The sequence below is a fragment of the Thalia democratica genome, chromosome 4 (assembly GCF_965202585.1).
Source record: "Thalia democratica chromosome 4, ktThaDemo2.hap1.1, whole genome shotgun sequence".
Taxonomy (NCBI): domain Eukaryota; kingdom Metazoa; phylum Chordata; class Thaliacea; order Salpida; family Salpidae; genus Thalia; species Thalia democratica.
Window position 1 is genome coordinate 48,755,294 of NC_139168.1, and position 144,179 is coordinate 48,899,472.

General features: G+C 24.7%; 4 protein-coding genes and 1 pseudogene across 4 annotated transcripts; 1 reads left to right on the forward strand and 4 right to left on the reverse strand.

The window, feature by feature from the left end:
- Positions 1–26,787: 26,787 nt before the first annotated feature.
- On the reverse strand, positions 26,788–65,985 carry LOC145834289 (sortilin-like). Its single transcript, XM_082941685.1, has 18 exons — positions 65,761–65,985; positions 65,575–65,696; positions 63,409–63,493; positions 63,033–63,184; positions 61,626–61,780; positions 58,638–58,765; positions 52,103–52,250; positions 51,617–51,723; positions 49,935–50,078; positions 48,795–48,903; positions 47,012–47,180; positions 43,755–43,945; positions 41,260–41,434; positions 34,492–34,588; positions 34,159–34,245; positions 32,597–32,787; positions 27,944–28,205; positions 26,788–27,451 (listed from the first exon to the last, which is right to left on the reverse strand). The coding sequence occupies exons 1-18, from the start codon at positions 65,968–65,970 to the stop codon at positions 27,434–27,436; spliced, it is 2,550 nt and encodes an 849-aa protein (XP_082797811.1). The 5' UTR covers positions 65,971–65,985; the 3' UTR covers positions 26,788–27,433.
- A 10,546-nt stretch (positions 65,986–76,531) lies between these two features.
- On the reverse strand, positions 76,532–87,692 carry LOC145833414 (dynamin-1-like). The gene is made up of 11 exons (XM_082940593.1): positions 87,620–87,692; positions 87,204–87,294; positions 86,948–87,024; positions 86,368–86,517; positions 85,958–86,161; positions 85,564–85,662; positions 85,237–85,397; positions 84,948–85,087; positions 84,434–84,569; positions 82,613–82,747; positions 76,532–76,675 (listed from the first exon to the last, which is right to left on the reverse strand). The coding sequence occupies exons 1-11, from the start codon at positions 87,690–87,692 to the stop codon at positions 76,532–76,534; spliced, it is 1,410 nt and encodes a 469-aa protein (XP_082796719.1).
- A 4,354-nt stretch (positions 87,693–92,046) lies between these two features.
- LOC145833415 (annexin A11-like) lies at positions 92,047–98,200 on the reverse strand. The gene is made up of 7 exons (XM_082940595.1): positions 98,119–98,200; positions 96,636–96,730; positions 95,759–95,905; positions 95,249–95,398; positions 93,970–94,140; positions 93,262–93,447; positions 92,047–92,199 (listed from the first exon to the last, which is right to left on the reverse strand). Exons 1-7 carry the CDS (start codon positions 98,198–98,200, stop codon positions 92,047–92,049), a joined length of 984 nt encoding a protein of 327 aa, XP_082796721.1.
- Positions 98,201–110,679: 12,479 nt separating this feature from the next.
- LOC145833416 (acid-sensing ion channel 1A-like) lies at positions 110,680–131,549 on the reverse strand. Its single transcript, XM_082940596.1, has 12 exons — positions 131,224–131,549; positions 130,717–130,885; positions 128,116–128,330; positions 127,081–127,273; positions 126,802–126,943; positions 125,265–125,392; positions 122,746–122,908; positions 122,265–122,382; positions 117,547–117,639; positions 117,166–117,257; positions 112,791–112,883; positions 110,680–111,434 (listed from the first exon to the last, which is right to left on the reverse strand). The coding sequence occupies exons 1-12, from the start codon at positions 131,547–131,549 to the stop codon at positions 110,680–110,682; spliced, it is 2,487 nt and encodes an 828-aa protein (XP_082796722.1).
- Positions 131,550–142,027: 10,478 nt separating this feature from the next.
- Positions 142,028–142,927, forward strand: LOC145833417 (band 7 protein AGAP004871 pseudogene; annotated as a pseudogene).
- The last annotated feature ends 1,252 nt before the right edge of the window (positions 142,928–144,179 follow it).

Consider the following 144,179-nt stretch of genomic DNA (forward strand, 5'->3'; position numbering starts at 1 on the left):
TATAAACTAAACGAATTTTTTATACAGTTCAGAGTTTTTGTCTCAAAAGTGCGTAAAACTTGTTAAAATCAAAATTGAAGGTAAAAAAGAAAGTTTGTAAAAACAGTTTGAATAAGGCTATAAACTAAAAGATAATAAAACATAACCTTATCAAGGAATTCGATTTAAGAAAACACCAGTAATGAAATTAAACAATAAATAAATAAACTTTGACAAAAAATGCTTGTTAAAGTAATTGTTAAATGCATCTCAAAATGAAACAAAGTACTTAAACTTGAATTTATAAATTATTCGATATCAAACTAATTAGTTAGTAGATTTTAAATTAATAGTTTTAAATACTAATGATCTTAAACGGTTTATCTAACATACTTGGAACCTAATAAACTCAACACAATAAGTATGAAAATAAATAAAAAACTTTAGTAAAATCTAATTGGTTCATAAATTAAAAATCAAATTGACATTTTAAAAAGGATATCAAACTAGTATTTTAATATGAACACGATTTTAGGGTTTTTAAACATGTATCAAGTTAGAACTTTGAATCTTTATCAGGCAATTTTAGTTTTAAAACCTTTTTTACAGCCGTATTGCAATCTTTAAAGCATTTAAAGTTTCTTTAAGGTAATTTTTTTTAACACTTTTTTAGGTAACTATAGTTTTATAATTTTTATACTTATCTTAAATTGAAAAGTTCTAAACAAGTTTGATGTTAATTTTAATACGCCTTATAACAGTTTAAAACATTCATTTTCATTTTCTGTGCTTAGTTCTAATAAAAAAATAAATATTTCCTATCTAGTTTAAGAAAAAACCTTCTATTTTTTATTATATTCTTACAAGCAAAAAATAAAAGTAATTAACAATTTTTCATCGAAACAGATGCATTTTCGCAAAGATAGCATAATTTTTTTTTATGAATCTACTAGCTTCTCTAAATTTTTCTAAAGTAATTCTATCGTTTATTGAACTTTTTGTATGTATTATATTGTGAATTTTACAATGTTTTATTTTTAAACACATCAGCTACTAATGTAACAAAACGTTCACTACTACTTATTACTTATTAGAACAAAAAGTTAAAAAGTTATTTTCTATAGTATTAGCAATAAAACTGACTTTTAAGAATTAAAAAAAGAAAAGTCAAAGAAGATTTATTAGAATGTATTCGATTCAAAAAACTCCTTCAAAAAATGAAAAGATTTACGTAAAACTGAAAACTCATAAATCTTAATAACTTAAAATGAAATAGGACAATGCTGTACATGAGATCTAACTAAAAATTAAACGTTGCAAATAAATTAATGTTATAGTAAATTAAAATTAGACGAAATACTTCATAGTATACCGCCAAAGGTATTAATGTCAACTAAGTAGAGCACGATCTCAATTAAGCAATATAATTTTCGACGTTATCACATTATTTACACAGTTGTGAAATAAGAAAAACGAATATTTTTCTTAAACTATAACTAGTTAGTTTTTTAAAGAGTCACCTGAGAATGTTTCTGAATATAATCTATGACATTTAAAATAGCCTCAGATAGCACCCGAAAACTATCTAAATTATATTTTTAGTTAGTGTGCACACAACGAACGTCTTCAAACTGCAAAGGACCTAGTTTACCCAACACAATATCGGTATAAACTGGTTGTTATGCGATGATAATACTCGCCTAAGATATCAACCTTTCATCTGTGCAAGAGCTGAGAAGGTCTTATGTCCAGTTAGAGCAAAGAAAGACGTTTTTGCTCATTGCAAAAATGCGAAGGAACGAATAAAAGAGTATTATCGAGAAGATCTATATGCGCTAGTGTAAGTTCGTAGGAGGCATCCAGAGACAAATTTACTTTTGCCTCCTATCTCAAAGCATCTTTGAAGGGTTTTTCAAACAAAATTGTTTTTGCTACAGCGTACGCTCTTTTGATTTTCGCTAACTGTTGTTACCCAAAACACAATGCAGCCGCTATTTTTCACTTCTGACAAAATCGCCACGACCTTTTGATATGTATCATCAGATATTCGTAGAAAGTTTTAACAACATCAAAACACCGGCTAGACTTTTGTTGTTTTTTTTATGTTATGCTACTTGCTGATTTAAAAGGTAATCTATAACTCACAAATGCAATAATTGTAACCTGTGCTAAAAAAATTCTATTAACTTAAAAAACAATAACTAATAACAAAAACAGTTAGACAACGGAATGCTATCAGTCACTCATTTGAAATGGCCACTTATTAAAAGTATTACGCCGTCATAAAGTCTTTTGTTTGTAGCACATTTCAATAGCTCTTCAAAATAGATACATCAGAGTTGAAGCTAATACTATTTTTATTAAATTAAATTAGTTAATTGACAAATCTTGCTTTTTTCTAGTATACACCCTAGTTGTATTTTTTTATGAAAATTTGCATTCAATACATTAGATTAAAAATTATAAATTTCGAAAACTAAAGCTTTGAATTTTTAGTAATTAATATCTTTTAGTTATTTCATGTTCTATATAATTAACTAAAAAAAATATCTTTTTTTAATAAAGGTAAACAGATGTCATACTAAAAAGTACTTTCATGTGTACTCATATTTGAAAACCTTGAAACAACAAAACAATTTTTTTTTTCTATGTGTTTAAAAAAATCTCTCATAATTTTTCTATTAAAATGTAAATTTAGGACATTTCGTGTATACAGTGACATCAAGTGGTAGGTTTTGATAAACTTTTAGTAACTATAACTTGTTACATACAATTTACCTATAAAAACAAAACTATCTTTTTTCAACGAACAAATTATGATTTAACTCATGTTTAATACTTTTGTATTAAAAGAAAAAGATTTAAAAGATACATATATAAATTATTGATTCAATTTTTTTTGTATGTAAAAAAAATCCTTAGAAATATTTACTAGAAATATACCTAAAATTATTTGTTCAATGCTGATATATCTTATCTATTTGAATTTAAAAAAATGTAGTATTTGCGTAATTTACTTATTCTTCCTAACTGTTTTGTTATACTCACATTAATCTTTTTCCTAAATTTAATTTGATAACCATATTAAAAAATAGAAAGAATCTTTATGATAGTCGCTATTATTGTTTGCTGTTCATATTTACTTTAAAAACAAATTGAAGTTTAAACTGAACAGACCAATTTAATTAAAATTAGTATCGAAATCAAACCAAAAAACACTTAGATGTAAAAAGAGTTTGTTTGACTTTTTATCTTTTTTAACTTTATGTTTGAAAAAGATTAAGTTTAGTTTTAATACCTAGTGTAAATTAATGAAAATTTAAATTATTTAAAAAAATTTCTAACATAAGGAATTTGAAAAATTATCATGTTTTATCATGAAAGTTTTATACTTTTAATTTTCACTATGTGATTGTTAACTTTTTATAAAGGAAAAATACTCTTTTTACACTTTAAGTTAGTTTTTTCAATAAAATATTTGCTCTAAAAATTCAGGTTAATGCTTAAATTTTATTAATTAAACATACCGTTCAACTTTGTATCCTAGAATTTATTTGTTTTTATTAAAATTTTAAAATTGCTTTAAACTTTTTTATAAAGTTCCGTAAACTTCAGGTTATTTTGAATAGTGCTCTCAAAATGTAGTCTGTTTTTTCATGATTTCTCATAGATTATTTTTACTAATTTTATAAAATCGATATACTTAAAGGTGATCATAAAAATTTTAAAAAGCAATTAATTTTTCAGTACTAGTTAGACTTTCCAACTTCAACAATTAACAATTATCTGACCCTTTTTGATACCATAGAAATAGCTATTCAGTTCTAAAAATATAAGTTTAAGACTTAATTTTCCTTGGCCTTTTGAAACAGTCAGATATTATAATTGTTTTTATTGTTAACACTTTGAATATTTAGTGTCTCTTAAAATATTTATTTTCAATGTTACTATGGCCTCGTAGTATTTTTTTAACTTAAATTAAAAGTTTTGAATGTAGCTAAGCATAAATTTAGAAATTAAAAATCAACTTTGTGTTGTTTTTTAAAAGTTTAAAAGCACACAATATCCCAAAAAAGAAATAGTAACATAAAAAACTAACTTAAAATGTTCGAATTATAAAATAATAAAGTAACATCAAAGAAAAAATCAAAGCCTTATGTTTTGAATATATTAAATTTTTTAACTTTTTTTGTATAACAAACTTCTAATATCTTTCTTCAATTCTAATGTCACCTTTCGAACCTCTTACTGTTTTTATTTTTTTTTTTCATTTCCTAAAGTTCATGAAAAAACTTTTATATAAGTAAGTAATGAGAAAGAGATCGTATTTTTGTTGTAAACAAATCACAGTAACAATGAAAAAAAACAGTTCTTAATTAAATGAAAAAAGTGTTAGTAATATTGATACAAAGATAAAATGGTTTTCTGAAAAACTCATTACAAGTACTATAAAAAAAAAAGTTTAAAAAGAGTGTAAATGATTAAGTATTACCATTTAAAATTTCATAACAACTATATAATCATTGCTTATGAAAAAGAAAGCTTTTAAGTGTGCAAATTAAACAGCTATAAAAGTTATATAAAAAAGTTGTTTCCTAGATGCTAGAATCTTATTTTATACCCATTATAACATAATAAATATAATGCTTCTGTTCTAATCTTATTTCAAAGAAGTATATTCAAGGTTAAAAACAAAATTTGAATAACAAGTGTATAAATTATAAAAAAGTTTAAAATAACAGGGTAAAGTATATAGTTTTTTTTTCCCTAACTTGCTTAAATATTTATTCATTAAGAAAATATTAATAGATTGATAATTTTAACTATGATATTATTCTGTGCACAGTTTATTGACGTTAAATAATTGTAAAACAAAGTTTATGTTTTTTTAGTAAAATTAACCAACAACCAATCACAACATCGTAAAATAAGTTTATTTTCAAACATACACATTTCTATAGTTTTCTTTTATAGAAGTATCATAATTTATAATAACAAAGACAACTTTTTTTATATAAAGTAGGGGTGGGTAAAGTATGGTTAGACATGCAGAAATTTTAACCTTTGACGTATATACTTAAACAATACTTTTCTTTAAAACAAAGTTGAGTTTTTTTCTAAAAAAATATTTTGAAGTGTGCTCTTAGCTTAACTTTTACTACTCAATGATAATTTTATTATAATTTTGTTCTTAAAGACTTTTTTTAAACTATCGGTATAAATTTCTAAAGATACGCGACTGCAAAGACTTTTTTTAACCTGTTCGTCTCGCTAAATGTTTTTTTAAAGTGAATCTGCTCCATGGACTAAAAAAATCTCAACTTTAATTTGAAAAACTAATCCAAACCATTTAAATATTAGTATTATAATTGCAAACATAGTAGTAAAACTTTTAATTTTTAAGTATGAATTTTGAACTTTTGTGGCACTTAAACGTTTTTTAAATTAGATCGATTCTAAAAATCTATAAAGTTAAGTAAGCAAATTTTAAACAAAACGTGTATGAAATTGTTTAAAAAACTATAGTTGCTTAAAATACTTTAAAAAATCATACTTATATATGTTTACTATATTGAAACAAATTATTTTTTTTTTCTAGTTTAATATAATTTTTTATAAGACTTAATTAAAAAAAAAAATTTGAAACTTTTAATTTAGTTAATCCTTTTACTTTAAACTAATTTACTTTTACTGTGCACAATGTTGTTAGAACTTTCAAAGTTGATGTATTTGCATTTTAACGTCATAGGTTGAAAAATAAAGCTGAATAGCATGCCGATCTAATTTTTTTAATTTTTTTATCAGGTGGCAATGTTTTGGTATAAACAAAAAAAATTGTTTAAAGTTTTTATGAAGTATTATTTTTTTGAATGATAAATAAATTTCAAGCCTGTTAAACTGTCATAGTTAAATAATATATAGGTAGTTAGTATATAAGCATTTTGATAGTTTTTATTTATCTTTAAAAATTTAAACATACTAAAAAAGTTTTAAAAGATAAACCAAAAAATTATTTATCATTTTAAAGTTTAAATAAAAACATGTTTGACTAAAGTTTTTTATTAAGATTAAAGTATAAATAACAACAAAATAATGTTTTTTGTAAAAAAAAATGTTGCTTTTTTAGCACTCAAAAGGAAAGACCCTAATTAAAACGACAGTTACACTTTTTAAAACTAAATATATAACAAAATTAAACTAAAAATTTAAAAGTTTTAAACTATTTTACCTAACTTGTAGCAAGTTATGTGGTTTATAGATGTATCAAAGCATTTTAGCAAACAATTATACGATATATCTATGTGTTTCTATTTTAGCTCTTAACTGTTATAAAATAAGTTAAAACAATAGTAAATGATTAGGCTGTAATGCATTACTTTTTTATAACTAGCATCAAGTAATGTAAACAGAAGATTAAGAGCCGACCTGTCATAAAGTTACACTTAGTTTAAATCATGATTAATGCTTTTCACCTTTTTATGAACTTTAATGTGCCTATATACACTTACACATATAGAATTAAGAAAAAATAGTTTAAACTATATAATAATACATAAACAATAAAAATGGAAAAGTCTAAAAAAATAATAAGTAGTATCAATTAAAAGTTGCTGGATATTTTCTAAGAGTCAAAGTGTTTTAAAGTATATATGTTAAAACTTTACTTTATCTATCAGATTAAAATTTTAGATAAAAAATTTAACTATTCTTAAACTCAACAAACTACTTGTGAATACTATTTAGTAAGTACCGCACATTTTTGATACATACTAGCTATGCAAATCGATAGATAAAAACAGAATAAAGCAAAATAGCTTGACACTATCGGAAAGTGATCTACTGAGCTTCAAGTATCGCTTGTCGAATCTTTTTTATGATATACTATCTTAAATAAGGACAGCTAAAGTTGAGGATTTCTATCTTAACAAAATAAATTAAGTTTTGTTCATGCACAGTATAAACTTTTGCTTTTTGACTCAGATACAAGACTTTGTTTTTGTTCATTAGTTATTTTGATAAGCAAACATAAAACGTTTTTGGTTTAAATATATTTTTTTAAGCATAGCTGTAGCTAAAAAAAATTATTATTAAAACTCTGGAAGCGAAATACTAATAAAATATAAATTTTTAGTCATCAAACATATAACCGAGTTATATCAAATTCTATTTTAGACGACAGGTCAAAATAAATCAATTTTCCAATATAGATATACTTATAAATACTGTAGAATATAAATATTTGTTTATCGTACTAATTAAACAGGTAAAGAATATAGACTAAGAGTTACTTGTAGTTGAGTTTAACAAGCGTTTATTTTTTAAGTAATTAACAATTTCATTTTTTATGATACAAATAAAGCTTTTATGTAAAAGAAAAGTTATCTGTAAATTATTGTACTTGCGTATAAAGTTTTTCATTAGCAGATTTTATTCAAATTATTTACATATAAAGCTTTATTTAATTTATCAGCTTTGCATATGCTTTAACAGTTTAATTAATAAAACATTTGTTATTTTTAGGTTTTAAATTATTTTATGTAATTTAATATAGTAAAATTTAAAAGCTGTTTTTAGTTATAAAATAATGAATAATGTTGAAAACGAGTACTATTTTAAACTAATCGGCTAATTGAGAGTTATTTTTTATTGTTTTTGCAATTTAGTTAACATAAATGATATATGTTATCTTCTTATAAAAAAAATTAATATGCCATAAACTGTAAACTAAAACAAAAGACTTGTTGCTAATAAAGAAAATAAAAAACTAATTCAAAAACCTGAAGAGCCTAAAAATCGAAAGAAGTAGCTGAATAAGCGTTAAATCGCAAGGCTGTGATGCACAGGTGTCTTTCAACTCGAGTAGCGGCGGCCTACTAGAAGGTAAAAAATAAGACAAGCGACACATGATGAACAGCTGATCTGTGTGACACACACTATCAAGCAGAAAAACAGGTCACCCTATCCTTGCCTTGTCGTAAAAAAAAAACGCTGTGTGTAACTATACACCTTGCCGCTTCCCATTCTAACGCTTTTGATTCTTAAGCAACTTGAGCGTAGTTTCTAGCGGCTCGGCTGCAGCACAACCGCCTCAGGGTAATCGTCGACTGATAGTTTTAAAAAATAAGAGCGCTTTCGTAAGTAGCTAAGTGATTTCTTTGTGTCTGAGCGGAGAACAAAACATTTGATAATGATAAGTAAACGCTTAAAACCCCACATTTTTAACAACGCGCCATATAATTTAGAACAAAATCTAATTTTTCATATTAGATATGTTAAAAGATATTAAGACAATCTACTTTTCAGTTCACTTGTTGCTTGAAACTAAAGCATTTGAATGTATAAATAGGCTTTTATATTGTTTTTTTTTTTTTACATTATACGATTTTATACCAAAAAGTTTTAATTGTTTACCTTATATCGATATTAATAATTAAAAGTAGTTTTTTAATATTATTTAGCTTATTTACGAAAAATAAAGTTGAGATCGTTTGGTAGTCGCTAGAAATAACTTGTTTATCCTAAATAAGATCAAACACCATCGTGTTAAAAATAGCTTCAGTTGTTCTTTTATGTTCATACACGAATTAAAAGCCCTAATTTAATAAGAAGCACAAGTAGTTTGGTTTATAAAAAGTATAGGAAAGCATTTAATTTATTTAAAATGTTGTTAATGTAAACATCATTTGACTTTTTAACATATGATTAAAGTTTTATGGTGCTGTAGTCTATAAACTCTATATAATTCATTAAGCTGCTTTATTACTATAAGTTTTTATGAAGTTCATATATTGTTTTAGAAGTAAAACTATTGACTTTTAAAGAGTCATACAAATAATTAAAAAAATAATAATTTGTATATCGTGAAATGGACACAGTATATTTAAAATTTAGCAAATAAAAGTCTTAATTAAAATTAACCTTTCTTTTTTAAAAAGTTTTTATGTTTAAAAACTTTTTTTTTCAAGACTTTGTATTAATAATTAGGTTTTTGTGTATTCAGAAACTTAATGTTCAATATACTGTCAAATAAACTAACGGAAAGTTTTGTATTAGCTAAAATTTTCTTAACAAGTTTTTTTTTCATTTAAACTTACATTTTAATACAATATCAGTTTGTTGTTTTTTCAAAGATTTTTTGCAAAGAAGCTTTGTTACTTAATTCAAAGTATTGTGTAATAACTTAATAAAAACAATAAACTACCAATTTAGTTTTCTAAACAAACTGTAAACTTAATGAGTATAAGTTTAATTAATAAAAGCTTACTAATAAGGTTTGAGCATAAACTTTATTCTTGTTTTTTTATGTTTCTGAATGAAAAAAATATTATCATTAGTATGTAATCTGTAAAAGTTTCTGAAACATAGAATCATTTAGAGAGAACGATTTAAAAAAATAGTTTCGTTTTCATAAAACACCTTAAAGTTACTGTCTTACGTAGAAATTTGCAAACATACTGTCTTCTATAAAGCCGTCTGCTTTTATGAATTCAGCAAATGTTATTAGTTAGCATGTCAAATTTGTAGTTGCGGCAATATACTTCTGCTTTGTAAACTGTTTGTTGACGACGAAAAGTTTAAAAGTAACTAGTTCTGCCGTCTGGCTGTAATATAAGATAGGAAGTACAGACTTTTGCGGTGGAATGTCCCGATTCACTTTTAATCTTACTCACGCAACATGTTTATTCAACGATGGTGTGTTGCCGTTATTTTTTTAATAAGTTGTCAAAAGCAAGCATGCTAAATTCTCTCGACGTTGGAGGCCTTCTTACATCTGATTTACTGACAACCGACACCTTCTGTAACAGGGTAAAATGCGGTTGCCACTCAAGACACCCGAAAATAAACTTCAATGAGTCTTTTCATCAATGAATAGTGTGTACTATAAATTAAAAACTGTTTATAGTACAATACAATCAAATACTAGTGTTTTATTGGATAATTTAACCTAGTACGCAATTACTCCGCTTTACGAGACAACATAGAATTTAATGAATTTTGGCTTTGAGTAAGATAATTTTTAAACAAGCTATGTCTGAGAAAATTTTAAATAGATTTTAGTGTCTGCGGAATTTTATTTAAAGAACAACTTTCTTTAAGACGTAAATATACACCATGAACAGTGTTTAGTGATTTTTAAATATTAAAAGTGTCTAAAACTTTTGGTACTCTAGCTATTTTCGTAGTCGAAAATCTTTTTTATTATGAAATAAAGCTGTAAGACTTATCTTGATCAATAACAAAAAAAATAGAATTACAGTTTGTGTCACTAAACTAAGTTTTGTTTAGCAAAGCTAATTACACGATGTAACTAGCTACTTGTGTCATGTTTAAAAATAATTTCAAACCTATTTCACCATTTATCATTATTTATATTTTTATTGAGTGTTTTAAATATTTGTTTTACATAACTTCACTCATCAAGTACAATTAAAAAATAAAGAAAATATTTTTACAAAATAAACATGTTTTTGATAGTTTTAGGTATTTCGTAAGTATTTGGTCAAGTAAAACAAAAAAAAGCTAAAACAATTTGTTTGAGTTTTTTTAGGTATATAAAAATTTTAGCTTTATCTTACTGAAAAGGTAGACTAACATATTAATGTACTTCTTTAATAAAATGAGCTATACTTTTAAAACTTAATATTTTTCTATATAGTTTAAATTTTGACTGCTCAGTTTTTTTTTGGCTAATCATAATCTTATTATAAAGTACAATGTACGACTCGATGACCGAGAGGTCTTTTCGTACACCCAGATCCTCAGACTAAAAGTTTTTTGAGAATTTTTTTTAGTTTTTTAAAAAACTTACTGTTAAGTACTTTTGTTTTTATAAAAATAATAAAAAATGAGTTAAAATGTTAACTAAAAACTTATTGCATTGCAGATAAATATTTGAGCTACTTACACCATTAAGCGGTCAAACTTTACAAAAAAAAATCTTTAACAATTTCAATAGTAGCAAAGGATTTCAAAGATAAATTTTAAACGTTAAAAAGTAAAGTCATTATACTAAAACTCTTATATTATATTAAAAATTTTATGACTAATCACGTCTGCCGCTGTAAATAAAACAAAAAATAGTTTAACAATTGTTAACTGTATTTCTAACTACCCAAGATAACATTATAAGGAGTTAAAACATTTACATCTCGATAAACAATGCTCATTAAAAAACTAAAAAAAGCAACTGTTTTCAATACGTAACTACTTAATTTAACCTAAGATATTTCAAAGTTTTACATAGCCAATAACGGAAAAAATGAGTAGAAGTTTTAAGAATGCAGATAGTCAACTACACTATTTACGTTATTTAGACATTATATACTTTTATAGAGTACGAATATTTAAAATAGGGTTTCTAACACTCATTTACCAAACTGTCTACGATTAATGAAAACAAAAGTTTACTGATGTAATTTGAGCTAAATACTTCGAATGTGCGCAGAAAAAATATTTTCAAGCACCTTAATTCTATATTCGTGCTGCTAAGTCGGCATAAATAACCAGAATTAATGGCAATCTTGATTGGAAAAAGAAAACTTATAAAGTTAGATGAATTTATTAATTTTAAGCTTCTAAAAATCTATTAAAATTATACAAAAAAAAAGTAAGCTTTGTTCATGCTTATAAGGCTACAGTGTTTAAATTTTTTTACAAAGTTATATATGTTTGTTATATTATATAATTCAAAGTATTAATCTAAACATTGTATTGTTTAAGTAGCTTACTAGGTAATAATTTAATTTTTTAAACTTTACTTTGGAAAATGGAAACTGAATAAAATTTTATTCAACTATCAAGTTTAGTTTTAATAATGTTTATTTAAGACACAATGCTCATTTACTTAAAATTGCCCATATTTTCCTCATGTGCTACTTATAATCCATAAGCCTTTTGAAATAGTTTCTCGGGAAAACCTGATTTAGATGAATTACTTAAAGTAAATGAGAACAAAATACGACCCGCGATGCAATTTTAGCGAGGAAAAATAGAGCTTTTATATTTAATTTTTTTGAATGTGCAATCAATTTATTTTTTAGTACACAATAAAGCTTATTAACCAATAGTTTTGTAAAAATTATGCTTTTAAAGAATTTTTAAACTTTTAAGTCTAATTTTTTTTAAATAAGCGATTTTAAAAAACTGTTTTTATCGAATTCCGCCGTGAAAGACTTTTACATGTAAATCTGGCCTATTGACAAAAACAAAACTGCCAACCCCTTATTTAAAGCCATCTAAAATACGCAAACAAAAAAAACTAAAACAAATTTAAACCAAGTTCTTATAAGTTTTATTAAAAGAATCAGTTTGAGTAATTTTTTGTTTAACTTATAAAACTATTTAAAATGCAATTTAAGTATATCAAGTTTCTACTTTAGAAAAATTAGTTACTATCAAAAAATATAAATGTGTATTCTAAAAACTTAAACCTAAGTCTAAATAAAAATCTAACAACAAAAATTTTTATAAACTAAGCTTCTGATAAAAATAATTGAAATAATTTTGCAAGTGAAACTTTCGTAAATAAAGTATCATAAATGTTTATAAAAGTAAAGTATTATGTAAATCGTTAAACAATATATAAACAATTGTTGTAGAAACGAGCAAAAACATTTTTATATGGAATGGATGTTGAAAAAATTGTCTTCCAAATATAAAGTACTTTGTTTTAAAATTCACTAATAGTTACTTATAATATTTTTCATACTAACTTAATATAGAACTAAAATTTGTTGTACAAAAAATTATGGCAACAAATTAACTTATCGAAGTAAACAAGTACTCTAACTTTGTTTTTTAACTAACTATCTTAACAAAAATAATTATTTATAAAGTAAAAACTAATAATAAACTGTATTTTAGTTATCACTTAACTAAGTATCAAAAACTTATAGAAAAAAAATCAAAGATCGTTGTATTGCTGACTTTCGTCTGCGGTTACCTGTCTGTATTTTGGCTTTTCTTCTACTTATGTTTATAAAAATGTTTTATCTTTCAAAATCATTTCAATTAGCTTCTATACTATGTTATAAACTGTTATAAAAAATATTTATATAGCTATAACTAGTTCCCTATCACGAGGTCGATAAACTGAGCCCGCCAAGCAGAAATATGCAGACTGCGACGAATTTATTAGATTAAGTTCGTGTAAAATACAAGCAAACTTTTGATTTTTATATTAAAAATTTTCAATTATTCATTAATTTAATTGTGAGTAGATATTCTATTCGACTAAAGACAGTTGATTTAAAGGCTTGCATATAAAAACTTATTTCATTATTTTTTTTAATAACTTTGGTCCGCGAACTTTTTTTCTGAAACATCGTATGTCATAGTACGTCACTTGTAAACTTTTACCTACCCCTGCCCTATTATGACAACATCATACATTTGAAAAACTAAATAACTTTGATTTTTAACAACTGGAAAATGTTATTATACAAACTTTTTTTGAGTTGTTTAGTGCACACATACTAAAATAAAATTGTTAATTACTCTTCGTAACTAAAAAAAACACTTTTTTTGCAGACAGTAATTGAGGTGTTGAATTAATAAAATAAGTTAAAAATAATTAAACATCTAGTCAATAAGCAGCTTAAAAGTTTAACTGTTTACGCAGAGTTACATATTATTGTTAATTAACCAACAAAAAGCACGCAAAATAATTGGTCTTAGGACCTGTAGGACAATGTGTATAAAAAAACCTTTTCAATTATCGAGTTGTACACATTGGATACAGTTTAACGTCTTGTCCAAGACAAGGAAACATAAAGGGACGAGTAACTTTTAAGTTATTTTTATTATTGTTGATTAGAATGAGTAGCAAATAGGTATCTAACAAAAAAAAATATCAATAAAATAGTTCCAAATTTGTAAACTTTCACTAAAAATTAATAAGAATGTATATTGTATAACAGTTTTTAAACTATTTTGTCTCTCACATATTTTTAGTTAGGTCTTTTCAATTATACTATTCAACTAATAATAGTTTATCAAAACAAACAACAAGAACAGATTTAAAAACTAAATTCAGTGTTTTTGCATTAATTATAGTAATACAAATACCAGATTGATCATTAAGTAATACAATAATATTTTTGTATAAAACTGAATGTAACGAGTGCTCGTAGAAATATATTAAAGCTAAAGACATAATTTATTTCAAAGCATCAGTTGTTGTTTAGATCAAAATTTAGTTTAAGAAGTTGTAATATTTTGTTGATCTGCAGTAACCTATCGGTTAAGAACGCGGCAGCATACCTACGTGTACTTTTTTGTTATTAATATTTTGATGTTACAAAAGAATGTTGTTTATACTACTTTTATTTGTAAAAAATGGTTTACTTAAAAGCATAAAATTTATAATTTTCAATATACTTTTGTCATAAAATTACTATAATTTAAGTTCTAAATGTATTTCTTTCGTTAATTAATATAAAATATGATAAAAAAGATAATATTGTTTTATTTGAAAAATGTTTTTGATTTTTTTGTCCATTCCCAACTGACTTATGAAAATCCATTTTGTTATATAAACTTATTAATTAGTTAAATAATAATTAAGTAAATAAATGGTGGTAAAGAAAAATTTTTATTTTATTCTTTATTTACTAAATGTATGCACTAAATAACAATTAGAAACTGATAAACGTCATTTAAAAAATTCAAAGATTAAAGCAAGATTTAAACTTATTTACTTAAGCTTCTCTTTTACGAATTACAATGAAAAAGTTATTGGCTACGGCATTCAAATCATAACTGGTAAACTAATTAAACGTAGTAGTATTTTACAACGAGTGTATCAACTTAATTTAAAAAAGAAAGAGTTTACTATTAAAAAGAGCAATGACTGAAAATTTTACAACAAACATTGTTATTATTTTACTATTATTTAGTTTTTTGTGCAATGTTTGACTCAGGCACTAAAACCCTACCCACTTAAATCAGAAAACACATGTATAGAAAAACTAAGACATAAAGATAAAAAAAAACAAATAAAAATACTTAAAATACTCAAAACTACAATAATAAAAATTATTGCATTCATATAAAACAATAAACTACTAAACAGTAACGAGTATAACGTTTTAAGACAACTAAATTTTATAAAGGTACTATAAAATACAAAATACATTCGGTCAAAACAAAGTTCTAGGTTAACTAGTAAAAAGTTATTAAAACTTAGATATTTAAAACTAAAAATTTTTACAAAGTTGATAAAGCCATTAAACGCTTTTAGAGGAAGGGGAAGGGAAAAAAAAACTATAAGTTGCATTAGAACATTAGCAGTAGTTAGCTTACATCAGAGGTAAGTATTTTATTGAATATTTTATTGTAGTTATAGTTTGTAACTTAGGTTTTTACTGAATTTTACTAATAACTATTCTACATAGATCATTTTTTTTTAAGTTTTGAAAAAAATATTATACCCTCATACACGAAATTACACTCTTTGGTAATCTATCCAATATAATCGTATTTTTTAAATATTTTTAAAACTATGTTTGATTATTGTTTCTTCTTAATGCATTTTTTTTATGAAAAAACATATCAAAGTAGACGTTATGTTTATTATACAACTTTAAAATGGGTTATCAAATCAAGTTCCTGATTTATATGTTCCAGAAACTTAAAGCAAAATTTGCTTAAAATCTCTCTAATTTATATGGTAGACATTCTGCATGATTGCATATCAAACGTGTAAGTTTTCGTTAAATCGTTTTATCAGTTTTTAAAGATATTTAGATTAGAGTGGAGTCTTGAATTCAATATTAGGACAAACATACAGTATGATTATTTGTTAGCAGATTTTTATTTAAAATAAATTTCTAGACTCTTGAAATTATTTAGTTTTGATCCCTTATAAGGTTTAAACTTAAGGCAGTTTTTTTTGAAAGTAAAAAAATAGTGTTTTACTTTAAGCTCTAACGAATAATTCTTTTTGGCATCTTGGATCTTCCAGTAGTAAATCAAAATTACTCTAAACAAATGTTAACTCAAAATAAAAATGCAATTAACACAAAAAATCTAAAATAATTTTACTTAAGACAGTATTTTTTAAAAGTAAAAATTACTGAATTTTTCTCAACTTATATTAATATTTTATCCTAACTAAACATCTTTTTAAAAGTACAGGAAAAAACGAAAATACAAACAGAGATAATCTAAAAAAATTTAAATTAAACCAGGTGAAATAAATAATTTTGGCTTTTTATCAAATACACTGTAATAAATATAAGCTTCTTTTGGTTGATTAATAAGTTTTTAAACTTTTCCACCTATTTTTTTAATTTTCTTTGTGTGAAATTTTTATTCAATTAGTCATGAATAATGTACTTAACACTTTTACAAACCAATAACAAAACTTATTAAATAATTTATCGTTTAGTATATTTCAAAATAATTCATTACATCTCTGTAAAAGTAATTAGCTTTTTAGTCTTCATGAAAAAAAATGTTGAAAATTATTTATCCATTGTTTTCAAAAGTATTTTATGTTTTCTATTATCTTTAACTAATAAATTAAAAACTCATTATTTTGTTTTAAAACAATCTGTGATAAAATAAATCATAAATGTAATTATTGAGAGTCTTCTACCAAACTAAAAAAAAAAACTTTTAAATGTTAAAGAAGTGTATTACTTTGAAGTTTTTAATTTAGTACAACTAACGTACTATCTAACTTTTTATTCATTTAGAACGGTGTATTTTTAATAGAAAAGCTATACTTTAACAGATTATTTAATTTTAAAACTAATAAACTACATAATCATTAAAAAAAAAAATTTGTTACGGTTAGATAATTTTGTTTATTTATGAATTCTGGGATCTAATTGAAAAATATTTTAAAAACGAGAGCATGAAAAAAAATAACAGAAACAACTGCAAAGTATCGTACTGTTGTATGGAAAATGTTAAATCATTAATAAGTCGTCACAATAAGAAGGTACCTAAGTAGAACAACCAATAAGAAAGATCAAGAGAATAATATTTGAATTGCTGCAACAAAGACTCCTGCCCGTTAAATAGTAAGTGATTGCAGGAGAATGTGGTATACAAAACAATAATTAGTACTCAAAACGAAATTAAGGAGTGCATAGGATCTACGGGAGGTCTATTCAAAAAGAGATGGTATGCGCATATTAGTGACATTAGAAATTAAAAAAAAAAAAAAAGAAAAAAAACTTTCTAAGTACATTTGGAAATTAAAAAACAATAAAACATGCTACGAACTTAAATGGAACATTATGCATAATATTGGAGAATTAAATAATATAGATAATATCTGTAAAACCTGCAACCTGGAAAAAATTGAGGTAGCACTAGCTGACAAAAAACTAAATTTAAATAAAAGACAAGAACTTCCTTACACTTGGCTGCACTTTAGAAAATTATACTTAAACCTTAACGTGTTTATAGCTTTAATTATTTTTTGTTTTTGCTTATTAAATTTACAGTAATTTTGTTTGTTAAATGACATTTTTGATTTGTGTTGTTATAAGCTGTATCTAAAATTGTATAAAACATATCAATACTTTTAAGCATAAAGATCGCTACTTGTAAACTATATTTTCGTTAATTTTATCTTTTGTGTTTACTTTAACAATAATGTTAAATTAATGTATTGATTTATGAAAGTTTGATAGATTTGATTATATTAATTGTTTTGCACTATTTGTTTATTAAGTTATCCATCGTCTTATTTTTTTTACTTTGCAGGCCTTTAGATCCTATTTGGGTGAAACGACGTTGCCTTCGTGTAGATAAATTTAATTTTAATTTTGTTTGATATTAAACTACTAAGGAATTTATAAAAAAAAATTGAAAAAAAAAAAATTCTTTTTTTAAACTCAAGTTCTTTTAAGCTTATTATTACTCTTAACTGCATCAAAAACAATCTCAATTAGTATACTTTAGGCTGTAGTTTCAAAACATTTTTTTGTATTGCAGCAATATTTTTTTTTCTAACTATGTTCTATTCACCAACTTTTTTGTTGTGTTGTGTTAAACGTCTGTATAACTAAAAAACTAAATTTACCATTATCATGAGTTTAAACAAACTTTAAATGCTAACCCAATCAATGTATAAAATATAAAGTTATGTATTAAGAATATGTATAAAATTACTTTTTATAGAGTGCTGATTACAGTAGGAATTGTAACTATGTTTTAAAAAACAGACCAAACTGAATATTCATAAAATTTGAACTATTTTTATTACCTATTATGCGGTTCTCAAGGTTTTTTGAACAACGTGCCTACTAAAGTTACAAGTAAACCTGTCAGTATTTTTTTATTAGCAATCAGAAGATGTTTTATTCTCAACACAGTTCACAGTTTAAATATAATAGTATTAATATAGTTTGTTGAACGACAAAAAAAAAAAACACTTAAAGTATTTGTTCCTAGGACCTGGTGGACGAAGAACCTTTCAGTTGTCGAGTCGAAGACCACGGATACCTTTTAAAGTCTTGATTAGGACAATTTATAAATCAAAACATTACTTTTGTAGTTAACATTTTTAATATTTTTTTGTTAATCGTAAACTGTCTTTACTCTTTTTTTATTTACGCAACAAAAACGTTAAATGTTTAGTCTGAAACATGTGCAGTTAAAGTGTTTTTTACCTTCTTAGCTTACCTTCTTGTTATTAGTTTTTTTCTTGTTATTATTTATTTAAAAATTTTACTAAACATTTTTTATGTCTGTTAAAATGCTTTTTTTTTAATAAATTTATTTTTATTTATTGGTACTTATTTACAGTTGTAAAATTTAAAATATAATATTGAAATTTTCATTTATCTATTTTTCAATACTTTTTTTTCTTTCAGCACATAGTTTTCAACTATAGTAAATTTTTTTTTCAGAAATTGTTTAAAATTAAGATTAGTTAGTTTCTATTTTTCGCTTAGTTTTTAGCAAGAACTGTTTTACTCATGTAGATTTATTAAATTTATCACTGAATTTAGTTTGTTGTAAATTGTTTTACAATATTTTATTGTGATTTTTTTCCTTAGAACATTAGTTTTGACTTTTTAGTTTTTTTTTGTTTTCTCATTATTTTTTTAATACAGTGTGGTGTACGGCTCGATTACCGAGAGGTCTTTTCGTCCTTAGACCAAATTATTTTTGAACATCTTCAATTTAATTTTGTTCAATAAAGTTGCTTAAAAATAAAATAGTGCTCTTCTAAAGCTACTCAAAAATAGAGAAATATACCAATTTTTACATTTTACCTAAAAAAAATTAGTTTCAAAATCTGAAAAGAAGTATTAATCTAAACAAAAAAAATCAACTGTATAAAATACAAACAAAAACAAATTTAAGTTTGAAATCTGAAAAAATATAATAAAAACTGTTTTTAGTACCAATATAAAAGTATAAGCATTGCGTTTTTATAAATAGCTTTTTCGTGAAGTTTAATGGTAAAAAGACTCTGGCTACAAATTTAGCTTATATTATGATAATAACTAAGTATATATAATTACAAAATACCCTTTACTTTTTAATTAATGTAATTTCCTATAACAGCTCAGTACCTATGCGTATACTAGTTTATAGTACTGCTTTAAATGTGTAAAAGTTTTACATTGTTATGCAAATTTAAATTACTGTTTTACTTTTTTTTAAACACGATATAATTGACTACAGTTAATTTGTTGTACATAGCGTTTTGTTTTGAATTATTTTCTCAATATACATAATAATGTGCATAGTTTATGTAGTTAAGATTTTAATTATTTTTTAATCTAACCATATGTTTTCATACAGTTTATTACTATTGTTGTTTATTGTACAACGTTTTGATCTATGGTCTTATGACGGAAGTGGTATGGTAACAACTAATTGTTAACTTGAGCTTGTCTCACGGCAAATGGAAGTTCAGGCTTTGCCGCTGAAGACTTTTGCCAACTTTTTCTTTAATAAATTACAGTAACCTGCAAACTCAGTACGCCTTCCTAAATACGTACTACCGGTATAGTACGCAATTTTTAGCAGAGAAACGCTGTAATATTTTTTTACTTAAAAAACGAACCTAAAAGTAGCAATAAAAAAGTATTATACTTAAAAATAAATTACACTGTATAAAAAATAAAAATATATAAACTAAAGCAACCAGAGAAAATGTTAAGAATTTAAAAGCAGTATATCAAAAACAATTTTTAGATAAACATATTACAGTTCTTCTAAAAAAACAATAAAACAGTGCAGTTTTAATTTGCATACCCAATGATCAAAACACGGGAAAAACAAATACTTGAAAATTTATACAAAACTTAGATAAACAAAAACATTGTACAGTGCAACAACCAATAACATACAAAATGATTAAAAAATAAATGTAAAAAGCTTATAGAAGTCTTAAATAAAATTTAGATGTGAAAAAATAAAGATAAGTACAATTAGCATTTATATACCCCATGATTGCAACATAAGTATAAAATTCGTGTAAAAAAGCGATATTAATAAAAACAATAGTGTACTATAAGCATCACACAACTTTCTTCTAAGAGCACCGCACATTATCCTTTATTGTTGTATTTTGTATTAAAACAGCCAGTTGAAATGCAAAATTGCTAAGTAATAAGTAAGCGAGAGTAAAATTTTATAACCCTGAATTATCTTCTTTGAATAAACAATTAACTTATTATAAAACTAAATTTATTTAAAATTAGTAAATAATTATATATATTGTGTAGTTACAACGAAATACAAGATAGATTGAAAAAAAAATGGGTTGTATATAAGTATAGATACATAAATAAATACTTAAAAAACAATTCGAAGTTTAGCAGCTGAAGATTATAAGCAATAGCTTGTATGAAACAAGTGTACTGTTTTTGTTTTCTTTTTGAATTTTAAAATCTCTAACAAACTATTTAAAATCTTAAAATGGGCTTTGTAAAAGCTGATTAAGTTAACCTGATTCAGTTCTAAATGAACACTTATATATAAATGTATATATTTAATATAACCTTAAGATTTTTATTAACTTCCACCAAATATTTATCGTGTTTTAATGGTGAAAGTTTTCATTTCGGGGGATTTTGCTTAAATAGTCATTCGTAAATTTGGTGACTAAAAGATGTTTGTTTTAGGCTTAATATAGGTAGCTAAAGACCATAAATTCCTAGGTATGAACTGCCGGTTGGGTACACACTTTTTCTCTGTGTTCAAAGTGCGTACCTAGTTGTCAGTTACTGTACTTGTGATAAACATGTCTTCTTTTAAACAACTACATAAATTATTGGAAATTATTTTTACATCTAAATTATAATTTAAACAAAATAAAGAAATTAGATAATTTAATATTGCCTATGATGTCATTAAATATTTGTAGTTACATAATCTAATTCCAATTTCTATTTAGCTTCAAAATCGCTATCTATAAAAATATTTAAGCCGAAAGTTTATAACCAACAACATTTGTATATTTTAGAAATATAAAAATGTGTTATTTTACTGTTCTATTTTTTTTGTTATTATTTAGTGTAATTTATACATAAGTGTTTGTTTAAGTCATATCAAAATGATTGATTCTACTAATATTAAATCATTCTTAAAAAAATCTAAACTTTTGTAAAATTAAAAAATAATACGCTCTAAAACTACATGCTATATATTTGTCTTTTACATTAAGAAATTTAAACACAAATCGGTCATTTATGAACATAAAATATTCGTTGATGACATTTTCAATAACGGTCAGCTAGATCCAAATGCTGAATACAGACAGACCTGACCGTTGTTTTATATCTCTATGGATATTTTGGATACCTTAAGAAGACCTGTATGGCTGTAATGTAGTTTATATCCACACTGTTAAGTGTTATCAAACTTTAACCTGAATAATACTAAATAGTACTTAAATCAATTTTATATAAACTAGGCAGCACAAATGAAAGATGAGTATTCTTGTCTAAAACAACTACAAATAATTATTTTTAAAATTTTGTAATATCAAGTCTACTTAGAATTTATTTATGAAATAGTTAGAAACTTAGTAATTTAGATAAGCTTAAGTAAAATATTTACTAATCTACAAACTAAAATGAAAATGATTTTTTTGGAATTAAATGAAAATCATTTATAAGAAATTAACGTTGTTTATATAAAATTTTATATTAAAATATTAAAACAATAATAAGTTCAATTATTATAACTAAATTTGACAGGGTAAACCTTAGAACTATCTGCAGGAAAATCTTGACTCAAATTACAAGGCTCCAATTCTGGTGAGTATATACAGCTGTACATTTCGTCAGACATTTTTTTGATAAGCTCTGCTCTAGTTCTTAACTTAAATAAATTTATTTAAGTTTCACCAGAAATGCGTTCTAAGTTGACTGATTTGTTTTTTCGCAAGTTCAAACAAATGAAACAGCAAATGAAACTATACTTGCTAAAATCAAGATCTAAATAGATTTTAATTTAAAAAAGGATTGAGTCTATTTTTAGCTGGATCTTGATTATAAAAAAAGCTTCTATTGATTTCGATCAGACCTAAGTTTCAAAATAAAAACTTGCAGTGAACATTTAAAAACCAATTGAAATTAAAATTAATATCGAACTCGTACCAGATAGGAGATTTTATGAATGCAGCCAGAACCAGCTTAATTTTTTTTAATCCTAAATCCGGTTGGATCCGGATCTCGGTAAGCTATGACCAGATCTGAAATTTTTACGAGGTAAAACAAAGACTTTCTATTAGCAATCATAACTTAAACGTGCTAACAACTAGATTGTGTAGAATGAATCGTATTTCTAAATGTTTGTTTAAATTGCTCATCATTAAAATTTGTATACTTCTACTCGTCGGTTTTCATTTTAGACCAGGGGTCGGCAAGTTTTGGCCCGAGATGTACTTTTCAGCTCAAAAACATACTATTTGAAACAATATTAATAATATTTTCAGTAAAAACTAACATTTAGAATTTAACTAAATAATTAATATAATACAGCTAATTGTTTTTTTTATTTTCCTTATCACATTCTTAGTTTGAAATTGTATTCTTTATTGAATACTACAATTATTTCAAACAATATTACCTATGTTGTGCAGCTCTAGAGCAAACTTCTTGAGGGAAATTGACTCGCAACCTACGAAAGGCTGTCGGCCCTAATTTTAGACCAGGGATCGGCAGTTGCAGGCCAGTTTTTCCTTGAAAAAATTTCTCCCTGACCGCAATTATTTAAAAATTTCATAACTGCTACTAAAATATTTATAACAAAAAAGTATTATAGAATAAGCAAAGATAATTAACGGCAAATATAAGGATTTATTCAGACATTTTTTCAGTATTTTCTATAATATATTGTTTATTGAACGACAAAAAGATACGTTCAAAAGGTTTGGTCCAAGGGCCTGGTGTACAAAAAACCTTTCGGTTATCGAGTCATACACTAGAAAAGTTTAACGTCACGCCTAGAACCAATCAGTTAAGTATAATGAATATCAGTTAAGAGGAAATGATAGTAAAATTAAATGTATACATAATTTTAACAACCGCCAGTGGCCAGGTTCGATTTTTCACTGAGCAAGATAGCGTGGAACAACTTACCACAGGATATGGTATCGATTGGAAAGGTTGAACATTTTTACTTAAAACTAAAAAAAAATTAACCACTGTATTTATCATTAAAATTCAGTAACTTTCCATAATATAAAGTAAATAGTTTTTAGTATTTTTCTCAACTAAATAAATAATACTGACTGTTTTGTTTTCTTATATATAATATTAATTATTTCTATTTCCCCACTTCTCCTTCCAACAGACTATAAATTTAATTTATTAATTTGTACAAATTAATAAATTTAATTTATTAATTTGTACAAATTATATTGTCTTATAAAAAATGCTTCTATAAAATCATCTATTTAGTTTTACTTTCTTTTAAATGCGCGTTTACTGTTTCTTTTTTGTATGTACTAAGTTATCGCCTTCTATTTTAATCTTATTAAGCGCTCAAAGTATTTGGTCCTAGGACCTGGTGTACAAAAAAAACCTTTCAGTTATCGAGTTACACACCACGGATACCTTTTAACGTCTTGTCCAAGAATTATTAAGTAGTTCTATATAAATTTAACTTTGTTTAATTTTTTGTTTAAGTTTATTTTATTTTAAACTGTTGATTATATACTATTTTCTTCTTGTGTGTCCTGTTTAAGTGGCTTAGGTTAAGTGGAGTCAAAAATTGCACATTAAGAAATATAAAAATAATTATAAATATTATTTACTATAAGATTTAGAACCTTTGTGCAAGTTTTTATTTCTGAAATTGTTTGTCTTTCTTAAATTTCAAGGATGCAGTACGCATTTAGAATAAAACTATATCGTCGTGGGCCCTAGTTTAAAAAACCCTTTTTTAGACAAGGTTGCCAAGCAAAATTTTATAAATTTAGCCTGAACTTTAAAGATTTCGATCAATTTAGCTTGACTTTTACCTTCCTTAAGGTACACTTTAGTACGCATTTCCAGTTAAACATGCTTTCTGAGTATACATGTTTTGATAAGTATGTATTTTGAGTACACATATTTTGACAAGTACGCTTTTTAGTACGCACTTCTTATTCAGTACACATTTTGAACCAACATTTAAACTTTCTGTCATGTTTCTTTTTTATTTAGACTAGTTATTCTTAACTACTTACTTTCTATTAGGTAGTAGCTGTGTTAAGAAAGTGTATTTGGAATGTAACAATAAACAATATAACTTAATTATATAAATTTTTGCACTAAGCTAGGTATACTTTTTTCTCACTGCTTACCTCTTAACATAATCTACTTTTACCTATTTTTAAAATCTAAACAAGTCTGAAAAAATTATACAGATGTAAACAACACACATGAATTTTTTACGTAAAATACTAATTTAAGTGCTTAATTATAAAGATCTTTATAACTTACTTGAACAAAAAAGTTTGATTCTAAAATTTTACAAAGTTGATTTTGTTTATATATCAAAGTTTCACTATGCAAGTGTCCTTGCTAAGATCATCAATACTAAAAAAACAACATAAAGCAACTACTCATTCAAAAAGGTTTATAATTCAAAATGTTTCTAGGAAAATTTTGCAATTTTTGTCTGACTTTATAAGGATTTTTTTATTTAGTTTTACCATTTAAAAACTTTGAAATTTAATGATTTGTAAGTAAATTTATAGGAAAGTTTTGCAATTTTAGTTTAATTTAAAGGATTTTTTGTTAACTTTAAGGCTTTGAAAATTAAGGAATTTTGTAAATTAAAACCTTTTGACTCCTAAAAACTGACTTAGCCTGACCCGTGACAACCCTATTAGGCTAAGAACTACAATATAAACACTAATTATGTTTTTTGTGCCCCAGAACCGATGCTAACCAAAACATGCTTAGTAAAATCTTAGAAGATCCATAATAATTAAACGTCAAATGTTTCGTAGCAAAATGACCATAAAATTTTATGATTAACCATAAAAAAAATTAAATCATTTTTGTGCTATTTGGGATTCATGAAAAGCATAATGATACAGATAAACAAACAAAAACTGGTTTGAACTTTTGTAGATTAGTTAACATATGAAAGTATACCTACTAGTTAATTTATCTAAAAAAGTAACTAACCAACTATAAAATAGACTGTTTTACTTTACAGCAGTAATTTTTAATAAAAATACACACAACAAGAAATTGCTGTCAAAAAAATTTGTTCGTACTTATAACATAAAAAGAATAATTTAAAATAAAGTTTGCATTAAATCTTTCATATCGCTTGGCTTTAAACAACTTTTTTTTTCTATTAACTTATTTTTAAGATAAACAATTTATTTGTAGGTGAATAACACAACAGAATACTATTTTTAAGTATATGTTATGTATTGGACTTTTTATATTACTGTTGCTTAAACGACTAAATATTTATCTATCTGTTATTTGTTTAAGTATACTTATGATACCGAGAAAAATAACTAAATTTCCTTAAAATCGATTTAACTAGTAACAGAGTTCGTAGGAAAAACTTTGAAATTTTAGATAGACATGCCTTAGTTTTGACTGATTTTTCCAATCCCCTGTTGATCGGCGACAAATTTGACTTATAACCAGATGAAACTAATTAACATACAAACAATACTACTTCTTAACACTTTCTTTTCAGTTTTATTAGATATGGCCCCTGGAAAATATTGTAAGAATTTGAGTTATCTGTACTATAATATTCATGTTACCCAAAAGATATATTTACATTTTAATTTCAGAGTGGTAGGTAATAGATCTTCGGGACTACAAAAACAAATTTGAAGCAAATTTACAATTTAATAATCTACTCAATATAAATCAAACTGATCCTCAAATATAATTTAATAATTAATTATTTTTAAAGGATTTGAACTGACAAAAACTGACACAATATTGCCAAAAATATTTAACCTGACATGTATGAACCCTGTAGTAAGGTTGAAGAATGTAAAATGAGAATGACAACGCATCGACATGAAACTGAGGAAATTAAAAAATTTATTTGTAGATAAATTGAAAACTAAGATATACCAAAAATATTTTTATCATCTTAGGTGTTAAATTATAAGTAAATGCTGAACTTCAACGAGCTGTATTTCTAGAACATTTTTTATTGGAAACTAAAAAACTTAACTTTAAATCAAAATTACTATAGTTAAATGAAAAAAAAAAAACAAATTAAAATATAGTATGTTCTCATTGTTTTTGCACAAAAAACCAAGAGTATACAGTATGTTGTTGGTAAAAATTTAAATATTATCAGGAAACTAAGTATAAATAAAGTTATTAGAAAACTATATAAGTACGTAGAAAACAAACTTAAATTTAAAAAGATAAATAACTAAGTTATTTTTAAACAGTAATCATAAAACGCTGAACTATGTAGTATAAAAATTAAAACAGACACTTTGCACATAAGTGGTAAGAACTGTTAAAAAAAAACAAAGCAGCTACATAGAAAAAACTATGTTGTTTAAAAAATAAATCAAAAACAGAGTTTAAGTTGTAGGAAACTATATTCTCAAAAAAAATACAAGTGATTGCATGTCTTATGGTTACATATTTAAATAAATATATTAGGCACAATTATGAGTTTATGTAGCTAAAATCAATACTTTAAACGGCAGATAAAACTAAAGCAAGAAATATCTTTAAGTTTAAGGTAACAAAAATATTAACAAGCTTTATACTATCATGTTTTTTTTACAATTTAATCTCCTAAATAAAAATAGCTGCATTTAGTCAAACACTAAAACTTTAAAAATTATAGTATTTGTAATTTTACTAAAAAATATATTCAAGTAAAACACAAGTATTAGTAAGTAAAGATGTTAGATTCTACATAAACAAATTTCAACAATAACAAAAAGGAAGTAAATGAAGATACGGTGCATAGATGAATCATTACAATGAAAGTCGATCTGGAAGTTTGTGAATGTAGACTTTTGCATTAATTTCTACGTTGTTATAAGATCCTTTAAAATGTTAATGTTAAATATTATAAATATATAATAAATAACTGTGAACAACTATTTAGAATTATTTTAAGGGTAAGGACCTAATTATCTTCTGGTTTAAAATTAAATTTAGAAAGTATTAATTTTAGATAAGTCTATATATACAAAAATTAAAACAGGAGTTACTTCAATTGATTTAAAAAAATCTAGTTTTATTGCTTTGATCATGTTCTTAAAGTTAGAAACAAAAAAACACTAGTAAAACAAAAAATTAAATGAAATTTTTATAATTTAATTAAAATTACAAAAAAAAAGTTATATACACACATTTAAAACAAAATACAAACTTAAGATGTACTAACAACTTAAAAAAAATAAGTGATTTTGTTCTAATAAACTTTTTAGTAGAATACCCGTATATTTTTTTTGATTACCAATATTTGAAATTTAGTAAATATTCTTTATATAGTCATACACATACATTTTCGAATTTATTACAAATTATCAAACCTCGTCCGAATCATCATGATAAGCAGATACATCACCCGGCCTACCCAGGTCAGATGAAGATACACCAGAAAAATTAGTAGGGTTGGGAAGATTGAGTGGAGGCTGAATCACCATAACATCGCCTGACTGAATACCACCATTATTGGGAAGTCCCGCGGCGACGACAAGTTTTTGTTCGCTTTGTTGCTGTGCTGGCTGATTATTGTCAGAAATTAGAAGCTCATCATCATCCAACAAGTTGTTATATCGCACTCTCATTAAGCTGCAATATTATTAATTGAAATCACTTTTTAGTCGAGCACTTCAATCAAAGTTGCAATGGAAATAGAAAAATACGGTTTTTGATACATATTGTTTAAAACATCCATAATTTCAAACATATAAAATCTTAAATGTAGGAAAAATGTTTAATGTTTTCCAATGTTTAAAAAACTTGCTTGAGATAATGATCTAAACTTATAAAAATTTAATTAATAAAATTATTGAATCGTCGCGTGGAGTGGAGCACTGCCGCAATTGCACCACCTTGGAACTTTGTAAAAAAATAAGTTTCTAAAACTTGGTTACATGACAATTCGAATTCGGACAACTCAATTTCTTAAATAAAAATTTAAAAGACTTTTTCTCAAAAAATAATATACAATTAAAAAAAAAAAAATATATATTTAGATGTTATTAAAATCTACAATTCATTTTTTTCTTTTTTGCAAAATCTTAAATATTTTTTAAGCTATTATAAAATTACTAAAAATAACTATGTTTTTTACTTTATTTAAGCCATATCTCAAAAAAATCTAATATTGTGCATAAAGAAAAAAAAAATGGCTTGTAGATATAAATAGGAACTACATATTTATTTTTTATATTTGACAAATATACATTACTTTTTTAGTTGTGACCTTTTCAATAGTTTTTTTAAGAACTTGAATTGTCGGAATTTAAATAGTCGTGCACCCCTAAAACTTTTATTTATCATTTAGAATTAAATCTTTTATAAAACTCCAATTTAGACAACGACAATTATGCTCTACCGCAAATTAACTTAAAAAAGCAAAATATCTTCAAGAATTACCACAAAATCAATATCTTGCGGTAAGTAAGCTAAGTTGAGAATCCCCTAAAACAATACAGGCTTAAGTGTCATTCCACAAGCCGCAAAGTGTTATAGTTAACTTTATGTACCTACATTATTTTTTTAAAATAAACAGATCACTTCTACTAAAATATTTTTTTATAAAAACAGATAACAAATTTAAATTTAAGTCTTAAAAGCTTTTTTTTTAAGTGCGCACATAAAATTAACTATAACTGATTATTGTTGTCATTAAGTAGTGAAATACTTAACTAAATTAAATTTACATGTAAAACTTGAGAGATGTAAAAAAAATTTGTTAAGAAAATTATTACAAACTTCTACTTTACTATTACTATTTACTATTAAGATTTATATTAAACAACAATTATTTTAATTGAAACTGTCACATATTTAAATAAAGTATTTTAAAAATATAACAAAACACATTTCACTTTTTTTCTTAATTTTATTTGAGTACTTTCGAAGTAAGTTTTGTTAAAAATTGTATCTTACTAAACTTAACTAAAATTCAAATAAAACGATACATAGTTTAAGGTTTTGAAATATAAAAAGACGTAATAATCAAGTGTAAAATTTAACTAAATGCTTATACTAAAGATTTTGCTGTTTTAATAACTTTACTGCTCTTTTATAAATACACCATGTTTTACCCCTATGGCCAAATGAAAGTTAACTAACCTAATTTTTACTGCTACATATTTCAAAAGTATCTTTAAATTTATTAAAAAGTTCAACAACTTCACAAACTAAACTAAAAAAAGTTGAGTTCCTGAGAAAATGACTGTCATAAAAATTATTAAAAAAATAGCACTATATACAAAAAACAGACCTTAAGAAATACTTATGAAAAACTATTGAACCCCTAAAAAGCTATTTAATATAGAAAAAAAATTAACAAACTCTCAAATTTTGTAAAACATTTTGTGCAAAGTAGTGAAGGGCAAGTGGGGTGGATGTAGCACTTTTTTACATGTTGTTCTTATTTTAAACTTTAAAACTAGGCTAGTAGTTATTTTTTGATAAACTTAAAATTTAAAAATATTTTTTTTCAGATTCAACCGGTCAAAACCAGAGAGTATTATAGAAGGAGCAAAGTAAAGGTGCTGATGGGGGCATGTAAAAGTACAGCAATTATCTGAAAATGCTTACTACGTTCACTGTGCTACTCATCAGCAATTTAGTTTTTTCAAAAGCTGCTAGCTGCAACAAAGTAGCAAAACTTTTATTTGCAAAGCTAGACCGAATTCCTTTTTCGACCAGAAAGAAAAAGTGCTTTAGAAGTGAAGTAGAAGTGCAAAACCAGGTAGATTACAAATAAAAAACTGTTCTTAGAGTTTCAATCAACAAACAGGAATTACTTACAGGATTTAATTTAAATTTTTGGCTGAAATTGTTTTCAGAAAATATGTTTGCAGTTGAGTTTTTCTGTATAATGCCATGCAATGCACACACTTAGTTGTTCTAAAGTTGAACAGTATTTGGAAACTTTTCAAGTTGCAGTTAATAGTATAATAAATTCGAGTAGTACAGATAATGTTAAAAAAAGCCTTTCTTCTTCAGCAAAAGAAGTCTGTGATATTGTCAGCTTTAATATTACTTAAAGGTTTAAGTTTTCAGGGCACTCAAAAACTTCACAATTATTTTTGGCCAAAAATGTTACTGCTTATAAATCCTGTTTTCCTTGAGAACTTACAGAAACAGTGAAAAAGTTTTATCCTGTAGTTGAATGTAAACAGTTAGAAAGAACTAAAAACATTTTATACACTTTGAGAAATGCATCAGGATGGTTTAGTGAAAATACTGTTATATCTTAAATAACATAACCTGACTAAAACATTTAACGAAACTGCAAAGTTTCTTAGCATTTTGTTAACAATACCCATGCGCAGTAGTGAAGCTGAAAGAAAATTTTCAACTTTAAAAACAATAAAAACATTTTTTTTTAAACTCCATGGGTCAGTCAAGGTTAATTTTTTTAAGTGTAATTTCTATTGAAAGGGAGTTAATTAAAAACTGTACTAGTTTCAAGGAAGAAGTGATTAAAAAATATATAAACCAACAGGAAAGAAGAATGAACTTAAGTTACAAAGGTGAAAAGTAAGCGTCTAAATATTTATGTTCGAGAAGTTAGAACTTATATTTAAATTAAGTTAGATATTCAGCAGTTTTTTTTTTCTGTACCAAGCAAAGTAAGTTTTTCTTTAAAAAATTGTAGTTTGTACATAAAATTTTCTTTGTTTGTAGACTTTTTAGTTTACTTGCCTAGCCTCATTAGGCATTACTTTTTTCTTTTTAGTTAAATATTAGTAAAAAAAATCATTTTTAGTTTGGTGTTTAACCCAATAGTTTCCAAGTAAAGTTGAAGCTAAAAGAAATATTGTTATAGTTGCTGTATTTTTAGTGTAATATAAATTTGTTATATCTAAATTGTAAGCTACTTTAAGTTTTAAGTTAAGAACCTGTGTAAAATTTAATATTCAATAGTTTGCTTATTCTACTTCTGTGTTTTTTACTTTATCAAGCATTTTTTTTCAAAATTCTTAAATTTACATTAATTTTAAGTTCATACTCATTCTTTTTTTTAATATTCAGTAGTAACAAAGCTTTTTCTTTTGTACTGAGTAAAATTTGTTTTACCTTAAATTAAGTTGCAATTTGTACACAAAATTTTCTTTATTTGACTTTTTAATATACTTGCCAAGTCTTATTAGGCATCTTTTTCTTTGTTTAGTCAAATACCAGTATAAAAATTATTCTTAGCTTGGTGTTTAATCCAATATTTTTTAAGTAATTCGAAGCTAAAAGAAATATTATTATAGTAGCTGTATTTTTTAATATAAAATAAATTTGTTTTATTTCAATATTATTCTACTTTTAGTTTTATCTTTAGAACCTTCTTAAAAATTAATATTCATAAGTAAGCAAAAAAAAACTTGATTCTGTTAACTTGATCAAAAAAAAATCTTTTTAGTACTTACATTTACTTTAGTTTTCAGTTTTCACTCATTTTTTTATAAATAATTTTCTTCGATAATTTTTTTTTGAAAGTATTTTTTCTAAACAAGATTTCCTAGGTTACATTAGCAATTTAATGTAGTTGTATTAGAAAAAGTCTTTACCTAACAAAAAAAGTTTTAAAACAGCAGATTTTTATTTAATTTACTGCACCACCTAAGAGAAATACCACGCGACGCCACTGGTAGCAACTAAATAAAAAACTTAATTTATATACAAGCTTCAATACTATGGATTGAACAATTAAACAACATACTAAACTTAGAAAAATCGAACTAAATACTAAAACTTAAGTAAAATTTTATTTAGCTTAGAGAAAAATTACCATGAAACTTACTATTAAATTTTAATAAAAAAAGCTTGGAAAAATACTTTAAATAAGCTTGAACTTTTGAAAAAAGTTAAAACTAATTTGAATTTTTTTCAACTAGTCTGTGCAACCTTTTGCGGGTGGCAACTATGTAGTTGCAGTTTGACATAATAGTCTACTAAAATGCTTTACAACATAACAGTTTAACTTTAAGTTTTAAAATTACTATAACCTTTCTCTTTTATAGTAAGCAAGGATTGACAAGGCAACTAGTAGCACAGCAACAGTCAAGACGAGGAAAATTACAATCCCGTTACTATTTCCACTTTCATTAGATTTTCCTTTGTGTGGGTCAACTGTAACTGATGGATTGTTGAAACAATTAGGAAACTTTGAAATATCGCCACTCTCAGTGTAATTAAACTGCAGTTTTTTAATAAGTTTAATTAATTAAAAAATCAAGAAAAAACAAACGATAGTTTCTCGTAAATATAAATTTGTGTTGTTTTTTTAACTAATTTTTCTACAAAAATAAAACTTTTTATTTAAGTAGCATAAGATTAACAACATGAAAATAAAATATTCGAGTATGTACATATATGCATTTTCGAGTATTTTATATAGCTATCTAAAAGACAGAACTTTGCTCTTTAGTGATGAAATATCTTGTAAATGAAGCAGTTTTGAAAAATAAGTTGTTAACAATATGTAAACTTATGTAAGTATTTAGCGCTAAACTTACTTCTTATGTTTATATAAATATTTAAACTTTATTTTATACTATAAAAATACCAAAGGGTATTAAGAACTAATACTCAACTTAAGAATAATTTTAAAGAACACTAATACCAACATTTAAAAAATCAGTTACATTACTGACATAAATGATGCACCTGAAGTTAAACTAAAGAATATATAAGTAGATTTTTCAACCTCTTTGTTAAACTTAAGAATCAATACAATTATTCTAATTAATTACTTTCGAAGTTTCTAAATCAAATATTTATCAAATTTTTACAGACCTTTAAACTAAATCCTTATTAACCTGATTAATTTAAGATCTGCAAATGTCGTTAGGAACCAATAAAAAAGTGATAAATTCAATAAAATCTAAAGTAGTAGCAACATAAACTTTTCCAGCAATTAAGGAAACTAAAACTAGACTACATATTAGGGTGCATCTGTTGCCCCGACATTGGAATTTCGCTTAGTACATTTTTTTGTAGGTTTGAAACTACATAAATAGACAACACAAAAAAAAATTGGCTTCCTAGCTTTTACCACCGTTGTATGGAACCTTAAAATTTTGACGTTCGAGTTTTTGGCTGAAATATTTTTACATGTAAATCATCACAAAAACACATTCTAAGCGTTTTCAGACTATTGGAAGAAAGTTTTATTGAGGTATTTTTAGATTTTCTGTATTTTTTTATAATTTTTCGTTATTTTTAAGTTTTTTTCTAGAAACTTTCTTTAAATTTCCTGAAAACGCGTAGAATGTGTTTTTATGATGATTGCTGCATGTTAAAAAAAATCAGCCAAAAACTCGAAGGTCCAAATTAGGTCCCATACAACTTACATAGGGATTGTTTTCAAAAAATGTAAATAGCTTGACGGTGAGAAAAGCTAGTTTTTTTTGTGTTGTGAATTATGTGATTTCCATGAACAAAAAGTTAAGACTAAGCTCTAATACCAACTTTTATTTTTTGAGGGGCAACAGATGCTGTATAGGTATACTGTATATGTTACAAGTTTAACGAAAAACTACAAAATATAACAACGCATTAAACTAACTACATCACAATTCTTTGTTTTTAGTATAGGTGCACCAGTTTCAACACTTCCACCTGTACATTTATCACCAGGAACTTTCCGGTATTTCTGAGAATAAAAAAAATTTTTAGTCTTAACCGATTTTTGTTCATAATAAATCTATTTTTATCAACACATTAATTCACAAACGAACTGAAAAGATCACTAAAATTAAAAAAACTTGAGTTAATTGAATCTCAAATTATACACTTTTTTGATAAATATGTTGTTATAAATAACTTTTTTAGGTGTATACATTTTAATTAAATTGACAAGCAATAAACAAAAATATATCTTATAAAAATAATAACATACTGATGAAACAATATATTCCTCATTGTTGATACAAACATCTTTTGACTGTCCAGTCTCAACACACTCGCCTTTTGAGTTTTTTTTAAACCCGTAATCACTAAAGTTAAATATTACTATAAATAATAGAATTAATTATTAATAAAACTAGTAAAAAATAATTTTTTAAGTTAAAAATGTACTATGATGCAAGTTTTAAACCATTAGCTAGTTTTACATTTGATAAAAGTAAAATAAGTTGTTAGACTTATGTTCAAATTAAAGAACTAATCTTGAAAAAATAGTATTTAATGTAAAATTAAAAACTAGTATTTCGTACTTTAAAAAAATCACAATGTATTGTGCTTGATATTGTTGTACAACAAAGAGTATTCTAAACTTAAAATTAGTTTTTACAAGAAACCCTGAATTTAAATGTCAAACAGCCAAAATGCAATAAGTTGGAACGATTAATTCATAATTTTTCGTGATTTTTTTCCTGTCTACTCATGACCTAGAGGCTTATCATTGGAGCCTGGCCAAGAATGCCAAAAAAGGGTAAAGAGAAAGGAAAATGTATTGAAATCGCTATTTTGTCCCTGCGTTGTGATAATAGTGAAAAAGTTCACAAATTAAGTAGTTGTAAACACTGAGAAGTTTAAATTTATTAAAGCACTATAATGTTTGCTTAATGACCAATTTTTAATACAAAATGCTATTCTTGTTGTAGCAACGGTCAGTTATTGATGACAGCACATCTACCTTTAGATCGAATTGAATCACTGAGTGGATTTCAGTTAAGCGTTTGAACTTTTGTAAATTTGTTGCTTTAAAAGAAAATACAATATTATAGATTAAACTTTGTTGCTTATTAAAGAAATTACCAAATAATTAAATTATTCTTTATTTATTAACTTTTTGTATAACTTTACTTGAGTTAATACGTATTTTTTAAATTACATTTGTTATTAAATATTGTATATTAAATTGTGCTTTGTAACTTATAACCAGTTGTTTTTAATTTAAGCTACTATTTAAGTGATTACTATACTATTAGAAATGATTAAGACTAAGAAGAGCTTAAGACAAAAAAATAAGTTAACGGGTCTTGCAGATACTGAGCCATCAGTATCTGCTGACTTCATCGGAAATTTCTTATAAAAACTGCCACATCTCAAAATAGAATAATATTTTTTAATTATATAAAAACTGGCTTGTAATTTGTACTTCAAGCTTTCATATAAGATACATTGTTATTTTTAGTAAAAAAAATGTCGGACTCCCCTATGCCCTTAATTTAAACAAAGCTAAACTAAGTCTAAATTTTTGAATCAGTTGTATCTAATTTAAAAAAGGTAGGTAATAAATATGGGTAGGTGTCCAATATGCACCAAGGGACTTTTTTGGACGAAAAAACTTTCGCAAGAGGGGTCACTATTGCACGGTTTTTCTTGGTTTTTTTTAACTATTATCTTTATTAATTTTTTAATCACTTACTTTAACTCTAACCCAGCAGTTCTTAACCTTTTTTCCTAATTTACCCTTTTATGGAAGGTAATTACCAAATTTACCCCCGATAATATAGATTTTGAAAAGTTAAAAAAAAAGAATTTTTTGAACCTTAAGCTTGTTAAACATACAGAAATATGTATAAAATTATAGAGTTCATTTAATTTTTAAAAAACAGTTAAATAGAAACTTTTAAACAAAAAAGACAATTAAACACTAATTAACATAACTTGTAATTAAAAAAAAAATCCTAAAACAAAGGATTACCCCCAGGGGTAAATTTACCCCAGGTTAAGAATCGCTGCTCTTATCCTTAGTCGGTAACTTTTTTCTTCTTCTTGTTCATCTTAATATAATTATGTACTTTCTACTTTTTTTACTATTACTGTTACCCCTAATCCAGGGGTAGGCAAACTGCGGCCCGCAAAGGGTAAATCTGCGGCCCGCGAGCATTTTAATTTTTTGAATGGAATACGGCCCGCGAAAGAAAATATTGTGGCCCGCGAGCATGTAAATGTGGCCCGCTGAGCAAAATTATATTTCTAGTTAAATTTTTCCGGTAATTCGAATTAATTTGATTAGTTTGAATTTAAGTCTCTCTATAACATTTTAAAATAATTTCAAGTAATTACTGTTTTAGTTTAAAAATGTGAAAAAGACAGATTAGCGTTCTAACAGGATATGTTTATCAGTTTCATAATTACTTCTTTTTTACAACAGTAAGTAATTATCTAAAAAAGAGTGTCAAGAGTGCTTGGAAAAATATTTTATAAGCTGGTTGTATAATACCTATTTATTAAATTAGGGGTGGGCAACGTACGGCCCGCGGGTCGGATCCGGCCCGCAGAGTGAAAATGACCGGCCCCCGACCGTTTTTAAATCTTTAATGGGATCCGGCCCCCAAATGAAACTGACCGGCCCGCGATTAAAGTGACAGGCCCGCAAAGGGTCAGTATTACAAATTTTTTATTAAACGTTGTATTATACTTTTACAAAACAAAACTATAATATTCTAACTTTGAAAACATTTAAAAAAATTACTAAATAATTTAATGTGTACTAATAGTTACACCATTTTGTCCTAATACTTTGTGTTGTTCTAACTTATATGGAATATCTTTTGTTAAATTACCCCAAGCAAAGTGTTTTTTTAAGTACGATATTTTACATACGTACCTTTGTCAATTACAATGTCAATTCTATTTTGTAGACATTATTTAAACATCTGACATGTCTCAATCTACATCTAAAGTTTTCAGAGTTGAGAAATTTTGTGAATTTGAAGGATTCAAAAAGCGATCAGCTGCATCTATAATATTAGATTCCGGCCGGAACCAAAACTTTTATTTAAATTAGAATCCGACCAAATAAAGATCTCGACTTAAAATTAGTATCCAGTCGGATTTGGACCTGTCATTATTATGTCGTTATTCATATGTCATATGTCGGAAAGTCATTATTCGGTTAGATCCGGAATCTGGATCCGGTAAATCACTTGTTTAAACTGCTCCGGCCCGCAAAAGACTAAAATTTTCTGGATCCGGCCCGTCGATTGAAAAACGTTGCCCAGCCCTATATTAAATTAACTAAATGCAAATATTTTCCATTTTGTAGAAAGGTAATGCACAGTAATTAACTTAAGTGTCATTTCTTTATAGCTTAGATATGATTTTTTATTATTTTTTATACCTCAGTTTCTTTTATAATTTTTTTATTTGTAAATGTTATATTTTAGTTTGAATACATTCAAAATAACATAATAATAAGAAATAAGGTTCATTTGATTTTTGGTTTGACACATTTTAATTTTTCATAAGTTTTCTATGCACACCAACTTAAAAAAATGCTCATATTTAAACCACTTTTTATTTAATACTTTAGTTAGTTTAAGTTTAGTTTATGCATACTTTTCTAACATTGTTGTTTATACATGTCATATCTAAATTTGTACAGACACATTTAAAATAATATATATGACATAAGTTAATATAGTTTTTGTTAGGTATAGAGTCCATTTTTCAAACATTGTTTTTTTCAAGCTAAGTTAATTTTTATGCCTTGCATATCAATACACACAATTGCTGTTTTTTCGAGCTACCTATTTAATATACACTATATATAGGGATGGTAAATTTATAAAGTTTGTACATTGTTAATCAAAATAGTTCAAATTCAAGCAAATAAACAACTAAACATTGCCACACACTCAGACTATCACTATTTGAAGACTTCAAATCTCAGGCCAACTAAGCCATTTTTTAAGTTTTTGGCTAGAATTGTTTTTTGTATACAAAAATATCAGGAATGTTTTTGCTGACTCAGGCTAGATTTTTTGCTTGAAAGAGTGGCAAATTAATCTTATGATGTATGTTTTGCTCAATCCACAGTGTTAGTTTAAGTTTTTATATATGTTAAATTTTAAGTCTTGCAGCTGATATAATTCAAAATATTATTTAAATTATTGTGTACATTAAAGAATGAACAATCAGTGTTGCCAAAAAAGTTGAATCCCGGAAAAGGTTTGAATTTGTGAATTTACGATTAAAATTCTAGAAAAAAACTTGAATTTGAGAATTTTCGAAAAAATTTGGAATTTCAAACAATTTTTACATTTAAAGTAATGAAATTCTGATTTAACTCAAAAAAAATTACCAGATAAATGTTTTTTTATTAAAAAATATATTATAGTAGCTTAAAGTATTTTTTAGTATTGATAAATGTTTTAAGACATTTTTTAAACTTTAATTAAACTTTATACTAAAAAAAAAGAAGGAATTGTACTTCCAAAAACTCCGTATTGGTACATTGCATTTTTACTTGAAAAATTTCAACGATTATTGTGTTTCGCATTGGAACTAAACAAAGAATTTCTACTAAATTGTCAAAGTTAGTAAAAACATCTCTTATTAAAATTCTCAGATGAGCAATAGTTTTTCTATCAGTGCTCTCATGTTAACAGTTTGATTAAAGTCCTAATTTGATTTATGCGACTTTATAACCTTAATGCATTTCCTAAACACGACTTCATGTTGTCATTGAAGAAATAAACAAAAGTTTTTCATTACCGCCAACATCAATTCTTTATAAAAGTTTTCAATTATAAAAGATAACTCATTTTAGGTAATAAATGTTGCTACTTTATTAATTGCCTTAACAATTTTTTCTGATTATTCTGTAGTTACTGAAGATAATAATGTGCTTTGTCGGAAATGACTTTGGTGATTTTCTTTTATTGTTTCTCGCAATAACTCCTAACTAATGCTTTTTTTATTCTTGTAGCTCGTCTTATATTTTACAATTAATATTTTTAAATGCAATATTCTTATTGCAAATAAAGAATTGCTATCATGCTTAATAAAAAAAAAATCTACTTCGCTAATGACTCAATAAAATTTTATATTTTTGTTAAACTTATTTAAGAAACTCAATTGTCCATTCCAGCTAACTTATATACTTTTGGCATGTAGTTTATTTACTGTTAATAACGTTTGTTATTTCGTTATGCTGTGAACTTTATACTAACTGAATTGCTACACAAACAGGCTATTTTAAAAGCTTGAAAACTCAGGTGTGTGTGAAGCTTTTATTTCAAACATCTTTAAGAAATCTTCCTATTCTCAGAATAGTTTTTATGACTGTTGTGTAGTTTACTAATTGCATTTTTTTTCTTGTTTTCTTACACTTTGTGTACTTTTTGATAATGATGATATTTTAACTAGGTATTTAAGCTTGATTAACAACTATTTATTAGCTTTTTCAAGTTTTAAGAAATTTAAGCTGGTTTGATACATCCCAGACATTTATGGTTTTTAGTGGCAACCATGTAAAAGTCTAATTACTAATAAAATATTTTATTAAAGTATTTCAGAATTAATTATGTTAAATCATTTGTTTTAGCTTTCTGGAATACAAACATGTATTAATTTTGTTATGTTAACTAATTACTAAATTTCTTAATGAGTGTAAGTTATTTAACTCGCAAAAACTTTTTTCGAAGTAAATATTCTTAGAAATATGAGAAAGTGTTGATAATATAACAAATGTATAGAAGTAACCCATAAACTGTCTTTCAAGTTAGGTTTTTATAAAGAGTTAGGTTGTAAGTAAAATTAAAAAAGTATTAAGTTTAACTTTTTAAGTGCTTATGGAAGTACATATCTTATTAACAATATTAGTACATATTTATTAAAGTACATTAGTCAATGTAAATCATAATCTAATGAATATTAAATTGAATAGGCATTCTATGTATAGCTAAAAGTCATTTTAAATAATAAGGTTAATAAAAGTAAAACTTTTCTCTAGTGTGACTAAAACTAAAACCATAAGATTATTCAAATGTCACTAAAACTAAAACTGCGGCCCGCGAAGACTTTGGAAACTTGAAATTTGGCCCGCGACCACCAACTGCCTGCCGACCCCTGCCCTAATCCTTGGTCAAACTACTATTTTTCTTATTTATATTAACTTCTTTTTAGTTTATTATTTCATTTTCTTACAATCACTATTACCCCTCACCCTTACTGTTTGTCATTAATTAGTTTTTAATTTAATTTAAATTTATTTACTCTCGTGCAAAATTGACTCTTAGTGCAAAAATGACCCTTCGTGTAAAAGTGACTTCTCGTGCTAAAATGATCCTTTGTGCAGATTTTACCCGTCCCCGATAAATATAGATTATTAAAATGAATTTTAACGAAGAAATAATAAGTAAGAATAACAACATTAACGTACAAACAAATAGATGTACTATATTAAATTACTATGAAATGTATAACTTATAATAATCAGGATTGCCACTGGTTTTTGAAAAAAAAAATCCAGGTTTTCAAATTTTATCCAGGTTTTTGAAAGTACTTATTTCTAGGTCTATTTCTAGTTTGAAGTAATTTTAAGGTAAATAACTGTGTTAATTAGTACAACAACATAGAAAAAATACTGTAAAGCTATTTTAAATATGTATTTTTAATAAAAAATTTAGATGATGACAAAAAAAGTTCATCTACATGAGATATTTTTGTGTCGTATCGAAATTTGACTACTTAACATGTAAAATTGGTTCAAAAGTCCAGGTTTTTCAGTGATTGTTGCTCAAATTTTTTTGAAATCAAGGTTTTTTCAAAATTTTCTCAAATTTCAGGTTTTTTTAGCCTAAATTGTCAACTTTTTTCTTTTTTTGGCAACTCTTAATAATTCAAAAAATGTTTGAAAATTTTGTCTTATTTAAAATTATTTTTCGATAACAAAATTAAAAAAATATTCGTTTGATTAAACAAAACAAACCAACTAAAGTCGTGCAATTGGCAAGTACACAGTTGAAACTCAGCTTTGTTTAAATCTAGTTGATCCGCACTGTTTTGACAAGTACTTCCTTGCACTCTCCGCTTATAAATAGTTTTGCTGCCCAATACGCATTCACCGTTATGAGCTTGCCAGTTCTCATAATCATTCGGTTTACCTAAACAATGAAATAAAAAATTGGTTTCATAACCATTCAAGTAGTTTACAAAAATAAAATGTTGTACATTATATATAGCAGGGGTCCTAGAAACTTCGGCTCGTAATTTAACTTTAAGGTAAAACAACTTGTGCAAAATAACCTAAACTTTGAATGCTATTTAACATTATAAACACATTGTTGTTTATACATTTTCTTGTCAAAATTTTATTTGCTTTAATTATATCAAGTTTTTAAACATATGTTTATTCAATAATAAACGCGTATTACCAAGTTTCAAAAATCATTGGCTAAGATTTTGAAAACAAAAAAACGTCACAATAACTTTATTATTAATTATTTATTAGATATATATATATATATATATATATATATATATATTTATATATATATATAAAATAAGGTTAATGTTTAAACGTAAACACTTTCAATTGAGTCCACTTGAAGGGCTTTTAAATAATTTATTCAAATGGCGATTTTAAAAATTCTGGAACATATGTTTCACAAAGCTTTAATTTTTCATAAAGCTTTGATCATCAGCCAGTTAAATTCAAAATACAAAGCACTGTACTAAACAAAGATACAAAAGTTATGCAAAAAAACAAAAAACAGTATGACGTAATATTGTACATTACAAATATTCAGTAATACTTACCATTTGAATAAATTATATATATATATATATATATATATACAATATACATTAACAAAAGACTAAGTTTTCAAATACAGTTGTTTCACTATTCTGTTAAACAGAACAGATCTTCAGTTTGTTTATTGTGATAATATCTTAAAACATAAGTCCAAGTGTACATGAAATTAAGCAAAAACTTCAAGGATTGTTACGTCACTAAATAAATCATTAAAAGGTAGATATAAGACACACTAAGCAATATACATATACTTACAACCAAAGTGAAATTTAAAAGAAAGTTTAGAAGTGTAATATAATAGTAAACTTTCATTAATTTCAGAACTAGAAAGTAGTAAAATAAAATTTGTTGTTATTAAAAAGGGTAGTATTTATTTACTATAATACTGAAAATGTTTTAACAAAATAAAATTAAACCCCAAAATTAGAATACAGCTTCTAATCTTATTAAATAACAAATGTATTTTTTTTCAAAGCAGCACAGGATGTGACTGACGTCAATATATTTAATAGAAAGTAAAACTACATTGCATATATAAAAAGCTTTCAATAAATAATACTTACTATAAGTTAAAAGATATGTTAGACAAACGAGAAGATGTTTACTGGAAACATAATTAAACTAGATATCATAAAATTTGAAAGTTTTCGTTTTTAATATTTTCTAATAACAAGGATGATTTAAGTTTAATTAAAAAATAAACGTAATAAAATTATTTTACCTCTTAATTCTAAATTTTTAATTAATTAAAATTTAGTTTATACGTCTTTATACTTGATTTTTTTTTTAATTTTTTCTTGTGTAAACCCAAAATTTGAAATTTTAATATAATCAATTACTTAATATTTAAAATTAACCTAGCTTACAAATTTAAATATTCTATTTTTTTATTTTTTCAACTAAACTCAATATCTAAAGCTATACTTGAAAATGACACAACTAAATATATTGTTTTGGGAAATCCTTACAAAAAAAACACTACATTTTATCTTATATAATTGAACAACTAACCTTCAAAAGTAAGGCAGATTTTATGTCAGTTTAAAAACAATACATTAATCAAATCGTAAGCACATAAGTTACTGTTATAACGTTTTTACACCTTCTAATGAATTTTTAAAGTATACTTTAGACAGAACATTTTTTTTGTTCAAAAAAATTTACACAGTTCAATAAGCTTTTTTATAACTTTTTTAGACATATATTTTGAATCATTGGCTTAATACTTTTGCTAGGTAATAAGAAATACAACTAATAAATTTTATTAACATATTTTGTAACTTTAATTAAGTAGAAAAAATATTTTAATCATTAAAAATAAAATATTATAGTTTATACTTTATACATTTTTTTATTATCTACTATTGAAAGTTAATCAGCAATTGGTTTATATTAGGCTAAGTGTTGTTTACTGAGTAGTTAAAACTTATGTTATTCTTAAATATGCTTTTATATAACACTTAACAATATTATCTCGAAACTCATTTTTAAGTTTTCAGTCATACTATTGTTATACATAATTGTAAGTCATCAATTAATTGTTAGTAATTACTAATTATTTTATTTTCTTCTGAAGTTGAGTTTAATAAAAGTTTTGCTCATTCTTGATACTAAGAGTTGTTAGCACTCCTACTAAAAAAACCAGCATGTAAATAATAAAAAATTACATTTTTCCTCGATGTCTCTGCTAAAGTCGACAAATATTGCAACCCATGGACTCCCCAACATGTTATAAGAGTAGCCCCAAATAGTGATATCAGCGGTCTGGTGGCCAGGCTCGTTCATGACTCCAGTGACAACAAATTTGTCATCACTGAACTTATGAGAATGCCAACAGTCTCCTTCATCAAACGAGAACCTGTACAATAACACGTGAGTCAAATTATGTGATCAGTGCAATATTATTTCTTATTTTAAAAAATATAAAATACTTAATACAGTGCTACTCATATAAAAATAAAAAAGTGAAAAACAACTTGTATACTTAAGTAAGAAAATAAAATTTTAAAACTATGATCTAAAATGAAAAAAAAAACTTACATATTTAAAATTCGTTATCAATTTATCTGAAAAACTATTAGAACTTTAATAAACAGTTTAATATTTTAAATACAATTAGAATTATAATAAAAATTAATATGTAGATTGCTTGTATATAAATAGAAGGTAATTAAAGCATGATAATTCTCTAGTACTTATATTTGGTATATAACAAAAAAGTTATAGATGGTTTTACTTTTTTTAGTTAGAAAAAAGCTTATCAAAAAGTGATTTAGTTAAGTAACAGAATAAACTAATTGGCTCTTTTCTTTAGTATACATCAATGTATATGAAACTGATGCTGGATGTTTTTACAAAAATAGACTAAGTATTTACCTTACTCTTTTCATTAGTATAAGAAAAACACATTCAAATACTTAGTGTTTCCAGAACGTCTAGCATAAAATGGTGTAAAGCAGTAAAATTAAACACTAAGTTTTAATACTTACATTTTTTGTTGCTTATGCAACTTGACTGCTTTGAAAATAAGCATATGCAACAAAATAATACTCATCAGTTAAAATTAAAAGATTATATTTATGTTAATAAGTAAGTATATATATATATATAGAGAATAAAGTTTTTTAACTTGATAAATTAAATCTTTTACACTGAGCCCACCTTAAGGGCTTTATTAATAAAAAAGTTAATTACAATAGTAAACAGAAATTTAGATTTTGAATTTTTTTTGTAATCATTATGACGTAGTAATGATACAGTTTATTGTACAGTTATCTGAATTTGAAAAATACGCTGTAGTTGTTAATTTATGCATTTTGGAAAGTTTGGAAAAGGTTATTTTAGAAAGATGTTTTAAACTATTAGAAAATTATTTTAAACTTTTAGAAAAAGTTTTTTACTACTCGTTTATATATATATATATATACTAAAGACTTTATAAAAAGTTCTGGTCGATTGTGCTCGACAAATTGAATTGGAGCTAAATATTCAATTTAATTATATAAATACAATAGTTTAGACAGCTGTTTCGTACATCAAATATAAAACTTCATGTACTCCTCAGTAAGCTAAAGTTTATTACAATAGTATACAAAAATTTTGATTTTGAAATTTTTTATAATAATTATGACGTAGCAATAAATTTAATTACTGAAACAGCTCTCTAAACTATTGTTTTTATATAATTAAATAAATAAATATATATATATTAAATTTAACAAAAAAATTTAAACGTAAGTCACTCATTTAAAAAAAAAAGTTTATTAATTAATTTCGTTTAGCGCATCCTCAGAATAATATTTCTAAAAACTATTGATATTATTGTGTAATTTTAGTTATATACAATAAATTTGAAAAGTCTAGTTAAAAATAGTTACGTCATAAAGTAAAAAAAAAACTGTTTAAAAAATTCAAATCATAATTGAGTTGTACTAAGCTAATTTGAAGTAATTTATAAGACAAAATTGCTAAAATAAAACATTTTTAAAAGTAGATACTTTTTTTACCTGAAACTAAATCAAATAAAAAGCACATTACAAAATACGACAACAATAATACTACTAAAAACACGCTGTTTATAAAATTTTAAATTGTAAAAATCTCTTTGTTTGCAAATTTTTGGCTCACGAGTTCTTATAAACAAAGATTCTAGAACTGAGAGATGGTAGGTGTTTCTAGCTCGGGATAGAATTTCGAACCTACTACCCAGGTACTTCTCGGCACAAACAGGGTTGTTGAGGAGGTGCTGATGAATAGATGACTGTTCACCTTTAGGATTCACGTCGTCGTTAAAAATATACCTTTTTAACTTTTTCGTGACATGCTGCTCTCGCCTGACGTGGAAACGTTGAGATGTTTGACCTACGTAGTCATTTCCGCAATGACATTTAAATATGTAAACTACATTAGTCAAATCATGGGAAGTTGTGGCATCTTTCAAAATTCCTTTAAGCGGGCGGTTGGTGTTGTACACAACACGTAGCGAAACGCTATTAAAGGTGGATTTTATAGCTAATGAAGCTTGCTTGGCCAGTTTTATTGAGTTTTCACCTATATAAGGAAGGCGGAGGTAGACTGGGCAAGGATGTGGGCCGAAAGAGGGTAAGCGGTTCATTATGGACTAAGTAGCCTTAATTGTCTTCTTGATGACTATTTCGGGGTAACCTAATGAGAGAAATTTTTGTAAATGTTGTCAAATTTTAGATCCAAACAGTCGGCCGTGCAAATTTTAATAGTTCTGTTGGTTATGCATTGTATAATCTTCAATTTTTATTTGGTGAGACAAAACGAATTCTAGGAAATGTAGTGTGGACTAAAATTTTTATTTCTGTACACAGAAGTAGAAAAGGTTTTGTTGCTAGTAGAAAAGAAAGTAGAAAAAAATTTATAATTTGAACTTTTTAAACAGACTTCTATACTTTATGACGTAACTATTTTTAGCTAGACTTTTCAAATTTATTGTATATAACTAAAATTACACTATAATATCAAGTTTTTAGCAATACTATTCTGAGGATGCGCTAAACAAAATTAATTAATAAACACTTTTTGAAAATGAGTGACTTACGTTTAATTTTTTTAGTTAAAACCAGTACCAAAACTATACTATTCAAAATACATAATTTAATACTTAAGCATTAAAGTATGTATCGTAGAACTATGCTATTTGTCTGAGAGACTTAATAATCGTAAATATATACTAGTAAACAACTTTTTAAAATTATTTAACGCATGATTTATTGTAAAAAAAGACTTTGAAATAATTAATTGTATGTAAATTACAAGTATTACAAAAAGCTACTACAAGAGTTAATTTTTTTTTCTGAAAAACTTAAATGCTAAAGAAAAAAATACATACACCAAGTTTATATTGACCAAACTAAGCTCTTGACGAATTTCAAACTTTACATTTACACTCACGTACCAAATAGTGTTCTGTGGTTCGTTTGACATCGGGATAGCGTACACGACACCACCACTGTCCAGTATTCCATAAAAATGCGGTCCATCTTTTAGTTGAGCAGGTTTCAACCAAGTGTATCCCCCATCGTTACTCATATACACGCTAGGTGGCGTCACTGTCAAACCATCACCTGTTCATTAAGTTTAAAAGTTAATTTTTACTTATGTAAGATAAGCACGTATAAAAATAGTAATTACAAAACCAATGGGACTAAATTGCTACGTTTTCAATGCAGATAATGAACAAATAGTACAATAGTAACAAAATTAAAATTAAAGGTATGAAAAGTTTAATTACAGGGTGTGTGAATGACAATTTTAACTTGTCAACTCTGTTGTACAGCAAAACTCTGTAACACATGTCTTAAATTTTATTGTAGCTCTTATATTACTTGAGCTTGAACTAGTATTTGAAAATCCGTAGCTGTCGCTTATAGCAGCTCATAATAGTAACTCAAGTTAAGCATCGTCTTCCACCATCAATAAATAATATTTAAAAAACGACATATTTAGTAGTAGAAATTAGAAAACTGGTAACTAAACTTACTTAGTAGTTGAAGTAAAAATCTGATAATTTATTTTTAAGAATATATAAAGAAAAAGGGCTAAATGATACAATTTTAATTCATCTAAAACTTTAAAAAAAACTAAAATAAAATTGGTGTAATAAAGGTATCACATAAACCGATCTTAAGTAAAACATAAAAATAAATTAGCCTAAGACGGCCCAAAGTAGCCTGGATTAGTAGCAATTTTGTAAAAGTTAAACACATTAAAAAATAACTATAATAAAAAAAATCTTGAATAAACTCTTTGTCAATGTTAGAAACTTGGAGTATAAAACTATATACACTAACTATTTACATTAAATAGTAAAATATCAAACAAAAAATATTTATTTAAACAAAATTATTTGAAGTGTGTTTTTGTTTTATAATGCAGTAGTTTGAAGTATTTTTAAAACTAAGCACAGTAAGTTACTAAAGTGCAGCAAATTAGACAACTTATTGTTTTACTTTTCATCACTGAAACTAGCTTTCTAACAATTCAATTGTGTTTTTTAAGATAGTTCACAAATCTTAGTTATGACCCATTTTAATTAGCTTTAAATATTCAGAAACGCTAAAGTTTATTTAGAACACAGTTTTACTACTCAACTAACTTCCGTGCACGTTTAGATACACTGATCTAATGAATACGGTCAGTGAATAAAACTAATCATATTTATTATAATAATATAGCTATTTTAGTTTCTAACGATTATTAAACAAAATAGACACTAAACAAGATAACTAATCATAAGCTTATTACAGGGTTGCCATTCTTTTTGTAAAAAAACTGTCATGAATTATCAAAAATTGTCTTGAGTGACCTTAAACTGTCCTGACTCATCTGAGTTTTTTAATTCTTTAATAGTATATTTATATTTATTTATAATAAAAACTAAGTTCTTCAATAAAATAAACTATAAAATGTTTACTATATAAGAAATATATAAGTACTTAATCAACTAAATCTCATTAAAAATCTATAAAAAACTGTCCTGATATTTTATAAAACCTTATAACTATCCTGAGTTATATATTAAAAAAAACTTTTCCTGAGTCATCCTAAGTTTGTAATATATATATATATATATATATATATCCTGAGTACCCTGAGTGTGTGGCAATCTTGTTATTATTTTGAATAAAAAAAAAAAAAATCTTGAAGAATTAACATATACTCTTTAAAATGAAACTTACCCACATTGGCGTGAGCAAGAACAATGCCAACTGCATTTTTATGTGAAAGCGGTAATCTGGTTTTCACCGACTTGCTTTTTGAGAACGCATTATGTATATGTAATTTGCACTAAAAATATATATTTGAAATCAAACCTTGTTACTAAATCATTACTTATTTTTCGTATCATTGACTCATAGCTTTTAAGAATGAAAAACTTGTTTATAATAAAAACAACATAAGTCGTCTTAATGTAAGAGTTTTCATTTTAGTTTATAATTTAATACTGATAACAACTAATGTCTACAAAGTTTAAAGTTTATTTTATACCAAAGGTTTTTGAGAACTTTATTCTAGGATTTTTTATTTCTTCCAGGTTTTCGAAAATAGAAGTTTTTGGGTTTATTTTTGGTATGAAACTAAGTTTAGGGTAAGCTACTTAAAATGTGTTTTTATTAAAGAAAAATTAATAACTACAACTTTTTTTTTATATGACAGCTTTTTTTGTGTCAAAACTAAATTTTATTACTTTACATATTTTTTAGTGTTTTTTGTTCAAAATTCCAGGTATTTTCAACGTTTCTCAAATTCCAAGTGTTTTTAGCCTAAATTGTCAATTTCCAATTTCCTTCAGGATTTTAGGTTTTTTAGCAACTCTGATTATTTTATCATCCAAAACTATTTTATAATTCCTTAAACACATTTTAAGCTCACTTTTTTTTTTGTTAATTAACATCAAACGGAACTTTAAAAAAAAATTACACAGACTAATATACTTGTTTTCTAACATAATTTGTATGAAATAAAAAAAAAGCTGGGATTCAATAAATTAAAAATAAATTAAAAAAGTTTTATTTAAAAACATTACAACAAAAAAATTAATAATATTGCTATTTTTGTTGTTTATTACCTATAAAATAATGATTTAATTTACTTTCCGGTCCAAATGTGCTAATGTTAAGAAACAAGCTTAGTATATTGTTTGATCAAACATAATCTAGAATAAATAGTCCTGCATTTATTTTTTATAAGAAATAATTAAAAAAATTCTCCGAAAAAAATACTACTATTTTTTAACATTAAGAGCATACGCTCGTTTGAAAATAGTAAAAAAATACTCAAGTCTCACAAGGTATAAAATTTAAACTTTTTTTACTCACTTCTGTTTCACTATTTTTGCAGCGAGCTTCCTTAGGAGGATCAATTTTATTCCAAGTCATTCCTTTGTCATGTGTTATTAAGGAAGCAACTGACTGGTCATCTAATAGTTTTGATGTTATATAGGTACCGTTCAACGATTCCACCTAAAATTATTTTCAAAGGTTTAAGAAATATTTCATTTATTTAATATAGGAGGAAATGACTAGTCATCTGAGTAAATTATTTCAGACAAATAACAATGTTTAGATAAAGTTGCTATGCTTGACCATAGCACAATATATTTTATCTTAAGACTGTTCAACTTATAATGTTGTTTTAACATATTTGGTTGCATTGATAACACATTGTAGTGCTATTCTATCGATTTACAGTTCTGTGATAACACATTTTGTTGCACAGATAATGAGTTTGACTTGGGATTACTTAGTACCAGAAGTCTTTTCACCTTTTTACGGGCTTGTAGCGTGCTTAATCTTAACCATCTTAGAGAGCCTACTCGTTGATAAAGGATTAAGTTTCATGTTATTAGAACTCATAACTTATACTAAGAGAGTTTATACACAGTTTATTAAACCGATCGGTATTGCTGCTGGTGGTTGTTATTTTTTTTAATACTTTAAGTATAGAAATCTTAATCGAGAATAGTCAATAGCAGCGGTCTTCAAAGTGTGCACCGGTACAAACAAAATTAATTTCAGGATTCATGAATTCTAATTTGAAAAACTATCCTTAATTTCTAAGCTAAACTAAATATTACTGGAAAATTTGAAACTTATACTACATATTCTGGAGTTTGTGATAAAGAGCTAATAAGGTTTTAAACTTTTAATAGTAACAAATAATCGTAAATTAATTAAGAAGTTATAAAAGACAATAGAAATTAGCAACATTTATTAAAGCTAATTAAATTTATTTACAAATAATTAACCTATCGTAAAACTACACATTAACATAATGACAATAACACGAATTATAAAATATAAAGTATTACGAAAGTAAAGAAACAATATTATCAAAATCTCTTTGCTTACAAAAAATTTATACAACCTTTCGTCGCGCTCAGCTTTAAATATTGCTTCAGCACAGTAGAGTTATTTTCTTTTAAGTCTCTTATAAGAAAAAAAGCTGCAGTGCTTACAAACTACTTGATACAACTCTTTTTTTATACTTTAAATATTTAAATTATATACGATTGATATATATCGTTAATCATATATATAACTTATATCAAATAATATATTTTTATTAGTGAAAATAAATAATTTTACTTAAAAAATATAGTTTATAAAATATTTGTATTATTCAATAACAGAAAAATAAAATTTAAATATAGAAAAACGAAACTGAAAAATATATTTTTTGTATTGTTAATTCAATTAAATCCGATTCTTAGAAAATAAGGCCGAATCTTTCTGAAACCCACTGATCACTATTTATAATTCATACTACATAACATATTACAAAGGTCTGCTGTTAGGCCATCTTAGAAACTTAACTTTTATATACAAATAAGTTTGAAAATAAAAAGTTAGTTGAGAAGTACTTGAATATAAGTGAAAAATCGTATAACAGCTTTTTAAAAAACTTAAAAAACAAAAAAAAAACAAAAAAAAAAAATTGTTCATAGTACACTATCCAACACTAATGAACGAAAATTTAATAAGTAGTTTAAAACTCTAACCCGATAGACGTCATGACTTCCGCCGTTAGGATATAAATGATCTTCCAATGACTTGGAATATATTATACCACGATCATCTGATGTGTATAAAGTTCCTTTGCCTGAATCTGATAATTTTTATGTAATATTAAATAAAGAAATATATCAACTAGATGTATACAGAACTTTATATTTTAACTTAAATGTTGATTTTCACTACATAAATTATTTAATGCAAAAGTCACGTATAATACAAGCTAATTTACAATAGACTCATTAAAAAAATTACTTTAAAAAGTAGTAATCGTTTAGATGTGTTTTTTAAGAAAAAACACTAATATTAAAATTTATAAAGAAACTATTTTGATGTTAGCCACATGCTATAAAGTAGAAAAATTTAACTTTAAATAGTTTTTAAACTTTGAGAATAACTGTTTGGTGTAGAAAAAGTAATTAGTTATAAGGTGATAGTTTTAAATTAAGTAAACATTTTTTTAAACAATTAACCGCCAGAACCATCAACATGGATCATAACTTGTTCTTCAGATATGTCAATAATTGCATAAAACTCGTCATTGGAAATCATTTTTAATTGAGCTGCAGAGAAGGTATCACCTTGGTTTTTCGACACATATAACACTCGAGAGCCATTTTGCTAAATATCAAAACAAAACTTTGTCAGTAATTCAAATAAATATGGATTCAAAAATATAGTTTAAGAATAAAAAAAATAAAAATAAATTAAGTTTACATATTTTTCTTACTTTTAAAGTTTATTTTAGAAAAAATCTTAATAGTAGTATACATTTTTGTGTAACTTGACTTTCTTACGCTCACAAAGCTGCCAAATTATAGAAAAATAATGATTCGGACATATTTTTTACAGATAATGATAAAAAACAAAATTGAGCATTGTAAGTACCTTTTACATTTTTTATCTTCTGCCATATAATATGAAAGGATATTATTTAATGATGCTTTCTTTTAAAAGACTTAAACCAGGGTAGACACTTTTTTCTAAGGAGCAATGCAGATGATAATAAATAGTTTTTTACTGATTAATTAAAAGAAAAAGTCCTGAGCTGGCAATGGTATTTTTGAAGAAGTCTTACTTTGAAATTAAAAAGAAGGTTATAAAAGCAAATATGGGATATATTGCCAAAAAGTACCTCTAAAAATAATAAATTTAATAAGTAAAATACGCCCCCTAAACTAGATGATAACCCAAATATGTAAGCAAACAAACATAAAATAGGAAATTCAGTTAAAGTAGTTTTATTTATTTAACTCTTTACATAATAACTACTCATTAATGTATAATGTAAGTACTAACTGCTACTTTATTGCTTATGTAAAGTTTATTTATGTTTGTACTGATATTTATGACAATTACAGTAACACACAAACTTTTCATAAACTGTCCGCCTTTTTGATTACCTGCACTTTTTTAGACTTTTATATCTGTGTTTTAAATAAGCACATAAGATGTCATAAATTTCAACAATTAAAGTACTTCGAAAAATTTTATTTTTAAGTATATATGAATATTAAACATAAAATTTTAAGTTAATTTTTATCAACTTAAAATGTTCAATTAAACTGTTTAGTTTGTATCTTTAAAAATTAACCCATTAAACTCTCTAACTTTAACTGCTTTTATCTCAAAAACTACTGTGAATTTAGTTAAGCTGCAAAAAGTATGCTGTAGAGACAATAAAAGTTTATGAAAATAGATTAAGCTGTAAAAGACAATGTGTTGTGTACCTTTATGACACTTGTTTTTTATAATTTATAATATTTTTTCTTTATTTTATTAGTTTAAATGCTGTCGTGACAATTATTAAATTAAGCAAATTTTCTAAAATAAAGAAAAAATAAAGATCTAAATGTATGAAGTATTTTACAAACTGTCAAACAAAAATTATTCTAAATAAAATATACAGTAATTTTAGTACACACTTCAAGCTTTCAAACAAGGGTCGACATTAATTTAGTAAGTAAAAATATGTTGTATCCACTTATACCCTAAATTATTTAAATACCTAATTAAACAAACACTTTGTGTTCGTAAAATATTATTTTGTTTAATTAATTAAAAAAGAACCCTTTCTTTTTAACTTACTGAAGAAACTTGTAATGATTGTTTTAATTTTTGTAACAACAAATTTTAATCAAATTAAATATGTATTCATTTATAATCATTTTTTAATATAGTGAGCTTTTCGGCAATGTAAGGTATTACGCAATAGTACAAATGAAAATTGTTGTAACCATTGGAAGTATTTTTTTAATTGTTTTAATTTTAAGAATAAAATTTATTGATGTACCACATCAAAAATCCTAATTAGAAAATAATATTTGGGTCTAGCCAAATCCAATACCCGGTTCCTGTAGCTCACACTAAATAACTATACTTGTTTCAACTCCTTCCAGTTTTTCTTATCAAACTTATTATAATATTGATAAGAAAATTATAAAGCAGTGGTTTTCACAAGGTGCAAAGAAAAAACTTCTTAATTAATATATGTTATTAAAAATTCATATATGAAGGGAATTTAGAAACTTACATTAGATACTATGGGAAAATTTTGAACCCTACACTAGATATTCCAGAGTTTATGATTATAAGCAAAAAAAAAGGTTAAAGGTATGGATTTTATGGGAATTCTTTTAAATAGTCTACTCTTTTGGAAGGTTTGAGCTTGGGTGCACAGAACTTTTATATTATAGTTTAGTGTGCACAGATTTCAATTATCGTGAAGACGTTTTTTATTCGTTTTTAAAAGAAAGTGTTCTAACACCAAAAGAATTGTTTACTAATACGTGAAAATGTTGTTCAATATTTTTTTACTTAAATGTAAGTAATATTATATAGTACTTAATTATAGATGTAAGCTTGTATCTTATTTACTTTATAAACAACTCAAAATTTTTAAGATTCGGATCTGGTAGATCACTAGTATAAATACTATAATTTTTTGTTAATTTATGAAACTTTCATTTAAACTTACAAACAAAAAGGCAACATTAACAATATTTTTTTAATAGTTAGTAAATAGAGTACTTTAAAATATTTTATAATGTATATAGAAAAACTATACTATAGAACAAACTTTTACCCTTTTTATTTATAATATTTTAACTTGAAAAATTATTTTCATTACCTTAGTCTTAATTTTCATTAACGTTCTACTGTATAGTAACAAAACTCCAAATGTACAGCTTATTAATAAGTATCAATTTTATTAACTTGTTATACAGTTAGCATGATAGTTTAAACGATTTCACTTAATGTGATGGAACTATAATTATACAAACAAATTAAAATTAGATTAATTGAAATTTAAGAAGCTAGTAATAAATATCTTAAATATTTAAATACAAAACCATTTAAAACTCTTCATGTTTACTTATCATACAAAAGAATTTATAAAAATCTTAACAATGACAATCAGTGACTCACTATTGTTTTAAAAGTTCACTACAATATCATTATTAAAAGTTACAGAAAAATAATCTTTGAAATCAACAATAATAAAAGATATACTTTTTTTAAATGCAGTAAATGCTAGGTAACTTTAGAAATCTTTACAATAAAAACATAACTTTTATTTTTTGTCATGTTTCATACTCAAATGATTTTATGCTTTTCAATTTATATACTGAATATTGAAATCATTTTTTATTGGAATAGGAGCAGCATTTTAAATAAACTATATATATAATTTGTGTATATAAATATATATGATCTGTGTATATATATATATAATCTGTGTATATATATATATATATATATATATATATATATATATATATATATATATATATATATATATATAATCTGTGTATATATATATATATATATATATATATATATATATATATAATCTGTGTATATATATATATATATATATAAAGGTTTATTTAAAGATGCAAAACTCAAAGGACTCGAGTTTCGTGACTATTCACTCATCAGCATAAACCTTTTTAATAATAAAGCCCTCAAGGTGGGCTCAGTGTGAAAAATTTAATTTATTAAGTTAAATAACTTAATTCTATATATATATATATATATATATAATTTATTGAAATGGCGATTTTAAAAATTCTGGAACATATTTTTCATAAAGACAAAGAAGATTGTCTCTAATCTTCAGCCAGTTCGAATTTAAAATAAAAAGCACTTTGGTAAACAAAGATGCAATAGTTTACAAAAAAAGCCACTTTTGCATCTTTGTTTACCAAAGTGCTTTTTATTTTAAATTCGAACTGGCTGAAGATTAGAGACAATCTTCTTTGTCTTTATGAAACTTATGTTCCAGAATTTTTTAAATCACCATTTCAATAAATTATTTAAAAGCCTTTCAAGTGGGCTCAGTAGAAAGTGTTTAAGTTTAAACATTAACCTTATTTTATATATATATATATATAGAAAGACTGAGATGGCGCGCGAGTTTCTTTAAGATCCAGAAAACCGAAGAAAAGAAGCACCAAGAGGAAGACAAAAACCATCAAAGAAATGTTTTCCCTACAAGAAACACACCACCACCGGACGCAAGGTTAGCTGATTTTGAAAACGCTTTGTACAAGTTAATAAGTAACATTAAATTTAAAAAATACAGCAACAGTTTATTAAACACCATGAAAAAAGATATTAAGAATATAACATCCTCTGACAAATCAACTAACATTTACAAAATAGACAAAAACACATACAATAAACTTTTGAAAGAAAATATCACATCAGACTACGAAAATAAGACCCAGGAATAATTTAAAAACAAAATGAAGAAACCTATGAATTCATCATCAAATATAATGTGAAAGGCAAAATTTAAAAAATGAAACAAAAACTTGCATTCATTACAATCAAAGACCACAAAAAAGATTTTCCAAACAAACTAAACTGCAGAGTTTTGAACCCCTCCAAATCCCCTTTTAACAAATTCACGAAAGCTAAACTAGACACAATAAATAAAAGAACAATAACAGGCTCAAAACTAAATCAATGGAAAAACGCTGACAGCGTTATAAACTGGTTCAATAAACTTAAAATAACCCCTAAAACCCGATTCATAAAATTCGATATCACTAAATTTTACCCATCTATAACAAAAACAACTTTAATTAATTCACTAAAATTTGCTGAAAAATTCACACCAATCACAAACAACGATCAAAACTTAGTACTACATTCCTGCAAATCTACAATCTTTCACGAAAACAAAACATGGGAAAAAATAAACACCTCTGGCCTATTTAACGTTAGCATGGGATCCTACAATGGAGCCGAAGTGTGCGACATAGTAGGACTTTTCATGCTAAGCGAAATAAAAAAAACTAATGTATTCAATGAAGAAGAATTCGGCATATATAGAGACGATGGCCTTGCGGTCATCCAATCTAAATCGCCGAGAACCATAGAAAATACCACAAAAAAATTACACAAAATATTTAACAAATGGGGATTTAAAATAACAGTAGATGCAGGCCTAATTATAATAGATTTTTTAGATATCGAACTAAACTTACCCAACAAAACATACATCCCATTCAGAAAACCAAACTCGGACATCCTTTACGTAAACAACAAATCAAACCACCCTAATCAAATATCAAAACAATTATCTATAACTATTAACGAAAGACTAAACAATTTATCAATTAACGAAGAATCATTTAACCGTATAAAACACAGTTATCAATCAGCACTAAAATCCGCCAACTACAAATTCATCCTAACGTACCAAAAAGCAAATGAAAAAACAACAAAAAAGCAAAGAAAAAGAAAAATTATTTATTTTAACCCACCTTTTTCCCTAACTGTAGCAACTAAAATAGGCAAAGAATTCTTAAACCTGGTAAATAAACACTTTGACACAAACCACCCATATCACAAAATCTTTAACAGGAACACACTCAAAATTTCTTATAGCTGTATGGAAAATTTTAAAACAAAAATTCTTAAACTCAATAACAAAATATTAAACAACCTAAACCTCAAACAACAAGAAAAAACATGCAACTGCAGGAAAGAAAAATGCCCGTTAAACAATAATTGCCTATCAAAAAATATAATCTACCAAGCTACTATAAAAACAGATGATATAACAAAATTTTACGTAGGTTCCACCAGTACAACATTTAAAAACAGATACAGCAACCATAAAGCAAGTTTTACCAACAAATTAAAAATACACAATACCGAACTATCGAACTATATTTGGGAATTAAATGACGCAAAAAAAGACTATAATTTAAAATGGGAAATACTCTGCAGAACCAAAACAAAACAAAAAAACAATAAAACATGCCATTTATGTTGCTTGGAAAAATACGAGATTGAAAAAATTAAAAAAGATTTATCATTAAATAAAAGAAAAGAAAGGCAGCAACCCTGCCTACATAATCGAAATGTGTATTTCAAAAGAACCAAAACCACTAAATAATAACAAAAAAATAACAACAAAATAAATCTAAAAACAAGAACAAACAAAGCAAAGATAAGTTAACTTGTACATAAGTTGTTTTTAAAATAGGCTAACTAAAATTATTCAATTTTAGTTGAAACGTCACAATGTGTGTTTTTTTTTTATTCTTTAAAAATCTTACTTTGTTCTTTATTATCGTTCTGAGGAGATGCATAAAGCATCAAAACTAAGTAAACGATTTGAAAACTAGTTGTTTTTTTATATTATAAATATATATATTTATATTTATTTATATCAATATTATATGCGAATCAATGTAAAACAAAAAATTTTTGATTTAAAATTGTCTTATAAATGAAAAAAGTAGTAGAATTTTTAAGAAATAAATTATTCAAAATATTTGTAAACTTTAAAATCGAAAAACTACCTAACAAGTTAAGAATAATTTATTTTTGTACATCCCAGTTAATTTGGAATTCTCTAATTTTGAAAATACAGTCAAAAAAATAATTTTAACTATGTAAAAAAACCGCTTATTTTTTATGTAAGTATGAAAAATAATATATGTCATGTATTTACATAAACTACATTGAATAAAAAACTATACATACCCCACAAAATTGATCTGATACGAGAAGATAGTTGTCATTATTCAAATACCCTCTAACATCTGTAGCAACTATACTGTGTTTGCTGCTTCCAATTTTTCCTCTATAGAGTTGGTTATCGATAGATTTATCTGCGTAAAGTTTTATCAATATTTATACAAAATGCATAGCTAATACCATAACCTATATCAATGGTGTTCACGGTGTGCACCTAAAATTAACAAGTGTGCATGGAAGCTATTTTACTGTGCACAAAAAAAATTAGTATGGTGAAAGTATTTGTTTAATGATGTTTGCTTTGTCTCTTTCTAATGTAAAAAGCTAATTGTAACATACGTTAACATTTTTCCACAAGTTTTTTATATATTAAAACATTAAAACATACAAAGTTTTGATTTTAATAAAAATATTTATCCTTTTAGTCTAGTGTGCACAGAATTTGTTTTTGAGTAATTTAAGGTTCACAATTTTTAAAAAGGGTGAAGACCACTGACCCAGTACACAACAAACTTTTTTCTAATAACTTATGTATAGTTTTGAGACGCTTTTTTATTGCAAATTTAAATCAGTATACTTTGTATAACAATATCAACATTTAACACAAAAAAAACTTTTAACATTATACTGCAAACATGTTACTATTGCAAACATTTAAGTAAATATTTTTTAACTTTCTTAATTTTATGCTACAATTTTTTTTGAAATTTTAATAACGTGCTTGATTGAATTTATAAGTAATACAATATGCTGACAGAATTTAAATTGCAAAGCAGGTAATGAAAACAAAAACTTTATTTTACTACAAACTACAACTTAGCATTATTTAACCTGCATGATTAAAACTGTACGCTTTAAAGGAAAAATAGTAAAACTAACTTAATGCAAATTTGAAGTTTTAGTATTGTTTATCAAAAAAAATTAAAATACAGTTAGTTTAAGATACTCTTTGTAGCAGCTTAATTGGAGGAAAAAACACATTTGTTAAACGGGTAGGTGTCAAAAGTGTATGAAAATCACTTTTGCACTAACTTAATTTAGGTACATTGTAGTTATAACTCACGTTAACTTTTTTATTTATTGAACGTTAGTTTTTATTAATATTTATTTAAACTTAAAATAGATATTTTTTAATTATATAATAGTTATATCTTAATTAAAACTTAATTTATAAAAGTTAAATTTGTGCAAAACTGACGGTCCTCTGCTAACCATATTAGCTTTAATCAAAGTCAATGCCTTTAAAATACCACTGTAGTTTTGAATTTCATATTAGAGTTTAAAATTTAAACTATCATAAAATGATTTTATTCTATATACAAATGATACAATTATTCAGCTCTTTTGTTTAAGTGAAAAACAGTCATCAGTTATTTGATTAAATTAATAAATATGTCAATAACCAGATTCTCTGCATTAAACTTGCTTTTTAAAACATTTAAATTCATATTAATTTCAAACCAAAATTTTAAAAATAATTTTTCTTATTGAAAAAATTATATTTTTTTTATCTATTATTAAACTTTTATTTATAAAACTTAATAAAAGTTACTTGAGTACAAAAATGTTACTAAATTCCAGAATTTTCTGTAAATTTTGTTATTAGTTTTTAACCTTTTTATGATTTTTCATCAATTTTCAACTTCCATGACTTTTAATAGTAATCCAACGCAAGTAACTTACAATTAAAATTTTAATATAAAAATAATAAAAATTTACAATACATTAGTTAGTACCCACATATACTTAATAGAAAGGAAATCTCAAGAAAATAAGGAATTTTTTAATTAAATTATTTTAATATTTTCAACTAGTAGTTCAATGCACCTAATTTTATTTACAGCTATTCTTATAACCTTTATATGCTCTTACGTTTACCTTATATAATAGTGTTAGCTTTAACCTAACTTACTTATAAGTTTATTCATATTGTTTTTATATTAAATAAGTTTAACTACCAACAACTTTAAGCCTAATGACAACGTTTAAATAAACAAAAGTAATTGCAGCTATGGTTGTTTTTAAATGTTACAACAGTAATAACAGGTGTTTGAATTTAGATTTTTTTTAACTAAAAACGTCCTCTAATTATAAATAAATACTACATTATAATTATAGCAGTGTAATTACCTACTAGTCAAAACTAAAAACTAGCAAATCTCAGGGTCTGTTTGCAAAATTTTGGATTTTTAGACTATTATTTTTTGATATAAACCGGTTTATACGGACATCTACCATAACCTTAGTTGGTCTAACAATTTTAGGCTTTTAAGTATATGAAACGAAAAAGTCGATTAGTTTAGTTGTTACGGTGTAACCTAGGTGTCTAATAAAAGAAATTTTCAGATTTAATTGGTTATTTTTAAATTTTTGAACTATTTTATCAGGTATGGCCCTTAAAAATATCATAAGAAGTTGAGTTTTCAAAACTTAAACTGTCATGTAACTCCTACAGACATATTTAACATTTAAATTTCAGAATGCTGATTCACTTAATCTTGAATTTTTGAAAAAAAAATTAACAACAGCAACTTTTTTAATTTGAAATACATTTCTTAAATAATATAACAAATGTATTTACAATATAAAGCAGAAACTTTTTAAAAAGCTAATACGTTAAGTATGATAACTTTTGTTCTAAAAGATCATTTTTTTATTTATATAGAAAATTTTAAATCTTAATTTCTTTTTAAATATCTTAATTTTTCAAGCATTCGTACTGACAAACCCTGATAGTAATATTTGGCTAATATTTCTTTAGTTTAAAAAAGTTCAAATAATTTCAAGCACTCAAACTAAAAAAAATATAAAATGTTTCTAATAAAAATCTCATTTAGCCTGATTTAACTTTAGGCGTATGAATCAGGACAACTACACAACAACAAATAAAACCAAAAACCAACAACTTAATAATAAAAGCTACAAAAGCATGGTATAAAAATTAAAATGCAATACATGTTATATTTGTTAGATTTATATTCATCAATTTTTAACCATTGTTCTGCTTAGTGGGATCGTACAAGTAATAGAAAGTATCTTTGCTAATGGTACACCAAGAAAACTTTTTCACATTTGAACTAACAAGACTCCAAGTAAAACCGCTGTCTTCTGACATGTACAACTCATTTTCTTCAGATAAAATTAAAAGTCTGTAAAAAAATAGTTTTTAAGACTTATTTAGTTTTAACATCTAAACTATGCAAGAAAAAACTCATTAGTACTTGAGATTTATAGCGGGAAAAATAAACAAATATACACTTTTTTTGATGTAAATTTTCAAATTTCTGACAAAACTTACAATGAAAAAGGTTTGTATTGGTAACTTTTTACAAAGAAGACTGCATATCAAAAGTTATTTTTTTAATTTCAATAAAAACTGATTTCTATATAATACATCAAAGTTTAAATTTACAGTCCATGTTAATTTTAGTTTAAAAAAATGTTGGGCACCTTTATCCCCTTAATCTCAAAAAAAAAATAAAATAAATTTACAAGTGTAGTACAATTTTGATTGTGAATGTTAATTTTATGAAAGTTTAGTAAAAACTTGGTGGTCAGATGGAATGAAATCTTTTTTACAAGTACCAAAACATGGCTTCCAAAATAAATTGTATGTCTAACTTAGTCAGAGTCATTATGTACCAAAGATTACTACAGTAGTCTATCAAATAGAGAAGTCTCCATCTATGTAATATATAACTATATAATACTCATTGTTTAATCATAAAAACATTGTAACTTTTGAGATTTTATTTATTTTGTAAAAAGATTTCCTATAATTCCTTATAGCTCATTATCTTTATTTTGTTTATTTTCATGAAAAACTTTAAAATTCACTAAAATAATATTTACATATTTAAAGCTAGGGACGTCAAATAGTTTAATATTGAATGTTGAAAAAATATTTTTTTAAATTTTAATGTTAAAAAACTTCCTATTGCTAAAATTAGGAGACTTTATTTCAAAGTTTTAAAATGTTTTGAATTCTTGAGACTTTTAATAGTTGTAGAATAAACTGTTAAAAAAAGAAAAAAATACTAAAAAGCTGTTGGAAATGTTTTATTGTGGTAGTATTTTTTGCTATTTAGTTTGTACCTATTAACAATCTAACTTAAATTCCTAGTATCTTAAAACTATTTAGTTGTTTAATCTATACAAACTTTCTAGTACCTAAAATTAAAGTCTGCAAAATGAGAAAAACGTAAAAAACAAGATTTGCCGTCTTCAATAGCTTTTTATTACATATTTTTATTAAACTACTTGTAAATATATATATATATAGAAAAAAAAGTTTAATATCAATATTACACTAGAAAATTAATAACAAATTAAACTAAATTATACAAACAAAAGGTATTTAAAACTATCAGTGTATTACTTAAAATGTATAACAATCACAACCTTTCATCACTAAATGGATTAAATTGCAGAGTTCCAGCTTTGTATCTAAAATGCAAGTCAACTTTTGTGAAAGTTTCAGCTGCATCAGTGGAGATAAGTAATGTAGAAGTAGTTGTATACTTGAAAAACTCAGGAGCAACAAACAAAATTACCTGTTTAAATAATTTGTAATTACCTATAAATGTATAAAAGATTTCAGTTGATACTTTTAAGTCTATTTAAATAATTTTAAGTATATGTACATTAACTCAAATAGAAAGTATAATATATAAAAAACAAGGAGTGTTTTTTAAGTTAATTAAAGAAGAAAACCAAAAGATTTTACTTCAATATGTTTTGTTTCAAAAGTTTGTTACAAAAACTGTTTAACATTTACCTTTTTTGAGTCCAAGGGAAATGTTTCAAGTCCACTAGAGGCAATTAGCTGACCATGGAATTGATTTGTAATTTTATCAAAGCTCCTATTTTTTAGATATTTCTTTAACATTTAGATAATACAACTAAAGTATTTAAAAGACATAACGACTATTTTAATCATTTCGAAAATTAACAATTTCAAAATTATCATACTAAACAGAGTTGCTATTCATTGAAACATTTTAACTATAAATCACTTTAAACAAACCTGAGTAAAATAGTTTACCTTATATAATAGTTATGTAAACCTTATAAGTACTTGAAATTATTTTTTTTACGTACAAAGCAAGACAAAAAAACAATTGTTTGCAAACCACTCTTCATTTGCAAACAATCTGGTAGATATATTTATTAAACATTTAGAAACATTTTCATTCATCAACAAAAAAGTCTAACCTTTTAAAGAAAGATCAAGCCATTCCGTATTTTAACACACTAATTTAAGTAAAGTTATTAGCTAAGGAAGTAAATAATTAAAAATCCATTTTTTTAATCTCCTAATTAAATTGTACAAGTTATATCCCTATAGTATGCATAACCTTTAAAAACTTTCAAATAGTATGTATAAAAGAATCATAATTAGTTTAAGTAAGATAATTATATAATTTCTAAAGGTATTGAAAATTTTTACTTATTTTATAAACATTGTGCACTCAATCTAATCATATAAATTTTACATAAAAATTGTAGATTTAACTATTAAACATACAAAAATTATATTTATCTCAGTCAAAACACATTCCTCTTTTTGTCATGCACAGACTTAGTAAAATACAAACAAGTTAACAGAAAGTAAAATTTTGCTGTACTTTTATAAATTTTTAGTTTTAAGTTTTTATCAACGCCATTTGAGTTTCTACCTTTATATTCAACAAACTGATGTTATTTTATATAGTTTTACCTTAGCTTTCAGATACTTTTTAACATTTGAAAGTAATGTTTTAGATCTGACTTATAATGGATCAAATTTTGAAATTATATATGTTTCAAATGTTAATATAATGGAAAAAATATTATTTTATTAAACTAAATCTTTTGATTAAGGGCATAGGGGGGGTAAACACCCTTTTTTGGTTTTTGATCTTATTTTATATAGTTTTTACTAAGCTACAAGATGCTTTTTACAGATTTAAAAAATTCAAAATAATTTTTGAGATATAGCCGGTCAAAGTCGGAGCCAACAATAGGTTCCTTATGAGAGGCGCAAACTAAAACGGAAAATAACTAGAAATCACTAAAAATCTATCTCCTCCTACGTTTTTTGAGATAACTACCTCAAATTTTCAGGAAATGTTCCTTGCAGTATTTAGAAAATTATGTCGGAAGGAATTAAAAAAAAAATATTTTAAAAAAATTTTATAATAAAAAAACAAAAAAAAAACTGTTTTTTTTGTTTATTTTTTATATAATTTTTTTATTTTTAGTTTTTTTAAAAATTCCTTCCGACAGAATTTTCTAAATATATCAAGGAACACTTCCTAAAAGTTTGATTTAGTTATCTCAAAAAACGTAGGAGAAGATAGATTTTTAGTGAAATAGTCTATTTTTGCCGTTTTAGTTTGCGCCTCCCATAAGGAACCTATTGTCGGCTCCGACTTTGACCGGCTATATCTCAAAAATTACTTTGAATTTTTTAAATCTGTAAAAAGCATCTTGTAGCTTAGTAAAAACTATATAAAATAAGATAAAAAACCAAAAAAGGGTGTTTACCCCCCCCCCCCCCCCTATGCCCTTAACTCTTTTAATCATTTTTCTAAAAAAGTCAATTACTACTATTTAAATATTTCAAGTTGCAATATATCCACTATCTTTACCAAAGCTGAGATGATTTTGCCATAATACAACAAGTGCTAGACCCGACATTTGATCATTAACAATAACAACTTAATGACTTAAATAATTGTGCATAGTGACTATGTCTACCTGATGCATACTAACGATGACAAAACATGGTTAGAGAAAATTGTGTTGATTATTGTTGATGGTCATATAATTAGTCAGCTACCAGAATATTAGTGTTCAAAAGCTTATTTTTAGATATTTTAAGCTTTTTAAACAATTAGTACTTAAAATTTTTAATAAAACTCATAAATAAAAATTAAAGTAATAATAAAAGTATACATACTTTCCACGATTTTTACTTAAATATCCCTCTGGACTTCTTGCTAAGTTAAATGTAACAACTAGAATATTTTTGTCTGCCCAAGCAAGCAAAATTGATTCATTTGGATCGTTTGCAAATGCATGCTGCAAAAAAAAACATTTATAAAATATATTAACAAATACTTTAAATATATTTAAAAAAAATAACTTGAGAGATAGAGCTGTTTATTTTGTCAATGGTTGAGTTAGAGAGGTCACATGAAGTACTTCTTTTCGTTCTTTGGATTGAGTTTTGGATTGAGTGATCAGCTGCACTTCCATCAAAAACTTGTTTTGGAAATTTTTCAAATGACAATGTGGTCTGACATTTGCATAAACTAACACCAAGAATAATTGTAATTAGAAAATATTTGTGCATTATTTTTTTAAAAACTTGTCTGTAAACAAAACAATTGTTAAAAACCCATACTTTGCATTGTTTTTGAACAATTTTCAAAGTAATATAACTAAAGGATTTTTTAATGATTTTTTAAATTGTTATTATAAATAGGTATTCTATACTGAAAAGTATTTGTTTGGTTTAATTTTGAGGAGATGATAATTCACTTGGATGGAGCAACAGCTATTAGGAAGATTGATAGAGTAGTTTTCAGATATAGTTTTGGTAACTCAATGTTAGAATTTTCACTTTTTTTTGTAGCTTCTATGGTATATAGTTATTTAGCCCTAACTAAAAAAGATTGCTCAATTTACTGAAATGTAAAGAACTTATTTAAATAGAGGTGTGCAAATTAAGTATTTTATTCACAACCAGTTTTGGTGGCAAAAAATTGCAACCCCTTCAAGCAAAATAAAATATTAAACTGCTATGGTAAACTTTTATGTAAATTCTATGGTAAAAATTTAAAATTGAAAGTTTTTGCTAAATTAGATACCACTAAGAGTTTATTTCATTAAAAATTTTTTTTTAATGATTTATTAACAATTTTTTTAAACTGTTAAACATCAAGTAAAACTACACTCTTTTAAAATTACTTGACGGTAAAAAGTTTATTTACTGGTAATATCATCTTTTACAGGGTTACCACTGGTTTATTCAAATTTTTTTCAGGTTTTCCGAACTTCTTCCAGGTTTTGAGACATTTTTGGGTCTATCTTTAGTTTAAAGTTAAGTTTAATGTAAGAAACTGTGTATAGTATAAAAACATTGAAAAGATACTGAAAAGCTACTTTAAATATGTTTTTTTAATAAATAAAAATATTGATGATGACAAAAATTTTATTTATATGATAGATTGTTTGAGTCAAATTCAAAATTTTATTACTTGACATGTTAAAAATTCCAGGCTTTTTAGTGACTTTTGTTCAAATTTAAAGATTTTTCCAGTTTTTTTTTTTTCAAAATTTCTCAAATTCCAGGTTTTTCCAGGTTTCCCGGTAAAGTGGCTACCCTTTTTTACCTTGAAAACAGGATTGTAATAAAATAATCAAATGTAAATTGTAGAAATAAAATTTATTCCTAAAGTTTATTATTGTTTTTGGACATATTCCAACTCTGGTTAGGGAATTTACTTATTGTAATCATTATATATTATTTAAATTAGAACTTAAGCTAGGCATTTTTGTACTAAATAATTGGGATACAGATCTTAACAAATTTGCAAAGTTTCAAAGAAAACCAAACATACTTCAGATTTTAATTGTAAAAATATTATTTACTTTTTGCTTACCAATGATAACCAAAAAGTATTAAAACTCTATTTTTGATATTAAAATCAAAACAGTGTGTATTATTTTTTTAAACATTGAATTGTTGGATATGAAACTATTAAACTTTTTTTTCTCTAATTGTATGTTCTACTTAAGTGGCTCAGGTTTTGATGGAGTCCAAAATTTGCACATTAAACAACATAATAACAGTAATAATACTAGTAATAATACTAGTAATAATAGATTTATTTACATTACTTTGTTATGTATACAGAAAATAATGATGATATAAATTGTATTTATAATCTAAATTTATGATCATTGTTTTTTGTAAATAGACTTTTAAATTTATTTTGCTAAAGTTGTAGTTACAACTAATATTTTTATAAGAAAAGTATTTAATAAACACAGGGTTCTGACTAAAATATAATATTACTACTACATTCTACATTCCATCTACATGCAAAACTTTATTTTGACATAAATAAAAATTCTCACTATGAAAGTATGTATTTATTTTTAAATAGTTAAGATAAAGTTTTGTATGTAGATAAAATGTAAAACGTAGTCAAAAGGTCAGCAGAAGTGACAGAATTCTATCTTTGATGCGAAAAGCTTGTCTTCATCTTGATTTGTAAATAGTTATAGTGATTAAGTATTACTATAACTAATTAATAAAATTTTCTTAAACACACAATGAAATATAAAAATAAGTATGAATGGACATTCAAAAACTATTGTTTAATTTAGAGAGCATAAATTAATTTAATTTAAATACAATTTCAGTTTAATATTGGTAGTACATCATCTTAGTTAGTCACCAAATTAAAATTAATTTTTATCATCAACTCCAGTATATCTAGTATAACTTTCAAATTATGGCCTTATGGCTCCCCCTTTTCCAGCTTATTGCCCCATGAATTTCCTAATATTCTCCATAATATATTATATAATTTTCAATATTAGCATTAAAATGACCTAAGATTACATCATCCTAGTTAATCACTACTTTATATGTAAAAGTTATTCAAAATGCCTGTTTTTTTTTTAAATTCTAAAATTCCAGATTATTTTAGCCTAATTTGTAGAATTTCAGGTTTTTTGATAACCCTGTTCATAAAAGATTTTAAGTTAAATTTTTAACGAGCATAAAGTTAATTTTATAGGCAAATTTATTAATTTTTCAAAAAACATAAAACTTTAATGTCAATTATTTTCCTTATCTTAAAAGCTAACTAATTTTTTTTTTCTTATTTTAGAGTACGCACCGTTGTCTTTAATTTAAAAAAAAAATATTTGGTTTGGGGTTGGAATTATTTCATGGGGTACCTCCAAATATAAAGGTTTTTTTTTGTTTTTTTTCATTATCATGTTTTAGAACCAAAAATAAAAAAAATTTTATAATTTTTTTTATTTTCCCTTATTTTGCATGTTATTTAAACAACAAATTTAATTAAATTACTTTATTTTTATTAAATTCATTGTAATTCACATTCTTATTAATTTGTTTTTTCCATTTATCAATTTTTTATCTAGGAAATGGCCAAGGCAAATGATAGTGTTATATACATCATTTTGATTTGGGGCCAAATCGTAAAAGATATTAACATTATTTATAAAATAAACATTTAAGAGTTTAAATAACATGCAAAATAAGGGAAAATAAAAAAAAAAATTATAAAAAAAAAAAAATATTTTTGGTTCTAAAACATGATAATGAAAAAAAAACAAAAAAAAACCTTTATTTTTGGAGGGACCCCATGAAATAATTCCAACCCCAAACCAAATATTTTTTTTTTATTAAAGACAAAGGTGCGTTCTCTAAAATAAAATAAAAAATTTTTAGATAGCTTTTAAGATAAGGAAAACAATTGACATTAAAGTTTTATGTTTTTTGAAAAATTAATAAACTTGCCTATAAAATTAATAAGAATGTGAATTACAATAAATTTAATAAAACTAAAGTAATTTAATGGGGAGATGAAAGTTTTTTTTATTGTGATCATTTTAAACTAACTTTTAAATAACGTTTTAGAATTGAATATTCAATTAAACTTATACCAAGTCCAAATATCTAGATATATAGGGTTAACGAATATTCAAATTCGGACTAGTCAAATTCTTTTTTTTTATTACCACAACTATAAATGTACTGTATATTTGAAAGAAAAAAAATTTGTAGGTCTTATTGATATCTATAAGTCATTTTTTTGCAAAATTTTAAATATAATTTGAGATATCGTTAAAGTAAGTCTTATTATATATTAAATTTTATAATTTCTTAACATCTCAAAAAAAGATTCAAAAACAATGGCTTGTAGATATTGATAAAACCAACACACCTACTTTTTATTGTTTTAATACATTTGTGTTTAAAGATACGGTTACTTAAATACTTTTTTTACAAATTTGAATTATGATCTACCACATTTATATTATAACAAGTAAAGTTTGATTAAACTTGTTTGTAACTAAAATTATTTCAAAAAATATATGACTTTTTAGATATTAACATAACTACGGAGTTAAGGGTTTTGGTTACTCTAAGACTAGAAGCAATTTCAATATCTTTAAATAAACCGGAACTGTGTAAGCAGAAAGAGTTTGACTATAGGGTTTCTTTAATTAATTAATTTGTTTAAAAGTTTTTTTAGTTATATTTTTTAGTTAAAAGTGTTTTTGTTTGTGTTAAACATTTTGTTTCGTTTTGTAATTAATTTATTATTGCGTTAACTACTATTTTACATTAATTGATTTTTGTTTATTGTTTTTTTTACAGCAATCTAATTACTCAAGTTATTTTCTAAAGTTTATTGTTTTTACTTAAAAAGTTACTGTTCTACTTTAAATGTCTACCGTAAATTTCTGATGAGTTACAGTAAAAGTATATTAAAACTTATATTGAAAAACATTGATTGTTATTTTTATAGGTAAAAACAAATAATTTAATAATTAAATATTATTTTAAAATGGATTGTAGCTTTAATAAAATAGATTTTTTACTAATAAGTTGTATAAATAATGTAAACAATCAATTGTATTGTCTTGCTCTTGCACATCTAGTTAAAGTTTTTTTTTTAACAGCGAAACATAAATAGTAAACCGAACTTTATTTGCTGTTTTGATTTTTTAATACCTTTTGTAAAAAACAATGTAAAAAATGAAAAAATAATAACTAATAAAAATTCCTTAGATCTGTGCTTTTTATAGCACAGAGAAACGTCGTTAGATTTCGTAAACAACTTATATTTTACATTATTAAGCTATACTATTTAAATTGGCTTATACCTAAAATGCATTAATAAATATCAAAAGTAAAAAAAAAGTAAGATACTGTTAAGTACTGGTTAAACTAACTTTGCTTTAGTAACGAAACAAACTACTATAAATAACTTACTTATTTATATTTTGCAGAAAAACTAAACTTTTAAGCTAAATATGCATAAACAAAAAAAAGGAAAATATACCAAAACTTAAAATTATTTTAAAATAAACAAATTAAAGTTACAAATTTTAAATACACCTACAGTACATAATTTTATGAGATATATTTTTCTCACAACTAAAACCTTGTTTTCACAATTAAATGTTTAAAGAGCATAAGCAATATATTTAAATTACCGTTTAAGTATTGTTGCAAAAGTGTCGCCGTGCAAAGATGTCGCCATGCAAATGTAACGCCGTGCAAAAGTGAAGCTTCGTGTAAAGTGTCCCCTCGTGCTAAATAAAAGGCTCGTTCAAACTTGAATTCGTGCAAAAGAGACACCCTACCGTTCTCATAATCAACGGAATATTTGATACACTATTTCTCCTTTAGAGTTTGTTTCAAAGCTAGTTGCTTAATTATTTATATAAAAATTTGTATAAGAATTAGTGGTAAAAAATGTATTTAAAAGAGTTTACTTTTTTTTCAATTAAACTTGTCAAGTAAAAACTCTTAATAGAATTAAGTTAAAATGACGAAATATTGTTTTAATAAACTATTCGTTAGTATGTATTTGTATATCAACCTCCTGTTTACTGAGACCTCTCTTTATATAGAACATAGAACTTAGTGCAATAAGTATTAGAGAGTATATTGAAAATATATTATGAACTTCTAGCATTCTGAACTACTAGTTAAACAAAAACTATATATAACCAGTTCATGAGTTTAATTTGAGATTTAAAAAATAACTCTAGCTGATTTATTTAGCAATAAAAAGTTTTTTTTTTCTTTAACTAAAACCTTGTTTGTTGTGAAAAAACTACCGTAAAACAAGTAGAAAAGTTTGCATTATTTTATGTTTGACGAGCTATTGGTAAACTTTAATGATATTTTTTCTAATAGTTTTTAAAATTTCAATTAGTTTTTTATTCTTGGAAGTTTTTATATGCATACATATCTATAACTAAGGATGTTTGAAATCTATTGAGCTATGATGTTTTAAATAGCTACTTTAATCCTTTTTGCAAAATTTAATATACAAATTTATAAAAGGACAAAAAGCTTAATTACCATTATTTCAATAACTGATAATTTTAGCAACAAAAAAGGAAAGTATTTATGTTTATAAAATCATTAAATACTATTTTTCATAGAATTGTATAGTTTTGTTTATAATAAATGAACGTTTAAACATTAGTTTTTGCGAGTTTCAACAAAATATTACAATAAATAAGTAAACTTGAGTTTTTTTTTCAAAATAAATTTATTGAAAAGAGCCATATTAGTTAGTTAGTATGTTACGTTAAATTACTGTATTTACTTAATGGTTTTCAGGCTCGTATACCTTTTTTTTATAGATTGAGACTAATTAAAAATAGAGCAGGTTGAATTAATTAGATAGGCTCTTACTATATTTATTTAAATGAGCTTACTACATCAAAAAATCATATTGATACTTCAATGCCTAAATGGTAAATACTAAATCTAAGTTAACTCCTATAAAGTTAAAGTGAGATTTTTTTTACAATGTGTTTATTTAATTTGTATCAAATAAGTTTTGTTTATAAATTACTGAACAACCTCTCGCGAATCTACGCACATTGCGTCCTCAGCAAAAGTACGTAGTTAAATGAGAGAATGCAGTTAAACGAGAGGTAGCAAATATACCTATTATGTTGGCTATTTTCTGATAATGCATTTGATTGAAACCGGCTTGGGGACGTACCCAACCTTTTACCTTACTATTTTTCATTTAAGTTGTAAATATGTATGTAGTTTAGTGCTGTAATGGGTATCTTCTTTTGAAAAGACAAATATGAAATATAAGAAAAGCTTTCTAATAAAAGTTATGTACAAATATTTGTTTAGATTTTCTTTGCCGACACAAGATTAAACTTTTCTTGCATGGTATTTAAGAAATCTAAAATGCGTAGCTAAACGAGAGTGTGTAAGCATACTAGTGCGTAGATTTGCGAGAGGTAACATACTGTTTATTTCTAGATTACAAAACCTAAAGAATTGATTTCTAAAATAAATTTCTTAAGACAATTTTCGAACTATAAATACTTTTTTTTAAGATAACATAATATATGCACAACCAGTGTCATTTATTACTTTAAATTTACAATTTTTAAACTTTAGACTTTTATTATAGTTGTACTGTATAGTTCTCCTTAATTAAAAACACTACGGTTTTACAAGTCTGCAAACTATCCGGTATTAAAATTAACTTTTTATTTAAATTTAGTATAATAACTAAAAATAAACTTCTCGAAAAGTCTTGATAGTTTAAACATATTAAAAAGTGTGAGTGTTTTACAAAATAAAATTGCTACTAATTTCTTGATAAATTTTCCATTTGTAGAACTTTTTTTGGGTTGTTCGTGTAAAGATATTTCTAATGTATTAATCCATTCATAGAAATCTTATTTTTATAAAAGTTTGTATAAGAATTAGTGGTAAAAAATGTATTTAAAAGAGTTTGTTATTATTTATGTTTTATATGTATTATAACTAAAAATACGACGTTAGAAAGATTAAACTATATTTTAGTTTTACCCATACAATTAAAGTGACCTTGATTTTTTTTTTTCAAAAATACTGTTATAGGAATACGGCAACAAAGAAAAGTTAATTTAGTTTATAGTTCTTACTTATTAAACTTTTTTTTCAAAGTAAAGAAATATCTTAAATCATTGTTAATCAATTTATCAAAGTAAAACAGTTTATATATTTAAATCATATTAATAAATTGCTTTGTTACTTAATAAACTTCTGTTAATACCAAAAATATTTCTGTTCTAAAAACTATAAAAAGAACTATAAGATTCGAAATATTTTCAATGAAAGTTATAGCCTTGGTATATAATTAAATCTTAAATAGTAAAATTTTTACATTTAAAAAAGTTTTTATCTGAAAGTTAAATGGATTGAAATTCAAACATACAGAATCAAAGTAAAAGGATTAAATTAATAAGGTCCTGGACAAGACGTTAAAAAGTATCCGTGGTGTGCGACTCGATAACTGAAAGGTTTTTTCGTGCACCAGGTCCTAGGACTAAATATTTTTTGTCGTTTAATAAACTATACTATAAATTTAAATTTTAGTCTTTGTAAAAATGTATACTTTACTAAAACAAAACTTTATAATATGTTAATTTATTTCTAAAGTTTAAAAAATAGCAAAAGTGGATTTAGTTATAACTTTTTTATGTTTTTAATTTGCTGCTCTTATACTTTTTGTTATAGAAATCTTTAAATATTTCTTTTTTGAACAACGCACTAAAATTATTTTGATAGATTAACATTATTTTTTAATTTAAAGTTTACTGTAATATACTTAACTGCTATGTATTTTTTGTATAACTTTGATTATTTAACAATAAAAGAAAAGCGCCCAAAAAGTTTGGTCTAAGAACCTGGTGTACGAAGTGCCTTTTATTTACAGGTTCGTACACCGCATGCTCTTACAATACATCACGAGCTAATAACATACAATTTCTGAAATTAAAAGTTTTAAACCTCATCACAAAGGGCAAACGATAAAAAGAAGGAAAAGGAAACTAAACGAAAATAAATCAAGTAGTATATTTACTCAAAAAATGTATTACAATCAAAACTCACAAACTTTTCTAACAACACTCAAATGAAAACAGAGTCTTTACCTAGAATTTTAAAAGAATAAAATGAAATAACTGTATAAAAGATTTTTTTACACAAAAAATACTTTAAATTAATTTATAAAACAAAAAAAAAACAAATAGCATTAATAATAAATTAGATAACAGTAATGCTACCATTTAATAAATAAGATATTTGTTTGACTATTTTGTTTCAAAAAATTAATTACATAAACTAAAAAAATCTTAAGTTTTTCTTTTAGTGTTATCAAAATTTTTACGCTGTAAAAATATTCAAAAAAAGCTTCAGTTTGAAACAATTTCAGTGGATATTCTAGTTCTATCTTTGTAAAAGGTATAATAAAAGTATTGATGTTTAGATTCACGGAATGGTAGCACAATTCTTTTATTTTTTCTATTTTTCAGAAAGTTTCTTATCAACCTAGTAAAAAATTAAATCAAAAGTATATATTTTTATTTATCAGTACATATATTATACTGTTTAATTTATTTGAATTTTAGTCTACTACAATTACAAAACTTTATTTGAATGTAATTAAATTGTTTCGTTATATAAATTAGTACTGTGCATTGTTTTTGTGTCTATAGTTACTTTTTGCATAACTTCAAAATTTAACTTGCTTTAATATTAAATTAACTTAGTCTGGAAAAATATTAAGTTTTTAAAATAATTTTTTAAACTCAAACATCATATTATAGTGATTTATTTATGTAAAAATTAATTCAGACAAAAAAAGTTTTATTCATAATAAGTGTATATTTTTTTAGTCTTTTTTTTTTATTTTTATACAAAATAAGATTTTTAAAATTATCTACACTAACGACCTTATTTAGCGCAAAAAGTTTTATTATTGCTTGTTTATTTTTGTTATTGCGTATTTTTTAAACAGTTTATAAGGAATACGGTTTAGTTTAAATTTAAATTTTAATTTTTAAGTGCTTTTATAATGCAAACAGTTTATAGCAATCAAAAAAATGTTGACATACTTTTAGAAAGTTTGGATCAGCTATAAAGTTCAAAGCTTGTTTTAATCCGCTACGTTGAGCAAGAAGTGACTTTTGACGTGTTTCCTCTTCTGGTGAGCTTTTCATTAATTCATCCTATACAAGTGAGAGTTTTATAAAATACACTGTTATTAGATTATTTAACTAATTTAATTACTTGTTACTTAATATTTGAGAACCCGAGCTTTTAATTTTAAACTTTTTAGCTAAATAAATAAATTAACAAATGTTTAGTTAATAAATTTGCAAACTTGTAACATTCTAAGTTATAATAACTAACAATATCACAAAAATGGAGTTTTGTTTGAACACCACTTCTTAGAAATTGTTTTATCTGTTGAAAAATGTTAAAACTAATTGAAGTAGAATAATCTCGAAATATTTAATAGAGCTTATTATTAAATCATCTTGTTGAAAATATGTATGTTTGTAAGACGTATATATTCTAGAAATGTGAAGAAGTATTTTTACTTAATATGTAATGAATTAATAAAAACTTTTATTTAGATGTTTTTTTTTATAGCTTTAAATAAAGTATTCTACTTATAATGTTAGAACTTAATACTTTGTAAGTATTTTTTATTATAAAAGTAAGTTATTTGTATATAATTTCTAAAAGTTACAACAAGAAATACTAAACGAAAGAAAATAAGTTAAGCAAAATTTTTCAGCTTACTGGCTTAACAAGCATAGTAAAGATTATTTTTGGAACAATGTTTTGAATAAAGTGAAAACTAATTGACAAGTAGCTTTCCATTAATACATTTATAACTTCTACTTGGTCGTCTAAAGAGGGATTGTATATACTGTTTTTTCTTTCTGTTTTCTTTAAAGTATAGTTTTGAATACTTATTTAGTAAAAACATTATACATTATACAAGTACAAGTTTTAAACTTATTTTAACTCATCTAGAAATAGAAAGAAGTTGCAAATAACAAAAAAAAATTTTGATGAGTAAAATCATAAATACTTAGTAAACAACAACTTTGGTCAAGGATAAAAACAAAAACCAAATTAACTACATTTTCATGACGTTTTTTGTTTTCTTTCTCGTCGATAGCACCAGATTTTTCCAAAAAACTTAACCAGTCGTTTAATGTACTTTCATTTGCAGCCTCAAGCTCTATTTGACTATTAAATTTATTAAAATCTGTTAGATTTATTTGTTTATAGAGAAATTAAAATATAACTAAACTCACTTATTTTCACCAAAAACTTTTCTATTAGTGTAGTATATCATAAAAGAAGGGTTGTTCTTATTGATGCTAAAACTGCTTTGTTCAACTGCTTGTATTTTCATTTCTTCGCATGGAAGATCAGGGCAGTGTTTTTCTTTTTCCTTAAAATATTTCATTTTTGCATTTTAAGTTTTCCATAAAATTTTAAGCTTCTTATCTATAATTTTAAGAACAAGGTTTTTTAATAAAAATTGTGTATTTTCAGATTTGAAAACTAGATTGAAAAGCAGTTAAATTTTTATACTTTAAGTATTAACGAATAAAATGTACTTTAAATCTAAACTATTTTTGTACTTGAAATGATTAAAGATTTTTACTAAAAGTTTTGGTTTCTTACTGATAAATAAACTCGGTCGATTAAAATGCTTAATCGTTTCATTACTTAAATGAAGAGTCCTTATTATAGTTAGTTTTTGAAGTTTTGATTATTAAACAAAAAGTAATTAGCAGTAAAATAGTAAAAGGGTTTTGAAAACATTTATAACCTTAGTAATGATACGATTAAATTAAAGTTAGTTGTTTATAGTAAGGCTTGAACAAATTATATCAAGTTGTTTGAAAGAACAGTTGCCGAATTTCTAAGTTAAAGTCATAATAATAACAAAAAATTTTAAAGTTTAAGTTAAAGAACACATTTAAATATAATTTAATCAAGCTAAGAAAATAAAGTTAAGAGAAAAAATTTTAAGTTTTAAAACTAATTTTAATGAGTTTAAAAAACGTGGTACATGTTTTTTAACTTCGCATAAAAAATCAAATAAAGTAAGAATATTGGAACAATAAACCAATTAAAAAAGAAGTTAGTGTCAGATATTAAAATAATCTTCTGTTAATGAAACAAGTCGAGCCGATATAAAACTTTGCTTCAAGCTCAGAATTAACTGTACCTTTGTTGAATGACCGCCAACATGATCTTTATACTTTAAATGATCCTTAAATGATCTTTACACTTACAATCACAACTACATTGACACTCATTTTTTGGCAGTGAATCTTAATAATTACCTCTAAGTTTGCCATACATAAGTAGCTAATGTTAATAGTAAGTCAACTTTTAGCTTTAGACAAGGTCTTGAATTGGTGTATACTTAAGTTGTATCAGATATTTTGACGATATAAATCACTTTTAGTGTGGAATATATAAAAATAAACTAAGGATTCAAACTTCAAAGTATCTTTGTAGATTTGAGCGCAAAAAAAAGACTCAAAAACAACTTAGGACTTTAAAAAATGGTTTACTATAATTTTTATCCGCGATCATTTTTAATCGGATCATTTTCTACTCGATTTAGTTTGCTGATTTTTAGATTTACTTTATTTAAGATTTATGCTTAAATATATTTTTAAATTCTGTTTTCTTTAATTCTTAAAGTAAGCTATTTTATTATTGTTTATTTAACGAAAAATAAAAAGCGCTCAAAATATTTGGTCCATAGACCTGGTGTACGAAAAAACCTTTCGGTTATCGTGACGCGCACCACGTATACTTTTATACGTCATATCCATGAATAAAAAATGTGATCATGGTTGGTTTCGATCCCAAGTACCTAACTTCATACTTGAGAAGTCTGACGACTTACTATAACTATATTTGATCTTCTGTTTATTTACGTAGCTAGGATATTTTAAACTCAAGTATATTTAAAAATCTTTACAAATATAATGTTCAGATACAAAGGTCTTTAAATTGTTACAGTCTATAAGCTATGTTGTAATTCCAGCGCAAACGTTGTATAAATGTTGACGAATCTATTAGTATTTATTAGTCAGTTAGTTTCCATTTTCAGCTTAAAACTTGCACAAAATTTTATACAACTTGCAGACCTATTTAGATAATAGAAAATTAAACATAATAGAAAAAGGCGATTTTGAACACTTTTGTTTTATTTAGTAAAAACAATTTTCTTTTAATACAACTTTTTTAAATAAACTTATAAAATAGTTATATTATTTAACAAACCGCAAACGCATGTAATGTCGGCTGACCGTCTAACTTTTATTTCGTTAATAAACTTCTACTTAGACCTAGAGCAAAAAAAGTTACTGACATTTAAACAAACTTGTTTATTTGTACAACAAGTTGGAGAGTGATCAAAACTATACTAGTTGTTCTTCTTAAAATTTTTTAATAAAGTTAATACATCATCCAAAATGTTTTAACACCGACATAAAATAGTACTTAAGTTGATATTTTTATTTTTGTAAATAACCTTTAATTTATAACAAAAAAGTTTTTACGAGCTTTTGCTCGTAACTATACTTAGTCTAAGTATAATTGATTAATTTAAAAGTTCTTTTTTGTTGTTATTTTGTTTGCGCTAACGTTGTTTCATTCTTTTTTATAAAGTTAATTTAAAAAATATATATATTAACATAAGTCCGAACTTAACTTTAAATAAAAAAAAGTGAATAAAACTATATTAACTTTAGTATATTATATATTAGTTTTTTGAACAATAAAAAACGACGCTAAAATTATTTAGTCCTAGGACCTGGTGCACGGAGAACCTTTTGGTTATCAAGTCGCACACCTTTTGGATACCTTTTAAGTCTTGTCCAGGACTTTTTAAAAGTACAATAAAGTAGAAGAAAATATAGAACATGTAAAAGGAATTTTATAAACTTAACTAAAACATTATGAGAAGAATAACAAGACGAGATTTGGTTACCCTTGAACTTGTTATATAGATAAACAAGTATGTTTAAGTGTCAGCGATGTTTTTTGATTTAGGTCGAGGTAGAAGTTTATTAATGAAATAAAAGCTAGACGGTCAGTCGCCATTACATGCTTTTGCGGTTTGTTAAATGACATAACTGCTTTGTAAGTTTTATTTGAAAAGGTTACATCCAAAAATTATGATTAAAATAAAACAAAGTATTCAAATTCGCCTAATGTTTATCTCATTATCCAAATAGGTCTGTTTAAGTTATAGAACAATTTGTGCAAGTTTTTAAGCTCAAAATTGAAACTGACCGATTATAAGATAGTAATAGATTAGTCAAAAACTATAAAACGTTTGCGCTAGGCTGCAGTATGAAGTTTTTTGTTTCTGAATATTACAATTGTAAAGATATTTTTAAATTTACTTGTCTTAAAAGTATTCTAACTACGTTAATGACAAGAAGATCTAACTAAAATGTAAGTATAACGGTTTACTTTTAGAATTCTACAAAGCAAAGCTTTAAATTTAAAAAAAAACAGTTTAATAAATATCGTATAATCAAAAAAAATTTACTTTTAAGCAGAGTGATATCAACAAAAAAGAAACTTAAGGAAAATGATCTAAACAATATGGACCTAAATTAAAAAAAAATTGTTTTTAATTAATATACTTAAAGTAAAACTATATAAACATTAAGATTTGTTCGAGACATAAATCTAAAAACTAACAAATTTTTACTTCCGGGTTAGAAATGATCGGGATAGAAGTGATCAGGTTAGAAACGATTGGGTTAGAAATTATTGGGTAAGAAATGATAGGGTTAAAAATTATCGAGTTAAAAATTAATTTATAAAACGAATAAGTAGCTAAATTAAAACAACTATACTTTTCTACAAATTGTTAAAAATAAAATTTATTCAAATAAAAACTTACTGTTTCATCTTTATATATCTTTAGCTTTTGTGATTCCAAAACAAACCATAAGTGTAATAAGTTTGACATTGGATCGTTTGTTTTAAGATTCAGATAACCCTTTTTCACTACCTTAAAATTTAATTTACCTTGTTAACGATGAAAATGAAATTTTAAGCTGTGTATATATTTTTTTAGTATTTGCTATTGATTAGATAATAAAAATTGAATACATTTAAATTTTATATTATTAGTATAAAGATCAATGAAAGTATTTTTAGATTATAAATTTAAAAGCATTTAAAAGTAAAAAAATAGTATGAATTGAAAAAAAAACTAAGTGTAAGTACCAAAAACTTCAAAAACTACAACTTATTTTTTCTTGAATATATTATAAAAACAGCTTTTAGAAATGTAAAAATGTTTATAGCATTCATTGTTTAAAAACACAGTAAATGCTTAATAAAAAGTAATTAGTAATGCTTTTTATAGAAAATAGGTTTAATTGTTTAGTTTAGCAAAGTAAAATCTTTGTACATTGATTTTTTACATTTTTAACTTAAGTTAAAGATACAGTTATATCAAAGATTTATTATAATATACAAAACTATAAAAGCTTATTTATTGCAAAACAGTTTAATTTGATCACTTAAACACGACAAATAAAATTTGTTTATGTAAGAATTCTTAAAAAATATGTCAATAATATAAGTTTATCTAAACAAAATACTTACTTTATTTTTTTCTTCTTCTGTACTAACCTAAAAAATATTTTTAAGCTTTAATTAATGTTACCCACAGACTAAAGAGTGTTAATTGATAAAGTTTCACAATAAAAACATAAGTATCTTAAAAAAAGCAGTTCTACTTTTAATTTATCGTCATTTTCATCTTCAATTGGATTTCCGAAAACTTCTTTCAGGGCTCTAAAAATATTTTTGTTTAGAGCTTTAAAATAGTTTAAAACTTGTTAAATGTAAAATTTTTAGTAAAATTGCTTACTGTTTGACTCCGATAAACTTCGGATGACGGGTGTAGATATACGCAGTTTCATTTCCAATTATTGTTTTAACCTTTACAATTTTTTTTCTAATTATTCTACATTTTAAGCAAACAACTTCCTATTTCATATTAGGTTCAGTAATTTAATTAGTTGTGAGCCGGTAATTACTGTTTTTATTATTCTGTTTTGTACATTTATACCTTGTACATTTCCCATACTTATCTTTAAAATTTTTAGTTTATTAGTGTTTTTTTTTCAAGACCAAGTTCGTTTTTAAATATGCAATATTTAAATTAATACAGTATAACATCTGATACTTTTTTTATTCACAAAATGCTACCCTAAGCGTAGTGAATAGACCCGCCCCTGTTTATTATAATTAAGCATAACATTTAATTTGATATTTTGAAGTTATACAACAAACCATCTTTTTGCACGTTGTTTTAAGTTCTTTCAGTTGTTCTACTATAATTCGATCTATGTTTTCATGTAGTGCTGGATATTCCGTAGTCTTTTTATGTAAGAATTATAGATTAAACCATTTTAATTTACTAAGTAGTTACATGATCAGGTTATTTAGTCTTAAATAGTAAAAAAATTTTTACTATTTATTATTGCTAACTTAGCCAGGTAAATTTTTTTAAAGTCATATTGTGTTAATTATAATATAGTTTATCAATAGCAGTATGTGTAATTATAATCGTTGTTTTTTAGAACAAAAATCTAAACTCTAGTTACAAAAATATAACAGGGATAAACATAACTTTATCTGTTTTTTTATTTCAGTTATAATTCAAATATTTGAATAAAAATTAAATAATTAAATTAGAAAAATCTAATGAAAAACTGCAAAAAAAATAAAGCAAACATATTGACTGAAATAAGTTATAGTTGATAATATTTAATAAATAATAATTAGTACAATTGCAAAAAAAAAAAAACTCCATGCTTTTAATCCATTTTTTAGTATTATTTAAATTGAAATTAAACCAGTAATTCTATGTACAAGTCTAGTAACAAAATTAGTACTAACTGTTTCGTTTGCTTCTTTAAGTATAGACTCAAGCTCTTTGCTTACTTTTGAAACACACAATAAATACGAGTCCTACAATAATTTCAAATACTTTTTCTTGTTATATGTTGTAAAACTTAGTTTTTTGATTTATAAATTTATTTAAAACAATTTCGATGCAATAATTTTTATTTATTTATTACATAGAAACATTTTCTAACATAAAATATGTTTTCAAATTGTTTTTTACTTAGTTATTTACTAAAGTGTTTTTTTTATAAATCTTTAATAGCTAATTCGTGAAATTGTTTCTAATATTTTTTTGGTATTGATTTCTTATATTTTTGATACAAAACATAATTTAGTTAATGTAGAGTTTTAATATTATTTTATCAAATCAATGTTAAATTGCTTTATTGTTTATCAAGATTTTAATTGTCTAAAGTACCTGCAATAGTTTTATTTTGTTACGTGTAATTTCTTCGAACGCAAGTTCAGGAGTAAAAAGTCCAGCTCTTGTGCCATTAACATTTTGAATGCACGTTTTTATATCTTTTCGAGTTTTTTCTTCGTCGGAATTAAACTAATACATATAGTTGTCATTGATTTATTTTGACAGTATAGGTTTATTTTGTTTTATTTTATAAATTAAACTTTTTTATCACCTATAAAAATTGATAACTTGAAATTTTTAGCTTTGATAAAAATGTGTTTGAAAAAATATTTACATTTTGAAAACAATCTGCATGGGCAAAATGTAAATAACGAAAAAAAAAACTTTTTCAATTAACTTAGCTATATCAGCCGAGACTGGCAAATACAATCTTTTATTATTAGTAAGCACGATGATTAAAAGTTATGATTACAAATTAACATTTTTGATGTTCAGATAATGTTAATTTAGTAATAATGCTCTAAACGTAATTTAACTTTTAAAACATACTATTTCATAAGAAAAAACATCATACTAAAATATTTTATTCGACTTAAGTAAAAAATATAAACAAAATCTTGCATAAATTTACACTGCTTAAAATTTACAGAATACTTAAAAGTATAAATATAAAATTCGTTGCTCAAATAAAAAAATGTTACAGTAAGGTCGTTGGCAAAGTACGCACTCGCGTTAGGTACGCATTAAATTTAAAAAATGTATGGAGTGAATGAGTTACTATCCAAAATAGTATATTACATTTTATTAAAAGAATTAAGTTAAACGAACAAGTGTACAACCTTGGTATAATTATTTCATATATAAAACATTTATTTTTTGATAAAGTCTTAATGAGATTCTGCTTTTATTAAAATAATTGGATACTAGGTACTATTTAGTGTAAAAATTTGAAAAAAAGTTATAAAACTGTAAGGTACATCTTCCACGTTAGTTACGCACTTTCTCCTAGGTTTTAAGTGCGTACCTCATTGTTTTCTCTACTGTATTTGTAAACATTTAAACAATAAAAAAATAATAACTAAATGATTTAACCAAAAAGATTTATCAAGCAATAAACTCTGTAATTTGAACAAAGTGTTAAAACACAAATATAACGATTGAAAATTTCAAAACTAATAAATTACTATAACTAAAAACATTTTTGCTACAACAAAATGAAAAGAATAAATAAAGATTTATTTAGGTAGGTTTAAAATTTGCACTCTGAGTATTAAATAAATAAAAAATGGTTAGATTATTGAAATTTTAGCTTATACAAGGTGTTTTTAGAGAACTATATTTATTTTAATTCTTAATAGCTTTTTTAAATAAAATTGATATTACTGTTGATAATAAAGACAAAGTTTCACAGTACTTTTTGTTTTTTGAACTAACTTAAGTTTCCCTGTGTTAACAATTAACACACTTAAACGGAGCTATCTAGTCTGAAAAAGTAAACTCAACTTGATAGCTCCTTAACTTGTTAACACAAAGAAACATATAATAATGAAAAAGTACTGTGAAAATATATTTTTATTATATTTACAGTGAATTCGCTTTGATAGAATCTTTGTTAACAAACGATAAGCTTAATTTTTCTTAAATATTAATGCTGTTTTTATTATTTTAATTTCTTATCAAACTATTAGTTTTGTATATTTGAACAGTAAAGTTTAAGAACATTATTTAAAACTACTGAAGACGACTGAAAAAAGTCCTTTTTCACCTCTTAAATAAAAATTATGTTTTGCTTGAGAAAATTTATAAGCTAAGCTATACGCTTCTTAAATAAATAAGAAATTTAAAAGAGTTAGTATACTACGCTTTGCTTCTAACCGTTAAACTTTCAGTATTGTTGAGATTGTGGTACAGAGATAATATTCTTGCTCCACCTAATAACTTGTCTTGATGTAAACCTATACCGGTTCCTTCTAGATCCATGTTATAATTATCGCTTACTTTTTGGATAAGTCTATTATGAAATGTTGAATATTTATAAAAACCATTTTGAGCTATATCATATTTGTTGAAGAAGAAAAATACCAGTTTATTAATAGACTTTATAAGACCAATTTCAAAACAGTAAGCAAAGTTTAATAAATGTATTTCTGACAAAAGAAGCTAGTTTAGGTGAGAAATGTTAACGTATATATTTAAAGTTTATTTTAAGTAGTTTTCAAGGAAGTTAACTACAACAAAAAATATATAAACTGCTTGTTTGATATTTTTTACAACCAGGACTTAATTCATCTTAAAGTTGTAATAAATTTTAAAAATAAACAAAATTATATAAACTTTAATGATATTTTATATTTTTCATCTTAAACTAGTAAGCTATAAAAAATCTAACTGTTGCATAACTTCAAATTTTCTATTAGGATTTTCTGAATTGTTGGGAAACTTGTTGACTTTAGTTTCTATTTCATTTAAACGAGATTGAAGTTCTTTTTTTAATTTTGGGAGTTTACTTTTAATGTGGAGTGACAGTTGCTAAAAACATATGATTATAAATTGTTATTAATACCTAAAACAATATTACAATTGTAAAACAATACAATAATCTATCTATTAAACTCTGTAAAAAAAAACTTTCAACTATTTAAAAAATCTGAGCCGTCTAAAAATGATTAATAACAAACTTGGTTTAATTTTATTTGCAAGAAACGAGTCCCCATTCTATGAGCCATATGCCTGTATGATTTGTGATTCATAAAGTATTGGTTTTCAGCTTGTAGTGCAGACTTGATATCTTTTTTGTAGTTAATATCTTTTTGGCTCCTATTAATAACTCCAACGTATCCTGTATATTACTTAAAAGTTTAACTTTTATACAAATAACAGTTAAGGCTTTTAGTTAAGTAAATACAGCACTATTTTTTAAACAGGACCAGCTGAGTATTACCTTAGAAATTTATTTGGTTTATTTTTAGTTTAGCAACACCTAGTTAAAAACATTATAACCGCACCTCTTTTTAAAGGTAGATGTTTATTTTCCAAGATTTTTTTAGCATCAGTACCCTCATCCATGAGGTCTAGTTTAGTTATCACTCCAATTGTTCGTTCTCCTGTAAAGTATTTTTTATTTGAAAAAAATCTTTAAATTCTTTTTTTATAAATATTATACATAAAAGCTTTTAACTACTATTTTTATATTTAATATTTATACTTTTTATTTTACCATAAATATGTTTATTAGCAGAGCTTAACTGAATAATTATAAATGTAGAAAAAAAAGATTTTGGCTGTTTTACCCTCAACATATAGTTTAACTATAAAACGTAGCTTTTATTATTCAGAGAAAAAAACTTAAACTTATGAAATAGCCTCTTATTATGGTTTTAGAACAGCCGTAAATCTAACCAGTAGGATCATGCTTTTTTGCAAGCTTAAGAGCATCTGAGTTGGCAAGATCAGTGTTTGCAGGCGATACAGCTAATATTAAACAAGTTTCTTTACAAATGTACTCTTCTATCATACTTCTTATTTGAATTTCAATGTCTTGAGGCTGATCCCCAACAGGAACTTTTGTAATTCCAGGTAAGTCAACCAACGTTAAGTTCAGAACTAATTATATAAAAAAAATCGTATGTGTAAAAGTAATTTTAAATTTCTTAAATAACTTTTGCTTTTATGTTTTTATCTATATTACTTTTTTGTTCCGAAATAGTCATCCACGAATTTTTCTAGGTTAAAAAAAGTAGAAATAAAATATATCAGCTAGATAATAAATCAAAATTCAAAATATTATAACTTATACTGTTTAAAGTTACCATCTGGAGAATGAATTTGCAAGCTAATAGGTTTATTACTGATTCCTCTATTAGTTCCTGTTTCTCGATCAGTTTCAGCTACAATTTCTTTTTTTATAGCTTCGAAACTCGTAAATTTTCGCTGAGGAGCGTGTAAAAAGATTCCGTATTCTGGTAAAAACATAGATAAATAAACTACTTCAAAACCTACGTTGAGTACTGATAAACGAAACATAAAACTAATGTTACAATTAATGTTTGTGAATTTTTTTTTAATGTTTTGGTATCATAAGATTTTCAATAAAATAAAACAGAAAAAACACCAAATTTAAGTCTCTTAAGAATGTATAAGTTATACTTAGTAGTTCCAACGTCAATGTTTTAACAAAAATAAAAAATATAATGAAAAAAAAACATAAAATAAAGTAAAAATACAATACAATTTTTAACATTTATAATTTTTATAGTATTTAAATCATAAAGTATACCTACAAAAACGCAAATATTTGATTATACTTATCAGCCCTACAAATTTAATAACTAATTATACTAGCTTAAATATATTTTTTTAAAGTCTTATTTAACAAATAAGGACACAAACCATTTTTTGGACTGTTTATAAGCTGTAATATAAGAGGTCTCCGTGTAACAATTCCAGATCCACGAGGCAAAAAATCTCTATAATTTTTATAATTGTCAAACTTTTGAATAAAATTGTTCTAGCAGTAAAAACAACAAAAACGTGGTAAGTTATAATTTTTATGTTGTATATACATTTTGAATAGTTTAACATTTAACAACTTTGTTTTAATAGATTTGCATGGTATTTAAGGAGAGAGACAAAGCTTATTTTTAACCTTCCCACAAAATTTTCTAGTACGCTACTTTTTCCTGCGCTCTGACCCCCAACGACAGCTATTTGAGGAAGATCTATATTCAGTGCTTCACCTTGATTTTATAAAATTAAGCTTGTTTAATCATATTACTTAACTTGAAAACATATGCTGTTTTTTACATAGCAAAAACCGTTATTAAGTGTTAAATGAGAAAGCTAAAGTTTAAGCTGTTTTAAAGCTTTCTTTAAGTTATTATAACATTTGTTTGAAGCATTTGTTTAGACTAAAAATTAAAAAAATAACAACTTATACTTATAATTAAAACTAAACTATACATTTATACACATTTTTGCTAAGTATTAAAACAATTTGATTTCTAGTATTTAATATAAAAATACATGATTTTGACATATAAAATAAACGCTAAACATATTTACCAGCTTCGGCAAATGCATTCTGTATCTTGTTTACCATGGTAATAAGATTTTCCATTCCAATATTTCCAACCATGTTAATAAATGCTCTTTAGTAGTGTTTTTTCTTAAAAATGGTTTAGTACTTAAAAAGAAATAAAAAGTCAGTAAAAAAGCTAAGTTATTACAATATAAAGCTTATTGCGAAAATCAAAACTTTAAAACACTACTGCTAACTCTTTTTCTCAGGTATAAATTTAGCATGTTCTTTATTTTTGTAGAAAAGTATCAGTCAACTAATTTATCTTTTATAAAGCTTATTATAACTGATATAGCAAAGTATACACAATTTTTTTGGCGAGGTTTTGTTTCTTTTATTTACAGTTTATAAACTGATTATAAAATATGTTTTGATTAAAATCACTGTAAGCTAAATTTAAATACTCGTTATATTGCTAAATAAATCAACGGTTTGTATCAAATCAATTATTTTTTAATCTTTATTTTTGTTTAAAAATATTCAGACTATTAGTTAATCTTAAATTCAAAAAATTAAAATACTTTCATTTAATATGTTTAAAAAAACTTATTAATTAATGTTTTATCCAGTTGTAAAAATTACCAGAACATTTTAAACGAATGGTTGTTTTTAATTTAAATATAAAAAGATATTTTTTCGTTTTTACTTAGCATACTTTTTTGTATTATAAAGTTAATGAATAAGTGATCGACAAACCTAGGTAAATATATACAAAATTAACATACAATAACATACAAAAAAATGCTGCGGCTGTTGTAATTTATTTTAACTATTTTTTTAAAATCGACTTTATACCACAGAACATAATTTACAATAATGATCAAGATAGCATAACATTTTGTTCATAAAAGTCATATTTAGCTTAAAAAATCTTAAAATTAGTGTTTATGCTACTTTAAGAAAAGTCTTAATAGTTAAAAATGGTTTTTAGAAAATGCTTTAAACTTTAGAAATTAGTTTATATTCTGAACACTTCTGAATTAAAGCAACATTGATTTAAGTTTTCTGTTTTGAATAACTACATTTATTGAAGCTCAATATACTTAACTTATGTTTGTTTTCATTTTAAAACAAATTAGAAAAAAAAAATAAATTGTTAGAAGCTATATTTTGTCAGACCATTTTTTTTATATGTTAAGTAATATATCTTTAACTCCCTTAGTCTGTAAAGATTAATAAAACATGGGTTATAAATAATCTTGCTTGACTTTAATTTACTAATTTGTTTTTAAAGTTATTCTAAAAAATGTTAGCTTTTGCTTCATGTTCTATAGTTGAACCAATTACTTTAAACAAGTTTAAATTCTTAAACCAAGTTTGTTTTCTTTGGTCAGTAAATTTTCAAAGTAATATATCAGTCAGCCTAAAATATTTAATTAATATATTTAAAAAGTACTAAGTTACATAAAAACAAAACTTTACTTTGCGTTATAAATTAAGTTGACAATTTGTTTACATGATTAAAAAGCATTTTGATGAGTTTAGAAATGCATAATTAAAGTTAACAGCTAAAGATACGTGATAAGTTAATTAATTAATTTTTTTTAAATTAAATTTAAACTACTAATCAATAAAGAACGTTCATGATTTAATCTAATTGCTTTTAAAAAATAACTTTTTCTTAAACAGTAAACAAAAGGTAGTTTATAAAACTCAAATTCTAGATAACTTATAAATATATACAATCTGTAAATATTTTGTAAAAATTGAGAAAAACTGTCAGCCATATTTGTAAGTAAAAAAACTTGAGTATAACGAAACATCATTTAGGAAGTTATAATCAAATCTTAAGTTCTACTTAACTCTTAAATTCAAAATATTTTAAACGAAATTTACATAACATTTTAGTACTCTTATCTAGTTAAATTCATTCTTAAAATGTTATAAACTACTAAGCTATTTACTGGTTTTATTTACATTTCCAGAAAAAGTATTATCTTTGATTAAAAAACACATAATACTTTAAATTAATGTATTAGAGTAAACATGTATCAGAGTAATATTCTACTTTGTTATTAGAAGGTTTTTACAAATATATGGTTTAAAAAACTAAACAAGTGTTCTGTTGTTTACAAGTCAACTAAGCTAAAACAGCTACCTTATTATAACTTTAATTATTATGAGCTCTAATCAAGTATTTACTATAATTAATTAATAATTGTTGGTAGATTTTTATCAATTTATTTTATGTCTAACGTAGATTATTAAGTTTTATATTTAAGTTAAAAACAGTATTTTGTTATAAGTTAAAAACAGGTATTAAAGTTATAGAAAAACTTATGAAATTGTAGTAATCACTTCAAAACTCTTTTTTACCGTATTTGAAAATCCTTAAACAAAATTTTTGCTTGGTTAATGCTAAACATTATAAGTATTAATAACTAATTTTAGTTAAACAAATATTACATAATTGGAATATATTTATTCTTTCAAAAATTTATTTTGCAAACTAAGTTTCGGTCAAAGACCTCGTGAGTGCTTAAATAAATCTAAAAAAAGATATGTGACAGTCATGGAAAGTAGCATTTAAACAATTAAATTAAAATAAAAACAAATTATTACTGAAAATTTTTACTTAAGAAACTAAACAAATCAAATTTTAATATTAAGACTGAGTTTTAGTAGAAGTTTAAATTTTTAGCTAAGTTTTAAAATCAATATAACAACAATAATAATAATAATCAAAGCTGTATGTAGCTTTCTTTTTTCTTATAGATAATTTACAGACTAAACATTGCTTAAGCAGAAGTGTAATTAATGAAATGAGCTTAAAATTTAATTGAAATTGGTGTAGCTTATTTTGATCGTGACGTAATTATAGAAAATTTGAACAATCTTGTGCTTTTAATCGTTATTAAAGTTTAAATTCCCGCTCAAATGCTTTATATGAAAGCTTACAGTTAAAACAAATTTTTACCTTAAAACAAAACAAGTTAAATTATGGTACTAAGTTTGAACTTTTGGCAAAGTTTAAATTCTAGTTAAATTTAAAAATCAAAGAACAACACAAATAAATAAGAATAAGGTTAATAATAATAAGTGGGCTTAAGTTAAGATGCACTTTAATCAAGCTAAATTTTATTGTGACTTGAATATTGTAAATTTAAGTAGTTTTGTGCTTGTAATAGTTACCAACATTTGAAAATTTTGCTTGAATAATTTAGAAAAAAAAAAAAAAATAACTTTAAGAAAATTATAGTTACAAAAATTAAAAAGCATGCATAAAACCTGTATTACGAGTAATTTAAGTTTTGAAGTGGAGTTTTCGGAAGTGCATAATTGGAATATTGGAATAATAATAATAATTGGAATCATAATTGGAATATGTTTAAACAAAGACACTACAACTTTTACAAAAAATAAATTATAAGTGTAACATATTTTTAATTTTGTACTATATTATTTGAAATAATTTTTAAGAAAACCTTTTATTAACTTAAATCTGAAAACTAACACAAGTTGCTTACAATATAACATTGAGCAAAATGGTTACTTATAATAAATCGCTACAGTAAAAAGATACAATAATAGTTTTATGAGTTGCGTTTAATAATGAGTTATAAGTAAAATCTTATTAGTTTATAGTGTTTAAAATACTATTTATAACATGATCGTACATAAACTTGTATGTAAGCAAAAAAATAAACAGAACACTTGTGCTAACTATTAGTCAAATAACAGCTTCAAAAACAATTTAAAAAATTTAGTACAATGTTTTAAGACTTTAATAGTGTTTCAAAACTTAGAAATTTAAACCTTGTTAAATATCTGTTGTATATATAAATACATAAAAGTTTTTTAGAACTCCTTTAAGTTCTTTTACGAAGTTTAAAATTATCTTACTTTTATGTTTCAAAACTACTACATCGACAACATTGAAAAAATCAAACTATAAACATTTAGTATAAGAAACGAAGTTTAATTGTACAGTTTTAAGTATATAACAATTTAAACTTAAAGCTTTTTCTTAAAACAACTTAAACAATTTTCGAACTTGATACAATTGAAAATATGGTTAAAGAAAATTTGTATTTTAATAATTTCTAAAAAAGATGTAACATAACTAACTTTAAAAGAAATGTTGTTCTGAAATACACAAATACTTTGCTTTCAACTAGTAAAGAATCAAACTAATGTTATTCAAAAATTAGAAACTTTTTACAACATAACACTAAAAAATTTATTCTGAAATATATTGTTTATTGAACGATAAAAAAGCGATCAAAGTATTTAGTCTTAGGACCTGGTGCACAAAAAAATCTTTCAGTTATCGAGTCGCACACCTTTTGAATACCTTTTAACGTCTTGTCCAAAGCACAATTTTTTTGACCTTTAATTGGTAAAGAATAATACTATTGTAATTCAAAAATTACTAAGTTTTTACAACATAAATGTTAAAAAAAGTTGCAGTTTAAAGCCTTTTTATATAATCAAGTGTTGAATTACCGTTGATTATAGACATAATCAATTTTCTAAAGTATCCTTTTGTGTTTTTTTGTACATCGTAATTAAGTTCTTTTCCATAACGTTGAAAATACTCAGTTTTAATATCTTCTAAGTCAACCTAAAAGTATTAAAAGTGAATACGTTTTTGTTTAAAAAAAGTATACTATACGGCATTTTGTTATTACTATTATTTAAACGGCTATTAAAATTTTCAAAACTTAATTAATTTATATTTTTGACATTTTTTTTTACTTACATTTTAAAAGTAATTTTTTTTTGGAATATTATAATTCTTACAAATGTTAAATTATTCGTTTTAAATTGATATATTAAAACTATGCAGCGTTGTTTGTATTGTAGTAATACTCTCTCTATATTAGAGACTAAGAAAATTTAACTGAACTTTAGTATTTTTCTAAAACATTTTTTGTAAAGAAGATTTATTTTAAACGTATATAAATATAGTACAAATCTTAAAATACTTTTTTAGTATCAAAAAATTGCTTAAAAACTATTTTAATATTATTATTTAGTGTTCATATTACATTGATAGCACTAAACTGACTTGCATGACCATTTTCTCGGCCTGGTTTTGTCCTCGATAGGACTCATTAGGCAGAAATGGTCAAGATTAACCAATATAAGTAGATAGCTATTACAATTAACTAGTAGATAACCATTAAAGTCAGAAAATTAAACTTAATTTCTTCTTATAATTTTACTAACGATATTTCTATAAAAATATTTTAATCTGTTAAAACTTTAAATTTTATATCAATAACCACTAAAATTGGAAAGTTTAATAAACGAGATAATTCAAAAAAATTAACAAGTTTAAGTTCTGATGGTGAAATATGGTTTTAAAAATTTCCTGTGACTAACTTAGAAATTAACACGTTTTTATTATTTTCGGTGTAAAACAACGTAGGTAAATTTTAAAACTAGTTCAAGGAGTTACTTTAACGCTTGTTTACTAATTCTTACACGTTGAGTATCGATAAAATTTTCATTTTAGGATTTAAGCATATTAAGATTTTTTAGTGAATATTTAACCAACTTTTAGCTAACAAAACTACTCAAAAACTTGTTTTTAACCTTAAAGTATAATTAAACTTACTAAGAATTTTATATTTGTTATATACTTTTAATAACAATACTTGTTAGATAAAGCAATTTCAACCTCTGATCTGCTAACAACAACTCTCATTAAAGTATCTTCATCAGTTGAAAGTCCAAAGCACTTTCGTAGGCGATCGGCGAAAAACCCTGGTATCGAGCTGGAACATTTTATAGTGCTCTTTATCGCCCATTTGCAATCAAGTCCAAACTCATTTTTGATTAACTTTTGAACAGTTTTTCCTGTCAACTTTTGAAAAACCATTATTTTTTAAATATAAAACTGACATTGTTTGAAAAAAAAAATATTAAATACTAAGTAGTATCGTGATATTTATAATTGAAAACTTATTAGATTGAATTGCAATTAAATAAAAAAGAATATAAGCTTGTACTGTAGTTATAATCACAAAAATAAGTTAAAATCATCTAGCTGTCTTCTCATAAACTTAAAAAACAATATCATATTAAACTGATTTTAAAACTATTAATATTATGAACAGTAAATTAAAAAAAAATCAACATTTTTAAAATGTGTAAGTATTGAAATTAATCTTAAACTGTTATTAATTGTAAACTGTGTTAGAAATGTATTCGTATGCTATTCATTTCATACAGTAAATAAAGTTATATTTATAATGCAAAAAAATTAAAACTAAAAGCTTTATTTATCAATCTTACATAGTTATTTTCTTTATAAATTTAACGAACTTCTATAGTAGCTAAACTTTAAAGCTTAAATAACCGTACTATCAAATTTTGTTCGTTTTACTTTTTCATATTCCTGAAATGTAAAAAATATTTGAGGGTAAGATTCTCTGCAGCAAAAACCGATAAGATCGAATCTTGGTGTGTCAGATCCTTTAAAATGAGTGAAAGATTTATCAATTTCACAAGCAACACGATTTGCTTCTAAAACATTGACTGATGATTTTCTTTTGACCTACAGACATTTTTTTTGTGAAATTAAAAAGTCTTTTTCTTCATTTTTAGGCAACAATTAAATATTTAACTGCTTTTAATGCGAATAATGCGAAGTTAATACAACTTTTAAAAATTAGAAAAATTTACGCAAAAACAAAAAATCATTATATTTAACAATTTAAAGTATTAAAAATCAAGAAAAAAATGACAGTATAAGATTTACAACAAAGTTATCTATTTTAAGACAAAGTTCTAATTTTATTTCAAAGAATGTAGTCTTTTAGTTATTGTACAAAAGTATTGTAAGTATTTTGTCTAGAAAAACTTTGTAAAAATTAAACATTTTTGTTTAACAGTACTTCAATTCAAATGTTATGTCTAATGAACTTAAAATTGGATATTTATAGTTCAGAAAATATATACTTACATAGCTTTTACTATCAAACTATACATAATACGGGCAAACTATTTGAAGAAAGTTTATTTATTTTAAGTTTTTTGTATCATTTAAATCAGACTTACAGCTTACTTTAGATTTAAAGTATTGATTTTTATAACAAAAATTCCTTTTCAATAAAGTTTAAACATTTTACAAGTAAAAGCTTTTGTTTCCTTAACTTTATACTTTGTGTCATATTTTCTTAAAAAATATCGATTTTTTGGTTTAACTCAAGTTTAGCCATTTATAAAAAAAACTTAGTTAAATAAAAGTTCAAATAAAAGAGTTATTTAGTTAATTTTAAGTATTGGATCGTTTTAGAATCTTTGTTTTTATTAGTAACTTAAAAAACAATTTAGTTGTCTTTTCCGTGTTTTAAGTTTTATAACGAAAAGTTAGCTATTGAAATAATATTCTATTACCATAACTGTTATAAAGTTTGTATATTCTATAACGTTTTCTATAAACAGCTTTTTAAACGGACTATTTTGTAAAATTATTTTAATTACAAAATTTAGTTACTAATTATATATATTTTTTTTATTTAAAGCTAAGAATAATGAAAATAGTATTTTTTTATAGTTTGGTAGTTTTGTTGCACAAAGTTTTGTAATTTGATTTCAAACTTTAAATTTTTTATAGATTTAAAAGTTTAATACTATGTTTAGAAAACAAAAAAGTTCACAACTCTGCATAAAGGAACGACTATTTTTCTAAAATCTCCACTCGTGTCTTGAGCAACATCTTCTTCGAGACTTACTCCAAACTTTTTGTTGTATTCTACTCTTATTTTTTCTAATTGGTTTGATGTTTTAGTCAACAAAATCTCAACGAGGCCCTTAAACGTTAAAACAAACAATTTTGTAGAAAAATACTTTTTAATAAAACATATTTGATTTATAAAATGTTTTCTAATGTTATCATGGAAACTAACTCAACATATCAATCAATTTTTTAAAGCTGTAAATCTTATTTTAAACTGTTTTTTTTCTAAAGAACACTAGTTGTTTAACATTTATAAAAGAACAAAACTATGTTGTTTTCAAAAATATATTAGTTAGTTTTTTAAATTTTTATAAGTCATCAGCCGTTAAAAAACTTAATTAACTTAAGTAAGTTAAAATAAATATTCTCAAAATGTTGTTGTAGTTAAATTTTATTAAAAAATAATGAATAGTGTATGTAGTACACAGCTCACTTTTTCATTTGTTCCAAGACCTTTTACGCACATTTTTAGGCAGTGGGTGTCAAAATCAAGTGGAGACATAAACAAAGCTCTTAAAAGCTGTCTAAAGTCTAAACTTAGACGTATTCTGATTTCTGAATTCAATTCTTTAAGCAGTTCCTTCATGAAAATAATCATTAACATAAAATCTGAGTTTTCTAAGAAAAAAGTATCGGAATTATATTTTTTTTAACTGCCAATTAGGTTATAAAAGCAAAAAGTTTTATCTAATGTTATTTATAAAAATAATTTTAAAAACATTACAATAAACGTAAGATATATAAAAAATGTATATAACTTCTCGTAACAAATGTCTTGGAAGCTATAAGTTACAATGTTTACTATGTTATAAACAAGGGGTTGGCAAACTTTGGGCCGCAGGTTGCATGTGGCTTGCGGAGGGTAAAAGTGCGGCCCTGTCTATGAAAGAAAAACTGCAGCCCGCGAATATGAAAATTAGTCTGCAAAAGTTTTTTTTTTGAAACTTACACTGTATATTCTATAGTTTTAAACGAAGAGCAAAAAAAGGTCTTAGGGAAAATTAATTTATATTTAGAAATTTACACTAGATGTCTCGGGCCTGTTAATTAAAACTACAGCTGCGACCACCATATGCCTGCCGACCCCTGTCTTAAACGTATAGCTTTATAATTATAAAAGTATTTGTTTATAATAATTATTTAGTGCGGGTGGATAAATTATATGCTTTTTTTAATCAGAAAAAAACTAATTTTCAAAAACAAAGTTTAATGACTTAAAACTTATTTTCAAATATTATTTATAAAAAACATTTTTATTCATTTATCAATTTTTAATTTTATAAAAAGAAACTATAAGAAACTAATCTAACCTTATGAAATAAATTAAAGAATGAAAGTTTAATGAGTTGTCTCTGATAGTTATTACATGAGCTTACAATCTTAATTATTGAGTTTTCGTCAGTTCCTGTATAATTAGCATATTTATACAAAGATAAATAAAAGTTAAAACTAAAAGTTAATAAAATAAATTTAAAATTAAGTATTTAATTTAAAGTGAAAACAAATTTAAGAGATTTATTCAGCTTGGCTATTACACTGGTATTTAAAAGTATTTGTTTTTTCTAATATTCTAAGAACTGTTACAAGAAAATTAAAAAGAAAAAATGTGTTAAGCAGGTTTTTGTTTTAATAATAATAGTTTTTAGTCTAGTCAGATAAATATTTTATTTTTTGTACTCAAAAAGTTTAATTTACTCTTTTTATTTTATAGATTGTATGTTAAAATTTAAAAATAGGTTTATATTGTTGGGCATGGCGTTAAACTGTTCTGGTGTATGACTCGATTACCGAAAGGTTTTTTGTACACCAGGTCCTTGGACCAAACCTTTTGAGTATATTTTTTGTCGTACAATAAAATATACATATTATTATAAAGCTTAAATTTACTAATGTAATTTTAACAGCTTTTATATTGTTAAATTTCTAAAGTTTAAATATAGAAACTGAACAGAAGCAAAGTAATTATTTTAATTTATACAAAACTAAAATTAGTATAACTTTAAAGATTTATTTAATCGGTTAGAAAAAAGTTACAAAAGTACGTTACAGAAAATTATAATATAATTTCTGAAAATTATTTATTAAAGTCTATAATTTTATAGTTATGTTATGTAATAGAGGCTTTTAAAAGACTTAATTAACCCCAAAAATAATATACACTTATTTAAAAACTTTAGTTCTCTAAAGTTATAAAACTTTGAGTCAGAGTCTGCGAGACTGCAGGTATATGAAATTATTTTTTAGTTGAACCTATTAAGTAGAGTTCTTATCTAAGTTGTCCTTATCTGAGTTGCCGAGAATTGAATTGTTTAAATTTGAATTGTCCGATTTAAATTTTTTTAAATTGAATTGCTATAATATAAAATGGTTGTATATCCTATATAGTAATCTTACAAAACATGCTTCACATAGATAGCTTTAAAAATGACAATTGAAGTGTAAATATAAGCAAAGTTTATTTTTTTAAGCTTCGTTTAAAAAATATATATTTATTTTTCGAAGTGTTATTAATTTAGTTTTTAAAGAAACTCAAAAAATTTGACGTTTTATAAAAAATGCAATGTTTTTTTTAATTAAATGTTTTAAACTATACAAATTAATAATGTAACGAAAATTTATGTATTCCAATGGGTAACTTAAACTGTATGTTGACTTTAAAACAGTGTTAAACATAGCCTTGAAATTCATAGTCTGAATAAGTTAGAAATAACAAGTTTGGTGAAAATAAGTTTTTTTGTTAAAAAATATTAAAGCTCAGTAAATAATTAAAAGCTCTAGTAAAATTAAAATTACCAAGTCCACCAATAGCCTTCCATAACAATTTTGCAGCATTATCTGGACAAAAATTTTCTGCTAAAAACACCGTTCCTTTCATTTTATTTATTTTTTCTTCTGATCAAAATTTCAAGTATGATTGTTTTTATAACTCAAGTTTTTTAAATTAAATGTTTAAGAACAATAGTAAATTCTTAAAAATCACTATTATAGCTTATCAAAATTGATGTTGATTACAATTAAATAGTGGATAGACACTTGCGTAAAATTACTTTCTAACGGAATATAGTTATTAAAACTTACAACTACTTGCAAAAAAAAGTTTTAGTACACTTCATTGTAAACTAAAGAAAAACTTTAGCTTAAGAACTATTCCACTAGCTTTTTTATAAAATAAATCTAAAAGAGAAAGAAAAAAAGGTTTACTTATTATTTTAAATATATTTTTAGTATAGACTTTTCTTTCTCTTCCTAAAAAAGTAACTAGTTAAATTCGTGCTGTAGTATAATAAAAAAATGTAGTCAATTAAAAAAATCTGATAAAATTCAAAATATTTTAAGAACTTCAAAGTTTTGTCAAAAAGTATTAATAAATTTTCTAGCAATTTTGCAGTCAAAATGTTTTACTTTTCTAAAATTAAATTAAGAGATGGTAATTATGACTAAAACAGGAGTCGGTTGCCTTATATAAGTCGCGGGTCAATTTTCTTTAAAAAATGCTTACTGACCGCATAGTATAGAAAAAAGCCTTTGCGGGCCGCTGTTTTCTGGATAATTAAAGTAATTGATAGAAAAATACAACTTTAAATAAAACATGTGATAGTTTAAGTAATAATAGAGCACTAGCAGAGAGTAATAGTTAGATTAAATACCTAAGTATAAGTTTTTACAAAAAAAAAATTTTTTTTATTGTTTTATAAAAGTAAAACTTTAAATAAAAAGTACCTCTCAGGCCATAGATTTAGGCTTTTTGGGTCGCATTTGGCCTTCGAACTACTGTTTTCCGACCACTGGACTATAAAAAAGTATTTTTATGTAAAACTATAAGAAAAACACATTTCTTTATAAACTTATCATTAAACAACAGGGAGTAAAAGAAAAATAGTTTTTATGTCCAAACAAAAACAATAAAAAAGTTTTTTTATATGTTTAGTTATTTTGATGTAAATGAATAAAGTCAGCTTCGGTAATTAAGATTTTGAGTTTTCAAGTATGTACTTAACAATTTAAACAAGAAACTATTCGAAATTTCATTCAACTATTTTACTTGCTGAGAAATTATAAACTAGCTAAACAATAATAACTCAGTAAACACTTTTGTATACACATAGTTATAAATTATATAGATAAAAAAGCATTATTGTGTAATATGCTGACGAAAGTGGTCAAAACTTGTTTTGATAAAATAAAAAAAATTTACTAATAGAATTGTAATCAACTAAAATATTTAATTTTTCACATAACTAAAAAAATATTGTAACCTTAACTTCACTTATAGATTTAGTTTTTTAACGATTTTAAATTTTTCTTTTGTGTAAACAAATCTTAGTTTTAGCTTGTATTTTCCAAAATATTCTTTTTACCTGAATCCTTGGTCTTTTATAATAAAGTTATAATTTAAATTTCATAAACATCAGGCTAAAAAAACACTAACAATATTGAATTTCTGTCTTCCTCATGTAAAGTTTATTAAATAAGTGTTCTACATAACAAATTTTTGTAGGTAAGCCAAAAAAAAGTAAGAATATATTTAGAGTAACGTTCTTTTTATTTTTTATCAAAAAAAAGCTTTTTAACTATAATTTTGTTGTTAACTTTTTATTATAAAAAAATCATTTATCAGTTGAACTATAATGTTTTTCAACTATAATGGTTGATAGAATAACAATCTTTAATTTCTTCAATATCTAAGTAAATTAGAAACTACTTTTACTTAAAACTGTAAGTCTACTGAAATTTAAATAAAAATTTTTGTATATAGAGGTTAGCACTGTAATCACAGTATGAACTGTTTATTTGTTATTTGTTTTATTTTATTACTATTTGTATTTATAAATGTTTTTTGCTTTTTATTATTTTTCGTGTAATTTTAATTAAACTATTACTACTATTTATTTTTATTATTAGCTAAATTTTACTTTATTAGTAGTTATTTATTACTATTTTTATTGAAACTTGTATACTTTTGAACCATTATCATAGTTTTAGCTTGAAGGCTTGTTTACAAAATAATAGCATTCTTCCTTGTAAAAAAATCAATCATAACTATTATACTACTGCGGTGCACTACGATAGCTGTGCACTTTTTGAGTCTAAATTCTTATAAAGTCGATGAATTTATAAAAAATTATAATGGAAATTTTCATCAAAGCCGGTACGAAATTATGTTTACGCTCCGAATTAGTATATTTGGTATTCGTAAAATCTTTCAAATACTACATAAACATAGTTAAAAAATTTAGCAGGGAAATTAAATAGTTTAAGGATAAAGATGATAGATTCTACTTTTTTTCTTCATTTTTTTAGGTGGAACGCATGCGCTAGTAAACCTCCTCACGCTACGCCCTTGGTATTAATATTGAAGTAAGTTTTATGACTTTAGGTAAAATCTGCTTAAGTCAAGGGGTTGACGAATTGATAATTACTACAAGTCAAAATACCGTTTATTTTTTATTAATCTGTTTAGTTATGGTCCTAGACAAGACGTTAAAAGGTATTTGTGGTGTACGACTCGGTAACCGAAAGATTCTTCATGCAGCAAGTCCTACGATCAAATGTTGTAAGTTTTTTTGGCATTCAATAAACTAATAATATTCTTTACTAATTGCAAAAACTACTGAGAGAAAACAGTGCTTTAGACTTTTTGTGTTTTGAACTTAAGTTAATTTTTTTAAGCACAAAGTAGTAAAACTAAATGTTTTAAGTGTTTGCTAATTACATTTATGATAAGTTTTAAACGAAATTTAAGTACTTTTATTTGAACAAGAATAGTATGAAACTTTTTATACACTTATCAAAAAAAAAGCAGATATAATAAAGATAATGTTTTTTTTTTATTATATCTAGCTTCTGAGTTAGAGCTTTAAATCTAGTTGGTATTTTAAAAGTACTGTTGTTCTTTTAGCTTACCTGCTAATTTTTTTAACGCAGACGACTCTTATTCACAATAAATAGTAGTTAAGTGAATTTAATGACAGTTGTGGGAGTTTTTAGGTTTCACCGCTTGCTCCTCATTAAGTGGATAGCTGTCTAAATTGCGCGAGCGTACAAAATTGCACGAGTGGACAGCATTGCACGAGTTCACAAAATTGCACGAAGATACTTTTGTATGAAGGGTTACTTTTACACGAGCAGACAATTTTGCACGGGTTAAATTTTTTATTTTATTTTATTATTATTTTTTTTACTATCACTGTTACCCCTAACACTTACCCTCGTTCAGTAACTTTTTTTCTCTTTTTTTTATAATTAACTTTTAGTTTTTTTTCTGTTTTATTTTTATTTTATTTTTTCTTTATTTTTTTTTCACGTGCAAAAATGTAACTCGTGTAAAATTGACCCTTGGTGCAAAATCGTCTTCGTGCAATTTTGTTCCCTCGTGCAAGTTTGTGACCTTGTGCAATTTTGGTTTTGTTCAATTTTGGCTTCATGCAATTTAGTAACCTCGTGCATTTTTGTCTTCGTGCAATTCAGACCCGTTCCCTATTAAGTAGTTCCTATTTTGCTTATTTTTATTTGGTGCATAAAAAGTAGGTGACTCTCAATAAATAGAATACAAGCTGATACATAACAGAAAAGACACATAAATGAAAAAGTACACCTAGTTTCATAACAAAGCATTTTTTGATCTCAATTACAATTAGCTAGCAGCACTACAGTAACCTCTCGCATCTTTACACACTCGTGACGTTACGCACTCTCGTTTAGTTACGCATATTACAACTCTAAAAAATTCAAAATATTTTTTTTTTTCTTAATATTTCACAAATTAGGTTTATTGTATATTTTAATTTAAAATATTTTTTAAATGCTAACTCACCTCTCTGTTTCTTTGGACTTTGTAAACTTATGTTCCTTGACTAATTGATAAACATTTATACTTCAGTTTATCAGAAATTTTGTTATTAATAAGAGATTAAATTTAAAAAAAGTTGTAGTAACATAAACAATTTTATTAAAATATTTTCATATATTTTATATATTTTTGTTCAAAAGAAGAAATCCATTACAGCACCAAAAGAATTCTTTTGTAAAAGTCTATAGAAAAGAATTTAAATATAGACGACACACCATTGCTTAATTGTAAAGAAGTGCTTAATTATAAATTGAATCTGCTAAATAGAATAGAATATAAGTGTTAAGTATCAAATAAATCACTTATAAATAAAGATAAAATCTCTTAAATATTAAAACTAGTAAAAGTTTTTATACGAGTATTATTATTTTATATAAATTTGAATCTTTTTTTTAATATATATATGTATAGTTTTATCTTTTGTTTTCATGTTTAAAAATAAAGTAAACAATAGTTAAAAGTTAGAAAGCCCCCAGTCTGCTTTTAACTAGAAGAAATATCAAAAAACAGCCATTATAATAAGTATGTTTGGTACCTCTCGTATCTTTACGATTTCTCATATCTTTACGTATTTTTTCTGTGGACACAATGTGCGTAAATAAGGGAGAGGTTACTGTACAGTCTTAAACAATCAAGCGCCATAAATAAAAGTTAGTACTAGCATCTTAAAGAAAAATAGTTGACAAGTGTCCATAAGCTTACAAATAAATAAAAAACTAGATCTTCAAAATAATTGAAAACAGTATTAGAATAACAGAGCAGTGTTTGAATATGCTTTAAAGTTATGAATGTCCGACTAAAGATTTAGTAGTATAAGTATAGATTTCTCGCTAAACAGTTTAAAAATTAGAATATTAAAGAAATTTATTTAATCTTATATTCATAAGAATATGAAGGATAAGTACTTTAAAGTATGGTCACTAGATTTTAAAATTTCTCTCATGTATAACAGTTACAACAAGTACCTGGATATTTGTCAGTTTTAACTTGAATATTATGTTCCATTAATTAAGTGGCGATCGCTCAAAGCCAATCGGGCAACTACACTTTACAGTACGATGAAAATCTTAAAGCTGAAATGGGGTAAAACGAGACAGGGCATTCTTTGATATCTTATTTTAGTTATTTTCTAACATAGTTATATGACAGAGCAATACATTGTTTATATAGACCGATCATAAACTTAAATCTATATAAACATTATGAAATATGCATGGGGTCTTCTATAGGTAAAAACCAGTACATCGGCTAACTATTAGATAGAAAATATTAAAAAACTGTATTTACGTTTGCCCTCCTTAAACAACTATGTATAAAAATATTCGACCTTTAACCTATTTAAAAGGTGGATAATGTTTAATTTTTAATAATAATTTGTTAAACGTATTCAAAAACAATAATAATGGTGTTTAAAGTCATTATAAAAAACATACTTGCTTTCTAAGCTACTAAATACATTTTGAGCAGGAAAAATTGTACATTTTTTTTTGTATGTCAATTATTAAGATCATTCAAGATTGTTGGTAAATGCAGACTGTGCTGCATGGTCGTTTTTAAAAAACTCAAGATGTAAAAAAAACTTAGTATGATGATGTTTTAAGGGCAATCTCTGGACGCTTACAACTAAAATACTGGATTATCTTGAACGAAGACATAAAGTAATTAAAAACTAATATTCATGAAACATCAATAAATAAGAAGTTTGTGTAAATAGCGGCTATAGACTTGGTTCCTCGAGTATGTGCTACCCCTAAAAATCAGGAAAAAATAAAATAAGTTTTTACAATGAAGTGTAGTATTTAAACCTAATAGAATATTAAAGTAAAAACAAGTATTAGCTTTTAAGTCAGTCAAAAATTTTATAGAATTTTTTTTAGAAAATGGTACCTTTTAGATAAGGTATCGGAAAACTGAAATCCGCATGACATATGTGGCCCATGAAGGGTAAAAGTGCGGTCCACAAGTATGCAAGTTTGGCCTGCGAAAAAAAGTTTCTGAAACTTTCTTGGTTGAAGTAAAGATTAAAAAACTTTTAGTTTGTGAAACTTTAAAAAGATATTTTTAGCATGCAAAAAACATGTTGGAAGAAATTTATTTTATTATACGATAGTTGTTAGAAAATGGATTAAATTTGCAAATTACCTTTTATTGCTGGTAGCAAATCAGAATTCTCTTACACGCAAGACCGAAACACTTGCTCACGTAAACTACCTAACGGAAATATAACATCACATACATCAGCAGATGGGTGTTATCATGTTGCAGCAAGGTTCACTTGAGTGTAATGTCATTCTTAGTTACTATACACTATAACTGATGTTACAAGCATGGATCGAGACGGGTTGAAAAGAGGAAGTCAACGGATAAACATGGCTACAGCCTAAAAGCGTGCCGACGGCCAGAAGGGAAAGGTAAAGGCAGAGGAAGCCGCAACTAACGCCAATACAATGATCATTTATCAAAATTTAAGTCAGACTCTTATTAGGAAATAGATTTAGTAAATTTACATTTATTAAACTAGCTTAGAATAAGTGCACTAGAATAAAAGATTTAATTATTTTGCATGCTTATAATAAAAAAAAACTTTAAATTTCTGTTTTCATTATTTATAAACCTTTTATCTACTTTTCACTTATGCTTACAAGAAGGGTTTTAAATTAGAGGAAATATCCATTTTAATAATTTTTGCTTAATAAAACAGCATCTTTGCAAAAATTCTTTATCAATTTTAAAACTAAAGATTTTTATTTTACACTGCTGGAGGTCTTTGTAAGAAGACTAACGAGAGGAAATGCAACAAAGTAACACATTCTGTTGTTTTCTGAATGACCACCAGTGGCGCAAGAGGATTATTTATTAAATCAAATTATGAAAACAATGTATGTTTTCGTGCTCATTTGACCACAAGCTTGTGCACAAAGCACATCACACTTAAGATTCATCTTCTGACTTTCAACAAGACACATGTTAAGAATAGATTTAACGTGTAGAATTTGTTGTTTATGTTTATTTCTTGTATTTATTTTCGCAGTACTTTGTTCTACTTATAGATTAGCTGCTTTATCATTTTTCTACAAAACCATTTTATAAAAAAACTTAGTATATATATTAAGTAATACTAACTTTATTTTTTACTAAGATAACCTTATAAGTCAAGGAAACTCAGGTAATATGTTTGAAAGTTTAATAAACAATATACTACCCACTTACACTGACGAGCAAACTAACACTGACGAGAATAAAGTAGTAGGGCATTACAGACCATTATTACTTAGAAAAGTAGACCCTCTACTACACCGAAGCAAGGTCCGGATTTTTTTTTATTAGCATACGGTAGATATTTAGTTGTTAGTCTTCGTAATAAATGAACTTTACTGCATTAACTTTTCGAAAACAAAAAATAAATTTAAGTTTATAAATATGGCCAAAGTATCTGATTTTAACTATTCCGAGATATATTTTGTTTGAATACATATTCGAAAAATCGTTTAAAATTTAAGATATTTTTGAATTTAACAATTTTCCTAAGTTGTAGAACTTTAAAAAATTTTGATTTCAAACCTAAAATATTAATTTATGACTTTCCTTCATCGGGTCTATTTAATATAAGTCCTAAATTTCGTGGACATGCTTCACTAGTTGTTCTTAAGCTTTTAAAGTCACAATCGTTAACAAAGAAGGTCACTAGAGATAAATTTTGTGCAAAATATATTTTTAAGTGAAAAGTTTCCTTATAGAAAATTTAATATTTATAATATTAAGTTTTACTTTTTTGTACATAAAACGCTAAAACGTTTTGAGAAATTTCGAAAGATAACTAAACTTACAAAACAAAAAAGCAGTAACGTAAATACTAACACTTTATAAAAGTTTTTGTTAGTTGTTAAAGTTTATCTACATTTTTATTATGTGTATAGATGCACATTTTAAAACACAATTTGATTAAAAATAATTTATTTTCAAAAACTTCTTTGGAAACGAAAAAAAATAATAATTCTTAGACATGGTCATTAAAATATTAAGTTCCGTAGTTTTAAATATTAAAACAGAAACTCCTTTGGAACCAAATTTTTTGAATAATTTAATTTAACAAAAACTGGTTTTACTTAAAAAACTAAAAGTTTAAAGTTATATAAGGTTAAAATATTTTTAATTTCTAGTAATAATTTTCATCATAAATAAGCTCGAATTTAATCGAAACTTAATTAGTAAAACAATGAAGCATATTATGAATTTTTATTTAGTTTTTTAAACGAAATGTCGGCTCTATTTTTAACGTATTTTTATAAATTATAAAAATATCTAGCACAGTCTTTTTCTTAGCATATGTTCTGTTCATGTTAAGTATACAGTTTCTATATATTATACTTAACTCGTTCATCGTTTTATTGATTGACTGTAGTACAGACAAGAGCGATTATTAGAAAAAATAAACAATGAAGTTCAACGCATGATCAACAACAACAGCATCCGAGACAACCTACGACCGATTACGTCCTAATTAAGACTTATCAAGCAGGCAAAGGAGCGAGAAACCGCTGTTGTTATCTAACCCAGGGGGCTTAGAATTAGATAATGATTTGTTGATTATTGCCGAAATAAGTACTTAAAAAAAGATATTTATAGAGTCGTAATAAGTCTTAAGTAAGCATAAAATCTCTAGAAAACAAAAAATCGTAAAAAAAAAGTGTGTAATAGAAATTTACAAAGTGTAATTTATGTTTATTATCAAGAAGAAAAAAGCTATACTTTTTTGTATAAAAATTTAAACTTTTCCAAAACGATGTTTTAGTTACTGCTATTACGATTAAAAATATATACATAAATTGAAAATTATTACTTAGGTATAAAGTACTAAAACTAGTTTTAAAATTTTTATTATTTTACTAGTTATAATACTTTATGATTAAGTTTTACCAAAGTAAATGCAAAAAAAAATTTCTTAGATTAAACATCTTGAAGTACCGAAAGTTTTTTAAAGTTATTAAATAAATAGGTATTATACAAGTTTTAAACTGATATACGATTTGTAGAAAAGTAATACCTTATCGTAGTTTTAAAAAATACATATAGTTTTTTAATGAGTACAAATTTTCAAAAGACTTACCAGCATTGGAAAATAAAAGTCATTTAAAAACTTTTACATTTATGTATATGCTAGTTTTGTAACTGTTTAACATATCAACGAACGCAGTTATCAGTTTATTAAGAAAATCTTTTTTATTTTGAAAAACAGCTTACAAAGGTTGGAGTCATACTAAGAGACCTTAATAATATATAGAGAACAAAATCGTGGCTTTGAAATTCAGTTTACCAGTATTTATTTATTGAAAATAAAGTACAGCAATTAATATTAAAAACTACTAATTTATTTAAGTACAGTCAGTACTTTTTTACTTTTCATTGTAATTTATAGAAAGCGTACAAAAAAGATTAATATTCGATTCTAAAACAAACCAGTAACCATAAAAAATGACCGAATAAAAATGTAATACAGTTAACAAAGCATAAAACTAATTTTTGTTTATAAACTTTTAAATGGAGCTTTGAATAAATATAAACTATCAATTTTATTTACTAACTTTGTTGTATTAAAAATTTCATTTAATACAAATTATTAAAAAGCTAAACTAAGGACCATTTTTTTAAACTTTTTAAAAGTATAAATATAAAAAAAACCAAAAATTTAAATTTTAGCAAGTAATATGCACTACTTAAAGCTAGTGATCTACCGAGCCACTATTTAGGATCCATCCGGATCTTGGTCTTATTTAAAAATTAGGGTCTTAAATATTTTAAGTTTTATGTAGTTTTAACAGAGAACAAAATTATTAAAACTTAATTGTTATAATCATATAAATTCGTAAAAATTGTTTAATACAAATATTTTGTTAAAAAAAATCAATGTTGTAGTCTAAATATTTTTACAGGTTTTTTTGCTTAATTTTTTAGATTCTAGGTTCTTTGGCCACCCTGTATAATAAAACAAAAATGAGATTTTTATCAATTATACATTTATTAATTAACAAATACAAATAAAATATGTTCAGCATAAATTTAAAACATGGTTGCCTCTTAAGTTTTAAAACTGTCCTAAAGACTAAAAACTATACTTTGTAACCTAAAACTAGCCTGAGTTATCCCGACAATTTAATATCATAAAACTTATTCTTTTTTCTACATACTTATACCTTATAAACTATTTTCATTCAAAAAATAACAAAAAGTATGTAAATTCTGCTAAGTTTGATGTTTCTAAACTTCAGTTATGATAATTTGTCAAAGTGTAAAAAGCGATAGACACAGGTATAAGAAAATAAAATTAACTTTTATAATCAAGTCTATCAATAAAGTTCGCTATATAAAACAAAATAAGTAATAACAAAGTATTGTTACTTAATTTTATTTAATATCTGAAAAAACAGTTGTGAAGTTTAGAAAATCTTAAAACTACCCAGAGTTTTTTATGAAAACTTAGTTAGCATTAGTTTCTTTTTTTTTAACTAGGCATTAGTGTCTTGAGTTATCTAAAATACTTAACAAATTAATAAAAACATTCAGAGTTATCCTGATTGAACTTATTATAGTGAGTTTGTAGTTGCCATACTTGTTTAATAGAAAAAAGATCCTTAAGAAAATGGTTTAAATACATATAAATAAATAAAAAATAAAAATATTAGGTTACTATAACTTTAGGAGGTAGCAGTACTTCAAAACTATTTCAAACTTTTAACAGAAATATTTTATACTGCTATACACTTTTTTTCATTTAAACCAGGGTTAAAAAGAAATTTGTTTTGTAAAATGAAAAATTTGTTGAAAAACTGTTGCCTCTTAAAGTTATAGTTACCAAATATTAAATGAGCTGTGTTTGTAGAGTTTTTAGAATATTTAATATATTAAAGTTAGAATAAAATAACTAAATTTAAATTGAAAAGACTTTAAATAAACTGAAATACATCAAAACTTAAATATATGTTTTATATTAAAAAATGAGAATATTTTAAGTCTATAAATAGAACTAAATTATAGAGTCAGTAGAAAAATTTAATTTGCATGAAACTTTAAATTTACAACTCACTCTTTTTACTCTAATGGATGTATGTTTACAACAATTGGTTGAATTAACTAAACTTTAATTAGTTTGTTTCCTTTGACTAATTTTATACATATTAAATGGTCAAAACACAATAATCTAAGTATATAAAACTGAAAAAAGCTGATCGCGGAAAACAAAGTCTTTCCAAATTAACTGGATTCGGATCTTGCCCAATCTCAGCTAGGATCCGGCTGGATCCGTATCTTTTTTTAAATTTAGGATTCGGTCGGATTAGGATCTTTTATAGAAACTAGGATCCGGCCGTATCCGGATCCAAGCAAAAAATGGCTGGATCCGGTAGATCACTTACTTAAAGCATAATTTTAGAAAAGTTAAAAAAAAAAAAACCAAACAAAAGCTTTCTTTACTTATTAAGATAGTCTTTTTAATCTTTTTAGTAAAGTTTCTTTTTTATCCGCAGCATTAAATAGTTTTATAGAGCCTTTGTCATTTGTAATCGAAATTTTCAAAATACTTTGCATTTCTATAAATGTTAATATCTATGATATTAAATCAAAGTCGTTTTAAAATCATTAGTTTCTTCTTGTTTAGTTTGGTGTATTGAAAAGGATTTTTTTTGAAATACAAGAAATATGTTTAACTAATACTTTCAGAGAAATAACTACCTAAAATATTGTTAGAATTTTTTAAAAACTTTTACATTTTAATAAAATAAAACGCTTTTACTGTAGTATTTGTTATATAATTCGTCATTTACAGGTAAGTAGCTTGTGAAACTGCTGTTTATAAATTTAAATTTAGTATTATTTTATTACTCATCATACTTAAAATCTAAAGCGTGTAAAAACTTTTTTTCTTGATACGTTGTTACATTATATTAACTCGATTTCGAAACAATAAAAAACTGTGTTATGTAGTAAGCTTAAAAATTTGTATTATGTATTGTGAAAAATTTGTTTGTTTTGTATAATACAAATTATTTATAAATTTTATTACGAAATTGTAGTAGTAAGCTGAAAAAACACAACATTTATTACTAAAATATGAGAAAGAAAGAGATATCTTTTAAAATTTAATTTTTTTAAATCAAAAAGTTTTTTTTTTATTTAGTTTGCTGGCAATTGATGTCCACATTACCCTTATCTTATCTTTGAAAAAAACTGTAAGTATTTTTAAATACAATAAAAAGTTATCAGTGTATAAAAAATATTCTGCACAAAAATAATAAAATGACAAAATAAAACATATTAACAACGAAATGACAAAACAGCAATAGTTTTAAAATAGTTTACTTATTTAAATAGTACTTATTGAATTTTTATTAAAAGTATTTATAGTATAAAATAAGTATGATAGTTTTATAAAAAAAAGTAGAAAAATAAAAGAGTTACAAACATTTTTATTTCACATTAGAAAAGCTTTTCACTTTAATTTTAAATTTCTTCTAATGAATGTCAGTTTCCATTGGAAGCGGGTAATCAGCAGTGTTGGTAACGTCATAATCTGCAACAGCTTGCCTAGGAGGAGGAGGGTTGTGCATAAATGATGTGGTTGAATGGTTGTTAATAAGTGGAGGTGGAGGTGGAACACTGGAAGAGGAAAACGCACTTTTATGATTTCTCGTGGGGTTCGTCAACGAGTTCAAGCAAGAGCTTGACAAAGCTCCCGACATAATTGGAGGGGGATATGGGGCAGTAGAACTCCTCCCATCAGTAGTCACCATGTAAGAGTACCTTTCTCCTGCGCGTGATGAAGTCATGTAACCGACACTGCAAACGCCAGTAACTTCTGGTGGAAGTGTCGAAGATGAGTAGTCGTTGTTGGCTCGGTAAAGGTCGTTATAACTCATGGACGTCTCTCTAGCCATATAGTTTTGGTGATTGCCGCGGCGATGAGAGACAATTTTACCGCCACCGTTTTTCGTCACATGATCATCGTAGTTTGAGTTTTTGTAATCAGGTAAATTTGAGTTAGGGTGGTGTGGGTCTTCTTTTAGCGTCATCAGAAAATTTCCAACACCTTGATACTGACCTGACAAATTGTTCGTAAGGCGCGTGTTTGTACCATACACTTGCTGCTTATTGTTTGCAATGGGGCCGCTAATATAATTTCCTTTGTTACCAGATGTTGGCTTTGTTGATTGATATTCCGGAGGAGCTGAGTTAACTGAAGGTAGTATTGAGGTGCACCCATGTGTGTCTAAAGTGTTTTAACAACTTACTATTTTAGTAAACTTAATATTTTACACAAAATTATTAGTTAATCATATAGATAAACACAAATGTTAATAATCTAGTACAGTTACTAGTTTTCCGGATTAAAAAATAATTCAAACAATACATATCCTCTAAATATACAAAAAAATGAGTTAGTTTAGTAAAATTAAAACTTAAGTTAAGTTAACAAATCGTTGCTTAACAAAAAGCTCTTTGATCATTGATTTTTTGATCATATTTCATATAAAACTTATAAATAAAGGGTTGAAAAATTTAAACTAAAATAACAATAAGTATTATGTACCTAAAAAAATTAAAAAAAGTTATATAATGGAAAACTAAAATAATCCTATTTTTAATGTTAAACAAATTAATAATCTTACAGCGATTTTAACAATATAGTATTTTAAAAGAAATAACAAAACTCATTTGGTATTTTTACTGAAATATTAGATTTCAGTAGATTTATATTGAAATATCAAATATATTTTAAGTATAAAAAGTAAAGTTTTGTTGTAAGTAAAACGGTATTTTTAAATTTTTAATCATATTGTTTGTTATAAACCGAAATATAGAAATAAAGTTTAATCAAAAGTATTAAATTTTTATATAAAATTTAATTTGAGTATTTGAATTACGTTAAGGTTTTAAAATATTATATAATGTTTACGATTGCAGAAAAATACTTTGTAAACTAACAGTACAAAAAAGAAAATTATCATCTCTACATTTTATGAAGGAAATTTTTCAATTAATGAAAAACTATATCTATTTCTTTTTTGATAATACAAACTGATAAGATAGCAGAAACACTACATCAATGCTTTTCTAAGTTTGTTTTATGCATAATTAAAATATATCTGACTCTCTGTTTTGCTGGCAAAACAAATTGCTGCTCAATTATAACTTTTATGACATTATTATTTTATAATAAGATATAGAGATAAAATAATTTCTTTGAGCAGAGCTGGAGTGTGTTTATGTTTTCGTTTATTCTCCTTTTTTTAGATAAAGAATGCTCCAGACTTCGACTGGTCGCGTCTAATGTGCTTACAAAACTAAATTTTTAGAATTAAATTCTTTTTGTATATTTTTATATCAAATTATTTTAAACTTAAATTCATACTTCTGTTTCATAATATAAAGATTCGGCCAATTATTTGTAACATTGTTACGACCTACTTTAAAAATTTTAAATTCTGTTTAAAAAACTAAAGTAAACTAACCAATATCATCATTTGTTTTTTCTTCTTCGTCGTCTTTTTTTCCCCTAATTTTGTCCTTTAAAGTTTATAAAATAAGTTTTCAAAAATTTAAAAGTTGGTTAATAAAAGCAAACGCACTTTAACAACTTCGTAAACATAGTCAAAAAGCTCTAGTATTGTCAGAATACTTGCTCCAATGAAAAGCCCCATTTGTCCGCCAATGTCGCCTAGAAAAAAGCAAAATATTTTTCTAATAGTATCCATTTTTTTATTATCATTATTTCAAAACAGTTTGAAACTAAAACAGTTACTAAAACTAATTTTTTAATCTACATATATATCTAACGAAAAAAAACTACAGTTTCTTATTGTATGTCGTTAGTTTTTAGAAATTTGTTTTTCCTAAAAGCTGTTAAAGTCTAAGTTTTAAGATAATGTTAATTTATTGAATATTTTTTTATTAATTAATAATAATTAAGTTAATGTATTTACTTCAAAATAGACAATTTAAACTTGTATTTAACTAACGGTTTTAAGCTATTTTAAGTTTTTTTGCGTTATAAAGTAATGAAAATCGGAAATCTTTCACATTCGTTTAATGAGAAATATATTTTTTTATCAAAAATCTATAAACCGTTAAAAGCAAAAAAAATGCAGAATTCTTTTATCGTAATAAATAATAACCATTTTCACTTAAAAAATATGAGCAATACTAGTTAAATTTAGCTTTTGGATTTTTTTACATTAATTTCAAAAAATTAAATCTCTACAAAATAGGTTATACCTTACATGTGTTTGTTTTAAATTTGCATTTGTTTTTGTTTTAAAACATAAGTATACTACTATTAGAAACTTAAAAGATCAGCTGAAAACTAGTATTATTTAGCTGAATGATTAAAAAAAAGTTTTTGGTTAAGACATGGAATTTTTGTGTCTTAACTACCTTATTTGAGCAAATTATTTTAATTATGTTAAAGCTATTGATAATTTTTTTATTAATTTAGATAAATACTATCAAAACTTTTAAGAACTTTATAGCGTTTTTTTTTTTGAATAGTTAAGGGTGGTCTTCTAGTAATTAACTTATGATTTCTTACTTATAACTTTAACACTTGTGTTTTAGTAAACTATACAGTTGTTTTTAATCTAAAAAAACAATATTTAAAAATGAAAAACTAACAAATTATATACATATACTTAAATTTTTAATAGTTCTTTTGTTTTGACAAAACAAGTAAACCTAGTATACACAAATGTTGTGCAAAAAGAAAACGTTTATGACTCTTTAAATATATTTCTCTACTATTTTTTAGTTTTCTAAGTAAAATTTTAAACATTTTTTTGTATACGTAAGATCAAGAAGTGTAAAGCTTAAGCAAGTAAAACTATAAACTAATAGGTTGTAGAAAACTTAAGTTTTATAGAAGTAATTACGGAGCTCCAAAGTATTCAAAGCACTAAAGCACAAATATCACTAAGTGTGCACACAAACTTAACTAGGTTTTAACGAAAATACATTTTTAGATAGTGTAAATTTTTAAGATTCATCATTTATTTAACGTTATATTGTGTTATTTTGTTTATATAGTTTTTATGCGGGCGTTACAGTTTACAATTAAAATACCCAAATCTTATAGTTGTTTTGACTTTTTCAAAGTTATATAGCAAATGTAATGAATTCGCTAATAACAAAAAAACTCATTCAAAATGATCTTGAAAAATATAAAATTCATACAAAATTTTAAGCTCATTATAAAAGACAAGTTGAAAATTAACAATAAAAATGTAATTATTGGAAATATATGAAAAATCTGACTTATTTTGAAAAAAAAAATTATAACTTTCAATGAAATTTAACTATAAAACTTATGTTAATTTAAAAATTTAGTTTTCAAATAGTCCTTTATATTTATTGTATTAAAACCTGTCGTATTTTTTAGAAATTGTTTTGTTTCAGGTTCTCTTTTTTGTAGTTCACTTTAAAACAGATCATAAATTTTAGACGATCAAAATTTTAATTGATAACGACATTACTTTAATTATATTAAAATATGAAACTAAAAATTGTGCAGGAACAAGTAGTAATATAATAAAATTTGATATAAATCACATACAATTCTTTCAGAAAGTAGAATTTTTCTCAAAATCACAAAAATTTTAGCATATAATTTTAGTCCAAACCAGTAAAAAGCTAAATTATAATTCGATAATGATTTAAAAAAATTTCAGGAGAATATATCTTTCTAATGTAAAAAATAAAAATTTTATGTTTATTGAGTGTTATATATGTTTCAACTTAGTTTTATTATAACAAGTTTTAGTATCTTTCTGTTATAAATACTACAGTTGAAGAGTAGTTAGGCGGCAACTTCTTTAATTTCAAATGTCGTTTTTTTAAGAGTCTGTAATTATACTGTAATAAAATATAAACTCTTGTACAGTAATGGACTAGCATAGATAAAATAAGATCTTTTATCTGACCTTATAATAGCAATTTCTGTTTAGCAGTTTTTTAATGACTACGCAGAATTTATTTTCTTAGTTTGATTTTGATTTATTTAATTTGATACTTTTTATCGTATCATACAAATCAATTGCATCATTATTTGTATTCTTTGTATATTTATAATCTTTTGTTGTTTTACTTACAACATTTAGTTTAAAAATGCGCTATGTAGTGAAAACGGTAACTAATAACAAATATAATAAAGCAAGAATAAAAAATTTTTTGCATTTAATTAATAATTCTTTTATGTTTATTTCAACTTAGTATATAGAAAAATACTATAGTTCAAAACAAATAGAAACAATATTATTTTTCTGGAAGCATATATATTTTAACTTTCAATTTTATCTATCTTTAGAACTTATTATGAGTTAATACGAATAAGTCTGTCATTCTAAACAAAACTTTCCAAAATTTGAATACCATTTTTCTTTATTTTTACTTTAAAATACTCTAAGCTTAAAATCATACTTTGTTTGTTTATGTAGCTATAATTTTTTCAAAAATTTATAAAAGTAAAACTTAAAGTTAATAAAATATGTGGTTTGTAGTTTGACGTTCTACATATCAATTTTTAAACGTAATAAATTTTTGTATATCAAGTCGTTTTTGATTGTCAATTTTTTTATCGTGTTCAATAAGCTAGTTTGATTAAAGAGTTTATTTTTATAAACTATTTTTTATCTTATTTACTTTAAAAAATCTAAATATGATAACTTTTAACATTAATATGAAAAATAAAATGTTTAATACAGTTCTAAAAACAAAAAGCTTAAATTTGGTGTTGTATTTGATACCGTTAAACATTTATTTACTTTTAGAAATCTTTTTTTTTGTAAAATCTTTAACGATGTAGAACAATTGTAAATAAAATAAAAAATACCGGGCAGGCAAGCGGGTATTGACCATATTAGTGACTAAAGAATTAAACCAAGAGCTTTATTTTTTTGTTTAGAGCTGGGTTTCTTCTTTTAAACATTGGATTTAGTTCTATTCTGCTTTTAGTATAATAAAAATTACGTCAGGTCAAATGTATCAAATTTTTTCTGTCTTGAAGTTTAAAAAAAATTTTAAAAATCCTAAAATTTATATCAAAATTAAGGCCTAAAGCAACTACTAAAAATTTTAAAAGCTATTATACAGATAATTTTTTTAAGTATTTTATTTTTTTTGGTTCAATGTTTATAAAAATGACAAAATTATTTAGATATTTAAAAATAAAAGCATACTATTTCTAGTTAAGAAAACTGCTTTTTATTTCTTATTTATTGTTATTTTTAATGAAATATAGGGTAGTTTAAGAGTTAAGTATCTCAAAACACTTATCTCTTACATATCTTTTTTATTTTATTATCGTTTAGCGCACACTAAAGAAATCTATAAACAAATTACAAAAATTTCTATCAATAGGTATACAAGTTTTTTTTAATGTTTTTACAGGCGATATTTTGATGCCTACTTAGTTTTGTTAAAAAAATATAAATCTTAAAATGTTTAGTTTTCAAATAACTTATCTTATTTTTCGATATACATTATACCATTTTTAAGAAAATTGGTAAGAAAAATGTTTTTTTTAAGTAAGCATTTCCCGTATTTTTCTGTAACTTTTACACTGTAATAGGGAAAAATCTGGTTAGATTATACTTACATAACTTCTTAAATACTTGAATCTTAAAAAAAAATAAAACCATTTTTAAAACAAAGAAATCAAGTTCTATCTAACTATGTTTAACATTTAGTTTGATATATATTCAACAAAATTGTTTTTTTACAGTCAATGGTCGCTTGAACTCCGTTTTCAGCCCAAGATTCAAAGATGTTATTGGAATTTATTATAAATTTGATTGTTCTATTTTTAAGCTAGACAATTTTTAAAAGTTATATATCTAGAAAACATAGATAATTAAGTAATTTTTCTAGAATAGAAATAGTTTAATTTTTTTAAGTTTATCTTTTTTAAGTTCGCACAAAGTGTTATATTCATAACAAATTTTGTAACTTACCAAATAGTCCAGGAACTTCGTATGCAACTTTTTGTTCTATTGTCTCATAGTTTAATGCTTCAAAGAAAATGTTCAGCTTTAAATAATTATTTCTGAAAAAAAATATTGTAGGTTGTTCAATGGTTCATTTAGTTTATTAAAAGTTTATTCAAAAAAAAAACTTTATTATACATGTAAAAGTTACTTGCTATATACTAAACACTAATTTTTTGTTTTTACTTTGCCCACATTAACAAAGTTAGATAATTAAATTTTGACTATAACATATGTTATTGATAAATAAATGTTAACTTAATGTAAACTAAAATTTTGTATTTGACTGTAAAAAGTGTTTAATATTAACTTTTATTAATCTATGCTAACAAACAACTTTTTACACACTTTACATATTCCTCGGTTTTTTTGTACTTGTAGGCAAGATAAGAACGTGCCTGTTCGCTTGGAAATCTTAAATTTGACAGTTCTAAATTGTATCTGTATTATAATAGGTTAGATAAATTAAATTTTTTTTGTTAATTTAACTATGGTAAACCAATAAGTCAGTACAATATTTTTAAGCCAAAAATATTTAAATGAAAAAATCCTTTAAAACAAATGAATTTTTAAACTTTTACGATAAAGTTAAAAAAAAAACAGTAATAAAATACAATTTTACTTAAGCCTACAGGTAAAAACTTTTTTTGAGTAATTTGCTAAATAGTTCTTTTTTAAATTCAGTTACCTGCCTTTAAGATACGCACTTTGAACACTACGCAAAAATGCGTACCAAACCAGCCGTGCGTATCCGATTTTTTATTCTTTAGTTAACTACATTAAGCCTTACATATTAATTAGTATCACTTTTTTATACAATTTATACGTTTATTTTTGAATCGATGGGTATGTAAATGTCAATTGCGCTGTTTATTGTTTTCGTTTATCTATATTATGTCCGACCTTTTTAATATTTTTTATTCCTACACTTTAATCATTTTGTATGCAAATTGAAATTGCTCTGTTCGTTGTTTTCGTCAAATAAACTGTAATGTGTTTGTTTTAAATTTTTAATTTGATATAAATTTTGTAAGTTCATAACTTTTTTAGGTTACTTTAGATTTAATTTAAGTAAATTTAATACAGTAAAACTTATTTTTAAATTAAATACTTTTGTATTATTACTTTTAGGCTTTTTTATGTATTCTAAGTAAAAAAATGCAATTTAAACACACCGTTTTTCAGCTAAAAAGTACACACCCAACCGGCTGTGCGTACACAAGAAATGCGTATCTAGTCAGAAGGTTATTGTACATAAGCATTTAACTAAAGTTGTATCATATGTGTCAAAACTCATAAAACGAACGAGTTTAATTTTGTTAGAAAAGATTTAAAACAGCTACAAAAATATTTATACTTTAAGGTTTAAGTTAAGTAGTAAAAGTAATTATACCAAAAAACTATGTCGGTGCAAAGGTGTTGTACTTGTTTTAGAAAATAGTATTATAGTTTGTTCTATTGAACTATACCACTTAAAACAATAAATCTTAAGAAAAAATAAGTCAATTAACCAAGAAAATCAATAAATGAAAATATAATAAATAAGACACTTTTCATTAGTAACAATGTTTTTTGTTGTAAAAATTACATTTAAAATTAATCTTTTAAAGTAATTACTTAAAAGGTTTATAGTAAAAGAATTAAACTTATGTTTCAAGTTAAGTAGTAAAACCTAATTCACGAACAGGTTATAAAGTTGCAGAAATATAAAAAAGTTAAATGGTTTTATTTTATTATTTACGGTTTATTAAAAAGTTATTTAACTTAAATCATTTATGTTTTTATAACTGTCAACAAACAGTAATAAAGAGCAGTAAAAAGAATGAACTTTAACTAAGAAACCAAAATCACATTATAGAATTATTTTGGTTATAATTGAATATCAACCCAGTGTCACACAAAAGAAGAATTTTTGTTTTAGTAGCAAGTAAAATATTAAGCGAAAAGTTGGGAAAAAAATATTGTTAAAACTTCAAAGTAAGAGAAAGTATAAGAAAACATGAGAAATATTCAGGTAATTGAACAAAAATTTTTGAGTTAAAAGCAAAGCAAAACAAGAAAATTCTTTTAGAAGAATAATTAAGTTTGATAAATTGGTAAAAATTAGGTGTATTAAAAATATAAACAAAAGTTAAGGTATAGGAAGATAAAAAAGGGAGCATTGTGCATATAAAGTAAATTTTCAAACAAGCAAATGTCGTCTCATCAAACATTAAAAAAAAGCAGTCCTTGTAAAATGACAACAAAGCTGCTTCGACGGGAATTTAGCTTTTTAGAATTAGTTAACGGATCAAGAGTCTGAGTATCGATCGAATACCTGCCTGACTGCTGGGGGTGTTAATGCAGCAAGAGCTTGTTAAAAACTGTATACATATGGGAAATATTATGCGGAAAATTTCCTAATTTTCTTAAAATACTGACAAACGTTACTCATGATTTAAAATTTGCACGCTACTAACAAAATGTAATTTAGATATATTACTGTTTCGTTTTTAAATATTAGTAAAAAGTCGTGTTTTGCCTATTTTTTCTGTTTGTGAATTTCATTAAACCTATAATTTCGAATATAAATTTGTTTTAATTGTAATTAATTTCTATTCTAAATTAGACTAATGTAAAGGTTTTTATAAATAAAACATATACTGTTCTTTTATATGTATATCTGCGTTTATATTAGGAAATTCAATCTTTGTAAGTTTAACAAAAGTAATATTTACAATTACCTTAACTAGGAAATAATTAATGCTTTAAAAGTTATTTTATTTTTAGTAACATACAGAATAAAATTAAAAGGTTTGCATAAATTCTCAGCTGTAAAAATAGTCCAATCATTATATAAATTAAGTTTTATATTGAACAAAATTTTAAGGATCAGTAGTCATTTTTTAAAAACAGTTATTAGTACACCAAAACAAATCACCTACTTGTTTTCAACGAATTATTTTTGTCTTTTGAATTTTCAAGTTATTATAAACTTAAATTTTAATTAATTTATTTTACAACCTTAAACTTTTATCAAAAACTATATAATGGATTCATTACTTTTCTGAAAAATGCTTATTTTGTTTTAAGAATTATGAAACTGTAGATTAAAAAACGTATTTAGAAAAAAAGCTAAACTATAATGATTTTAACTCAAAGTTATTTATAAAAGAGAAAAATTGCACAAATGCTGGTATTGAAAATAAAAGTTAATATTTGATAGCTAAAACTACTTAAGAGGTACAATTTTTAATTTTACATAGTTTTACGGTACTGGTACTTTTATATGGTATATATTTGTGTTATAAATCACAAAATTTTATAAGTCCTTTATGGTTTTAATTCTAAGCTACAATAATAACTAAACTTTAAAAAGTAAATCAAAGAGCTTTATGATTTAATCTAGAAATATTTGTTCCTAACATTTTATTTAATTTTTTAACTCCAACAGATTTCTAGGGTAATTTTGAGATATATACAAACTGTAAGTTATAAAAATATCAAATTATTTTAAATCATAAAATTTGTTTATGTTGTATGCTTTAATACATTTTCGCAAATTGTATAAAAAATTATAAAATTAAAAAACTTATTACTTTGAGACTATTATGCGTGTTCAATCAAAAATTTAAGCTTAAAACCAGTTTAATTAAATATTAAAGTTGTATTCTGTGTTTTTTTTTTGTGCATAAGAATATAAAATATGATTATAACCAAGTTAGTGACACTGAAGACTGTGTTAACAATGTAAATGAAAATTATTACAAATTACTTTTATCATCAAAAAATAACTGATTACAGTTGCCTTGCGAGTAATTTCGCATGTTGAACTCTAGTCAAAGGTGCGAAGATAAAAAGACCAAAACCCGCTACAGGCTTAATGTTCGTTTTTAAACTTACAGCCAATAAACTTGTTTGTCATTTTTTTAATATATAAGCTCAGTAAGTATTAGTTTACAGTCAAAATTATTAATTTTAGTAATTTCGTTTATAAAATAACAATTATTACGTGAACAAACTTTCTTAATAATATTGCACGTAAAAATGATGTTAAAATAAAAAGTTGTTAGGTTGTGCTTATAACACCGTAAAAATGTGTTTAGTATCTTTAATTGAGATAAAGTTTGCCATAAACGACATTGAACTCAAGATTTTATTTAAAAAACAGGAATTTTATATTAGATTAAACCAAGCAGGTACGAAGTTGCTGTAAATTATTTACTATAAACTTGATATTTTTCCATGTTTTATAGTTAATCAAAATTAAGATTTATTAATTGAAATATTATTTTTTAGTATAAATAAACTTTTTAACCGTAAAATAATAGATCAAATTAAAAAAAAAAATTCAAGCAATGGTAGTTTTTCTGAATAAAACAGTTAAAAAATACTTTTTAAATAGTATTTTTTTTTTTCTAAACACTATGTATCCAATTAATTTTCGTATGATAAATAAGTATAAAACTAAATGTTTAGATTATTTTTAAGTACTTTTAATTACTAAATTAGACAAACAATACAAAAGTTCTCGATTATTTTTATAGAAAATTTATAACTTATATTTTTTTCTAAAGTTTACAAAAAAATCATATCAAACTATAAAATTATGTAAAAATTAATTATATATCAATTTTGTATTAAAGAATTGCTTTTTATTAATTTTTAGACTGAGATTACGAAGTAATTTACTTTTAAAAAACACTTATTAAAATGTCCCCAAAATTAATTACTAACTAGCAATTTCAAAACTTTAAACATTTTATGTAGAATTGAAACACGTTTGTTTGAAATATTAACTTTTGGTTTATCATTTATTGACAATACTTCTTATATAAAGTTTAATAAAGTTAAAATAATTCAAAAGCAAACGGGCAAGGTCATGTCTAATAGAATAGTTGGCACTAAATACATCTTCAAAAACTTGTTAAAATCGATTGTATACTCTGATTTCGCTTTAAACTAAATAAAAGTAGTAGTTGAAAATATACATCGAATAAGTACTTTAAAAAAAATATTCTGAAAAAAGTTTAGTCTCGCTCTTTACTAACCACATAAAAGTCTTAATTAAATGTTTAAATATGTACCTTATAACTTCACATGGAGTTTCACAAGTGCATGCAGAATTGTTTCCAGATGTAAGCAAGTCCAGTTCTCTGTCAGCACAATCTTTGTAAGCCTCAGGTGTACACAATTTTCTACCATCTTGAAATAGTACAAAATTTATAAAAAAAAAACAAACTAAGTAGTGCATTTAAGTTTAAAAATAAGCTAAACCTTTTATAAACTATTAAAAACTAATGTTAATTAAATTTTTTTAATATTTGTTTATTTCAAAACTATTTTAATATTTTAAGCAGAAATTAAAAAAAAAACTTTTTCTCGATGATAACTATTTATAAAGGATCTTTGTGACTTATCAAACTATTACATAAAAACTTTAATTTTTTCTTGTTGAAAATTAAAAAACAGTGTATTTTAGAACTAATTTTAATTGTACTTATATTTATTTTGTAATTGAACCAAAAAAACTTGTACAATCAAATGAAAAATAATAAACATCCTTACCAACTATAGGCATATGTACCATGACACACTTGCATTTGTCGTAAATCCATTCTGCCTCACAAGCTATTCTGCAAGCTGATATGCTGTAATCATCGTAATATTTTCTTTCTGTTGGATCTGGATCTGATCTGCATGTGCCCCATGGTTCAGGTAGAAAAGTTATCTAAATAAAACTTAAAAATTACTTTATTTTTCATAGTACAAAGCTCAAAAAAGTAAGTTTAAGTACATCAAAACTGAACAAGCTTTGTTACGGGCTAATTAATTTAATTTTTAATTGGCTTTTACAGCTATTATATACAAACTCATTTAAAAACTTAAACTAAGGTTTGTGGTAACGAGCAAAAAAGAACAGTTTTAGCTTGGGTGCACCGATTGTTTTCCACTTTTGAGCACACCGATTTAAACTACCGAGCAGACAACTGGTATATAGTACTTGAGAAAAATAAATACTAAAGTACGAAGTTAGATTTAAAAATGCCTTTTAATCAGTAAAATATTGATAGAGGAAGCACTGAAATTTGCAGAACAGTACAAAAAAATACAGAAAGAAATATGAAAAAATATATTGTAGTGCAGCATAGTCGATCCTAAAAACCAATGGTCCGTATGGTACAAAAACAAAAAGAACAACAACAAAAATCATCCTTTTGAAATAACAATAAAAAAACCATGGGTTTTAAAATGTGTGAAATGTCACGGCTTTCTTGAATAAAAACGTTAATAGAGATTTTACAAGCTACGTAATTAGGGCTAAAAAGAGACGATATGTTAATTGCCAATAAGAAAAAAACAAGTTAATTTAATACAGAAGCAGTTAAAAAAGAAGTGCTTGAATAAATATTATAAAGATATCTCAGTAAAAGTAATCAACTTACTAGACATAAGTTTGAATATAACTTCTAATCTCCCTACAAAAAATCAATGTTTAATTACCCCTTACCACCTTACCTTTTTAAAAGTTTTTTTTAAGTGCAAAAAATACTACGAGTAATCACTTAAACTGTCAGCATACAAATGCAAAATATCTAAAAAAAAAAAAAAAAAAAAAAAAAAGAGAGCGCTATTGCATATGGTTTACCCTCGACTTTCTACAATTTTTAAGCACCAAGTTCTTGATCATATGAAACAAATGTTTTTTTAAATAACTTTGAAAACAAAAAACATGTCCTTTAACAAAGCCCTCAGACTTCTATTAAAACCCTCTAATAGGATCCTCAGACTTCTATTGTTAAGCGCTTATGATATTATAATTTAAACTAAACGACCTTAATTTAAGATCTGAGTCAGTGGGAATCTGTTGACATCGATTTTCTAGTATTTTCTATGAAATTAGAAAGCAAGGATCAAAAATAATTTTTAACAGGTTTTGTTACGCTCTCTGATTTTTTAGTTTTATTTTATTAATTAAAGTTTAGAAATAAACTCGAAATTGAGTTGAGTTAACTTGTTTCCATAGAAAATTAAGTTAAAGTTAGTTTTTCAGATATTTTCTTTTTTAACTTAAAGTTTTATTAAACACTAGTTAAAAAGTTAAATTGTCTATTAAACATACGACCCATTTTAATTTATAACAAATTACTTGAATTATTTCTGCTCAGTGTATACAAAATCCGTCCAAGTAATGTAATTTTTTTATATAGTTTGAACTAGTCAGATAGCCTCACAAAAAAAATTATTTTAAGAGTATTTAACACTTTCAAACTTGTTTATTTATTTAATTTTATAAAGACTTCTCGCCTACTTTACACATAATTTTGATTTCAACTTTAAAGAAAAGATACTTTTAGTTTATAACAAAAGTTTACATAGTTTTTTTCTTTATTAAACTGACATATTTTTATTGAGTTTAACAATCACTACAATTCCACGGAGTATTGTAAAAATAAATGCTTCAAAAGAAGAAGAATACGGATATTTATCATAATATAGGCTATAACTATAAAAGATAAATAACTAGAAATAGATAAACATATACTAATCACTCACATTGTAAAGTAAATCAACAAGCATTAATAAATAAAAGTACCGTATTTTAAATTGAATATGTTTAATATATATTGTATCTAATTTTAATCATTATTCTAAAATATTTATGGCTTATATTTTAGTAAATATCCATGTTCATAACCTTAATCTTCTATTCTTTTTTTAAATATTTATTTTTTACAGAACTCCGTGGAACTGTGTTAATTTATTAATACAGAGAAACATATGTCACTTAAAAAATAAAAGTACTGAGCAAATTGTTGTCATTATTGTATGTTTAAGGAACTTGTTTCGTTAAGATCTGTATAAGAAACTATTAACTGTTTAAACATTTATTTTTAGTTTATTAATTTTGTAAATTTTTTATTATTTCAATTGAATAAAGTAGATAGTATTTTTAATAAAACTTTGCATAAAATCTTATTATTTTTAACTTTTTAACTATTTTTTATCAAAATACATTTATATTTATCGATGAACTATAAAGTTATTATAAATCCTTAAGATTTAAGTAATAATTATTCCATCACTCTTTGTTCTTGTGTAGCAACAAGTGTTTGAAATCCAGGTGAAATTCCGAAACCAAGCTCGTGAATAAAAGGAGGTTCGTTTTGTGCATGTATTTGTATTTTAAATCCTGCCTCTAGTGATATTTCGTCTAAAAGTTATAATTGGCAATTTACTACATAAAACATCATTTAAAGGTTTTTTTTTAATAACAGTAGTATATTATTACTATAATACTAATAAATGTTAAAATAATATATGACTGCTTTCTTCATTAAGTTCACAAACTATTAAAGCTAAATTTCTTTTAAGTTAAACGGTTGTTTTACTAGCCGTTGCTTTTTATAAAGTAGGAAAGTTTTTTTTTAATTAGATAAAAAATTAACTTTTTATTGAGTGTATCTAAGCAAATGTTTAAAATACAAACTTCAAACTATGTAAAAAAAGGTTCCAGTTAGAAATAACCGATATATAATATAAATACATTTCTATATGTACTCTATTTATGTATATACATTTACTTTTGTTACAAGTTTTATAAGCTTATACAATAATAGTTTTATAACTATCAACTTGTCTGTATACACCTAAAGTTATATGTGCACCAGAGTAAGCAAAATACTTTTGGAATATATTAAACACTTTTTTTTATGGAGTTGATACAATTGTTTATCTATTATACACAAAATTTAAGTGTAATTTTGAAAAAACTTGTTTATGTTAAAACTAAGTTTAAGTTGCAAAAAAAAAAGAAAGTTAACCAATATCTCTGTTGTTTATTTACAACTTTTAATGAAACAAATGGTATTTGTTTTCAAGTTTTAAAAATAAATTAAGTTTCAAAATTTGAATTAAAAAAAAACCTTCTTGCTTTATTTTGTCTTTGGTGAAAGTTTATTAAAAAACGATCAAATTAGTAGTTTTGGCAACATAGAAAATTTAATATCATAATGTACTTACTACATGTTTCTTGACAGTAAACAAGTAGAAAATTAAATAAAACGACCTAAGTTTATAAGACAAGTACGTGTAAAATTTTTATGACGTAATAATAGACAACAGTTACTTTAAATTGACATGAGAATCGATAAAACTTTTAAGTTGTCTTCTTTGTAGTCTACCCAAATTGTTTTAGTTATAAATTATATTTACGGTAGTTTTAATCAAGTCAAAATTAACTTTATTTTACTAAATGTAAATAATTAACCATTCAGTTAACTTTGTATAGTTTACTTTATAAGGTTTGAAAATTAGAAAAAGACATTCTTAAAACTAATACCTCAAAATGAGGGTTTTGAAATGCTAGTGTTTTTTTTTGAGTTAATTTGTTATTAAGTCATACTTTCAAAAAACAATTGCAGATATTTAAGTCAATGTTTTTATTAATACTTTACGATGCATGTTAGTCTGAAAATTAAAAATAGTTGCCTGTTTTCCAAACTAATTCAATTTACTTTGTTTACTTTAAAAGATTTGTTTTTATTAGTTTATTAACTTAGTGTTAATTTTTTGTAAAACCTAAGCTTAAGATTTTTAAGAAATATTTTACATTAAAAAAACCTGTTTCTTTCCATACTGGCATATATTCATCTTGTTGCGAGTCTAAAATTAGCTCAAGACCATTATCAATGCCTCCTTTTGTAGTTTTTAAAAATGGCTCCTTATCATTGAATGTGTAGCATTTTCCATATCTTGTGTACACCTGTTTAAAATAATTACTTAACTCTATAGTTAATTACGTTAGTTTACTGAGCTTTAAAACGAGCAAACAACGACCGGGCGTCCTTCATAGTAAGAAAAAGAACTTTTGTAGAAAAACTGGTATTTTTTCGTACAAACCGTACTCCAACGACTATCAGTAGAGCAGTTTGCACTTTGAAAGCGGCAAAACTTTACTGTATCCCACAATTGGTGGCCAACTCTAGAATAAAACTTTGTCATGTTTGCTTTTTCTTGTGGAATATAATTTTTGTTGAGTTCTAACTGTACTTTTTGTAAGCTTAACTGAGTTTCGTTCTTTGTTATGTTCTTTCTGCCAAAAAAAATTCTAATCAAAAAAATAGACGATTAAGTTTTTGTTTATATGTCTAGTATACTTTTTTAATAATACATATAGAATATCTTTAAATATTTTATGAGTAAGTTTTACTTATATAATTAAGAAATGTTGCTCGACTGAATTGTGAATATTATAGTGCATGCGAAGCTTAAGTTGTTTACAGATAAAAACTAATTGAAATGCTTTTTAAAAACTTGAAAGTTTTTAGTGACTGATAAAGTTTAAGTTTTTAAAAGCTTTCAAAATATTTTAAGTAATTTTTAAAGTTTCGTTTGACTCAAAATTAAAATAAACTTAGTTTTTTTATTACACTTCATATAACTACATAAGCTTTTAAAAAAGTAATTTAATAAAAAAACTACAATTTTTTTATAAACTCACTTATAAACAAAGTTTACTTCAAAACCGTCTTTTGATCAAATAGAAAAAGTTGAACAAAATTTGTTTAAACAAAAAAAGTATCATGAGTTTACTTTAAGCTTAAAATGTTTTTATATAATTTTTCTTGAAATTTTGTTTTATTCTGACTATGTACTAAATTAAACAAATAGATTTCTTCGTTCTTAATTTTCTACTTTTAACAAAATAGTCGCGTGTAACTTATTCGATATACTCGATAAGTTTAATGTTTTTATGCTCACCTGCACTTAGTCTCATTCAGGTGATTTAAAATATTCAGGTTAGGTTTTAAATTGTGTATTACTAGTACAAGTATTAATCTTAAGTTAGATTTTTTTTGATTTATTAGTGTATACTAAAGTAAAATAATAAACATCGTAATTATAATAATCTATATGCATTCAAAATTTTCTCACATCTTTTCTTCAAGATCAAAAGTGTTCTCTTGATCTTTAAAAACTGCCAAAATACTTTTTCCATAGTTGTAAAAATCGTCGTAGGTTATTTTTGAGTAGCGAAACTGATTAATGTTGCAAATGGTTATTGTCGGGTAAACAAGATCTTTTGCACTTCTTTCATCCAATTTTGTGACATGTGGAGACGACATGTAATATTCATAACGATCTAGAGCCTGTTTATTGTTAAACTTTGTTGTTTTAATTTTTACAAAACTATAGTTTTAAAGCGTCATAAAAATAATGCATTAGTATGTTTAATTTGAAACTAATATTTTCAAAGTGTATTTTTCATGTAAGCTAAATATATTTCAATAAATACATGGTTTTTTTAGAATAAATTATAATTGATGTTTAAAGCTTTTTTAAATGACGATTAAAAATCTCTTATATTAAACTAAAGTGAATAACTAATTTATTTTAAGATAATATTTTGTATGATTTTCTTTGGTTTAGTTAAAAACAACGTCTTAATCCGTGTTAAAATACATTTAAAACCAAGTTGAGAAGCTTGAAATAAATTATCTATTTTCGTAATATATCACAATAATTTATTAAAAAAATTTATGTTTTATATCGTAAAGTATACTTCAAAACCATAGCATTTAGTATGACAGTGCAAATATAAATTAAAGCAAAAAAAAACTTTCTTTAAATCTTCCACGATAATATACTAGAACTAATTAATATGTAAGTTTAAGGTTTTAGTTCCATTTAAACAAGTTGTAAGTTTTTTGAAAATGAAATAGCTAATTTTAAAATTTTGATCGAGTCATGTTGAAAGCATTAATTTATAAAATACTTAACCGCATTTTACATGGTAAGAATTAATGAGCTTTTGCAAAAAATTACAGCGTTTGAGTACGTTTAATGCTTTCAAACTATAAGTTAAGCTTATTTAAAAACTTCAACTAGTTCTTTTAGAAAAAATTACAACTTTATTTGAACTAGCCTAAAAGTATAAAAAGTTTTTACGAAGACTACAAGAAAGTAGGTATAAAAATATACAAGTAGAAACATTTTTTGATTATAAACTAAAGCTAAAAACAAAAACTTATAAAAAGAGTTTTTTTACGCTCTAGTCAATAACTTCGTAGATGTATTTAAAAATACTTTTCAAGTTGTAAAACACATATATTTAAACATTTTTAAGGAACAAAACGTTTTTGTATGATCATGTGTGTCGTGTTTTTATTGTTCAATAAACTTTTCTTCGTTTTAAATGCCACTACTATAGATGCAAATTATCACCAAATTGTTTTTTTTATATAGGAAATTCAGTATTAATGGTATTAATCTCAATAAACTTTTTAGATATGTACCAATATAATGTTTCTCTCAACGAGCTATACTTTATTCAATTTAAAGGTATTTATTAAATTCTGTGTTTTGATTTAAAGAAAACAAACAAAGAGATCTTAACTACTTCTCAACTAATCTTAGTTTGCATAATAAAGTCTTGAAAGGCTAATTGTATTTATTTTATTTCAACATATTAGACTATGAGTTGTATATGAAAAGCAAGTAGAATGTTGTATACAAAATTTCAAAATTAATAAATAAGTCCAAAGAAAAAAGTTTAAATTATGTAACGTAAATGTTATAAATATTTAAGCAATTACGAATTCTTACTTGGAAAACTACTGTTTTTTTTTAATTTAAATCAACCCAAAGTTTTTTTCTAATGTTGTGTTTTTTTTAAATAAGCAAGTTTATCTTTATTCGCATAAAAGTCATTGGAGGGTTTTTGTTAACAAATTCATGTAATATTTAATAACTTATAAATTTTGTTTTCACTAAAAAAGTAAATTGACAATAAAAAAAACAAATTATTAGTATTCAATGAACTAAGTGTTTAAATTGATCGCTTTTTGATAAACTAATAATCTTTGATTACTAAAGATTTTATTTACTAATTTTTAGCTTAGATATTTCAATGTTTAGACTATGGCTTAGTTAGACTAAGTAATCTCAATAACACTATACAAAAAGTTAACTATATACAATTTTAATTAAGAATATAATTGTAAACAGTTATAACTATAAATTAAACATTTTTCTGTATCAAACAACAAAGTATATATGCTACTTTTTTTATTAAAAAAAACTCATTTTCCAACAATTTTATTACGATCAACGCTATATTACAGACCTGCAGCAAGTATTATGTAAACAAAATTATAAGCTACAGAATTTCTATAAACAAAAAGTTATTTATGCACAACTTACCTAGCTATACTACCATTTTTTGTAACAAAATAGAAAAAAATTTAGTTTTTAACAATTATACTAGACACAACTTTAGTTTAGAATATTATTTTTAACAGTTATAATTGTAAATTAGAATTTTTTTATATCAAATAATAAAATTAAGGAAACTTAGTTGTAAAAAACTTTGCAGTCTTTAAAGTAAACATTTTTAACATGAGCAAGAAAAAAACAATTATTTTAAGATAAATTAAATAAGTTTTTCTAGATTAAATAAATTATTCACAGTTATTACCTTATTATCATTTAATACTTTATACTTAGAAAAGCAAAAAACAATACAAGTTAACTAACGTGGTACATGAGAAGAAAAAACGAGGACATAAACATCAGTGCCCATAAGCCTCTGCGTATTTGGGACGTCTCTGGCGCTCCTATGTGACTTATACCATGAAAAGTTGTGTTTGCAGCAAAATACTGAGGGTCTGACGGCTTGGGCTCGTTCTGAAAATTCTTTAGGTTACTATAAATGTCTATATTTTAGTTCTGTATTTTCTTTAGTAGAAGAGTATTTAGTTCGTGTTTTTAAACAGTTTAAATAACATAACATTTAATACAAGTTGTTTCAGTTATCTTAAACCAATCTTGAATTAAGTTTTAAAATTATTTTTTAGAGTTTCAACTTTATCGAAGACGTTTTTTTATTTAATGTTAGAACTATTGGTTTAACTGTAACTATATGTTAAAGATAGTCAATTTATCGTCAAATAAATAAATAAAGTGTAGTTTAAACTACCAAAAACTATTACTTATGTAGAAAAAAAAAAGCTTTAATACAAAAGTTGTTTTGTTTAATAAAACAATTTTCTAACTTGTGTTATGATGTCGAGTGTTGACATGTAAGAATCTATTTCGCTCGTAGAACTTTGGTACCCCGTACTCATATTAGTGCCACAGCCGCTACGTCTTCGATATCTAGCATCGTTAGTGCATTGTCTAAAAAAGCTTTTCTCATCGGCATTGAATCCCATAGACTTGTCTTGATAAGGGTTTAGTTCTGGTTGAACAGACACATAGCTTGATAAGCGATCATTTATGGTGCCGTAGTTTTCCGTACAGTTTCGCTTTTGATTTACTGGTGTTATCGATGTGCAGTCTTTAATTTCAGAAACTTTTTTTCTTCTCATTGTTTCACTAATTTATATCATGCTATATTTTAGTACTATTTTCAGTAGACTTTACTATGATCTTTTCTAAGAACAGATGATTAGATTGTTTGTAGATTTCTTTCTTTCTTTTTTATGACTTCTTACAGTACTTTTTGTTTGACTTTTAGTTATTTATACGAAATTAAAGTACAACAATAATTTTATTTCAAATTTATGTATAAACTTCTTTAAAATAATTATTTACGACAATAAAAAACATCATACAAGCTACTATTAAGACGATTACTTAATTAAATAAAACAAGGTATACTAAATATCTAAAAGTTTTGTTTATAATTGACGGCTTTAATTTACTAGTTTGTTCAGTACTGCAAAACGTAATATAACGTTAAACTTTTTAAATCAAAAGCACAGAATTAATAATTTTTTGTTTAATTATACTCTTGTTTTATTAGTTTAAGACGATTAACTAAATACTGTTAATTAAAACATGTTTTTCTTTTTATTGAAGAATTTGATTTTTTCCATAGCAATGAAAAACGGTGCTTCTTTATACTACGGAAATGTTGTTAAAACAAGAAAAGGGTTTCAATATACAGTAACCTCTCGCTTATTTACGCACATTGTGTCCACAGGAAAAAATGCGTAAAGATACGAGAGGTACCAAATATACTAATTATAATGGCTGTTTTTTGATATTGCTTCTAGTTAAAAGCAGACTGGGGACTTTCCCATTTATAACAATTTGTTAAATTTATTTATAAATATGAAAATAAAAGATAAAACTATACATATATCAAAAAAAAAGATTTAAATTTATATAAAATAATAATACTTGAAAAAAATTTATACTAATTTTGATAATAAGTAGATTTTATCTTTATTTATATGTGACTTAATTGATACTTAACATTTATATTCTGTTCTGCTTAGCAATTTCAATTTGTAATTAAGCATTTGTTTACAATTAAGCAACGGTGTGGTTTCTATATTAAAATTTGTTTCTATAGCCTTTTACAAAAATATGCATTTGGTCCTTTAATGGATCTCTTCTTTTGAACAAAAATATATAAAATACACAAAAATGTTTAATAAAAATTGGTTATGTTACTACAAATTTTTTTAGTTTGTCCTTTGCCCACATAAGGATAAACTAGTCTTGCATTGTATTAAAGATATATTAATGGATATTTTGAGCAGGAATGAAATTTCATGCCATAAGAATTTGTAGAACTGAAATTTTTTATTTATTTAAAGGTATAAAAGAAGGGGTGTTAAGATACCTAAGCTATAAAGGGCAAAGCCATAGAGTACAAACCTAATATGTGCAATATTAAAAAATAAAATTTCTGGTTTTCAAACTTTTTAGAATTCTAAAATGCGTAACTAAACGAGAGTGCGTAAAGATGCGAGAAGTTACTGTACACAATTTTTTGCACATTAGGATGCAACTTATGCCCCTGAAAAAATGAAACATCTTATAGTAGAGCATTGTAGATATTTTTCAGCATGGAAAATCATATAGAAAAACTTTTTATGATATGAACCATCAAAGTTGGAAAGTTCAATAGGTTACTTATGTAAGAAGCAAAGCAAACTAAAAGAGCAAAAATACTTTTTATTCTTAGCTTAATTTTTTCTACAGTTTTTAAGCTGTAATTTTAAACATTAGAGTTTAGTCTTGTTTGATAAAAAAAAAGGATTTTTGCTAGAAATTTAAAAATAATTTAAAAAATAAATAAAGGAAATAAAAATAAGCTCATTATAATTTTCACCACAGAAGAGACAAAGTTTTGATGTGTAGACGAACTTAAGGAGTAACGACTAAATTAAAAAAAATGTCCTTTAAACTGTTGCCTATTTAAAATGTTTTTATTCATTCCAAACTTTATTAAATCATTGGAAGGACTTTAACTCGGGGCTTTTTATTGCTAAAGAACAAAAAACTATTCTAGTAGCTGCTCTAGTACACAATTTTTTACAAGCTAGCCTAAAACTAGCTCATCAAGACACTTTTGGAGTCTTACACAAGCACCTAAAGTATGCTCTGCATTGAAGCTCGTGGTGTCAAAAACCTTACCGTAAATGCTGTTCAAACAACTCAACTTTTTTTTTGTAAGATTTATTCCTTTCTAACACACTTATTTTTGTCCTGGAAAAGACGCTAAAAGGTATCCGTGGTATGCAAATCGATAACTGAAAGGTTCTTTGTGCACCAGGTCCTTGGACCTAATATTTTAAGCGTCTTTTTTGTCGTTCAATAAACTATAATATTTGCCATTAACATTTTGAAACTACTTTTCAAATGTGCTTGTTTGTATTCCTAATTATAGTTAATTGAAAATGAGTTAAACACAGGACACATACCAACGTTTTTATAGTAAGTCACTAGCTCTATCTTATTTAGGTAAAACTGGTTGCAGATTGCCAACCTACTTGCAAATACTGCTTTGTTATGAACCAAAAGGACAAAAGTATAACCTAAAAAAGAAAGCAAAGTACAAAAGTCCTTGTAAATTTGAAGCTTTTAAAAGGAGTATATAAATAGTGACAATTCATTATAAAAAATTGCAGCTAATCTTAAAAGATTACAGGATCTAAATATTACATGGAGGAGCTACCAGAGAATCACAAGTCATTGGAGAAAAGTAATAAAAACAAAGGAATAGGTGTGTACAAAACTAAACCCTTTTAGCAAAAACTACTTAAAAGACAGTGAAAAAAGCTCAAAGAATCATTTTTGCTTCAGGAAGAAAGAAAAACCATCTGGGCTGACTTTCAGTATTTTAAAAGCATAAAAACTGACAGAATAGCTAGCTATAGCCGTTAAACATTGCCAACATCAGTAGATTTGAAGAACGCAAGGAAATCCTAGAATCAAACATTAACAGCAAATGAGTTTGTAAAAGTAGGTATCAAATATGCACGATGGGACACTTTTGCACGAAGACACTTTTGCACGGCGTCAATTTTGCACGAGGGGTCATTTTTGCATGAAGACTTTTTTGCACGGATTGAAGTTTTTTTACTTAATTTACTTTTTTCTTTTTATTTATTTTTATTTCTTTATTATTTTTCTGTTTTTTTATTTTTATCATCTCTTTTACCCATAACCCTTACCCTCGGTCAGTAACTTTATTTTTCTTCTTGTTATTAATTTAATTTCTATCAGTTATTCAATTTTCTTGTTTTTATTTTATTTTATTATTAAGTTCTATTTGATATTTTTTATTTTTACTATCACTGTTAACCCTAACCCTCGGTCAGTAACTTTTTTACTTCTTTTCTATTTTTTTATTTTTTCTAATTTAATTTAATTTATTTTATATACTTCTTATACTCTCATGCAAAAATGACTCTTCGTTCAAAAGTGAATCCTCGTGCAAATGTGCTTTCGTGCAAAAGTGACCCTTTTTTCCAAAGTTTCTTCGTGCAAAACTGTCCCTTCGTGGAAAAGTTTCTATCTGCAAAAGTGTCCCATCGTTATTTGACCTTTCGTGCAAAAATGTCTTTGTGCGAATTTGACTCGTCCTCAGTTTGTAACGAAGTGAAGATTTTTTTAAAAATATAACTAGTTGAACTGCATTTACGGTAAAGATTTTGACACTACGACCTTCAATACAGGGTATACTTTAGGTGCTTGTGTAAGACTCCAAAATTATCTTAATGAGCTCATTCATAGCTAGCTAGTAAGTATAAGCATAATGTAATAAGTTGCTACTAGATTTAGTTTTCCGTTACCTAGGAATAAAAAATTCAAAAAATCCCGAAAAAATCCAGAATTAGAAGCCTTTAAAAAATTGATAGACTGGATTGTAGTCTCGCTACAGCTTAATAGACATTTTGTTACTTTGTCTTTCTTTCTGAAACTCGTCGATACATTAAAATATTTTTCTGTATGACAGTTATAAGAGCTTATATTTATTTTATTTATTATTTTGTAAACTGATTACTATTAAAGCAGGACTAAACTGTCAACATTTAAAAATAATTGCTTAAAAAGTGTTGGAAAATAAAAGTTTAAACTAAAACTTTTTTTTGCTCTTTTAGTTTGCTGCTTGTTCTAAAAAACCTCTTGAATATATCAAATTTTATTTTTATTTTTTTCAAAAACAAGCTTATTTTTGAAATAACGGTAAGCAAAAAAATTTAAAGCTTAGATAAAAAATCTACAAAACAAAACTAAGTTGTATAAAACTAAACTTTTGACCCTTTTTTAGCCTTGTTAAATTTACGGATAGAGTAAAAATTTCAGATGTCGTTAGCTTAAAATAGTTAACAGCTAGGAACTAATTTTTTTGTGTTGCTTTTTGTATGATTTGCCACGCTGAAAAAATCACAAAACTTAACTCTTATGTCTAAGCATCGGATGTATCCTAGTGCTTCTAATCTGCTAATTATAAACTAATTTATTAAACAAAAATTCTTACTACTCAGATACCTTTAAAAGATGAATATAGTTTATTTAAAATAATATTTTATACCTATATTTAAATAAAATACACAAAATAGCACATTTGTTTTTTATTACGACGTTTAATTATGAAAAAATGATCCTTTTTTTTTAATTTCAACAAAAAAAAATATTACTATATATTTTTAAATGGCTTGAATAGGTGTAAAGAAAACATTTAACTTATGATAAACTTGAAGGTAAACTTTAATTAAAAGAATGCGGTAAATAGTTTAAGTAAACTGTAGTCATTATTTCTAAGTACTATATATTAAGCAACGAACAATAAAAATCTACACGTTTAGAAGAATACTTTGCTACTTAACTTGTGTCTCTTTTTATGAAAATAAGAAAAATTAAAAAGTTTTTAATGACAAGTTTTTAGAACTATGTACTTAACCATACGTGATTTAGCATGTTTTCTGCAATTCTGTTGCAAAAAAAAAGATGTTTAACTCAGTGGTGTTAAGTTAAACTTGTAATTTTTCTTTTAAAATCTACTTTTAAGCTTTGTTTTTTAATCTACACTAGTTATTTAAACTGGTTTAAATTCTTTCAATATTTTTATATATTAGTTACAACTTTCATATTGACTTTTAAAGTTTAAACTACATATACAATATTAAAATCTCAATGTCTAATGTAATATATATGATATAAAGAAAACCAAGAAAGTTTCTTTAGTAAATTAATGTTTTGGAATACAAACAACACTGCATAAGAGACTAAACTGTTTGTTCTTTCTAGTTGTCCAATGTAAGTTATATTGAACTTAATCATTTGAAAAACCAGAAAGTTTAAGTTCAAAACTAATTTAAAGATTCCAGAATCTTTTGTTAAAAGCCTTTATACTTGAAAAAAAATAAAACGATTGTTCACTATACGATCATTTATTAAATGTATGTTATATTGAGAAATATAAGGCTAAGTAAGCATATACGTATTTAAAACTAAAGAACTATTTCAAATGTACTTAATGAACACTACTTGTCATTAAGGTTTTAATTTTTCTTATAAATACTTCAATACATTGGTGCGTTTTGATAAGATCGAGAAAAAAAAACAAGCTTTTCTATAGTTAATAAAACATAAAGTTCGTTGTAACTTTATGTATGAAAAAGTCAATATAGGTTTAAAAACTAGTACACTTTATGTTAAAAATGTTTACGTGGTTCTTATTAATTACTCTTTAAGCTGTGTTGAAATACTTGTTTGAACAATGTTTTAAAATACACAAAAAAAAGTGTAAAAACATATAAAAACTGTATAAAAGTGCAACTATTTAGTTGCTTGTTATTTAAGTGATATCAATTTGGTTTAAGCTTTTTTAAGAATACTACAAAGAAAAGATTAAATGTTTTCATTATTATTAACAAATACTTTGTAGTTTTAACTTAAAACTTTTTTTCTCTACGGTTTAAGAAAGCTAATACTGACTAAAACTAGTTAAACATTCTTAATCATGATAATGTTAATTTTGACATGATTATTTTTGGAGCAATTATTAAATAACTTGTAAAGTTTTTCTATAGTTAAAGATATTATGGATATTTACATATCTGTATACACACAATTTATTCAGTAAAAAGTTTTGATTTAATTAAAAAACTCTGTTTAAATATAAAATTGAGCTAGCTTTAAAGTTTAATGTTTTTTCGAATCGAAAAAAACTCACCAAACTTTGATTACTTGGTTAGAATTAAAGTATTTTTTTATAACAAAATGAGTTAAACTTCGAAATAAAGCTCAAAATTTTTTAAACATGAAGTAAAGCGATATAACGAAATTAGAGTAATCATTGCAACAAATTTTCTTTTTAAAATGGAGTTTTTTTTCGAGTTAACTGATTTAAATATAAAATTTTCAAATGCAGATATAATAATTCAATTTCCTGAATAAAGAAAAAGCTGTAATGCAACGTGTGTAAGATAAACTTTAAAAACATCATTTAATCTACGGGAAACGGGTCAAATATGCACGAGGGGTCACTTTTGTACGAAGAAACTTATGCACGGAGGGTCACTTTAGCACGAAAGTAAGAAAAAAAAACATTATAAAAAAACATTAAGTAACCGACCGAGGGTAAGAGTTAGGGATAACAGTGATGGTAAAATTAATGATAAAATAAAATAACTAATAAAAGTTATTATAAAAAAAAAAAAAAAAGTAAAAAAAAAAAATAAAAAAAAAAAAAAGTTATCGACCGACAGTAAGAGTTAGGGGGTAACAGTGACAGTGAAGATTAAAAAAAAAAACTTGATAAAAACTACTAATAAAAAGTAAAAATAAAACTAATTGAAAAAAAAAAACAAAAATAAAAATAATAGAAAAATTAAAAATGTAATTAATAAAAAAATTCAATTGACTAAAAAAAAATTCAACCCATGCAAAATTGTCTTCGTTCAAAAGTGACCCTTCATGCAAAAGTGTCTTTGGGCAAAAGTTTTCCTTCGTGCATATTTGACTCCTACCCTAATCAACGCGCTTGATTTTTAAACAGAAAAAAAATTCGAAGTAAAAAATAAATGGGCTGCTTAAATATTTATTTTGTACAAATTATTTGTACAAGAAAACATTACAAATTTAAATTCTTTAACTTTTTTTAAAACTTAGCTTACTTAAGTTTGTACTAGCTTAAAGTGAACTTTACAGAAATCAATAATGGACAAACTGTTTTAGCGATAATAAATGTAAGCTATGTTTCAATGTCCACGATAAACTAAGCAAATACTGATAACAAATTAACTTATAGCTAAATGCACAACCACTCTTTAAAAAAATAAGTACAATAGTTTTTGCATTGTAAATACTTAAATCCGTTTGTTTAAAAAAAACTTAACTTACAGTTGTATTTACACTTTGAATTTTCTAAACTATTTGTACAAGAAATTAATAAACAATTTTTTTGTTGTAGTCTTTAAGTTAGAGTTAATATATAATAAAAAAATCTATCGAATTAAGTTGTTAATCCGTTTCTCTGTAATTTATATTCAAATCTGTCTTAAAATTTTTTTCATCTGTCTGCTGAATAAAAGAATATCGCATATGCTTTTTTCAAACTCAACTCTAAATCTACTTTTAAACCACAATCTTATAACGTTTAAAAAGCGTAAATTCTACTTTTCTGCCTTAAACTTTAAGTCTTGCTGAAAAAGACTCTGTTGATTGTACGAAATTAGTAATTTAATTTTTTATGAGAAACGAGACGCCGAAAAAAACTTTTAAAAAGAGAAGCTATTCAACATGCTAAAAGAAAAGTTAAATTAAAAAAAGGATAGAACGAACAGCGCCAAACAGTCAACAATGTATCGAACTCCCACACTGTGCTTTTATGCTAGTTATAATTTATAACTCTTCCTTTTATTGATCCATAACCAAAATGATGACAAAAACATTTTTCATGAATAAATGATTTTTTTTCGGACAACTTTTTGTACAATACTTATATTATAATGAATGTTTAAGAACTGTGGCTTAATTATTACAGATATTAGTTAGATACGTAGAACAATAAAAGTATCAAGGTGTTAGTTGTTATTACACCTTATACATTTATTTCAATAAACAATACTTCAAGATCTGAAATAAATTATCGTATGTAGTTTTATGCAATTATATTAATTCTAATCTAATTAGGTACACTAATTGAGGCTTTTTAGTTAGAGCTAAAGTTGTTAAAATTAACTAAAACATTTTTTTTTACTTCGCTATCATTTCTTAGTAAAACTTTTTCATATAATTTCTTATAATTCGAAATAAAACTTTCGTCATTTTTGTTTTTTTATAGATATAATTTCTTTGTTTACTTTGGTTGTTTTTTTGTAAACAAAATACCTTTCAGAAAACAATATAAAAAACCAGGGACTAGCCTTATGCTTTTAACTTGTATATTTCTATTAAGCTTTTTAAAATAATTTCAAATACACAAAACGAATTCTTACTGTTTGTATTAATCAAACTCTTCTTCAGCTTGTAATAGTTTAAATTGTACAACTTTACTTAAACAAATCAAAGTATATCAAAAGTTAATAATTAAGGTATAAACTCGAACAATATCATTGAGTATACAGCTATATTGTATAATTTTATCAACTCGATCTGTACTAATATTTAAATGATTTAATATTTAATATGCTTATTAGCTAAAAAGCTTGTATCAAAAAACTTAAATTATAAATTGACTGTTTATCATTAAAACGTAATTAATCTTTTTATCAAAATATAAATGATTTTAAATGCATTACAACCTTGTTTAATACTTCGTAGAACAAAGTTTTAATCTTACTCAAAGACACGTGTTTATATTTAATAAGTTTAGTAAAGCTATCTTCCAATTGAGTGCGCACTTTGAAACCAGTCCAAAAGTGCGTACTACATAATATCTGTTCTAAGTTTTATAAATTAAGTTTTATTTTATTATGTTAAAGATAACTAATATTAAAAAGCTAAGTAGGCTGTGAAAATTTTATCATGTATCTTTTGTATTAAAAACTATTTTAAACTAACTTAATCTAAAAATTAAGTTCAAACTTTGCTTGTTCTTAAATTACTATGAGTATTATAAACTTAAAGTCTTCAAATTTGAGCCAATGTTAAAAACTCTTCGTTTAAATATTTATTAGCTTAACTTAAACTAAGGAGATACAAAGTCTACTACAAATTAAAAATATATAAATACTTAGAACGTTTGTTTTAATAACTCAACCAATTTTAAAAGCTTCAATAGAAGAATTTTTTTTCTTGAGCCTTTACCTTTTGTTTTAGGGAACTTTTTGATCACCATATAATATTAGTAATTTTTTACAAAATTAGATAAAATTTAGTTAAAAAAAATAGATAAGGTCTTATTTAGTACACACTTTTGGACTGGGTTCAAAGTGCGTACTCAAGCAAAAGACAACTGTAATTTGAAAACTCTTCTTAATATAATCAATTGAACTTGTTTCGTTCGTATTTTTTAATAAAATATCATTAACAACTAATATTTTTATAAATTTATTTAAAACTACTAATTTTAGAAACTTTTTTTAAGTGCTTTTGTTTTAAATATTTTATAATGTTTTCTTTTGAGAAGAGTTGAAATTATAAAATTAAAAGAAAATCAAAGTAATGACAAGCAACAGTTCAAGTAAACCATTATCTTATGTTATTAAATATGTTACTTAACTGAACAATGTACATCTTACATGTATAACTCATTTTTACTTGAATGTGACTAGCTTAGCTGAAATCTATTTTTTATACTTAAGACTACATTAATAATAAACTTTATACTTAACAAGTCTAGTTTAAAAAACTTCTTTCAATTATAGCTTGATATTGAAAATAATTGTAGTGGTTTTAACAAACAATTTCAGCGTGGCCTGATGGTGTAGAGGCCTAACGACTGCTTTAAAAGTTCTGTGAGTTTAAATGTTTCAAGATCGAAACGCAGTGGTCGACACAAATAAAAATATGTAAAGTAATACTATACTTCTTAGGTTAATGATTTTATATGTGAAGTTTATATTAAAAATAAATAACTTTTTAAAATCTTCTCTTAATTAATCCTAATAGAGTTAAACTTATTAATGTTTTCTTTAGTGAATTACTAAATAAATCAATTAAAATCATTAAATTTGTTTTATTAAATTTGTATACTTAAATTATTAAGACCAAATAAACACTTTAGTTAGTGTTCCTTTAAACCACATTTTGTAGTACTCTTTAATTCATAAAAACTTTTTGCATTTAATCATCGATGTGAAATATTTTTAAATTTCAAGACTAATGGTGCAGAGCTATTGAAATCCGTTTGTGTATAGTTATATTGTAGAAAGCTTTTTTGTCGTAAGTTAATAAGCAATTATTTATTTTTATTTATTCATCCAATTCAGTGTTTTTAAAACTATAAACCTTAAGTTTAAAACATTAGCTGTTTAATTTTATTAAGTCATATAGTGACGTAACAAAAAAATTCACAAATGATACAGTTTGATATTATAGTAGATTGCTAAAGGTTTTCATTAAACGTAAAACCAATGACATTGTTAAAATTTTAGTAATGGAAGAAGATTCAAATAAAGAGTATAACAGATATAGTATTCAAAATGAAAAATATCCTAATGAACAAAATACAAATGGTCAAGCTGTTGTACAATTGCCTGAGCTAAAAAATACAGCTCCAGAGCTTTCACAGTATAAGTCTGCAGACTACTGTGCAATTTTTATTGCAATATTATTATGTATTGCTACAGCTCCATTATCTATATTTTGTATTTTTCATTTAGTTCAAGAGTATGAACGAGCAGTTATTTTTAGACTTGGAAAAGTTAAAGGAAAAGATGTAGGACCAGGATGTTTTTTGACTTTACCCTGTACTGACGAATTTAAGGTAGTAGATATGAGAACTGTAATTTTTGATGTTCCCCCACAGGAAATTTTGACCAAGGATAGTGTAACAGTTACTATGGATGCTGTAGTTTACTGCAGTACTTTTGACGCTTGTACTAGAGTTACAAGAGTAGACAATGCTGATCAAGCTACTAAACTTTTAGCTCAGACAACTCTCCGAAACACAATGGGAACAAAAACACTTGCTCAAATATTAACCGATCGAGATACAATAGCAGCTGAAATGTCAGAATTTTTAGACATTGCTACGGATTCCTGGGGTATAAAAGTTGAAAGGGTCGAAGTTAAAGACGTAGTTTTACCTCCTCAGCTACAAAGAGCGATGGCAGCTGAAGCGGAAGCTTCAAGGGAAGCTAAAGCGAAGGTGATCGCAGCTGAGGGTGAGATGAACGCTTCTATGAAGTTAAAGGAAGCAGCAGACACTATGAACGACTCTCCTAATGCCATGCAATTGAGATATTTACAGACCCTTAACACTATCAGTGCACAGAATAATCAAACTATTGTTTTCCCGTTGCCGCTTGAGTTAATGAGAAAGTGGGCCAAGTAAGTGTTATTAATAAAAAGGATTTTATTAACTAAATTATAGAATAAAATATTTTATTTTAGTTGTTTGTGTTATCACTTTTTAAATATTTACTTCTAGTAACATGCTAGCAAAATGTTTGAAATTTTCATTCTAGAAAAACCAAGTTGATTTTTTTAAATTGTTTTTGACAAATAATTTTATATGAGTTTGATATTTGAAACAATAAAACTATTTGATTAAAACTTAGTTCAAAAATTTATTATTAAACTAGTTTTGTTTATAAAAAAAATAATTCTTCAAAAATATATTACAAACATAAAACTATAAATTTAAGTTAAAAAAATTGTTTAAATTACATAACTTTCAATTTTCTCAATGCAAAAAACTGTTATTTCTAGGTTAAGGCATATAAGCTAATCATTTTTTTCGTAGTAGTCCAATTTAAGTAAAACGCGTTTTATTTGATTAATCTAAAGTATTGATCCGAATTAGAATGAATTTATTACAAATAAGTTATTACAGCTAATTAAGATTTTTGTGCGCAAAGTTACTGCTAGTTTAAGAAATTAAAGTGTAATTGTATATCAATACAATTTTTAAATGACCTGAGTAACCTTAACCAATAATAAAAGTTTAAAGTATGTTGTTTTTTTAATAAATTGTATGAACTAGTTATTTCAATTCAACAAAAAAGTTGCCTACTGACAAATATATATAACTAAAAAAACAGTTGTTTTTGTTCAAATTTAATACGAGAAATTAAAAACTTACTAAGCATAATTTTATTAGAAATGAGTTTATTTTTATCTAAACATGTCAAACATACTTGGCCGTTTCTTTTTATAACAATTAGGAGTAAATATATAACCAATAATGAAGCACCAAGTTGTGTAAAGTGATAAGCTTGTTAAAAATTTGCACAAAAACTTTAATGTGTTTGATAAAACTGACAATGGTAGGAATATCTTAGTTTTTAAGTTCGTTTGATGCATCATATATTAGTATTCTTTTTGAGTTCAACTGCGGTCAAACTAACTTTGCTTTATCATTATCAATTTTTACTGTTTGTATTTAGGACCTTACTTATTTTATCAAATATTTTTGTGAAAATTTTATTAACTAATCTGATAATAATAAAACAACTAATTTTATTTGTTTCTTTATACAAACTTTTCATTTAATTTTTTTTATGACACCTAAGCCTAATAAGCATTATTTTAGAGCCAATACTTGAAGCTATCAATAACTTCAATTTTTTCACCGGGTATCAACA

Coding starts and splice junctions, on each gene's coding strand:
- LOC145834289 (XM_082941685.1), bottom strand. CDS start 65,970: ATGCACAAATATTTTCTAATTACAATTATTCTTGGTGTTAGTTTATGC. Junction 63,185..63,408: donor TTCCCTTGGACTCAAAAAAG/GTAAATGTTAAA, acceptor TTATTTAAACAG/GTAATTTTGTTTGTTGCTCC. Junction 61,781..63,032: donor AATCCATTTAGTGATGAAAG/GTTGTGATTGTT, acceptor ATTTTTTTACAG/ACTTTTAATTTTATCTGAAG.
- LOC145833416 (XM_082940596.1), bottom strand. CDS start 131,549: ATGAGAAGAAAAAAAGTTTCTGAAATTAAAGACTGCACATCGATAACA. Junction 130,886..131,223: donor ATAACACAAGTTAGAAAATT/GTTTTATTAAAC, acceptor AGACATTTATAG/TAACCTAAAGAATTTTCAGA. Junction 126,944..127,080: donor CTGATAGTCGTTGGAGTACG/GTTTGTACGAAA, acceptor TATTTTAAACAG/GTGTACACAAGATATGGAAA.
- LOC145833414 (XM_082940593.1), bottom strand. CDS start 87,692: ATGGTTGGAAATATTGGAATGGAAAATCTTATTACCATGGTAAACAAG. Junction 87,295..87,619: donor GAATGCATTTGCCGAAGCTG/GTAAATATGTTT, acceptor TATAAAATCAAG/GTGAAGCACTGAATATAGAT. Junction 87,025..87,203: donor CTAGAAAATTTTGTGGGAAG/GTTAAAAATAAG, acceptor TAAAAATTATAG/AGATTTTTTGCCTCGTGGAT.
- LOC145833415 (XM_082940595.1), bottom strand. CDS start 98,200: ATGAAAGGAACGGTGTTTTTAGCAGAAAATTTTTGTCCAGATAATGCT. Junction 95,399..95,758: donor GTCTTGGAACAAATGAAAAA/GTGAGCTGTGTA, acceptor TTAACGTTTAAG/GGCCTCGTTGAGATTTTGTT. Junction 93,448..93,969: donor CATTTCAGGAATATGAAAAA/GTAAAACGAACA, acceptor GTTTTTCAAAAG/TTGACAGGAAAAACTGTTCA.